Source organism: Anarhichas minor, unplaced genomic scaffold (genome assembly GCF_050575085.1).
Source record: "Anarhichas minor isolate MPS153535 unplaced genomic scaffold, ASM5057508v1 ptg000086l, whole genome shotgun sequence".
In the NCBI taxonomy this organism is placed as follows: Eukaryota; Metazoa; Chordata; class Actinopteri; order Perciformes; family Anarhichadidae; genus Anarhichas; species Anarhichas minor.
In genome coordinates this window covers 1,175,844-1,320,022 of record NW_027466532.1, presented here as the reverse complement: position 1 = coordinate 1,320,022, position 144,179 = coordinate 1,175,844, and the positions used below count along the sequence as shown (strand labels likewise).

At 41.3% G+C, this 144,179-nt stretch overlaps 2 protein-coding genes across 4 annotated transcripts; both read right to left on the bottom strand.

Annotated features, from left to right (window-relative positions):
• Window positions 1–25,819: 25,819 nt before the first annotated feature.
• On the bottom strand, window positions 25,820–37,078 carry lrrc38a (leucine rich repeat containing 38a). The gene is made up of 2 exons (XM_076081682.1): window positions 36,451–37,078; window positions 25,820–26,067 (listed from the first exon to the last, which is right to left on the bottom strand). Exons 1-2 carry the CDS (start codon window positions 37,076–37,078, stop codon window positions 25,820–25,822), a joined length of 876 nt encoding a protein of 291 aa, XP_075937797.1.
• Window positions 37,079–49,054: 11,976 nt separating this feature from the next.
• Window positions 49,055–124,706, bottom strand: LOC142938487 (ephrin type-B receptor 2-like). 3 transcript variants are annotated; one of them, XM_076081688.1, is made up of 16 exons: window positions 124,607–124,706; window positions 92,787–92,851; window positions 89,211–89,895; window positions 67,419–67,574; window positions 66,217–66,552; window positions 65,956–66,080; window positions 65,657–65,819; window positions 65,415–65,523; window positions 64,394–64,461; window positions 64,146–64,271; window positions 63,575–63,822; window positions 62,216–62,431; window positions 61,648–61,797; window positions 50,147–50,340; window positions 49,877–50,032; window positions 49,055–49,163 (listed from the first exon to the last, which is right to left on the bottom strand). In XM_076081688.1, exons 1-16 carry the CDS (start codon window positions 124,704–124,706, stop codon window positions 49,055–49,057), a joined length of 3,006 nt encoding a protein of 1,001 aa, XP_075937803.1. The 3 variants fall into 3 exon arrangements, with proteins under 3 accessions (XP_075937803.1, XP_075937804.1, XP_075937805.1); XM_076081689.1 differs by having other exon boundaries at window positions 64,146–64,268; XM_076081690.1 differs by lacking the exon at window positions 124,607–124,706 and having other exon boundaries at window positions 64,146–64,268; window positions 64,394–64,458; window positions 92,754–92,846.
• Window positions 124,707–144,179: the final 19,473 nt, after the last annotated feature.

Genomic DNA, 144,179 nt, shown 5'->3' with positions numbered 1-144,179 from the left:
TAATAGATCATTTAGCCACTATGTGCATGAAGAAAATAAAGAAGAATTTCTCCATCAAGCAGAAGACGAAGACTTTGAAGGGCAGCCTCCCCTGGACATGGTGCTCTGTGTGATGTTAAGTGAAGTGGACTCAGAGGAGGGGAGGTGAGGTGGCTGAGGCTGCAGTCAACAGAGGACTCTCTGAACATCAGAGGGCTGTATTTTACCTACAGTTCAAGAGGTTCTGCTATGTCACTGGGCCTCATTCATGAATTTTTTGTTACTTTTTCAAAAATTTGCCGTAGAAACAAAATAACAGAAAAAAGAGACAACTTTAATGTCCCCAAAGGACCAATTTGTGGTACAGCCAAGTAAACATAACTATAGTATAGACACAATTAAAACACTGAACAGAGATAAGACCATGATCGTGATGGATCAATAAATAAGACAAATTTTGCACATCCCTATGTTTTGCATGCCCTTCAATCTATGAGTCAACATTAGATCCTTCGACGCTTCAGTATGTTGCCCGTCGCCACATCACAGCTCGGATACAATCATAAATGTAAGCCTGTAAAGATTGACAAAAAAACAAATGTGTGTGAATGCGCTTCAATGTTTGTAACATAACAGACTTTCAAAATAAATGTAGGTTTAAATCCAACTGTTTGTTTGTGCAGGTAGCTCTGAAAATCACTGCTGAGTGACTCAAAGTGGGAAGAGTCGAGAAGAAATGACAGAATGTATAGTTCCATGTGGAAAATAAACTATCTATTTTGTAGAGAAATATGTTTCACTATCAAGGACCACGGCAATAACAATATGAGTTTCGAGAGGTTTATTGCGTGATGGAATGATTGTTAGATTAAGCGGAAGGGGTCGAGGGAGAGGTATGTAGGGTAGGGATAGGGGTAGAGGGATGAAGGGGTAGAGGGATGATGGGGTAGGGGGATGTAAAATAGGGGTAGAGGGATGAAGGGATGTAAGGGAGAAGGGAAGAAGATACGAGGAGGGTAGAGAAGGTCGTAGAACGAAGGTTGGGCGAGCGATGGGGGACCATTGGTGTCCGATGGCTGGCGGGAACTGGGGGAATGGAGACTGTAGAGTGGGAGCGGTCTTTTTGGAAGCTCTGGTGATGCAAAGTCCCCAAAAAGATCAAGAAGTCGGATGCCAGTGGGCATTTCTGATGTCGTTCAGATTGGAGCGGATGTAAGAGAGCTACGCGGGGGAAGACAAACGACCAAGAATCTTAATAATGTGGTCGGGAATTCCTTGGCTTGAAGCGGTGGAGGAGGTGCCGATGCGGAAAGAATGGCCCGAGTAGACTCGGGGGTATTCCGGATCTGGCTAAGATATGGCGAAAGTGGTGGTGAACCCGGGACCGCGTGGCCTCTTTGCCTGTGACAAACGGGGGATCTTGCGGAAAATTTGGCTGGCTGAACTTGAGCTTTGGCTTGAGTAGTCGCGGATGGGTTCGTACGGATTTGGGTATGAGTCTAGTCGGAAAGGTAGATGGGCTGGAGTGGACCGTATTGGTTGGTCTTGCTGCATTTGGGGTGATAGGTGACGGGAGGTGTCGGGAGAATGGATGAGATGTTGGGTACGGGGGCATGTCGCGACGGATGGTGGTTGGAGTTTGAGGTGGTAAACTCGGAGCAGTGTAGGAAGCCAAAGAAAGCCAGCAAGAATGTGGACTTTAATTAATACTTTGTCCATGAAGGGAGACAGATAGCCTGAGCGGAGTGTACGGATGCAGCGGGTGAGGATGTCCGAAGTGAGGGGCAGACGTTTAGGCGTAGGCCGTGGTTCAGCTTCACGGAGACCTTCGAGTAGCATAGCGATGTGTGAGCGGGTAGAGGCTGGCCCGGAGCCCCCGAGGACGGTTTTGTGAAGAAGTTGATTCCACTTCTGTAACCCGTATGGTGGAGGACTTGAACAGCGGTATATCTACATAAAGTGACCGTCCTTTATTAATATTGTCTACGACGACGCTATTGTCTGAGTAGCTGGCTATGGTCTTTTATGGACCATTCATGCCCCGAAAGAATGGCTGCTATGACTATGGGATACATTTCGTAGATCGCGGAAGAAGTGAGGGATGGGAATTCAGGCGGCCATGCGGCTGAGAACGGAGTTGACGGAGAATGGTTATCGAGAGCCACGGGGCATCTGGATGGTTAAACGCAGCTGAGGTTGCTGGCGACGAAGCGTGGTGAGGGAAGGAGGGAGCTCCGGAACTTTGGGATATGGCTGGTCATCCGGAAGGGTTGAGAAAGAGCCTTTGTGCAAGGTAAGCGGTTTTAAGATTTTGCTCGTCTGTCGTACATCATGTAGAAGCTGAGTCGAAGTTTGTTTGTTTGTCTGTCGTACATCGTGTTGAAGCTGAGTCGAAGTTTGTTTGTTTGTCTGTAGTACATTGTGTTAAAGCTAAGTCGAAGTTTGTTTGTTTGTCTGTCGTACGTCGTGTTGAAGCTGAGTCGAAGAGCTTCTCCTTGTCTGTCGTACGTTGTGTTGAAGCTGAGTCGAAGTTTGTTTGTTTGTCTGTCGTATGTCGTGTTGAAGCTGAGTCGAAGAGCTTCTGCTTGTCTGTCGTATGTTGTGTTGAAGCTGAGTCAGAGAGCTTCTGCTCGTCTGTCGTACATCGTGTTGAAGCTGAGTCGAAGTTTGTTTGTTTGTCTATCGTACGTCGTGTTGAAGCTGAGTCGAAGTTTGTTTGTCTATCGTACGTCGTGTTGAAGGTGAGTCGAAGTTTGTTTGTTTGTCTGTCGTACGTCGTGTTGAAGCTGAGTCGAAGTTTGTTTGTTTGTCTATCGTACGTCGTGTTGAAGCTGAGTCGAAGTTTGTTTGTCTATCGTACGTCGTGTTGAAGGTGAGTCGAAGTTTGTTTGTTTGTCTGTCGTACGTCGTGTTGAAGCTGAGTCGAAGAGCTTTCTGCTTGTCTGTCGTACGTTGTGTTGAAGCTGAGTCGAAGTTTGTTTGTTTGTCTGTCGTACGTCGTGTTGAAGCTGAGTCAGAGAGCTTCTGCTCGTCTGTCGTACGTCGCATGAAAGCAGAGCCGAAGAGGAAGTGATCAGATTCTTTGTGCTTAAATACTTTGTGCGGAGGAAATGAGCGTTACGGGCGTCGTCCATGTTCCTAAACTAAGTTTATAAGGTGAGCCTATGTATTATAATCTATAATATGAATTAGGCTGGGTGCAGTTTGATCGGATTTAATAAACTTCAAGTTGCATTAATTCAACGTTCTCAGACCACAAGCCCGTCATCTTTGAAGCGGTTACTGCTGGCTCAGACACTCCCCTACCAGTCCCTGTTCGCTGCTCTCGTTTTATCACCTCCAGCACTGCACAACGGTTTTTAAATGCTTTTAGAGACACACCACTGTTTTTAACTGATGATACTACCCAATCGCACTTTCCTCCAGAGGATTTTTTAACAAAATTTAACTCAACCTGCTCTGCAATTCTTGATAGTGTCGCCCCCCTGCGGTCATACTGCCCCAAACTGAAGCCTCAACCCTGGTTAAATGAAGCCACTCGGGTGCTCAGGCAAAAGTGCATGAGGGCTGAGAGAAAATGGAAGAAAGACAGGCTCCATGTTTCCTTTGAAATCTTAAGGAACTCACTAACTACCAGAATGCAGTTAAGTTAGCTAGAAATAGCTACTTCTCTGACTTAATTGCAAACAATTCTCTTCAACACCATTAACTCTGTTATCAACCCCCCGATCCCGACGTGTTTAAGTATGTCTCCGACACAGTGAGACACCTTTCTTAGGTTCTTCCAGGACAAAATCTCAGAACTTAGGTCTGGTGTTGCATCCCACTACATTGATCCAAGTAACTCTCCCATTTCTTCTGCTGTGTTGGACCATTTTAAGCCTGTTTCCCTCCCAGCTCTCACTAAAATTGTTGATCAACTAAAAACTACAATGTGCAACTCTGACATCATCCCCTCAGGTCTGTTTAAGCAGGTTTTTGTTGAAATTGGACCATGTATACTGTCAATTATAAATAGTTGTCTGTTTACCTAGAGACACAGAGGTGAAATCTGATTGGATAAAAGCTCTACTTAAAACAAGCTGCACTGGAAGCAGAGCAACTGAGGAAGACAGGAGCTGTGCAATGAGAAAATAAGATAATGGGAAAAATATTTTTATAAATTATAATACATGTAATGTATTTAAGAACAATTATTAAATTATAAAATAGATATAACTTTGTGATTCTGTTTAGGCCAGCAGAGAAAGCTTTGCTGGCCCTGACGGCCTGCCACTGACTCATCATTACGCAAGTTAGTCATTATTGGGATTTTCCAGACATTTTTATGAGGAAATTCTCTCTAACTGGACCTCGTTGAACTTTAATTGAATATCCCTGGTTTAGAGCATCCACTGTAAAAACTGTGATTGGTGTTAATTCATATCTAGTAAATAAATAATAGTAACCTTTTGTCACGAGAGTTCACGGTTAGGACCCAATAGCAAGACCACAGGAGACAGAAGTTGGTATAAACAAGTTTTATTTAGCCTGAATAAAGACAGGAAGGCGTGATGTCCCATGGCTCGACACCAGAGAGTAGGCAGATCGACGGCGTGATGTCCCGTGGCTCGACACCAGAGAGTAGGCAGATCGACGGCGTGTGTAGTCCGTTAACACCACGGAGGGCAGAGCGGCGGTGTATAGTCCGTTAACACCACGGAGGGCAGTGCGGCGGTGTGTAGTCCGTTAACACCACAGAGGGCAGAGCGCCGGTGTGTAGTCCGTAAACACAAAGGAGGGCACGGGGGATTCCCGGACTGACAGACACCGGAGGCAGAAGATGCTACGGAGTTGAAGCGGGTGAAAGACGGTACGACCTGACAACCCCAGACTGCAGGACCAGAGTTTATATAGTGCCAGGGGAATCATTAGTGGGACCTGAGTCTGGTGTGTCAGCCTGCAGGAGGTGATTAGCTGAAGTAGCTGCAGCTGTGTGGCCATGGGAGGTGTCTGGTCTGACAGGGATCCTGACACCTTTACATAATAAAAATGACTATGTACAGTTTGGAATTACATTGAGCTGAATTCAGCAAATTTCAGTTATTTATTAAATTTTACTTAATTTTGTTTGAATAAAATCAGCTGTCAATCACTGAGTGTATTTTCATTATATTTTATCAGGAAAGTCAAAGATGTGTAGCCGGGCTGTGAGGACGCAGAGGGCGATGCCAACTCTGACTTCCTTGACATGGACGAAATAGAGAAAGAGGAGGATGACCACATTTCCTCTCCAACAGCCCAGACCCCCTAGACCAGGGGTCTCAAACTCATTTTCACTCTGGGCCACATCAGCATCACGGTCGCCCTCAAAGGGCCGGTTGTAAGTGTAAGACTGTGTAAATGTATCTACTCCCTAACATATTGGTAAATAACTGTCTCTGCATTTGATTATTGTTTAGTCAAGTGTCAAAGTATTGTACATGCAGTTATATAAATGTAAAAATATATTTAAGCACATTTCTGTTATAACTTAAATCCTTTTAATTTAGGGTTAAGAAACCCACATTACTCTATCAAAGATCAAAATATTAAAGAAAATAGCAAAGACAAATATCAAACACAAGTTATTACAATCACTTTGTTCAATGCTTAAAATCCTTTCAATGGTGCGTTTGCACAATCCCACGTGAAGTATTTCATGTGTTTTAAAGCCACGTTTAAAGTAGTCTTCAATGTACCCACAATACATTTCCATATCACATGTAGGGTAACCAGCCAAAGAGCTGCTTCTATGACTGTGTGTTTAAGTATCTCATCATTTTGACTTTCTATCTCAGAATTATGACTTTCTATCTCATAACTTCGACCTTCTATCTCATAATTTCGACTATGGGGATATTTTTATTATGAAGTCTAACTTAAATTTTTATTTTTTTATTTATTTTTTTGAATTTTGCTGGCGGATTCGCGGGCCACATAAAATGACGTGGCGGGCCGGATTTGGCCCGCGGGCCGGGAGTTTGAGACCCCTGCCCTAGACGCTGTTCCCCCAATGGACAGCGACTTATACGAGGTATGCAAACGGGTCGCGTCCAAATTGGGTATACTATGGCCGGCAGCCCAGGATGCTACAGGGAGGGAGAGAGACCTGTATGACGGTAAGAGGCTCCCACCAGCCCAGCCGCCATCAAAACAACTTCTGCCGGCAGTGCCCGCTTGTATGAAAGAAATGAGCAGATACTGGTCCAGTCCATTTAAAAGTAGGCTTCCCGCGAAGGGCTACTCAAAGCTGGAAATCGAGGGGATGGAGGAACTGGGTCCTGCTGAACCCCCAGCAGTGGAGCCTTCAGTGGCTTATCACCTCCACCTAAACCGGCGCTCTCTCTCCGCTTCCTCAAACGTCTCTCTGCCAAGTAAAACAGATCGCCTCACCGCCTCTGTTTTCCAGAGAATGTATAAATACGCAGCACAGTCTGTGTGCTCTCTAAATACTGTAACAGACTGTCTCATGTTTGTCGTTCTGGTGTTGAAGATAATATGTCCCTTGAGGGTTGCCGTAGCGGAGGGGCAACTCCCGCCTCTGGCCGAAGGGAAAAACAATAATAAAGAGAGTAGCCGTGGGCTGAACAAGATGTCTGGTCTCCCGACTCCAGTGATTACTATTTGATAAGTGCCCTCATACACAAACCCAAGACGCTCGGTCACAATACTATGACTCTGCTATCTGCATATCAGGCAGAAATCCTAGAGCAGATGGGCGGGCAGCTGGACTCGGGGGTACCTAACCCGACCCTATAGAATGAGATTTGTGTGGTAAACGATCTCATCCTACGCTCCTCACGGGGTGCAGTGCAAGGCTGCGGCCGTGTAATGGGTCTGGCAGTCTCAGGTGAGAGAGCCCTGTGGCTAAATCTCTCAGGCCTCGGTGATGCTCAGAAGGCAGAGGTTATGGATGCGGCATATGACCCAGCCAAAGGTCTGTTTGGTCCAGCTCTTGATGATGAGAAAAAATGAGAGAGACCAGCACCCTCAGGAAGAAGGTGAAGCCTTTGACCTCTGCTTACCCCAGAGACACATCCCTCGCGCCCCACAGGGACCAAGGGCTGGGTTTGCTGCTACAGCCACAGCAATGAGACAGGGAGGTGCCAGACCGTATAGACAGGCAGCTGGTCAGCAGACTAGCTAGTAGCCTCAGTCAGAAAACCCCAAACCCCGGGGCAAACGCTCCTTTGCTGCAGTAGCAAAAAAAACAAAACCATGTCATCGCCCCATTAATCCCCGCAGGGGGAGCTCACGCTCCTTCGAGGGTAGGCCGCTCCCTTCAGGTAAGGGAAGTGACGTCACCGCAGTATGTGTGCAGCCCACTCGCTGCCCGGGCAGATCAGTTGCGCATGCACCAGAGAATACTTGTCTCAAAATAAACTCACTCTCTTATCGCGTCACGCTGTTGGAGGCGAGAGTAGTGTCCCTTACTCAGTTTCTATCCCTCTTCCGGCTGGGGAAAGTCGTGTCGATCAGACTATGCCTTCGCCTGTTCGGCTTAATGGGGCGGCCGTGGCTCGATGGGTAGAGAGGGTCGTCCGGCAAACGCAAGGTCAGCGTTTCGATCCTTCACTGCTACGAGTCCTGTGCCGAAGTGTCCCTGAGCAAGACACTGAACCCCTAACTGCTCCCCGGGCGCTTCTCAGCACCCAATAAGCTAGGGATGGGTTAAATGCAGAAGTTACATTTCATGTATATGTATATGACGACTTTAAAAGCCGATCGCCGGCAGCATAGACTAGCTCTAGGGACGTGGAACGTCACCTCGCTAGCGGGGAAAGAGCCAGAGCTGGTGCAGGAGGTGGAGCGGTACCAGCTAGATATAGTTGGACTCACCTCCACACACAGCGCTGGCTCTGGAACCAAGCTCCTGGAGAGGGGTTGGACTTTGTCCTTTTCCGGAGTTGCCCAGGGTGAGAGGCGCCGGCCGGGAGTGGGGATACTCACGAGCCCCCGGCTGAGCGCCGCTGTGTTGGAGTTCTCCCCGGAGAATGAGAGGGTCGCCTCCATGCGCCTACGGGTTGCGGGGAGCAAGGCTCTGACTGTGGTTTGTGCTTATGCACCAAACAGCAGTTCAGAGTATCCGGCCTTCTTGGAGTCGGTGGGAGGGGTCCTGGAAAGGGCGCCGCCTACCGACTCCATAGTTCTCCTGGGGGACGTCAACGCTCACGTGGGCAATGACGGAGAAACCTGGTGGGGGGTGATTGGGAGGAACGGCTTGCCCGATCTGAACCCGAATGGTGTTTTGTTATTGGACTTCTGTGCATGCCATGGTTTGGCCATAACGAACACCATGTTCGAACATAAGGTGGCTCATAAGTGTACCTGGTACCAGAACACCTTAGGCCGGAGATCAATGATCGACTTTGTAATCGTATAACATTTGATTTGCGGCCGTATGTCTTGGACACTCGGGTGAAGAGAGGAGCAGAGCTGTTAACTGATCACCACCTGGTGGTGAGTTGGATCAGATGGCAGGGGAACCGGTTGGAAAGACCCGGCAAGCCCAAACGTGTAGTGAAGGTGAACTGGGAACGTCTGGCGGAAGACCCTGTCCAGGAGGTCTTTAACTCCCACCTCCGGAAGAACTTCTCACACATCCCGAGGGAGGTTGGGGACATGGAATCCGAATGGACCATGTTCAAAGCCTCTATTCTGGACGCGGCCGCTAGGAGCTGTGGCCGGAAGATCATCGGTGCCTGTCGTGGCGGCAACCCGAGAACCCGGTGGTGGACACCGGAGGTGAGGGAAGCCGTCAAGCTGAAGAAGGAGACCTTCAAGGCCTGGTTGGCCCAGGGGTCTCCCGAAGCAGCTGACAGGTACCGGCAGGCCAGAAGGGCTGCAGCTGCGGTGATCGCGAATGCTAAAACTCGGGCATGGGAGGAGTTCGGGGAGGCCATGGAGAAGGACTTTCGGTTGGCCTTAAGGAGGTTCTGGCAAACCATCCGACGACTCAGGAAGGGAAAGCAGGGCTTACCCCAGGCTGTTCTCAGCAGGGGGGGGGGGGGGGGGAACTGCTGACCCGGACAGGGGACATCGTCGGGCGGTGGAAAGAGCACTTTGAGGAACTCCTAAACCCGACCAACATGTCCTCTGCAGAGGAGGCAGCGCCTGAAGATCTAGGGGGAGACTCACCCATATCCCTGGCAGAGGCCGATGAGGTAGTCAAAAAGCTCGTCGGTGGCAAGGCGCCGGGGGTGGATGAGATCCGCCCTGAGATGCTGAAAGTGCTGGACATAGTTGGGCTGTCCTGGCTGACACGCCTCTTCAATGTCGCATGGGGGTCGGGATCAGTGCCCATGGACTGGCAGACCGGGGTGGTGGTTCCCATTTTCAAAAAGGGGGACCGGAGAGTGTGCTCGAATTACCGGGGTATCACACTACTAAGCCTCCCGGGGAAGGCTTATGCCAGGGTGCTGGAAAGGAGGCTCCGACCGTTTGTCGAACCTCAGATTCAAGAGGAGCAATGCGGATTCCGTCCCGGCCGTGGAACAGTGGACCAGCTCTTTACCCTCGCAAGACTACTGGAGGGGTTCTGGGAGTTTGCCCAACCAGTCTACATGTGCTTTGTGGACTTGGAGAAGGCTTTCGACCGGGTCCCTCGGGGGTTCTTGTGGGGGGTGCTGCGGGAGTATGGGGTGCCGGACCCATTACAATGGGCGATCCGGTCTCTGTACGACTGCAGTAGGAGCTGTGTCCGCATTCTCGGCAATAAGTCAGACACGTTCCCGGTGGGTGTTGGCCTCCGCCAGGGCTGCCCTTTGTCTCCGGTCCTGTTCGTGACTTTTACTCAGACAGTGGTGGGGGTAATCTCAAGCGGGGTGTGTTGGCCTACGAGTCTGGAAAACTGCGACAAAATGGCTGAGCGGGGCTACGTCTGTAATCACGTGGAACGACGCACAATGTGGGTTGGGACAATAGATTACTAACCTTACGTGTCTGAGATGGTCAACCAAAATCAGTGAATCTAACTGTGTGTGTGTGCGGGTTAGTACGGAGAGAGAGAGAGAGGGAGAGAGGGAAAGAAAACCGAAACAAAATAAAAGAATCCCCAAAACAAAACAGATCTTTATCACTGCGGTGAAATAGGAGTATTGCTTTCCTATCACCCCGAAACTCGGTCGGCGAAACGAGGGTCGGCCACCGTGGTTTTAGTTTTTAAAGTAATAAAATCACAAACTCCACATCCACTAGCAGTGACGGATCTAATGCAAATACAGTTTGCGATGCTTGCAATAACAAGTTCTAAACACTACAGTAACTTAACAAAACAAGATAAAGGAATAATAATTAAATAAACTAAGCTAAGCCCAGATACCAAGATAACTCTTACTGTGAGAAGCTTCTTTTCGATGGGACTGGTCCTCGAGTAGTAGGAGACCCTCGGTGGCGCTCTGCTATGGAGCGTGGCGCAGACTCAACCCCCTCGCTGCAGAGAGGAGGCCAAACTTCGGCTGAGAGACGGGAATGGCTCGTCCGTTGCCGGAAATCTTCGGCTGATAGAAAAGGGGATTAGTCGTCCTTTTGCCGGCAATGTGTACACTAACGGTGGGAGAACGGGTCGCAGAAGTTATCCGTTCTCGCACTACATGATCCAAAAACTAAAAAATATAAAACACAGTCTGTTGTTCGACCAGCGAATGTAACTTGTGACCTGAAAGGATTTGATGAGGCAGCACTTCCTCGTGAATCTTCTTTCAGCAGGGCGAGTCCGGAGGGAAGAGAAAGAATTGAGCTTCGCGCTGGCTTATAAACCAGGTAGTACAACCAGTGGGGGGCCCCTGCTTGGCCAATGAGGGGCCAGCATCAAGTTTCGGCCGGAGCTGGGAGGTGTGGTCATCCTGCTTGGAGTTTCTATCAGACCCCAGATCAGGCCTTTGTTTGAAAGGAAGTGTAGCCGGCAATGAAATGTCTCTCCTGGGCTACTGTGGAGCTGGGTAGGCCTTAGCCCCTCCTACTTCCTGGTTCCCAATTTGTTTGTTCCACCATAAATAGCCATACCATGAGCTGCGTCTTTCCCTCTCTCTGACCTCCAGGCTCTCGGTAGGTGTGAACTTTAGCTTTGTAAGTGAGACATATTTGCCGTGGGTTTCACCCTTGTCTTATTTTACTCTAGGTCCAGCTCCAAAGAGACTCCCACTTCCCCGTCAAGCCCTCCAGATGGGTGTTGTGCAGTGAGCAGGCAGGAGACGTTGACTGCCACTGCTGTTTTGTTTAACTTATCAATTTAGTTGTATTCATGGTTTTGTTTTGCTTGGTTTTGTTTTGCATGGTTTTGCGTTGCTTGGTTTTGTTTTACATGGTTTTGCCTCTATTATAACCTGTGTCACAGGTATATTAGATATATACCTTTTTATTGTCTTTAACATATTAAATTGTTGTTTGTTGTAATAAATGTTTTAATCTTGGGGTAATCCTTGGTCTCAGTAAGTCATTCACTGCCTCATGTACCCTTAAATATAATCTGTGGGCTTTTGAGTGGTTTGAGCCGGTATTAAAGGTGCAGTGCACGGTAAATACGAAACTCAATCCGGGCCTTGTCGTGGCCCGTGGTCACAGAAGGAACATGGGTGCTTCTTTGTTTGAAAAAACACATGTGAGGGTCTTAGCCAGCCAGGAGACCAGAGTCAGATCCCAACAGCTTTAACCACAGCAAAATGTGTGAGTGACTTACATGCTTTATCCACTCACCCTTCCTGCTTGCAGTTCGCTCCAGGGCTGGCTAAGGTCTGTATGCGGCCCAACCCGGCTTTTGTGCCTAAGGTGGTGGAGTCGACCCACAAATGTCCCACGGTGGAGCTTTCAGCTTTTCACCCACCTCCATTCTCCTCAGAGGAGGAGCAAAGGCTTAACACGTTATGCCCGGTACGAGCACTACATGTGTATGTGAGTATCGGCAGGTTTCAGGAACGGGGATCAGCTGTTTGTGTCCTGGGCCACTCCCCACAAAGGCAAGCCACTGTCCCACCAGAGGCTGTCCCACTGGATTGTAGAGGCTATATCCTTAGCTTATAGTTATAGGGGTTTGCAGCCCCCACAGGGTTTGAGGGCTCATTCCACTAGGAGTATGGTCACTTTATGGGCCCTGTTCAAGGGTGTTTCAGTGAAGGATATTTGTGCTGCAGCGAGCTGGACTACGTCGCACACTTTTGTAAGGTTTTACAGGCTCAATGTCCCTGTGATAGTCATTACCAGGCTAATAATATTTGGCTTTGGGTAGAGTCATGCAATCTGGGAGTGGGCTGTATCTGCCATAGTGAAACACTGAACGACGTTTGAAAAAGAACTTTGGGTTACTTAACGTAATCCCTGGTTCTTTTTCAAACGTCGTTCAGTGTTTCTCCGTCACAACCCTCCTTGCATTGACACGGAAATAAATGATTTGCGAGGAGACTGACAGACGTGGTGTCATTGGAGCTTCCATAGTTGGTCACACGAGGCGATTCCCATAGTGAAACACCTCACTCTGTTATCAAAGAACCAGGGATTACGTTAGGTAAACCAAAGTTTTGTGACAATAGGAACACCGCTTGAACTTGCAGGGGCCCCTTTTGATCGCTGGCAGTTTGAGTCAGCATTTCTTATGATTGTTTCACGGGAAGATGTTTCACGCTTACCCACAAAGATGCTCTTGTGTGTCAATGCAAGCTCTTCTGCCAGGACGGCAGCTTTCTACAAGGTAGTTGCTTTCTGTTCATTCAAATACACCATGGTCCGCTCTGGAACACAGTTCCTAAATTCTTCCAGCAACATTAATTCACGTAGTACACTGTTAGCCCGAACTAGTTGACTTTACTAGAAAACCGCGTGGAAACCCGTTGCCTCAAACCATTTAAGTTTTTACAAATGGAGGAACTAAACAGATCAAGTTGTGTTAACATAGAACCTTAATGAATGCAGTAGACAAATTTAACTCCACATTAGTAATCTTTACTAAAAATCATTAGTTCACTTGAATTATTTCTTTTTAGTGCAAGTTTAATGAAATAACTATTTTAAGTTCAACATACATAAGCATATATAAACAAATCACTAATATAACATTTATTGCTACTTAAGACCATTAGTTTATTTAAGTAATGTCTTTACTTTTAATTAAATTAATTATACTATTTGATTTTGAGATTTAATGTATTGTTTCAAGAAAATTGTACAGAAGGAAAGAAATTAAACAATACATTTTAATGTTCCAATGCGTTTTATTTTTTTAAAACATTGCATTATAACTGTTAAAACTGAAAGAAATTCCAACTTGTCGAGAGAAGAAATGCAGCATTACACAGTAAGTGTGCCTTGTGAATGACTATTCACATGCAGACATTACAACTTGACTGGATAAGGACAGAGGAACTGGGTTAAACATATCGAAACAACTGAACACCAATATGCAGTCCTGAGCATACACTGTAAAACACAAGTGGTGGAACTTTCCTACTCATTCAACAAACTTATAACATAATACAAAATAAGTATCTTAGTAGTTAAACATTTCCTGAGAGTCTTTGGTGACAAAGGGGGATTAAAACCATGTGAGGCTTGGTTTGGAGGGGCTAGCAGACCCCACAGTTGAGGTGTCTCTGCATATAAGACCTAAACAGATAGCAAACTCTGCAATGAATAGTATCAAAAACAGGATTTTAAAACATCGCATGTATCACATGTATAACACATACATGCTTAGGCTTGTTCAGTAGGGATGCTGACTGTGGCACGCCTCCTGGAGCTTCCCCTGTCTGCTGCCAGGTTGAACCACCTCATTGCTGTTTCACTCTCATCATCTGTGGCAGCACGTGAGACATGATTCTTTCGACGGCATCTGTAATCACAAGCAGATCATACAAAATCCCATGAACCCTCAGTGCAACATATAGCAGACATGCAGTCTAAAAGCTAGTGGCTGTCTGGCATGTAAAGGTTTGCTATGCTATATTCAGAGCTAATATATCATATAACTATTATGTAAAGATATAGTCGAGTAATATCTACTTGAGCAGAGAATGAAGTTGAAGTTGCAAAGAGAATTTGTAAGTTTGAACACAACCTAAGACCTCTGGGTGACTTCAGATTGTTTTCATTAAATATTACAGTTACTTACCAGGAGCAAAGTCTTCGACTCCATCTGGCTGAAGGACTTTTTCCCCCATTTATCCCTTTCCAGTTCATTCTCTTCCCAACATCATCGTTGAACATGCGGGCAAGGATGTTCCATGTAACCCGTTTTGTGTCATGTCCGATGGTTGCCAGGGAGGAAATCTAAAATGGATCAAAAAAGTACTGTTAACACTTTACAGAATGTTTTTTCTGTAAATAATAGTCCCTTCTCTCTCTCACCTCCGAATCCCAGAGAGAGAGAGTGTCGCTCTCGCTCTGAGTGGCAGAAAAAGTCGGCAGGATACCGTCACATGAAACGGAGGCGTGCCCACCCGCACCGCTCAGGTCCGAGCCGAAAAGTGGCTCTGTCGTGCAGGCAGGCAGGCCTGTGTGACACCCGAGGCTCGACACTGGACGGCAGGTAAGTTGCAGACAAACAGGGAGTCAGAACCAGAACTTCACAGAGTGAAAACGAACAAACTTACGGGGCCGGAATACCAGGTAGGGTAACGGATGGACTGACAGATGGAACGAGAATGACCGGAGTATTTATGTCGGCTGGAGATGATCACGGGAGATGAGGTACAGCTGTGCCTACGGAGAGAGGCGCGTCAGTAGGCGGGACTCGGAGGAGGACACTACTGAGGGACACAGAACAAAACACAAGCACGTGGCAAACCAATAACAAACAGCCAGGGGAACGACAGCCCACATGAGGAGAGGTGATCGGGGAAAACACAGAGGGAAACACACCAGGGTTAGACATACATCCTCACACTGAAAGGATTCTAGTAACTTTCATTCTAAAGCTAACCAGGAGGAAACACAGTCATACAGCGATTCACACACATAATGGTGTACACTTGCGTGTAGGTATGGTTTATAATTTAGCAACATGAATATCACAGCAACTATATGATAGAAATCCTGGTGCAAATTTAGGGATGTATCGTCAGTCGGTCCATCATTTTGGTCCAGATCTAAATATCTCAACAAATATTGTATGTATTGATAAAGATATGTATGGTTTCCCTAATGGCGACAGCGATGCTGCCTCCATCTAAGTGTCAGAAGGGGGAAAGGAGAAGAATAGCTGGGTGTCTTCAGCAAAGCAGTGGTAAGAGAAGCCATGCAAGTGTTTGACACACCAAGTTGATCAAACTCAGTGACTCTCTAGGAGCATGGAAGTGTTCAGGAAACGTCATGGTAGAGACAGAAGGGACAATCTCACAATCTATGTGGGCTGTTGTGTTTATTTAATGAGTAGTGTTGGGAACAAAAAGGAGCGTGTTTGAGTTATCGGTAAATTTGAAAAACTAAATTATTGACATCAATAGAAATATTAATGTCAGTAAGATTATTAAAAATGATTAATAATAATGGGGCACCACCCTGAGAACAGGGACCAATAACCAACCTATAAACTAAGTCTGATAATAATAATAATAATAATTAGTATTAGTATTCACTCACAATGTCAATAGTCAACGTACTTGGTGAAAGAGCATGAAAAAAGAAGAAGGGGGGAGGCAGATCCTTAGATGGGACACAAAAAAAACTTTTTATTTATTTATATTTTGGTGATGTCATTAAATGAAACTATTGTTTCTCACATGGACAAGTTATTTATAACTCTAACATGCTACATATGTGCGTGCGTTCTGGTTTGTATGTTTTCTCCCCCTTCCAATTCCAATCCAATAGCCTATCATCATACTTAACGATATAAACCCCGGGCACTAGGACCTTGGGGAGGCTGCGGCGCTGGCTTTCTCACTCTGCCAAGTAACGTCTCTCGTCAACGAGGATTATAGCCAAGGAGTTTAGCTCAAAGTAAATGATGCACGGAGTGAAATTGTAAGTACAGGTAGTTACAGAATGTGGCTATCTGTAGTTGTTAACGATTGTTACCTGCTTAAATTTAGGTTTACTTGAGGCAAATGAAAGGGAATATTGTAGTGGGCTATGTTAACACTAATGTTAAATTTTATTTTTGTTAATAAACCTCACACAGGACCTGATGAAATATAATTATGGGATGACAAAAAAGTACCCTTCTTTAAGCAAAACGGAAAATGGCCCTATTCTTTAAAGAAATGACGTCTAACACTATTCTACGACCTGGCACCTGGTAAAAAGCTGTGGTCTTGAAAATGCTTCCCACTCTCTCCCACTGCTATGTGTTACAGGCAGGTTGGCTCACTACCTGTAGTAGTGACAGTCAGAGCCTGGGGCTGCAGTGACCACAGTGGAGACAAACAAGAGGCGGTAAGTAGGTCAAGGCCTGCTTCTGGATTCAGACTGATGTGTCTCTTCACTAACCTAGAAAACTGTGAGAGTAAAGGCCAGAAAGACTGGAAGACACCACAGTGTCCTCACTGTAAATAAAGGGTATTCAATTCAAATTCAGCGAGGTCCAGTTAGAGAGAATCTCCTCATACAAAGGTTCGGAGCATCACAATAATGTCTAACTATGATTTAGTCCCATATATGTTGAATTAGACAACATATGTCAGTTGTTGACTACATACAGACATTAACGTCTGTATGTAGTCAACAACTGACTGTCGAATAAAGAAAGTCAAATTGAATAATATCTCAACAATATTTATTGTCAGTTTTCAAATTAAAATGAGTGAATTATAGGTACTCTAATAATAAATAAGGTTCTTCTCTCATTTCAAGTAAAATAAGGGCTGGATTATATAAAAGAAGACATAACAGAAAGCTTTAGAAAAATGTGACTCTTAAAATAAAGTTCATTCAGGTGTGAAGTGATTCAATCAATAAAGCCACGATATCCATATTCTTCTTATCTTCTAAAAAGATAAATCAGTGTTCATGATCTTTATCTGTGGTTATTAAAACCTTCTGGCTACGAGCGCCCCCCAATTGGGGGGCGCAATTGGGGGGCGCCCCCCAATTGGGGGGCGCTCGGGTTTAGGGTACCCCAAAATCAAATGCGGAAAATAGCATGATTATTAGCCAGTAGTGTGGACACGGCCACTTTTTTTTTTGGATGAAATAGCAACGTGTGGACAACAACATCATATAAGTCACTTATTATAAACTATAAAGACAACTATAGGCTACTCATATAAGTATAACAATATCGTGGCATAAAAGCACCAAATCCGGGCCAGAAATCGGCGCTATGAGTACAGTAAATCAATGTTTGTACCCTCATGCTAACAGCTACCCAGTCATACAAAACATGTAATAGCATTAGCACACGTGGCGGAACACGTAACTAACTTCTGTTTTACGATCCGTAGAAGCACTAAACCGTTGTGTGTGATCAAACGTACCTTCATGCTGAACTTCGCCGAAAAAAATCGTGGGTATGTGCCCAAGTTTTCTCAAAATATGGATAATAACGTCGCGGAATTTCCGTTCCAAAGCTGTAGTCATTGCTGCCAACTGCATACTGTTGACTTCCGACTTGTTTCCAGAATAAGAGCGGTCAAGCAGGCTTGGGCGAGTGGTCAGACTGCCTGCGACCGGAAATTTCCGCCGGGGTACACGCCTCACTTCTGGCAACTTTATTGTACGAAATCTTTTGACGATCACCACCAAATTTGGCATGAGTCTTCCTAAGCCTGTGACGCGTCTAAGGAAAGCCTGTTTTTGGAAATCGACCGAGGATAGGCTGAGATCCAGCCACACACACACACATGAAATGAGAAAATCCTACAGATGACAGCCAAAACTGGCTCTGATGATGTTATGAATATGAATATGATTCCTATTATCTGTATTTGGATGTATTGAATCATATGAGTGATAAAGAAAGTGAAATATATAGTTATATAGTGTATAAAAGTACAATGTAAGAGCTGCAACAGCTGGTTCGAAAATGATGACCTCGCCTGACCCCTTTGTAATTAAAACCTCTTATTATTCACTTTATTCCACTCTAACCATTTTGTAATAACTACTGATCAGTTATGCTATGACTTGGGAAAGTTTTTAGGGATCATACTGCATTATTTCAATAACCTTTTATCACTGAAAGTGCATTTTTTCCAGGCGGAGCTGAATGTTTTCAATTTCAGCTGTGTAATCTCTTATTTTCTATATTAACCAGTAACATATACAAAATCTATATGTATATCAACACATCTCACAAGTGTTACCAGTATTCTAGCATCAAAATTATTAAAATAGACCTTGTAGTTTGGGTAGTGTACTCAAAGGAGTAGGAGTATGCAATTTTCGAGCAGGGGGCTAAAAACAGGCCTAGTAGTTAAAAGGTTCATGTGTTAGGATTCTGATCATATTGGGCTCTTCGATTTTTTTAATTTTCATTTCAGATGTGAGTGGGTACATTTGCTAAACAGAGTTATGCTTTGTCTCGTAGTGTCGCTTCATATTACCACTTTTATTAATCGTCACGGTCTCTGAACATGTGAGACACACTGGTTTTAAACTGCCCGTGGGAAGAATGAACCTATAAGAGTCTGTTCATTATTGGTTAAAGACTCTGGTCTCTCTGTGTTTATTTCTCTTTTTGGAAAACACCATGTGAAATAACTTCTCTGACTCACGTACTTCTCTGACTGTTGGTCTCTCTCCAGTGTGTGTAGTCATATTTAGCATCTTATTGCAATTATTCATCTGGTATAAATATTACCTGTAGGCAGAACAATAGCAGAGAGAAAAATAAAAATAAAATGTTCAAACGGCAAACTACAGGTCCTGAACGAGGAGGTGTAGTGGCGTAAATGTGATGCAGAGAAACCCTGTATGGTATTTCATTTCCCAGTCTGTCTGTTTTAAATACTCACCTTCAGACTGTAATAGAAGACATCATGATTAAAGCGTAGGACAAAAGAAACAATATCATTCACTGAAGCCATGATCAGTGGAAAGTCTGGGTGTGACCCCTCTTATAAATGTTCCTTAGTTACCACCAGTTTGCACTGATATTTGTGAAATGGACTGTTTTTACAATGAGGCAAATTTACCTCATCTAAATATGTGCAAATAACACAGGAGCACTGACACGGTGTTTACTTGGCACTGCAGTTCAGGGTGCACTTATTTTTGTCTCATTTGTGCAGGTTTAACAGCCTCATAAGCCGTGCAATCTTTTTGTGAATTGGGCTCTTGGAATTTGGACACTAATTAAATGCATAGCTACTATCTAATAAAGTACAGTATAGTAAATATAGAGTGGTTTCAGACACAGCCCAGGACATGCATCTGTTCAATTATAGATGTGAAAATAACACCACAGCACCTAAATGATGCTAATGCCCCGGACAACATAGCTCCCAGGATCACTGAGCCACTCAAACTCCTCCACCACGATAAGGTGGCGATTCGCGGAGGAGCGAATATATTTATATATATTTATATTTATATAACGGATGTAAATTCAAATGAGTCAATGTTGACTGTTGGTTGACATGAGACCCGATCAGCAGTCACCTGGGTGAAAGTCATGCGTTTGTTTGGACTTCAGCGGAGTATGAATACAACTTAATTGTGATTAGTAAAAAAACAAAATCGTAGTCCGGAAGAAAATATGTTTCCCTCTAAACGTACGGGAGCGTTTTCAAACTCCTCCGTTTTCGGTGCTCGAAAACTCTGCGTAGTGTGGACGCTCAGTGTAAAAGTAGCAAAACATATGCGTTTTCAAATGGAAACGGAGTAATGTGGACATGGCCTTAGGACCCAGGGGAATGTAGGTGAAGCAAGGGAACCTGGAGGGGGTCTGTACCATGGCAGTAACCTGCATGAGGAAGTTATGCTAATAAAGAGTTTCAGTTAAGAGCAGTTTGTTCTCTCGTGCTTATATGTTCTTTTAAAATCACGCCAATATGTATTTTGATATTGTCACGTTTGATCCTGTAACGAGACGATCGCATGTGTGTGTGTGTGTGTGTGAGTGTGAGAGACAGGAGGGACCGACGGTGACGGAGTGAAGGGGGGTTCCGGACCGAGCGTGTCACACCACACAAACACAGCTCTTCACCGCTCGCTGCTCGGTTCTTGTGTTAAAAATGTCCGCTTAATAATAATAAAAAAAACTGCGTTAACGTGCGATAATATAATTGTCGCCGTTAATTAATGAATGCGTTAACGCGATAATAACGCGTTAACTTGCCCAGCACTATATATATATATATATATATATATATATATATATATACAAACATCGTTCACATTCGTTTTTTAAGTATACATGTATTGATGTAGGGAGGTTTAATATTGGACACACAGAATATGCATGACTATGATATTCTGCAAAGTTATAGACAACGGTCGTTTTTTTATCCACCTACAACCCTCAGTTGAGCGTTTGATATTGATGTATTATTAGTAGTATTTCGCTGTCAACATCTACTGTGTATAGGTCCCATATCTATCTCCATACTATGTAAAGCAGCAGACCCTGCACATATCTTGCACATATCTTCCAAAGGTTGCCAATATCAGTGCAGGAAGATCCTGGCTGGGTGACCTGATGTCCTTTTAATTAACTCTAAAAAATTTCTCTGTATTTGTGCTTTTTTGTGTTGTCAGAGACCAAGAGAGAGCAACATCCTCAGATCTGGCAGGGACTCTGTGTTTTGCTAAAAGATGCTCGAGCAGGTTAACAGATGCTCATGCAGTTTTATCAGACAGAACAAAATGGACTTACAGCATTCACATTTCAAAGCAAAGTATCTTTATTGTCTCTTTTCAGTTATCACACCTTTGTTTCACACACTGAAAAGTCCTGATCATCTGCAGTAATCAGAACACATAAAGCCCTTTCAAATTGGAGATTACAAATCTAGTTGGCACCCAAGTAACTGCACTCTATCACTGGGAGTCTTTACAGGCTGACAGAGCCTCTGTCGACCACTCAAAACCCACAAAATAGACCAGCACTGCTCTTTTGTTGAGTTTCATGGTCCCATATTCTTCAAGACAATTGAAGTGGGCAACAATTACTAAAACAGCAAATTGGCCTTTGACAATGAACTGACCAATTTACATCTAGACTAGAGTATGTCAGAAGTCCCATGTAATCTTCGTCAGACATATTCTGAGGGGAAATATGGGGCAACTGATGATCGATACACACACAATAGATATGAATGTTCCTTGTCATTAGATTGAAACATTCAATTTAATGAATAGAGATACTTCCATATACTGCTAAAAGGTTACATAAATGAGCTCATCATATCTGAAACCGGGCTGCACGGTGGTGTAGTGGCTAGCACTGTCCCCTCACATCTAGAGGTGCCCGGGTTCGATCCCCGATCCCGGGCAGTGGAGTTTGCACGTTCTCCCACAGTCCAAAGACATGCAGTTTAAGTTATTTGGAGACTCGAAATTGCCCGTAGGTGTGAATATTTGTCTGTCTCTACATGATAAACTGGCAACTTGTCCAGGCTGTACCCTACCTTCGCCCAATGTCAGCTGGGATCGGCTCCAGCGCCCCGCGACCCTGAATAGGATACGCGGTTTGGATAATGGAATGAAATATCTGAAACCATATGGAATATCACCCTTAGTGCCATGAACACCATACAAATATGGAAATAGTGTAAACCCATAACTTCTTGATGATACCTCCAACCTTTTTAATCAATAAACCTGTGAGAGGAAATTAATGACAGCCATCAAGAGCACGACTTCTAATTTAAAGATTATTGTGGATGGGAATTTAAATTCAATCCTTGGAGATATTTGAAGCCAACAGACAGTATAGTGGCTATTGTTCATCTTAAGGCACTTCTGGCTTCAGCTTTTGGTCGTGGTGGTGGCTCCTTTGCTACAACCCATGCGTGTTATGCTATCTCTATTTGGCATTCCTTTATTAAATAGGCAGCTACAATATAATTCAACTTGTGTATGAAGCATAATATCATCTATATGGTGCTAATTCAGGTCTGCCCTGTTCTATGTGTCTTCAAGTGAATCTACAATATCTAGTGGCCTGCATGTTGCGCACAACACTGGAACAAATGTAATTTGACAGGAAGCAAAGCAATAATTGTGATGGAAAGTTTACATTTTGGATGTACAGTATATAAAATGTAAGAAAGTACATTTGCTCAAGTACTGTAGTACAATTTCAAGGTACTTGTACTGGTTACACTTTAGAATTACCATCATTAATCAATGTTAAATTGATAGTCAATTAAACTTTAGTTATTAGTTATTTTACTGTTAACAAACAATGAAATGTTAATTATTGAAGTTGACTGATTATTAGTAAGGTTAGTCAGATTTGAATACAATCATCCACACAAGGCTTTACAACAAACTGTTTCAGCTGGCTTCCACCAGTCTCTATGTCTCTGGGTCTCTTGGACTTCTTTCTGGGTAAAACAAAGGTTGTCAAGATTAGCAATAGATTTTCAAACTCTTCAACCATCAGCACTTCATATACCAGTGATTGCATTTCACACACATATGAATAGGTTTGCTGATGATACAGCTCTTTGGGGAATAAGTTCCTGTAATGATGACAGCTTACAGGAACAACGTCTCATGTGTGATTGACTGGTGCAGCAATAACAATCTGCCAGTGAATATCAACAAAACTAAAGAATTTGAGTTGGACTCCCGTAAAAAATCAGGGAGAGCTAGTACCACTGGTCGTCAACAACCAGGTAGTAGAGAGAGTGGATCATTTCAAATTCCTCAGGACTACAATCTCCTCCTCCCTGACATGGGAAGACATCTTTACCAACATCCAGAAGAAAACCAAAGACTGTTCTTTTTAAGACAGCTTATGAAATGTGGGGTGTCAAAGATTGCAATGTTACAGTTCTACAGAGCAGTAATAGAAGGGGTGCTCACCTTCTCAATAACTGTATGGTATGGCAATGTTACAGCCCACAAGAAAAACACTGATGGACAGAATCAGCGCACAGCTTCAAAAAGAACTGTCTGTGTACTCACCACCATGTCTGAGCTATTCCACATCCGCATCCAGCGGAAATGTTTGAGCATTTCATTTCACACACCATTTTATTTAACTTAAACACTTTACCTGCTCACTTGAGGTTAGCGTGGATGACAAGAATCTCTCAGTATAGTGTTTTTAGACTTAAGCGCTGCTTTCGATACAGTCCATCAGCACATGCTCATTAGCGGACTACACAAGTGTATTGGTCTCTCTGGCTCAGTTTTCCATTGTGTTAGGAAGTAGCTGCCCAGTAGAGACTATCTGTCTCCGTTGGTAACCATGCAGGTTTCCTCAAGGCTCCGTTCTGTGACCTGCGTTGTTTAGTCTCTACATGCTGCTACTGGGAAATGTCATCAGACAAAACATGATTAATTTTCATAGCTATGCCGATGATCACTCAAATGACATCAGCCCTATTGATACAATTAGTTCAATGCATTGATCATATCAAATTGTGGATGTCAGATCATTTCTTGCAACTGAACAAAGACCGAAGTTATCGATAGAGAGAATCATCAGAACAAAGCTCCAGAGAGAGATGCTGTGCCCATATTCAAAAATCTTGTTGTTCTTCCAGACCCTGATTTGAATTTTGAATGTCACATCAATAATCTCACTAAAACTGCCATTTACCACCTTAGAAATACTGTTAAACGTTTTCCTCCCAGGCAGATAATAAGAGACTTATTCATGCTTTCATCACTAACAGGCTCGATTACTGCAATGCTCTACTTTCTGGTCTACCTAAGAAAGCTATAAATCAGCTACAGATTGTACAGAATGTAGCAGCAAGTGTAGACCAGACAAGACCAGAGCAGAAGGAGAACACATCTCACCTGTCCTGTCTGTTGTATTTCTATTTGTTAAGCACCGTGTGTTGCAATTTTGCATAAATAGCGCTATATGAATAAATAAAGTTTAAGTTTAGAATTATTCACATAATTAAAGCAGCTTTTCACGAGATTTTCATTTTCATAAGTCTCTTGCATGTCCATGAGGGAGAACCTCATCAGTCATTTACCTACATGTGGAAATAGTTTAAACATCGTGGAGCACAATGTATGTTAACAATGCAGGGACACACATAAAACAAGATTTATGAATGAATCTATTGCCCCAATGCATGCTGGGACGGTTCACAGCACATCTCAATCAGACAATCATATGAATGCTGCTGATGGTTTCAACCTTCTACTCGTTTGACCTTTTTCAAAGCAGGTCTGATCAGTCCAGTCAAAGCCATGTAAGAGCGCACTGCAAGATTATTTCATCCAGGACTAACAACTCAATCCTCAAACTGATTTCAAAGAATCTAATTAGCTGGATGATTTTAGCCTGATATCAATGTTTTAGCCAAAATGAGTCCATTTACATTTGAAGAACAGGGCCAAGATCTCAGCCCCATCCAACAGGTAAGCTATTGATAAAACAAATGTAAGTGTTTCAGTAACTTGTGAAAACCAAATGTAAAATGGACAGAAGTTAAACATTCGTACTGTATAATATACAGTAAACTGCATTTGTGCCAAGTTACCAGGATCAGTTTTGAGTACATCTTGAGGAGCAAAATAAAGCTTTTGTTCTAAATGCATCAGAAAGCTAATTTTCAAATTCACACAACTGGTCTTTCAACAACTAAGATGCTATTGGGCAAGGCACTTACTCACAAGTTGTACCAGTGGACTCTCTCAGTAGAGGTCTTGGGAGGTTCTGAACCACTGAAAGCCTGCTGAATTCTACACAAGCCCTGTCTTTGTAGCCCTCTGCACTCTGGGTAGGGTCTGACCTAAAACATCAAGAATGTTCTACAGTTACTGGACATTATTTTTGCAATTACTTTCCAAGCACAGCTCAGCTGCTTTGACTGGCTTTGACTATGATTTATTAAGATGTAAATAAAGTTGTGGGTTCTGTCACTGTTGGCGACTGTGGCTAAGTGGAGAGCAGGGTCGTCCTTCAATCAGAGGATCGGCGGTTTGATCCCCAGCTCCGCTAGTCGCATGTGTCTCCCGTAGCTGTGCCTACGGTGTGTAAATGACTACGTCTGATAGGCAGGTGGCACTTAGCCCCTGCCATCAGTGTATGAATGGGTGAATGATGACATGTAGTGTGAAAGTGCTTTGAATGGTCAGAAAGACTAGAAAAGTGCTGTACAAGTACAGTCCATTTACCTGATAGGTCAGGATCCAACATAAAGTCGGCCATGTCATGGCAAGAATGTATGAAACTGATCGTCTCATCTGACAATGACATCTCAAAAGACGAAAGCTTCCTGTAGTCTGGTCCTGCCATAAGTCACAATTTATTTTTGTGTTGGTATATATTACAGACCTGTGTGGACCAACAGTAAAGGAATGGCTTGTTACTGGTCAGCTCCCACTGGGAGACCTTTTCTTAATGGCACCACATTGTAACATCTGTTGGATGTATTTGCCTTGCAGTGTGCAGTGACGTTTAGTGATCTCAGTCTTAATGACCAGGACGGCAGATGCATTTTTCAAGAATGGCGTAACAGTCAGTACTGTAGGCAGTAGTAGAAATTGCTACATTCTGTGACTACAAACCTGCTCACAGAGATTCAAGCCTGTCTGATGTTTTCCAAACCAGTCTCTGATTCTCATGATAGCTCAAGTGTGATTTTGGTTTTGACAAGGTAAGAGCTGTCTTGATGTGGCATTTTCCTATAACGCCTTTACTCTCCCGCTTCACCACAATCTCTCTTGTGCTCATGTTTGGTCGAGTTCTGAGCAAAGGTTTAGTAAGAAACATTTGCATTTGATAACTTCCTTCCCCCTTTCTATTCCCCCATCAGTCGTTGCCCTCTTCTTCATCTCCTTTGCTGCCTTTGCTGAGGCGCTGGAAGCAGTGGACTGTGGAAGCGAGGAAGAAGCTGGCCACGATGGCCGCCACTGAGACGGAAATGCCAGAGAAGATGACGATGAGGTAGTCAGTGAGGGTGAGGGCACCACGGCACTCCCGAAAACTGTCTTCAGAGAGTAAACTTAGGGGAACACGACGCCCATCCAGAGGCAGGGAGCACTCTATCCCCTCCATACCTGGGAAGAGAGACATCAACAAGTTCATAATAATAATAGTAATAATACATTTTATTTATCGAGCGCTTTTCATAATTCTCAAAGACACTTTACATTAAAATCATCATATAAAATAAAGCTATACACTAACATTTTAAAACACATAATATCGGTCACACATTAAAAGCAGTTTTGAACAGGTGGGTTTTGATTTGTGATTTGAATGTGGAAAGGTTAGTGCAGTCTCGCATGTGTTTGGGGAGAGAGTGTTATGTGGTAGTGTAGTTAGTGGACCCAAACGCACGCACACAGCAGGTTTACTCCAGCCAAGACTTTATTTAACTGTGCAGGAGGAGTCACAGAAAGAACAAACAAAAAACAAAGACTAACTGTCCAGCAAATAAAAGTCACTCCTATAATCTCCACCGGAGTCGGGAGGGAAGCTCAACCGAGGCCGGGACAGGTAGCCTCCGGAGTCGGGAGGGAAACTCGACCGCACTCAAAACTGAAGGAACAGAAAACAAACAGGTAACGATCTTCACTGAAACGGGTGTTCAGACTTACGTGACCAGACTGGTAACCGGACGGACTGACGACGCGCCGGTGAAACGCCGATGTATTTAAGTCAGCCAGCGGCGATCACTGGAATGAGCCACAGCTGAGCCTAAGGAGAGAGGCGTGAAGTGGGCGGAACACAGGGGTGGAAACTGTAGGCTGACACAAAAACAAAACATAAGCACATGGCCCACAATAACAAAACAGACAGGGGGAAAAACAGAGGAGCACAAACTAGGAGCAGACAGGGATCCTAACAGTACCCCCCCTTAACGGGAGCCTCTTGGCGAACCGCCTGGTTTACCGGGGTTCTGTCGGTGGTAGTCTCGTATGAGCCCCGGGTCAAAGATCCGGGATCGCGGCACCCAGCACCGCTCCTCTGGTCCATAACCCTCCCAGTCCACCAGGTACTGAAACCCCCTACCTCGACGGTGGACATCCAGGAGGCGATTGACTGTGTAGACGGGGCCCCCCTCGAAGAGTCGGGGTGGGGGGGTGGAGGGGGTTCTGACGGAGGATTTAGGGGACTGGAGACAACAGGCTTGAGGAGGGAGACATGGAACACCGGGTGAATCCTCATGGAGCGAGGCAACTGCAGTTTGACCGTTACTGGATTGATGATGGAGATGATGGGAAAGGGGCCGACATATCTGGGAGAGAGCTTCCTAGACTGTGCGCAGGGGGATGTCCCTGGTCGAAAGCCAAACCGATTGTCCGATACGGTAGGCCAGAGCTGGAACACGACGGCGATCCGCCACCCGAGTCTCTCTCCACACCCGTCTACAACGACGGGCATTGTCTTGGACCGACGGAACTGCCACCTCGACCTCCTGGCTAGGGAACAGGGGAGGCTGATAGCCCAAGGAGGCCTCAAACGGAGACAGTCTGGTGGCAGTAGATGTGTGGGAATTGTGGGCGTACTCAACCCACGGGAGGTGATGGCTCCAAGAGGAGGGATTAGTGGCGGTCACACACCTGAGGATGGCCTCGAGCTCCTGGTTCAGCCTCTCCGTCTGGCCGTTAGTTTGCGGATGGAATCCCGAGGAGAGATTGGCTGTGGCACCGAGGGTGTGACAGAATGCCTTCCATAACTGGGATGAGAACTGCGGGCCACGGTCCGAGACTATGTCCGCAGGAATGCCATGAAGCCTAATGACGTGTTGGACTAGTAGGTCAGCGGTCTCACGGGCCGATGGAAGCTTGGGCAGGGGAATGAAGTGAGCCGCCTTAGAGAACCGGTCTACCACAGTCAGAATGACGGTGTTACTGTTTGACGGGGAGAGACCAGTTACGAAATCCACTGCGATGTGGGACCACGGACGTTGTGGAACAGGGAGTGGATGTAGTAACCCCATGGGGGGGTCGGTGCGAGGCCTTGTTCCGGGCGCACGTAGTGCAGGCCCGCACATACGTACGGGTCTCCTCTTCGAGGGACGGCCACCAAAAGGTGCGGCGGAGCCAGTCTATAGTCCGCCGGATGCCGGGGTGACCAGAGAGACGGGAGTCGTGGGCCCACCGCAGGACTTGGGAGCGGACGGACGGAGGGACAAACAGACGATTCGGAGGGCCCCCTCCGGGGTCAGGTTGGGTGTGCTGGGCCTCACGTACCACCCTCTCGATCTCCCAGGTGACAGCACCGAGCACTTACGAGGCAGGCAGGATGGTGTCGGGAGTAGAGTCTCCCTCTTCCGGGGCAAACTGATGGGAGAGTGCATCCGGCTTGGTGTTCTTGTGGCCGGGCCGATAGGTGATGGTGAAATTGAAATGGGCGAAGAACAAGGCCCAGCGGGCCTGGCGAGAATTGAGGCGTCTCGCCGTGTGGATATACTCCAGATTACAGTGGTCGGTCCATACGATGAAGGGGAGCACCGATCCCTCCAGCCAGTGCCTCCACTCCTCCAAGGCTAACTTGACAGCCAACAGCTTTCGGTTGCCTACGTCCTAGTTTCTCTCCGCAGGGGAAAGTCTACGGGAGAAGAAAGCACAAGGATGGAGTTTAGAGTCGGAAACTGACCGCTGAGACAGTACGGCTCCGACTCCGGTGTCGGAGGCGTCCACCTCGACGACAAACTGGCGTGTCTCGTCTGGGTGGACCAGGATTGGAGCCGATGCGAACCGCTCCTTGAGAGCACAAAAAGCCTTGTCGGCCTCTGGGGTCCATGAAAACAACACCTTGGAGGAGGTGAGTCGCGTCAGTGGTTCTGCCGTTCGGCTGTAGTCCCGGATGAACCGTCTGTAGAAGTTAGCGAACCCCAAAACTGCTGGAGCTTCTTTCGTGAGGCGGGCACCGGCCACTCCGTTACCGCTTTAACCTTCTCGGGGTCCTTTCTCACCTGACCCTCCTCAATGAAGACGCCCAGGAACTGCACAGAGGAGACGTGGAATTCGCACTTCTCAGCCTTAATGAAGAGCTGATTCTCCAACAGTCGTTGCAGAACCTGGCGGACATGGTTAGTGTGCTCCTGGGGATTCGGGGAGAAGATGAGAATGTCGTCAATATACACAAACACGAAATGGTTGAGGAAGTCGCGGAGGACGTCATTAACCAGTGCTTGAAAAACGGCAGGGGCATTGGTCAATCCAAACGGCATCACCAGGTATTCAAAGTGTCCCAAGGGTGTGTTAAAGGCCGTCTTCCACTCGTCTCCCTCGCGAATTCGGACCAGATGATACGCGTTGCGGAGGTCCAGCTTGGTGAATATCTTAGCTCCAGCTAAGGATTCGAAAACAGAAGAGATTAGCGGTAATGGATATTTATCTTTGATAGTGATCCGATTCAAACCTCTGAAATCGATGCAGGGACGGAGGCTCTTGTCCTTCTTGGAGACGAAGAAGAAACCCGCTCCCACAGGTGAAGATGAGGGACGTATGATTCCTGCGGCGACCGACTCCGTTATATATTTCTCCATAGATTCACGTTCTGGCCGGGAGAGATTATATAGCCGACTCGTGGGAAGTGGGGCGCCCGGGAGCAGGTCAATAGCACAGTCGTGTGGGCGATGAGGGGGGAGTGACAGGGCCCGCTCCTTGCTGAATGCCTCTCCTAAATCCATATATTCCCGGGGCACGGCGGAGAGGCTAGGACCGGTGTCAGGTCTGCTGGAGGGAAGAGCTTGCCGGGGAACCGCAGATCTGAGGCAGCGAGTGTGACAGGCGGAGCTCCAGCCGGTGATTCTACCCCCAGCCCAATCGATCTGTGGATTGTGATCCTTAAGCCAGGGAAGTCCCAGGACCAGGGGTGTCTGAGGGGTAGGAAACACGTAGAACCGGGTCTTCTGGCTGTGATTACTGGACACGAGCAGGGAAATTGGCTGAGTCTGGTGTGTTATCTCTGCCAGTGAACTGCCATCCAGTGCGCTCACTAGCTGAGCGCACTCTAACGCTTCTACGGGAATCCCATTACTTCTAATAAACTCAGTGTCCAAAAAGTTCTCTTCAGCTACTGAATCAATGAGTGCCGACAGGTGCACAGGCCCAGATGATAAACTCAGGGTGGCAGGAAACAGTGCACGAGGCTTAGAATGGGGAATTCTCCCTGAATCGCTCGCCAGCACCCCCACTCTTACTGGCGAGCTCTCTCTTTTGGTCGAATAGAGCAAATGGCCATGCGGTGTCCTGACTCACCACAGTAAAGACAGCTTCCTGAGAGGATGCGTCGCTCTCTCTCCTCCGGAGAGAGATGAGTCCGCCCGAGCTGCATCGGCTCCTCCAGCTCCAAAGGGGGAGGTGCTGAGGTAGGAGAACGGGAGCGCGCAGAGCTGTACCGTCGGGACGGGCTCGGAAACTGAAGGCTGCGGCTGGAAGCAAACTGACGCACCGGATTGGAAGGCCTGAAGTTCCTCTCCCGACGCCGTTCCCGGATATGGTTATCCATATTGATTGACAGAGTGAAGAGTGAATTCCTCCAAGAAGAGCTCGTAGGGGACCCGGTTTGGGCTGCGCCTGTTGAGCCAAGCCTCCGCCCAGACCAGCGCCTTGCCGCGCAGCAACCCCACTGTAAAGGCCACCTTCGCATTGTCCGAAGCAAATGTGCGGGGTTGCTGGTTAAAAACAAATCCACACTGGCGCATGAACCCTCTATATTCCCCGGACGCTCCATTATAGGGCACCGGTGAGGGAACAAAGGACTCACGGGTGCTGGATGAGTCCTCAGGGACCGGCTCTGAGGGAGGAGAATGGCGTAGCTTGAAGTTCTGCATCAGGCTTCCTATCTCCGCTACCTGGGACCCGATAGATCGCTGCGAGTCCACTAGGTCCCTCAGAACCTGATGGTGTTGCCCGAGGAGCGCGCCCTGGTTGGTCATCGCCCTCTGCAGCTGATCCGCAGAAGGAGATTCTGCTGCGGCGGCTGGGTCCGACATGGTCAGTCCGTTCTGTTAGGTGGTAGTGTAGTTAGTGGACCCAAACGCACGCACACAGCAGGTTTACTCCAGCCAAGACTTTATTTAACTGTGCAGGAGGAGTCACAGAAAGAACAAACAAAAAACAAAGACTAACTGTCCAGCAAATAAAAGTCACTCCTATAATCTCCACCGGAGTCGGGAGGGAAACTCGACCGCACTCAAAACTGAAGGAACAGAAAACAAACAGGTAACGATCTTCACTGAAATGGGTGTTCAGACTTACGTGACCAGACTGGTAACCGTACGGACTGACGACGCGCCGGTGAAACGCCGAGGTATTTAAGTCAGCCAGCGGCGATCACTGGAATGAGCCACAGCTGAGCCTAAGGAGAGAGGCGTGAAGTGGGCGGAACACGGGGGTGGAAACTGTAGGCTGACACAAAAACAAAACATAAGCACATGGCCCACAATAACAAAACAGACAGGGGGAAAAACAGAGGAGCACAAACTAGGAGCAGACAGGGATCCTAACAGAGAGTTCCAGAGGGAGGGGGCAGCTCTGGAGAACGCTCTGTCACCCCATGTCCGGTGCTTGGTCCTGAGTGGAAGGGACAGGAGGTTGGCATCAGAGGAGCGGAGCCGACGGGATGGAGTGTGGTGGTGAAGCAGGTCGGTGAGGTAGGAGGGGGCCTGATTGTGGAGGGCTTTGTGAGTGAGGAGAAGGACTTTATATTGGATCCGTTGTGGGACAGGGAGCCAGTGGAGATTCTGGAGAACAGGGGTGATGTGGTCACGGGAGCGGGTATGGGTGAGCAGACGAGCAGCAGAGTTCTGGATGTACTGGAGTTTATTTAGGATTTTGGATGATGTGCCATGAAGAATGCTGTTGCAGTAGTCAATTCTGGAGGTGATGAAGGCGTGGATCAAAGTTTCAGCGGCAGATAAGGAGAGTGATGGGCGGAGACGGGCCATGCGTGGACGGGCCATGCGTGGAAAAAGGCAGTTCTGTTGATTTGTTTGACGTGGTGTTCAAAGGAGAGGAAGTTAACCAGCTGACAGGAACCCAGACACTGGACTTCCTGCTTACAAGGGTAAATGTGTCCGTTAGGACTGAATAGAGCAATAGAACAAGGGGTGGGCCGAATGGTTAAAGCTCATATCACATAACAACAACAGTTACGGTTCGACCCCTCTCCACTGTGACAATGTTGAGGTAAAATAATGATAAAGAATTATGCTGCTCATGCTACAAATAAATCTACCAGAAACGTTCACTTGCACGTTTGATTGGCAACCACAAGGAGTTGTTAGATGAGGTTGCATTGTTTTGTTTTAAAAGTTGAGGTCGGTACAACTTCTTTTCCCCTGATGACCCCGATGCTGTTTTCCATGTCCCTCTGCTGTGGTCCAATGGGGTGCTGTGTTCTCAATTAAATGAATGAGAGGGCGGCATTTTTGAGCTAATGATGTTCGTATGTACACAATGTGAATTTATGGGAAAAAATATATATAATATTGGCCATTGGTGATAAAGCAGAGCTTTTTTCCTTTTTGACACCAAAGAAGTAACCAGATCAGTGTAAGTGGTTCAACATTAGTTATCTAACCAATCATTGCAGCAATGCAACAAACCAATGGTTAACTGTATTCCTATAATACAGTTAATATACAGCTTTCACATGCATTGTTAGAAACTAAAGGTTTTGAGAGTCGTTGACTCAAACCCCAAAAAAGTTTGAAAAACAGCAAATGCATCCTAAAAATCAGACCCACTGTAATATTCTGCCTGACACCTCATAAAGAGAAGCTTTGTGTGACTGTACATAATATTACATATGTCTGGAGTAACTAATGACATGTCTTCCACTTGATCCATTGAATAAACAGGCACAAAGTCTTCATGGCATTTATATATATATATATATATTTATATATATATATATATATATATATATATAAATATATTAGATCTGCTTTTACATTTGAGCCAAACAGTGACAGAGAAAAACAGCTTATACAATGTTGCTTAAGCTGTATTTGCTGTTCACCCACACAGTCGTGTAACAAAAACACCACAAAGACACACACACACACACACACACACACACACACTATACTCTAAATTACAGATTCCTAAAGTTAACAAGGGTATTGTCAAAACAGCAGTAAAGCCTTACTCTAACAGCTGCAGACTTGTAATGATCAGGGGTATGCTTATGCATATGCCCCACACTTGTTGTGTTTGGATTAACAACATGCAAAATTCAAAAACTGTGTGTGCAACAAGGATGAAGAATGCAGTACATGCATACTGTGCACGAAACAAGCTTTCAGTTTACTTTTCTAGCGTATGCATAGCCTGCTTGTCAGTCTGTGTGGTGGGAAATTGTGAGCTGCACGCAGATGTCGTCTCGGACCCCTGTGATGACTTGGGCAGATTACTAAATGTACATAGCACTAACCCATATGATCACATGGATGAGGAACCATGAATTAGCCTTTCGACAGTGAATGTGTCAGTGAATGTAGTTGCTACTGATCCAGGTCTGTGCAAGTTCCGTGTGCTGCTCATTGTTTACAGATGCAAGACTGGAGTTGGAGTTAAGAGACGATGTGTACTACCGGAATGTTTCACAAGTAGCCAGTTACAAAGCTCATTTTGAACCAATAAAAAGCGAAATCATCGTCAGACCATAGCCGCTGGGTTCCCAGATTGCATTTCAGCTAATGGGTTCTGCCTCTTTTGCTCTCCACACAGACTGTCTACCTGCATTCAACCAAAGACAGGTGATTGCTCAACACTTTTCGGACTACAAATAGAAATGAATTTAGCACAAACCAGCTGATACACAGTAAGCATCGTGCTGTCAGGGCCCCTGGGGCAATTGTGTGCTTAGCCCAGTTGGTAAAGCAGCCATGGTGTTCTCTCTGTAGCTGCTGTAGTCCTGAAGCAGAGCTACATTGTTTGAGGTGGTGCGTGTACTGCTTGGGTTTGCCTGCAGCATATATGGAAGCTACCTGTTTGGACTTCATTGCTGAGCTGTAACCCCCTAACGCACCAATAGTAATCCAGCTTCACACCAAAACGTATCAAAATAGCAGAAACCACAGGAGGTATTACTATTATTATTTTTTATTATATAGCTATTTTGACCCAAAGGCTAAACTTCCAATCTAAAAACTGACTCTTTTGTGTATTGTGAACAAATATCCCCCTGGGGATGAATAAAGTATACATCTATCTATCTATCTATCTATTTGTTTTAGTCTCTGCCAGCCCTTTGTAATGAAGATGGCGTTTCTTTGTGCTACTAATGCACTGTAACTCAAAAACATTCCGTCCACTGCACTTCCATCTCATCCTGATTCCTCTGTAGCACTGCTGCACCCAGGAGTCACGAGACATCATTGTCAAGTGTTTGTGTATGTGTGTGTGTTTGTGTGTGTGTGTGAATCATTGTAAGACCAGAAGGGGTTTTCCACATGAAAGGGGACTCAGTAACCTCATCACTTGGTGATATTCCAGTCACGTGGCGCTACAACATGCTCACATAGACTGACACACACACACACACACACATATAGGTCAATAAAAAAAGGATCAAAAACACAAACACGCAGACATTAGCACATGAGCCACTGAACACAATCACTAACATATATATTTACAAAGGAACACGCAGGAACATGAATACATGTATGTTCATTCACATGGGCACCACGTGAATACAGACATGAAAAAACATAGCAACACAAAAAGCGTGTCCACAAACACATGTACATGTTTACACAGGCAGAAAGAGTTGTTTCATTGAATGTGCATATACAGTATGTGTGAAGTCAGGTGCATGCACACAAACACCCTTCTGAATGTAGCCAGGAACACAGATACAAAGTGACTGCAAGACGTCTTCTAAAAAAAACGTGTTTATTCGCTCATTTCCAGAAGCCATTTAGTCTAAAACAATGTGTGTGTGTGTGTGTGTGTGTGAGTGTGAGTGAGTGTGTCTGTGTGAGTGCTGTAGCTGTGTACAGTGTCTTTGTTGTGAGGAAGGAGTCTAGACCTGGGTGTCTGGTGTCAGTGTTGTGGTGTCACAGCATCAGATGTGGTGCTGAATAAAGCATATGTTGCTTGTTCACCGTTGACCCAACCGATACAAACAGTGGGGGATTGTGTTGACAGAATGTAGGTTGCCTTGTAACTCATTCTTATTTAAAACTCCAGAACCACCACGGCCCAGTTAAAAACCAGCAGGCTGTGTCATTTCCACTGCTACACTTTGTCACTGTATTAAAAAAATGGGTCGTTGTTTTTTAGTGACCTCAAAGTAAAAAGCAGGAATGACATATTACTTTTGGCGTATTGTTATACAATAAATTACCAGACACCAAAAGTTCTGGGTCAGTTGTGCAGCTGAGATGTTTTGGTCTGTGTTTCTGTGAACAGCAGACTAAACCTGGTTACAACATGAACTGGTAAAGTTGGCATGTTTACTAACTTGTTTTGCCTGCAAAGGTTTGTGATAGGAGCAATGGTTTCTAATGAGTGCTGGGCATTGTTGAGATAGTTAGGATAATGAATGAGAAGCTGGGGTCAAAACTCTTTGCTAGCATTGTCTCTTCGAACACATGTAGAATGGACCATAACATGACATGAAATGATGTGCCGTATATCTGCAGGTGTGTTTGCATTAATTTATGATCAATTTGTCATCATTTCTAAGCATGTAAGAGATGATGTCATGGATATGGTATAGCCAAAGACTGCACGTCTTTTAGATCAGACTTCCACAGAGAGGAATATACTAGTGTATGGTGTGATCCCTGTCTGTCATACCAGCTACAACATCATGAAAATATCCTGAAAAATGATCTTTAGAAATGAGTGGGAACCCTGAAACTCCAACGGCTGATGTATGCTGGGATATACAGTTGAAAGTTATAAAAGTGGGTATGTAATGAAAATAACAAATGAAACTGAAAAAAATGAAATCTTCCCAAGAGGATAAATAAATAGAAAATAATCTTCTCCTCTTATTGAAGTGGCACCTAAGAGGTTTAAAGGAGTACTTTGCACAATCTATAGTGTAGTAGGTACAGTTGGCCTGTGTATCAGTATTTGTTTCTGCACAGTTGATGTTTTTGGTTTAATAATACAACGTGAGTTAACTGTGGTGTACGGCTTGCACAGAACGTAAGCAAATATTGTTCCAAACATAAGACAGAAGAGAATCAGTGTACCTGTGATAAACATGATGAAGACATTGAGTTAGTGAAGATAAACTACATTTATCTGTCCAGAGAAAATAATAGCACTGGCTTTTTGATGAGGAACAATAACACTTATTATATATATATTTGTATGTAATACATGAATTTCAATCATCAAATGTGTTGCTACGGATCGATCAAATATTATGAATAAATGTCCGGGAAGTGATTGGATTTCCTCTACTCTGGCATGGGACAAAGACTGAGTCTCTGCTGTAAGGAGCTTATGCCTTACCCTGTGGGAGCTTGTGGAGGTTCTCTGTCAGCCACACAAATAGTTTGACAAAGTGGCAATTGCAGAGCCAAGGGTTGCCCTCCAGACGCAGCATCCGGAGGGAGGGCAAGGATTCAAGAACCATGACGTCCAGCGCCATGAGACCATTCCTCTCCAGCTCCAGCTCCCTCAAAGACGTCAACCCCGTGAAAGCATCCCTGCCTACCATGTTTAGGTAGGGGTTGTTCCCCAGTCGCAGTTTGATCAGACTCCTTGACTCCCCAAATGTTCCTGAGGAGATTTCTGTCAGGTTGTTGCTCCCCAGGTCCAAGAAGACCAATCTAGAGGAGGTGCTCAGGGTCCCTGGCTCCAACTGGGAGAGAGAATTATTCCTCAGGTCCAGGTAGACCAGATCGCTGTAGAGGACCAAAAAGTCGGAGGGGATCCAGGGAATCCAGTTGTTGGAGAGCAGGAGACGGCGAACATCCAGAGGGATGGAGTCTGGGACTCTGGTTAGACCTTGGCTGGTGCAGTCCACAGTGTGGTGGTCCGGACACAAACAACTGGATGGGCAGATGTGGCCTCGCGTAAGCAAGGTGGAGGAGATCAAGGCAAGGAAAGGCTGCAGCCAGTTAATGCATGGTATCATTGTTGAGGGGGCGGCAGCATTAAATAGGAGGTGGGGGGTGAGGGGGTGTCGACAGGGGGTGAGAAGAGAGGTCAGGGACACGGATGGATAGACGGTTTCAGATCACAGGAGGGGAAGTGAAGGAAAGGCCAGACGATGTTGATGGTGTTCAGCGTGGTGCTGGCATCCTTCCCTGCTCTCTGCCCTGCAAAGCGAGAACAAGCCGAAAAGCCATGGAGTAGCGAGGGAGCGTTGTATTCCAGGAGATCATGTAACCAGCAGTCTGGATCAAATGGCAGCCTGCTGGCTTTGAGGGAAGAGAGGGGAGGAGCAAAAGAGAGAGTGTGCAAGAGAGCAGGGGGGGGGGGGGGATTAACACTGAGGTAAATAGAGACTAACGAACCAGAGGCGAGGGGGGCGGGGTTAGGGGGTAAGCCATGAGACATGTTTGTGTCTGTGTGGACTCTCAGGAACAGCCCTCCGTGCCTCATTAGCCAGCCACTGGGGTAAACCAGCTGCCCTGTCATCAGTCAGATCAGTGGAGCAGAACCACAGCGAGTCCTCACTGCCTGAAACCCTATCGGAGCTCCTTTTTCACCCAACAAAAGGATCTATTTTACAATACAATGTGTGAGGATTCCATCACCATCCATGACTCACATGTGACGCAGTCTCCTGGAATCACCGCTGTTTCCCCCTCTCCCTCCCTGCCTCCTCCTTCAGTCCCCTTTTTTCTTTTTCTCGCCTTGGCTTCACTCGCTGGATGGGGATGGAGAAGAGCTCCCGTCACCATGACAACGTGTCCAAAACATCTGCCTGTAGCAGAATTTGCAGACATACTGTGGAAATGTCATTTTGGAAGGCGTTCTGTAGCTTCTTGCAGGCTGATCATAAACAGCTGAAATGTCACCTTTATGAAGTGTGTCATTTCTGCTCAGGTTACGTTTAACTTGAAGGCAGTGATGTATGTTTAATGCAGCTATAATTAGAACATATACAGTATGTGATAATGTGGTAATCTCATCAAACACACACTAAGGCAATACCTCAGTTGTATTTATAAAAGAGCTATTTAGTTTATTTTTCATTTTATTTTTACTTTATTTACTTTATGTGTTCATCCTGTTCATGAGTGATGCTTATGAATTTTGGGGGGGAAAATATATATAAAATGAGAAGTATAATCTGTATATCTGAATACAATTAATCCCTCTTCTACTGTAAACTGTTAATTCACATTAATCTGATAACCGCTGTAAACTCCTCAATGTTTGATCAATCAAATGATTGTACATCATTATATACATGTCAAAACGATAATCACTAGTAAATACCATCACGTGCCCCTGATAAGTTTCATAAAACTTGGTGGTGAAACTTTTGAAGTTAGGTTAATTACCATAAAACATGTAAAAGTTGTAATGAATCTATCTCATCTTTTCACAATAATTTGGCTTGACATGAATGTGAGAGGCCTCAGTGCAGAATCGACGGATTACTAATTCTAAATCCTTCAATCTTCTGTTTGCCTGTGACGTCAGGCCTGCAAAAACAAATTTAATATTACATAGATATCCCTAGAGTCTTACTAAATCATAGTCTCTGCTCTGAGAAGAAGATGACAACAGAAATAAATGCACTAAGTGCGCCCGCCGTGATCTCTATCATGTAGGAAAAGTAGGTCACACCAAGTGCCACATCAGAGGCAGGGCAGCGCTGAACTGTACTGAAGTCAGTCCAGTGACGATGACTCATTTAGTAGTCTGGCTCAAGCAAGCCCCCAGGAGCAGCACTGGGCTGGGTTGGGATTTTGGTGTAGTGTAAAATGGTGAATATATTTTTTGGAGGTCTGCAGCACAGGCCCCCAGACTCTTTCTCTTTTGGCTTTTGCTGCTGGCAAGCTGTTCTCTGGTGTCGTCGGTATAAATACGGTGACTAAACAGCTGCTTTATTGCCTCCTCAATGGTCGGCCATCTAGCGCTCTTGTGCTGCTGGAGGTTGTGAGGATCTACCATACTCTTTCTTCCAGGGAGATGGAGACATGGGCCCCTGTATCTTCAGTCATCCATACGATGGGCAGCTGGTTGGGGTCTCTCTATTGGCATTGCCAGTCACCACCACTCTTCCATTGGAAAGACCTCTTCAAGGTGTGCGATGAACTCTTTTGTTTTGTTCAGCGTATTCTTCTTTTTTCTGTGACGTTTGCTTCTCCACATTAACCAAACTCTCAAGACAAAGTTGCTTGTTCCAGCCTGATGAATCTCACCTGTTGGTGAGGAGGAGCATGTTTGTCACATTTCTTCATTAGCTAATCAACTCCCCTAAAATTACCATTTAAGGCTACAGTACTTGCTCACTCGGTTTATGGGCAAGTTTCATTCACAACAATGTTATGATTTCTCACTCCCTTCAGTTGTACTAATATGAGCAGTTGCTTCTCTTCCACTTCTCCAATCATTTCTGCTTTCCTTGCTCACGTACATGTTGTGGTTTGTTTGCTCACAAGGCAAGTGAGCCTGTGTACTGTTTGAATGTCATTTCACCACCTTTGAATACATGCTGGAAATATTGCAGTGTTATGTGAATATGCGGCTTTTACACGAAACAAATAATAACCGTAGCTGTGGCGTCATGATGAGGTTATTAGGAGGTGGTCCAACTGTAGTAGGACAGCACTGAAGGCCCAGGTATAAAACACACGGCCCGCCACTGCCTTTACCCCATGATCATTGAATGCTGATACCTTGCATGACTTGACAGTAGACAGAAAACTGAATAGCTTTCTCATTTATTTTCCTGTGGACCTCCTCTATTGCATGCAAAATGTCCTTTAAAAAAAAAAAAAAAACTAAATCTGTTATGGCCCGACTAGTTATGGACACTTTTTGTCAATAGCTTTCCCATTTCTGATCATAGACACTTCACTCCAAATGTTTCTCATAGGCTTCCTCTAATCATACAAACAATCTTCAGTTTTTAAATAAAACCATACCATGTGGCCCATTGCAATTCTAACTTTCCATTTTTCCACTAACCTCTTGTTTTTTTGCCAATTTATATGTATGAGGAGCGTGAATGGTTGTATAAAACAATGATTGCATTGTGTCACACTGAGAGGAACACATCCTAGTGCTGTCAGTCCAGCTCATTACTCATTACTTTAGCACAAAACACAAATGATGTGTTAATCAATCAGGAGAGGAAGAGCCAAGATGTCACAAGTTAGGAGATGGCCTTGCTGTTCTCAAGGTGTTTGAATAAGTTGACACCACACAGAGTAAAACAGAACAAACAGAGCAGCTCACCTGGGTCTCAGCTGTGGAGTCAGTCCATAGTGGGAATAAAGCTTTCACTTATGATACACGTAACTACTTAAGTGGTAGGAGGACATTTGGAATAACATGTAAAATATTGAGTAATGTGTGAATGGAATTCATGCCTTCGACAGATACTCGTGAAAACAGTGGGTCTAGTTTTAAAATATTAACAGAAAGCATATTTATTGATTCATGAAAAGTTGTTACAGGACAACTAAAAGATCTGATAAAACAGAGAATCTGTAAGTATATAAACTGAGGGATAGAAATAAATCATGAATATTGAATATTGTGTCAAAATGACAGTGATTCTCTACTTCCCTCTTCTGTCCAAAGCTTGTATTACAGAGTGAAAACCACCATGTGACTTCATGCCTTTGGTGTTTTATCTGCAGATGTTTTTGAATTGCACTGGCGTAAAGAAGCTCTACAGTGTACAGTGGGTTATGCCATCGTGTCTCGTTGGATATCAAACAAGGTATTAAAGAATGATCAGTGATGGTATATCTTTGCAGCACTAATCATAATCTGCTCATAATCCAAGCAGAAGTCAGTTCATGTCAAAGAATGAAATGCTACGTCTACTGCATATCACCATTGTTTATTTTTATTTTTATTGAAGACAGTTGCTATAAAACTTTGTTGTGCTTTCTTTTCTTTCTTTACTTTTAATTTTCTTGTTTTATACAAAATAAACCAATAACAGTATTACAAATAATTTAAACTGATACATCATTCACAGGTATACCATCAAATATACATTTATACAGAAAAGCATAAAATAGAAAAACAAAAGTCCAAGTGAGATCACAGTGGTAAGGGCTCGAGAAGAGAGGCGTGTTTGGCTGTGGGTGACCCCTCTGGAATCTAACATTGACCCCTGTGTCATGTGCTTTGGACCAAAAAGGGTCCAGGAAATACAGTTAGAACTCCTGTCTATGCAGAGTCAAATGTTTTCAGGGCCATCCCAGGTCAGGCAAAAAGGAAGATTGTGCAGCGTAAAAGGGAACAGGTACTCAGTCTGAGAGACTTCAGACTGTAAAACAAGGAAACGGAAAATTTACGTTCAGTTCAGTTATTCAGAATTTTGTGGAAGTATGACACTACCCTTAAAATGAAGTGTGTCTTATTTTTCTACCACTGGGGGGGACATAGTTGGTTCCCTTTCTTTCAGACAGTGAGATGAACAACAGCAGGACTCAGTGACTCTGTGCAGTCTACAGCAGTCGTGATGTCACATTGGGGTTGCCAGGTCCGAGGTTTACAGTTTTTGAGGCCATTACCAGTTTGAAATGACTTTTGGAAAATCTGATAACAATAACTATTTTTTTTACAAAGACATGGCACAGAGCATCATATATATATATACACATATATATTAGTGCTGGGCAAGTTAACGCGTTATTATCGCGTTAATTAATTAACGCCGACAATTATTATATCGCTCGTTAACGCAGTTTTTTATTATTATTAAGCGGATATTTTTAACAAGAACTGGGCGACCGACCGGCCGGCAGCGAGCGGTGAACAGCCGTTTGTGTGGCGTCTCTTCCTGTTTCCTTCACCTACATTCCCCTGGGTCCTAAGTCCCTCCATGTGCGGCTTCTTATCACCCTCTATGTACCAACGTACATTTATAACGAATACCACACATATTACGGTAATCAGCGTTGCATGTGTCTGACCAAAATACCAAAAAAAACAACTTAATTTAGATTATTTCTTTAGAGTTTTTAAAGTTGTTTTGTTTGTAATATGTACAATAAGTATATCATTCAGTTATCACTAATGAGAATTCAACAAACATAAAAAAAAGAAAAAAACATGACGTAGATAGGTTTGCAGTTTTCAAGAAGTATATTTAAATTGCATCTCTTACACACATGAAGATAAAGTTGTGAACACTGGCTGAATATCTATGATCAGAATCATAACTATGTTATAACTGCTACTGTGTAAAGGGAATACTGCTGTTAAAAAGAACCTGATTTGTTTAAAGTGTTTGCAAACCAAATGTTATTGCACTTTTGTTCATATAGCAGCACTTTAAAATAAAAGTGCACAATACACTACTTTTGAATTAATTATTGAATTTGCACATGATTTTTTTGCGATTAATCACGCTTAAAAATGTTAATCATTGCCCAGCACTAATATATATATATATATATATATATATATATATATACAAAGTGTCTCATAATTCAAGTAAAATGCAATCTACATTTTGCCATGCCTGCAATTTCTTGTTACTTATCGAGTGGCCGACATATGTGGCAACAGTGATGTATATGTGGTAAGCTAATTTATCAGTTGGTGTCTATGATGTACCACTGTGCCTGTACAGAGACCAAAACCCAAATCATGTGCTCATGGACCATTTCTTGGAAACTGCACTCTACGTTGTGCAGAAGAACCAGACCGAGGGATAAACTGTTATTCATCAACTGTTTCCTCATTTCCTCACCTCTTAATTTCCCATTTGGGTAAACAAATCTGATATGACGTTTTAATAAGTGCTTCCAGTCTTTATGCTCAGCTAGGCTAACCGTGTTTTGACTCCAGCTCTGTAATACACAGACATGAGGTTGCTATCCATCTGAACATCTCTCTCCCACAGAGAAAACAAATGAGCAAATTTCCCATCATTCCTTTAGTCAGAAAGTGTAGAACGAGAACGCTTCCAACTTGTCTAAAAATAAAAAGGAAACCTACTGCCAGGACCATAACCATTTCAGCTCTATGTGAGTACTGAGAAGCTGTCACAGTGCAGCTCAGACATGGGCCAGCATATGGGCGGAGCATGGCGCGCATGGCGCGCGCACACACACACACACACACACACACACACACACACACACACACACACACACACACACACACAGAAACACTTACAAAAAGAGTGGTTCTCTTTGAACTATACATAGAGAGGTCCTATTCAAGTGAGGTTTCTATTCTCTTATAGCAGTGCATCTGTGGCTGGATCGACACTTACATGATCATTTACGAATACAAAAACAAACAAATATAAATAATATCAAGTGGAGGGAATGAGAGAAGTGTCTTGCAGTATCATCTCTCACTGCTACATAGCTAGTAGGTATTTTCATTTGCTTGCTCTTCACTGAAATATCCAGTTGTTTTGTGTGAAAATTTGACACTTGCGATATATCCCACATACAACAACATGTATTCACTTTACTTTCTTGATTCTTCCAAAATTAATATGTCATTTTGGAAAACAGATTTGTGATGTTAGTGCAATCCAATTGAGTCCATGTTGATAGCAGACATTCATCCAGGCTGACATACGGATCACATGCACTGTCACTGAGGGCCACATGCACACTGATTGATTATTTTCCCCTCATTGTTGGAATACTCTTACACAATAAGAAATGGTTTAGGGTGAAGGGTGTCATATTTTCTTCTGTCTCACTTATTTCGATGGAAGAGCACAAATATAACCATCCTGGTCACTAAGCATCATGTTTATATGCTCACATTTGTAAGACAGGCTCTGAATAATTAAAAGTAGAGGAACTGGAACCAGACTGTGAGAAGTGGATTTCTCAAAAACACATCAAGTGATGTCATTTTGAACAGGATCAGCTGAAAACTGTGAATGTGCTGACCATGCATGTGTACGGTGTCTCTGTGCATCTGTAAAACATATCGGACCTTTGTTACAGTAATGCATGACACAGTAGTGCAGACCAGTATTGAAAACCCTGACTAACCAACATGTAACATACAGTTGTGTGAAAAAGTGTTTGCCCCCTTCCTGATTTCTTATTTTTTTGCATGTTTGTCACACTTAAATGTTTCAGATCATCAAACAAATTTAAATATTAGACAAAGATAACACAAGTAAACACAAAATGCAGTTTTTAAATGAAGGTTTTTATTATCAAGGAAAAAAAAAATCCAAACCTACATGGCCCTGTGTGAAAAAGTGATTGCCCCCCCCCCCTGTTAAAACATAAATTAACTGTGGTTTATCACATCTTTGGAAAGCTGAGTTCAATTTCTCTAGCCACACCCAGGCCTGATTACTGCCACACCTGTTCTCAATCAAGAAATCACTTAAATAGGACCTGCCTGACAAAGTGAGGTAGACCAAAAGATCCTCAAAAGCTAGACATCATGCAAAGAAATTCAGGAACAAATGAGAAACAAAGTAATTGAGATCTATCAGTCTGGAAAAGGTTACAAAGCCATTTCTAAAGCTTTGGGACTCCAGCGAACCACAGTGAGAGCCATTATCCACAAATGGCGAAAACATGGAACAGTGGTGAACCTTCCCAGGAGTGGCCGGCCGACCAAAATTACCCCAAGAGCGCAGCGACGACTCATCCAAGAGGTCACAAAAGACCCCAGAACAACATCCAAAGAACTGCAGGCCTCACTTGCCTCAATTAAGGTCAGTGTTCATGACTCCACCATAAGAAAGAGACTGGGCAAAATGGCCTGCATGGCAGAGTTCCAAGACGAAAACCACTGCTGAGCAAAAAGAACATAAAGGCTCGTCTCAGTTTTGCCAGAAAACATCTTCATGATCCCCAAGACTTTTGGGAAAATACTCTGTGGACTGACGAGACAAAAGTTGAACTTTTTGGAAGGTGTATGTCCCATTACATCTGGCGTAAAAGTAACACGGCATTTCAGAAAAGGAACATCATACCAACAGTAAAATATGGTGGTGGTAGTGTGATGGTCTGGGGCTGTTTTGCTGCTTCAGGACCTGGAAGACTTGCTGTGGTAAATGGAACCATGAATTCTGCTGTCTACCAAAAAATCCTGTAGGAGAATGTCCGGCCATCTGTTTGTGACCTCAAGCTGAAGCGCACTTGGGTTCTGCAGCAGGACAATGATCCAAAACGCACCAGCAAGTCCACCTCTGAATGGCTTAAGAAAAACAAAATGAAGACTTTGGAGTGGCCTAGTCAAAGTCCCGACCTGAATCCGATTGAGATGCTGTGGCATGACCTTAAAAAGGCGGTTCATGCTCGAAAACCCTCCAATGTGGCTGAATTACAACAATTCTGCAAAGATGAGTGGGCCAAAATTCCTCTACAGCGCTGTAAAAGACTCATTGCCAGTTATCGCAAACGCTTGATTGCAGTTGTTGCTGCTAAGGGTGGCCCAACCAGTTATTAGGTTTAGGGGGCAATTACTTTTTCACACAGGGCCATGTAGGTTTGGATTTTTTTCCCCCTTAATAATAAAAACCTTCATTTAAAAACTGCATTTTGTGTTTACTTGTGTTATCTTTGTCTAATATTTAAATTTATTTGATGATCTGAAACATTTAAGTGTGACAAACATGCAAAAAAATAAGAAATCAGGAAGGGGGCAAACACTTTTTCACACAACTGTATATCAAAGGTAAAGGGAGGATGTAAAAAAAAAATCATTTGTTCAAAATAGATGTGGAAGAACTTTTTTCATTAAAAATGAACCAAACAAGTTGTGTGACTCTAGGAAGTGTGACACAGAGCACACCCACGGTTTGCAGACAATGTAACTGTCTAATGCTCCTGTGAGATGAGATAGTCTCTTACAGTCCACTAAACATAGAAAGCATGTTCAAACAAAAACATGCACCGCTGAATATTATAAGCAAGTTCAGTGCATTTCTTCAAACTCCAGCATATGACCTCACTGTGTATCAGAGTGCGGGGTCGGATTAACCCACCACAGCCTTTAAGCCTGGGGTTTCCCACTTTGCCCAGTTGGTAATCCAGCCTGGTGAAAGTGTGAGAAACACATGAAATCAACAATAATACAAATTCCAGTCTGCACTGTACATTTTAAGAGAGAGTTTCTGTTTTACCTCACAAATTGTGATTCAGCGAGCAGATCAGAAAGCATTGCATCCCAAAACATCAACTGTCAGCTGGGAGGAAAGCTGACGGATTTGGGGCTTCTATCACAAAATCAGGAGTGGTGTCCCTCAAATGAATCAAGAACATTCTGACCATTTACAAACAAGACCGGGTTGAATGGGTTTCCAGGTTAGAACGGACTTTGTACATAAACAGTGAGTGGGTAAACCTGCGCTCTGTGCTGGTATAATAAAAGGATGAGGATAATCTTTCTGTCGTCTGAAGTATACATTATTGTCATAACCACATAGCATTTATAAAAAGCCCAGTTTTATCAAAATTCACCTTTTTAAAAACCAACAAAATAGTGTTGCGAGAATGATCTGTTTCTGTGAAACCTAAAAATCAGCGCAGCCACTGTAGTTTCTGAAACTGCCTGTTGGTGCAGTACTTAGCATCTCACCTCAGCAGGTTCATTTTGAACCATAAAGGGAATATGCACATGGACAAATCATCAGATATTTCAGGGTGTCAATATGGAGCACAGGACCTGCATGTCCTACAGAAAACCTGAGAGGAGAAACACTCACTGTCCTCACAAGAGATACATCCTCTGTTTACAGCTCTAATGGCCGAGTTAATCATGATGTCAGTCACAAGCAAAGGCAGAAATACTGGTACACTCTTGTGCCACGAACCATAACTGAACAGTTTTGGCTGCCCAAACCTAATCAAAACTTAACCATAGGGGACGACAGTCAGGTGGATTGTAACAGTCATGTAATGGTTTTGGAAGCTACTGACAAACGCTGTTGGCCTTCAAATTTAAGCATAAGATCAAAAAAACACTTAAATCAGTCATTTGACCAAAAAAAAAAAAAAGATTGTTTTCTAATAACTTTTGAATTTGGATATATTTAGATACTGATACACTCAAAGCGGTGACTAGACACTGTTCAGCTTTTTGTTGTGGTCTATGTCAAAATAAAGCAAAGTCTATTGATATATAGATATGTAAGAGTACGACTGTGACTTTTCATAAACTGCCTGTAAAAGATGAAGCATCGCTCCTTTACCTCCAAAACACACGTGCAGCACTGACAAGACTTGGATTGCAATGTATTATTTGCTGACTCAGACTTTGAAGTAACTCTAATGCTTCACAGTGAAATCTCAGTGAAGGACAGACAGTGTATGGTCCGATCCACATTTGCATATCGTGCATTTCAGGTGTATGTCAAGGTTAACAATGGTATCTTCTCGGTAAGAAGATTTGTGTAAAACATAAAAATATCAGTAGTCATGCCATTTTATGGCATTTTCAGATGACCAGCTCAAGGGATTCATTAAGGAGGCCACTAAGGAAGTCTGTGGGTTGACAGATGCGTGGTTCTTTCATTTGTCTCAGATGTTTAGTGAAAACAACATCTGCAGCTTGTGACAGCACACACATTGAAATATGTTGTGACCTTTTAAAGGGCAAAATCTCTTCACTTCCTTCCAGTCTGGGGGCCAACAAACACAATGAGCAAAGATCAACACAACCTCCGTCTGAGTAACAGTACTGTAATGTTAACAGCGGTTTAATTGCAGCTGGACCAACTAAATAGAAACCGGGCACTGTGCTTTACCAGTGCACACAACTTCATCTTTGGTAGTAGAGCAACGAGCTCTTACCGCTGCTGCACTCGTAGTAAGCACGGCCACAGAGCACATGGCTGCAGTATGTTCTGCTCAAACCTTTCTGTGCTTTTTTGACATGTCATTTTGTGGTGTTGGATATTGTTTGGCCACTGCCATTGATTCTTGAACATTACAATTTCTCCCCTACATTATTATATTTAATATTTAGATTTGTTTGTATTGATGTGTTGGTCTCATGGTTTCTCACATTTACAGTGATGGATTTAGTGCCACCTGTGGTTATGACCTGTTACAGCAAGTAAATGAATATGTTTACAGTGCAGCCAAACAAAACAGAATAAAATACACACTTACAGATCCTCTTCCTAATGCACGGCACTGGCTTTATGTTTCACATCAGACACATTAACTAGTGATTGGGTGCATAATTCCCCGTGTGTCCCTTTGTGCGTCAGCACTTTATTTGAATCTTGTGTAGATTTTGGAATTCCGGCAAAAATCAAACTGATAAATGGAGAGGGAGTTACATAATGCAGATCCCTTTCATGTCTATTGCTGTAAAACTGCCGTTATTAAGAGTAGAAAATGTTGTTGAGTAGAAGTCTGAATAGGTAACTAAAACCACGAGGGTCCAGCACTGTGACCTGTGGCTTCTCAGTCAAAATCTGGAGGACCGACATCACTGTGTGACAGCTAGCAGTCAGAGCCTGCTGTCAGTAAGCACCTATGAATTCTCCATTAAACTAAATAGGTTGCTTTTTTCGTATTCATTCATTTTCATTTCCAACAGTGAGTGTTGTACAAAAAATTCAAAGTGCAAGGACAGTTTTGGAAAGTGATTTCTCACTGAATGTTTGAACTTAGTGGTAGTGGAGCCAAGTATAGTGAGTTATCATTGAACAGAATAAATCCAAAAGAATAGACATGGACGGCGCTGTTTGAAGACTGGGTTTAGATGGCTGTGTTTATGGTCAACTACAAGCCCCCCAGCATGACTGTTCCCTGAACATACAGCAGCTACAAGGAAACTACCAAACATCTGCAGGTGCTGCAGACTGATAGAACCTTCTGGAGAGAGTTTGGAGGGGGAGGGGCGGACTGAAGTCACAGTCTGTGTCCTCAGAGGGTTCCAGGAGAATGCAGGGTTGGTGGCGGGTGGCTTCTGGGTTTCCTCCTGTAAACAGAGTGTGTGCTCCTGGTCTGCAAGGTCACACCTCCACTGAAGTGATCTGGTTCATCTGGGCCCTCATGGACTGGATGCTGTTGAGGATCTTCTTCTGGTGGCCGGCCAATGTCACTCCCACTCTGATGATGTCCCTAAAGAAAAACATTTTGTCAATTCCACCTCAGTATACCACAAGATGAACACTTCAAGACCTTCAAGGCTTCCTGAGTCGCATTGGAGCGTTTTGCCTTAAGTTTAGTCTCTCAGGCTACTTACAGGCCGCCTTTGCCCTGTTTGAGGAACATATGCAGATTGTACTAAAACTCATCTGCATGTTTTTTGTGAAGAATTATTGAAGCTATGTTTTGACTTTAAGTTGCTGTGTAATTATAATGTTAATGTAATTGGAATTGATCAAAGATAACCCAGTAAAGCATTCTTCTTAATTATCTAATGCAATCAATTCATCGTTATATTATAATAAGTTGGTTTAGCACAGATATGTTAGAAGAGTATCGGCTGACATTTCCGCTAAGGGTGCAATGTGGAAGGTCTGGCCGGAGATTAAGGTTAAAACAACTGAACTAATGTTATCAACAGAATGTAAGGAGGTTACAGTGTTGACGTTATATCAAAGACGTCTATGTATTATGTTGCAGTAATATCTAGTGAAATGAGCATGCTAACAACCTAGCCAAGCAAGCCCGTCCTGTGCCGTAATACCACTTGTACCTCACGAGGCGAGTCACTAGATTTAAATCACATATAGCTAACAATGACCATGATGATCCGTATCATCACCACATCTCTCTAAGTGTGATCTGTCTTCGTCACAGTGTGGATATATTAAAAGTATCTAACATACTCCATGGTCATTTGAGACACCACATCAAAGCTGGTGAAGCCTTCGTTGGTAAAGTTCTCCTTGTACTGGCCCATCTTGATGGCGTCCAGCCACTCATCCACTATGCTGAATGAGGAGAAGTCTGGAGCGGTGCGATCAAGCAGAGGTAAGTGAACACTGGTGGACAGAAAGAAGACAAAGGAAGAAGACAACATCTTGTAAGAAGGTTGATTTGTGAAGGGTGTAGGTCATCCACAGTGTGAATTGATGGAGGTCCTCTCCTTTTCATACCTTGATGACAGTGGTGTCGTGGCCTTGAGGCTGTTGGGGTTGCGGATCATCTTGTCCAGGGTGCTGACAATCTGGCTGAATTTGGGCCGGTTGTTGCGTTCTTTCTGCCAGCAATCCAGCATCAGCTGATGCAATGCACTAGGACAATCCATAGGGGGTGGCAACCTGTAGTCCTGCTCTATGGCATTGATAACCTAGAAGAATTTAGGTGAAAACTAATGTTGAGTCTCAGAACATGACTGGAACCTGATCCAGTTATTAATAACTCAACAGATAAGACACACAATCAAAACCACAATCAAAGGAACTGAAACCGACATTTGGTTGTTGCTTTCTGAGATAAACCACATTATAGATGGTGCCAAATGGTGATTTAAACACTTTTAAAAACACTACACAACAACAAAGAGTTTTTCTTGACCAACAACTAACTGTCTTCTTTTACACACTGTATCTAGTTGATTACCAGGTATAGAGGTAGAGATTTGAACCTGAGACACTTTGGTTACCAGAGTTGGAGCTGCTGACCAGCATGCTTTTTAAGGTTAGTAGTTTAATTCTAAACACAACCCGGATCTCTGTACTGGACATACTGACAAATGAAATTCATTTTAATATTCTCATCTGACATATTTGCACACAATATTTTTTCATAATAATGGCTTTTCATTGAAAATCATTTGTATTCCTTTGTTTGATTTGATGTCATTTATAATCCAACTTAATTAATAACACATAATAACACATTAATAATACATTGTTGTTAATGTTATTAACAACAATGTTGTTAATAAATCTTGTTAATCAGACATCTTTTTATGGCACATGGAGTTTGCCTGAACAAGTCAGGGGTAAAACTGTTTACCTCTAACCTATTTTTCTTCCTGCGTCATCCATCTGTTCCTACTGCCAAAGACAAGAGACAAGAGGAGTCTAAACAAGAGATAAAGAGCCAAGAGGAGAAGTTTCCAACCTCATCAGGGACCGCCTCTGATCTCCCAGTTTCTCCACCCTTCCGAGAGGAGGAGTCTTTACCTCCCTCACCAGCACCTACTTCCACCCCCCAGACTCCATCCAGGTCCCTTTCCTCTCTACTCACACTCTCCCCATCCTCCCCCCACCTGGAGTTCACTGACCACATGAAAGAGCTGGTCATTGCTGGAACCAAATTCACTCCTCGCCACACTCCTCGCCATACAGCCCCAGCCAAACCACTGGCTCCAAGTCCTCAGCCAGTTTTGACACAATCGGCGAAGTTAAAGCGCCCTGCCCGTCCCCCACCTCCACTACGGCTCCCTGTCTGCCCTACCTGATAAAGGCAATAATTGATATCTTCTGGGTCCAGGCTACAAGGCTAATGACACTAATGACTCTCTCCAGGAAAAGTCGGGGCCCTGTATGCAGCTAGCCTTCTCAATTCCTGTCCTGATAGTTTATAGAAAAAGAAAGGTGAGGCTGCGAAGAAACAATAGTAAACTTGCAAACTTAACATTCATTCCTCGTCAGCCTGTCCAAATAAATTGGGCAAATAAAGCTTTAAACACATTAAACTTAGCTTTATTAAGCATTATATTAAATGCTGAAAAACATTTTGAATCAATGATTTTATTGTTAGGCACAAACTGGACATTTTGTTTTTAACTGAAACTTGGTTAAACCAAGATAACAGTGCAGCTGTTCTTATAGAATCAACACCTCACAACTTCAGTTTCATGAGTGAAACAAGAGCGCATAAGAAAGGAGGTGGAGTTGCTATTTTATTTAATGATTCTCTTCAATGCAAGCAGATGTCCTTTGGTCATTTTACTTCTTTTGAATATGTGGCTCTGAATTCCACTCGAGCTTTATTCCTAAACATTTACAGACCGCCTAAATACTGTGCAACCTTCTTTGATGAGTTTACTGAACTGCTGTCTATAATCTGTATTGATTTTGACTGTGTTGTTATTGTTGGTGATTTTAATATCCATGTTGATAATCCCCAGGACAGAGGGTCTATAGAACTATGTGGTGTCCTTGATAACTATGATCTGACTCAGCATGTGACAGGACCCACTGTGATAGGAAATTGAGTTGTGCTAGAACATTCCTACTGTTATTTAGCTTATGTGCCTTACTCACTAACAAAACTATATGTGACATATGACTGTGTACTGAGGAGAGTGGTAACAGGACCATATGAGTTATCTCTGCCTTTGCTTTGATAAGAGGAAGTAACCAAATGGGGGTTGCAGTTTCACCAGAGAGTGTTTAGGTGTGAAGATTCCCAGAGATAATCAAAGGTAACAAAGACATGTCTTTGTGTGACAAGGCTCAGAAGAGGAATGGGATGACTGGAGGTGTCAATGGGGAGCTTGAAACTGCTGATCAACTGATCTTCCCCCCTACTGTGTGCTGAGATGTTCAAGAGCAGGAGACAAACTGAACTCTCGGCTCATCCTCTGCAGACTGTGCTGCAGTCTGTATGACGGTGAAGCCTTCTCTGCACAGAGAATAAATACTTGAACTATTTATTCAGAAGTTCTCCTCCACACCAGCCCTCTCTTGCATCTCAGTCAATGAGCTTGTAGATAGCTTCAATTCTAAAGTTAAAAATGTTATTGATGCCATTGCACCCACTAAAGTGAAGGTTGTCTCGGGTAAGCAAAGATCTCCATCTCTGAATAACATCCCTTCAAATATCATGACACAATTTCATTCAATCGACCGTAGAAGCCTAGAAGACATTATACAACATCTGAAGTCATCCTCCTGCTGCTTGGATATTCTACCAACACACTTTTTCAAAAATATTTCAAACTGCATGACCACTGATCTTTTACAAATTGTAAATACATCCCTTCTCTCAGGTGTCTTCCCACAAGCACTAAAAACTGCAGTTATTAAACCGCTCCTAAAAAAGGCTAGTTTAGACTCCGCAACAATGAACAATTATAGGCCAATATCAAACCTTCCATTTTTAAGTAAAATAATTGAAAAAGCAGTTTTCCAACAGCTGAACAAATTCTTGGCCGTAAATAACTGCTTTGATGTCTTCCAGTCAGGCTTTCGACAGCACCACAGTACTGAAACTGCTCTTGTTAAGGTTTTCAACGACATCCACTTAAACACAAACAATGGCTGAATTTCAGTCTTAGTATTACTGGATCTCAGTGCTGCATTCGACACGGTCGACCATGACATACTACTAGAAAGACTAAAAATCTGTGTCGGACTCTCTGGCACAGCACTTAACTGGTTTGAATCCTACTTGAAGGACCGAGAATACTTTGTGTCTGTAGCTAATTACACATCAGAGCTGACTAAAATGACATGTGGTGTTCCCCAAGGTTCAATACTGGGGCCTCTTCTGTTCAACATCTACATGCATCAGTGGCGGGCCGTGCATTTTATACCTGGGCCTTCTGTGCTGTCCTACGGTTATTTGTTTCTAGGGATGTGACAATACACGTATTCGTATTAAACCGTTCGGTATGAGGCTTACGAACCGAACAATACGTTTGAATAATGCTAGTGCATTTGGAAAATGCAGAAGCTTAAATTGTGGGAAATATAATGTTTTCGGTGGACTGCGCTCACGTAACAGACAACGGGCTGTGTGACCTTTTGAACCCGGAACAATAACAAAAAACAGCTGAGGACCCGCGTGTGTTCAGGGAGGCTAAGCTAAACTAGCTTAGCGGGGAAACAACAGCAGTTAGCTGTTCCCTACTGATTCAAACAGAGAATCAAATGTCCAAAATAACCCCGCGATGGCGGGATGCTTCATCATTAACGGACAAGTCAGAATCAATGTAATTAACACAATGACAAGAACAAACTCACAATAACCAGTCACATATATATGACAACATAAAATGTCAAGCATGACAAATCAACCAAGCAACACTGCAGCGCTAGAGCATGAGCCATTGATATTATTCATAAAAACAACACGATAGACAAATGAACACAGTAGTAACGCTACTGCAGATGTAAGTCTGTCAGAAAGCTGCAACTGATTCAGAACGCTGCAGCTCGAGTCCTCACTAAGACCAGGAAAGTGGATCACATCACTCCAGTTCTGAGGTCTTTGCACTGGCTTCCTGTCCAGCAAAGACTTGACTTTAAAATCCTGCTGTTGGTTTATAAAGCACTGAATGGTTTAGGGCCAAAATACATCTCTGATCTGCTGCTTATGAACCATCCCGACCCCTTAGGTCGTCTGGGACCGGTCTAATTCCTGTTCCCAGAGTCAGAACTAAACATGGAGAAGCAGCGTTCAGTTCTTCTGCTCCACATATCTGGAACAAAGTCCAGAAAGCTGCAGGTCTGCTGAGACCCTCAGCTCCTTTAAATCAAGACTGTTTGCTGCTGCCTTTAATTGAACCACATTCAAGGATATTAATCCATTTCTGCATTTTACTACTGTATTTTATTTCTTACACTGCTTTCTGTTTTAATGACTGTTTTTAATGTTTCAATTAATGTTCTTAATTGTTTTTAAATCTCCTTTTCTTTTGCCTTATGTTTTGATGCTTTTAATGGTTTTGTGTGAAGCACTTTGAATTACCTTGTTGTTAAAATGTGCTATAAATAAACTTGCCTTGCCTTGCCTAATCTAATTTCAGTTTCTAAGTCAATTAAATGTTTTATTCAATTACATTTCCAATTTGACGCAGTATCTAATTGTTTTAATTTTACTTTTCAATTTTATTTTTAATTTCAATATTAATTAAAGCTGCAAGCAGCATTGATCGGGCCCTCGCAACATCACGCACATCGAGGGTACTGGCAGGACTCTGTGTGACGCGGCCATGCATTTCTGTGAGCATCATACACTGCGTGCACGAGTCAGATGATATTTCCTGCGTCGACCAGCATCGTAGCAAGATCATGTTGCCAGGTCTTAAGCCTCAAATGTTTTGAGTGTACATCCGATACAATCATAAATGTAAGCCTTTAAAGATCATTAAGAAAATGAATGTGTGTGAATGTGCTTCAGTGTTTGTAACATAACAGACTGTCAGTTTACTGGGATGGGGTTCAACTCCCTGCAGTGTCCTGATTTTATTTGGACTTACTTGAAGGTTAACAAAACAGTAGTGCCATTTGCTGTTACTTGAACACTTTAATTTAACACTGTTTTCATTTTAAGTTCTTCTGTAACTTTAGATTGTAGTGTGAAGCATTCATTATAACATTTAACCTGATTGTCATGAAGAAGCTCTGGACAGATAATTTATACTAATGCCCACTGACATGGTTTGAAAATCCACTGTTATCTAACTTTTGCTCTCCAAGCATCTTAGTTTGCACATATTTAGATCAGAGAAGTCTTTTTCTCATGGTGTGCCCACAAACCCTTTCAATAAGTTCAGTGTTTGGGCCGCTGTCATTATAGAATCCTGCTTACGTCCGTGCTTATCAGTAGGTGGCGCTTTGACAATGAGGTAATATTGGCATGCGGAAGTCCTAAAGCCATGACAGTCAACAAGCATGTTAAGTTTGGGACAGTATTGATAAAGTAGAGTCGAGTTACAACAGCTTGATGGATGATGGCGAACCATGTAAAATGGCCATCACACCATATCCATGTCGTTCGATGAAACCTAAAGCTTTTAGTAACTTTTAATCGCTAAGGTCTTTAGATTGTTCTGACCAAATTCTAAATTGATCGGATTAATTCCCTAGGAGGAGTTCGTAGTACAGCACCTGGAAATGGAAAAAAAACATGAGAAATTCATACAAAATTCAAAATGGCTGACTTCTGGTTGGGTTTAGAGCTTAGACCCCTACGACTTTTTTTTAAGTCTACATGGGATACATCTGCTTACCAAATTGCATACATCTAGGTGACACGTACTGCGAGGGCTGCATCGTCGAAATATTGTAGGGGGCGCTATCGAGCCGACTTGCCACTCTGAAGCATTAAAAGCACATCAGATAACTACATTCAGGATTTTAAATGTGTGTGACAAGTTTGGTTTTGTTCTTAGCATTTCTAGCCTCTCAAAAACACCTTAATCTTTCATGGTGAAGAATGGCAACATCCTTTCACGAAACAAGCTTTGAGTAACTTTTCATCACAAAGGTCTTTAGATTGTACTGACCAAATTTGAAGTTGATCTGATTAATTCCCTAGAAGGAGTTCGTTAAAGTAGAGCGCCTGAAAATTGTAAAAGCGACACGAGAAATTCATAAAGAATTCAAAATGGCTGACTTCCGGTTGGGTTTAGAGCATGGTCCCAAGAGACTTTATTTTAAGTCCACATGTGATACATGTGCCTACCAGCTTTTGTAAATCTATGTGAAACGTACAGCGAGGGCTGCTTCGTCGAAATTTTGTAGGGGGCGCTATTGAGCCGATTTGTCACTGAACCAATAAAATCATATTATATAACTACATTTTGGGCTATAAATGTGTATGCCAAGTTTGCTTATATTTCGAGCATTTTTAGCCTCTCAAAATGACCTTCGTTTTTCACGGCGAAGACTGCGTCGCCATGGCAACGGCGTTCGACGAAACATCAAAAGCTTCATGAACTGGTCTTATGAACTTCTTACATTTGTGTGGAAGTAATTTGATGTTGATTTGATTTACCTACTAAGAGAAACAAGCCAAAGTATAAAGACTAACTTCCTGTTACCAGTAGGTGGCGCTATGACTATGATTCAAAATTGGCCTGCAGATGTCTTCAGGCCGGGAGTCTAATCAAACATGTGAAATCTGGTAAAGATCTGATGATGTGGAGTTGAGTTACATCAGTTTATTCGTTCATGGCGAAGGATCGAAATTCGCCAAGCCGCCACGTCGCCGCCCTTCAACAACTTCTTACAATTTTCACAATGAAGCATTATCAAAGTCTTAAGGCTGTTCTGACAACATTTTAGAGGGATCTGATTAATCTGTGAGGAGCAGGATGTCAAAGTACACAACTTACAACTTCCAGTTGCCACTAGGTGGCGCTATTACTATGATTCTAAATTGTCTTATAGATGTGTTCCGCGTCAGGATGTTATGATATATGAGTGATTTGGAGCAGATTAGTCAATGTATGGCTGAGTTACAACAACTTCCTGTTTCGCGGCGAATGGTGTTTTTTTGACGCCACGCCACGGATACATAGTTCGATAACTTTTTGATCTTTGAGTAGCTTTTCACTGCCACGGTCTCAAGAGCATACTGACCGAATCTGAAGTCAATCGGGTCAAATCTCTGGGAGGAGTTCGTTAAAGTGTGACGCCTTGAAACGGTCAAAAAACGTCATAAAAGTCAAAATGGCCGACTTCCTGTTTGGTTTAATGAAAAACTCCAAGAGGATTTTTTTGTGCGTCTCATCATGTTCCACATACCTACCAAATTTCATACAGCTAGGTGAAACCCGGTGTTGGGGCTACTCAATAGGGGGCGCTATTGAGCCAATATTTCATACCGCAGTTGGACACCCCAATCAGACTGCAATTTTCGCAAATTCTGGCTTGCGTGCCAAATTTCAGAAGTTTTCCAGTATCCCAAGCACCTCATTTTTGCGATGAAAGTGGTAGAATAAGAATAATAATAAAAATTAAAGCTGCGAGTAGCATTGATCGGGCCCTCGCAACTTCACGCACGTCGAGGGTACTAGCAGGACTCTGGCCATGCATTTCTGTGACCGTCATACACTGCGTGCACGAGTTAAACGGTATTTCCTGGTACCGGCAGGACTCTGGGTGACGCGGCCATGAATTTCTGTGACCATCACACTGCGTGCACGAGTGAGATATTTCCTGCATAGATCAGCAGCGTAGCAAGATCATGTTGCCAGTTCTTAAGCCTCAAATGTTTTGAGTGTAGATCCGATACAATCATAAATGTAAGCCTTTAAAGATCATTAAGAAAATGAATGTGCGTGAATGTGCTTCAGTGTTTGTAACATAACAGACTGTCAGTTTACTGGGATGGGGTTCAACTCCCTGCAGTGTCCTGCTGATTGTATTTGGACTTACATGAAAGTTAACAAAACAGTAGTGCCATTTGCTGTTACTTGAACACTTTAATTTAACACTTTTCATTTTAAGTTGTTCTGTAACTTTAGATTGTAGTGTGAAGCATTCATTATAACGTTTAACCTGATTGTCATGAAGAAGCTCTGGACAGATCATTTATGCTAATGCACACCGACAGTAGCTTGACAACCACTTATCTAATTTCTGCTCTCCAAGCATCTTACTATGCACATATTTAGATCAGAGAAGTCATTCTTTTCTCATGGTGTGCCCACAAACCCTTTCAATAAGTTCAGTGTTTGGGCCGCTGTATTTATAGAATCCTGCTTACAGCCATGGTCATCAGTAGGTGGCGCTATGACTATGAGTTAATATTGGCATGCAGAAGTCCTAAAATCATGACAGTAATCAAGCATGTCAAGTTTGGGAGAGTTTTGACAAAGTACAGTTGAGTTACAACAGCTTGATGGATGATGGTGAACCATGTAAAATGGCTGCCACACCAAGTCCATGTTGTTCAATGAAACCTCAAGCTTTAAGTAACTTTTAATCGCTAAGGTCTTTAGATTGCTCTGACCAAATTCTAAACTGATCGGATTAATTCCCTAGGAGTTTGTAGTACAGCACCTGGAAATGGAAAAAAAAACACGAGAAATTCATACAAAATTCAAAATTGTTCACTTCCGGTTGGGTTTAGAGCATGAACCCCTAAGACTTTTTTTTTTAAAAGTCCACATGTGCCTACCAAATTTTGTAAATCTATGTGAAACGTACAGCGAGGGCTGCTTCGTTGAAATTTTGTAGGGGGCGCTATTGAGCCGATTTGCCACTCTGAACCAATAAAATCATATTATATAACTACATTTTGGGCTTTAAATGTGTATGCCAAGTTTGTTTATGTTTGGAGCATTTCTAGCCTCTCAAAAACACCTTAATTTTTCATGGTGAAGAATGCGTCGCCACGGCAACAGCTTTTCACGAAACAACAAGTTTTGAGTAACTTTTCATCACAAAGGTCTTTAGACTGTACCGACCAAATTTGAAGTTGATCTGATTCATTTCCTAGGAGGAGTTCGTTAAAGTGCAGCGCCTGGAAATGACAAAAACGACACTAGAAATTCATAAAGAATTCAAAATGGCTGACTTCCGGTTGGGTTTAGAGCATGGCCCCAATATACTTTTATTTAAGTCCATATGTGATACATGTTCCTACCAAATTTCATACATCTAGGTCAAACGTACTGCGAGGGCTGCTTCGTCGAAATTTTGTAGGGGGGCGCTATTGAGCCCATTTGCCACTCTGAACCAATAAAATCATATTCTCTAACTTCATTTCGAGCTTGTAATCTGCTTGCCAAGTTTGCTTATGTTTCGAGCATTTTTAGCCTCTCAAAATTACCTTCGTTGTTAATGGCGAAGACTGCATCGCCACGGCAACGGCGTTCGACGAAACATCAAAAGCTTCATGAACTGGCATTATGAACTTCTTATATTTGTGTGGAACTAATTTGATATTGATTTGATTTACCTACTAAGAGAAACAAGCCAAAGTATAAAGACTTTAACTTCCTGTTACCAGTAGGTGGCGCTATGACTATGATTCAAAATTGGCCTGCAGATGTCTTCAGGCCTGGAGTCTAATCAAACATGTGAAATATGATAAAGATCTGATGATGTGGAGTTGAGTTACATCAGTTTATTCGTTCATGGCGAAGGATCGAAATTCGCCAAGCCGCCACGTCGCCACCCTTCAACAACTTCTTACAATCTTCACAATGAAGCATTAACAAGGTCTTAAGGTTGTTCTGACAACATTTTAGAGGGATCTGATTAATCTGTGAGGAGCAGGATGTCAAAGTACACAACTTACAACTTCCAGTTGCCACTAGGTGGCGCGATTACTATGATTCTAAATTATCATAGAGATGTGGTCTGGGTCAGGATGTTATGACATATAAGAGATTTGGAGCAGATTCGACAATGTATGGCCGAGTTACAACAACTTCCTGTTTCGCGGCGAATGGTGTTTTTTTGACGCCACGCCACGGATACATAGTTCGATAACTTTTTGATCTTTGAGTAACTTTTCACTGCCAAGGTCACAAGAGCATACTGACCAAATCTGAAGTCAATCGGGTTAAATCTCTAGGAGGAGTTCGTTAAAGTATGACGCCTTGAAATGGTCTAAAAACGTCATCAAATTCAAAATGGCCGACTTCCTGTTTGGTTTAATGAAAAACTCCAAGAGGATTTTTTGTGCGTCTCATCACGTTCCACATACCTACCAAATTTCATACAGCTAGGTGAAACCCGATGTTGGGGCTACTCAATAGGGGGCGCTATCGAGCCAATATTTCATACAGCTGGACACCCCAATCAGACTGCAATTTTCGCAAATTCTGGCTTGCGTGCCAAATTTCGACATTTTGCCAGTATCCCAAGCACCTCTTTTTTGCGACGAAACACTAATAATAATAATAATAATAATAATAATAATAACCAATCGAAAAACAATAGGTCCTCCGCTCCGACTACGTCGGTGCTCGGGCCCTAATAAACAATCGAATAACAATAGGTCCTCCGCTCCGACTACGTCGGTGCTCGGGCCCTAATTAAATGTTTTATTTTTGAAATAAAAAACGTAATGTAGACTGAATGAAAAAAAGAAATCAACTAAATGTGGTCACAATGGTGGACTGTGCAATCACAGTCACAGGAGCATATTTTAGTGCCACCTGACTGAATTACTATACACGCCTCTTCACCAGCAACAGATCAGTTAACAACATCAGCTTCAGTTTGAGTGTCCGGTCTAAGCAAATTAGTTCAGTTTATTATATTAGTTAGCTGAACTTGCTATGAACGTGTCCAGGGATGAAAGTAGGCCAGACAAGTAACAGATTCAGTGCTGGTTACAAAGGACATACTGTTACCTCCGCCAAACTGTCAATGAAGTAAGTTGTAATATTGTAAAACTAACTGTTATAATTTGTAACGTTATGCCAACATTCACAAATTCTTCTGTGGCACTTGAACCGTCTAACCCTCATCCTACCAACATGTTTAACATACACGGACTACTGACTGAATAAACACAATAAACTACTGTAACTGCTGAAAGAAAAATACCTGTAAGAAACAACCAGCAGAGCAAAAAGTGAACTTGTTTCTTCTCAAAACATTATTTGTTATGTAATTAATGTCATCTGAAGAAAAACACAGATTATCATTTTGAGGAAAGTTACAGTAAATTTGCAAATTGTGTGAACAGACAAAGCACATGAGGAAATGTGTGTCTCCCTCTATATGACTAACACCCCCCCCCCCCCCCCCCCCCTGGATACTACAAACAAATACAATTCTAAACATTGCAGCTTTAAAATATTTTATTTACTAATATTATATTATCGTTTATTATTATTTTGGTTGAATGAGGCCCCATCATTAAATACATTTGCGGATCACCTTTCTATGTGACGACTGTGATATGTAGTCAAATCAAATTGCTGGCTGATTGACAGGGCTTTACTCACATCTTGATTGCTCATGTCCCAGTAGGGCCTCTCTCCATATGACATCACCTCCCACATGACTATGCCATAGCTCCAGCAGTCACTGGAGGAGGTGAACTTCCTGTACTGAATGGCCTCTGGAGCCGTCCACCGGATGGGAATCTTCCCTCCCTGGAAAAAAACAAGTGTAAAGTGGCACAGTGGGCCGAAATACATGTGTCATTCCATCACTGATGTTTTTCTAGAAACCCATTGGCCCATCTATTTTGTTTGTTTTATGTCCTGTTTTGCTTCCAGTAATTTACTTAAATTCATAATGTAAACTACAAAGTAGTCCAATATTATTTAATTGTTTTATTTATTTAGTTTAATTTATTATTGAAATTACTTTTTTAATCAAATCCAATCCAATCTAGTTAGTTTTCATGGTCCTATGTATAGATTTAATTATGATTCCACATTCACTGAAACAGTCTGGTCACCTGTCAACCCTGCCCTTAGCTGAGGAGTTCAGTCTCGCAAGAAAAGAGGCTCCAAGCAGCTTTGTGAAGAGCTCTTAAAATCAAACACAGCTAGGATGAAGACTCACCAGAGCGCTGGTGTAGGTGGGGTCTGATGTGTCGTCCTCAAGGAAGCGGGACAGGCCGAAGTCAGACACTTTGCTCACCAGGTTGCTGTTGACCAGTATGTTCCTAGCTGCCAGGTCCCGATGGACGTAGTTCATGTCACATAGGTACTTCATTCCTGCTGCTATGCCGCGCAGCATTCCCACCAGCTGGATCACTGTAAACTGCCCATCATTTTGCTGTAAGAAAAATAACCAAACATCAAGTTAAACTTTGTCTTTTGTGATGACTAATGCAAATGACTGAACACAAATGACTGAACACAAATGACTGAACACTCCTGCATGAATTTGGAGAGACTGAACATGTTGCTGAAGTGAAAGAATAACCACAATCGGTAGCCATGTGGCCAAACTCTGTCCTGACCAGAGGATCAGATGGGGAGGCTGTGTAACGGGATAATCCTAAAGCCTGTAAGGAGTTAGGAGTGAATTCAATTTGAACCAAAACCTGAAAGTTGATTGCAGATCTGATCGACTTGATTTAGAAAACAAGAGACTCTTCTGAGGTGAAGCGAGATGGATTCAGTTTGATGTCTGTAGAGGTAAATGGAGAGAACCAGAGGGAACCCAAGAAAGCTAGCAGAAACTTTGATTATAGAATAGAGGCGAGATGGAGAGAAAGGTGTCTAGAGTGTCAGTGGCGTAGTTACTAGTTACCAAGCACACACACACTTTGCACCTAAACTAGCTACCGTATATTACACTATAGTCTCGACTCATGGTCAAACATTGGACGTCATCAACATAAATAATAATGGCATATCTGTATATGACAAAATATCAAATAAACTATTCATATAATTGAATTTTTCTTAGTTTATGTTGGATAAGCATAACATTTTGTTGTAGATTGCTACTGACTATTTTACCCCCCTCACCCACCCTCTCAAAAGCTACTTGAAATGTTCTCTGTAGGAGATTGGTTATCTGAGCTGTGATACAGACTGTCTGATCATATCAGCAGCTTGAACTTGATGACTCGCCTTGATTTGTGGGCTTTCAATCAACTTGAGCCGGTTCTATCAGCTGTAAAAGACCATGAGATGTGATTGAGACCACCTAGCCAGCCCCCTGTTCCCAGAGACCAGCTTTCATGAACTGTCACTTTAATGAAGCAAAGTACACACAATGCAGGACAGATACATTTATACAGTACTAAGCTGCCAAACGTTTAGATTTGTTCACCACATTGCTACCATAGTATAGCTTTACCACGGCCGTTGTGTGTCTATGTGCATGTGCAGACTGATTATAAAATGTACTGAGAACCTCATTGCAGCATGTGCAGTACAATGCATGAGCTGTCAGTGTGTCCTTTACCCTGAGGAAGGAGTCCAGGGATCCGTTTTCCATGAACTCAGTGATGATCATCACAGGGCTGCTCTTGGTCACCACCCCCTCCAGATGGATGATGTTGGGGTGGTCGAACTGGCCCATGATGGACGCCTCGCTCAGGAAGTCCCGCCTCTGACGATCAGTGTAGCCGGCCTTCAGCGCCTTAATAGCCACCAGGGTCTCCCTCTTCCCTGGCTGCCGGAGGTTTCCACTGCACACCTCCCCAAACTCACCTTACAGGAAGATGAGGGCAGTCAGTGGACTAACAATAAAGCCTTGATCTAAAACTTCGAGTTACTCTATCACCATCAGTGTTTTCTCTGACATAGTCTTCACAGGAAAACTGTGTTTTTATCTTGTTAGGAAAACTGTGTTTTTATCTTGTTAGACAGTAACATGACATGTTGCATTCATATGGCGAGGCCTGCCCTGATGTACTAAGCAGTGAGTACCCTCAGAGCCCTGCTGAAGAGTTCCAGTAAGTACCCTAAGATGCCCTCTGTTCAGTCCTCACTGCCTTTATCTGATACCATTTCCATGCACTGTTTTCATTTACCTGCACCAATAACTTGTTCAATCTTGACACAAGAAATGTCAATCTCCTTGGCAAACTCTCTGACTGCTTCATTAGGGTCCTCATACGTGAAGGGGTCGATGTAGATCTTCATTCCTGGTGACACTTCAACAGAGAGATAGAAGAGACAGCAACAGCTACACACACAACTGAAACATACCAGCATCCTGCATTTTTTTTACATATTCTCCCAAATCAACGTGTTGTGCACAGTAAACAGTGTTACTTACTGTGACCACTGGTGTAATGTTGGAGTTTGTCTGTGTAGTCTGATTCTGGTCTGTCAGGACTTCTCCTGCTGAGGACAAAAACACAGAGGCTTGCATGTCAAGAGATCCGTCCCCATGAACTGTACAGCTCCGTCCACTGACGACGTGTGATATGGATGAAGCTCTGGAAAAATCGGATAAGTGGACCTTGAGTTTTGAGATTGTTTTGCCAAAACACAGGCAGTGAGGTTTTACATCAGTAAAGAAGAACTTATGTCTGATGCACAGCACTTTGTTTTTGAGCCGTTGTGGTTTTAAACTTAAAACCTTTTATTCATATCGTCACATACAATAGTACTCAAAACAACATAGTGAAATGGGACCTCTGCATTTAACCCATCCTAAGCATTAGAAGCAGTGGGTTGCTGGGAAGCATCTGGGGAGCAACTTGGGATTCAGTGTCTTACTCAAGGATTTAGCGAAACGTGTCGTGGAGAATAAAATATTTAAACTTTGGACAGAAATGCCGTCCACCGTTACCGTTGTCGGTATTCTCTTATGTCCCCATGCACTAACATGATATCCGGTTTATACCAGAATACTTGATTCCATGGGATTGCAGCATAATTAAAGGTAGACCCGCACTATCCCGAGCCACAGCCGCCACAGAATTTCTATTAACAAGTGAAAGGGGATATATATAATATTGATTTATGCACCTATTATTTCACTATTTGTGCATTTAACAGTCATGTCTATGTTTTACCTTACGTGTACAGTTTTGGTGTCCTTATCCAAAGCTTTTATTTCTATTTTAGTACATCAAGAGATTAAAAAAAAAAAAAAAGTTGTCCAATTCCTAGTATCTGATTCATGAGTAATTCAATTCAATTTAAATTCAATGTGGCTTCATTGGCATGACAGTTTAAACTTTTTAGCATTTTTTAGTTCATTGTTTTGGGTGATACTCTTTTAACGGTACTTAAATGGAAACACACGTTATTATTATATTGTTTCACGGCCTGTAACATTACTGGCTCACCTGCGGCAGACAATTATGAAGACAGTGATGGCAATGATGAAGACTACCCCTGCAGCAGCAGAACCGATGATGAGTGGGAGCTTCTCCTGGATACTGGAGTTATATTCTTCTACAGGTGAAACGACAGAAAACCAAGAACTGTGACTCATGTTCAGTGATAGATGAGATCACCTTGTAGGAAGCACCTGGGGCGAACGTATGGGCGGATCTAGTTGGTCAGTAAAACTGATTGCCATTCCTACCTTCAGTCATAGTTTGGAAGTACATTTTGCCACTAAAGCGTCCAAATCCAGCAACAGTCCGAGCCCGAACCTGGAAGACGTAGATAGTTCCAGGCTTCAAGCCTTGTATGACTGCTGTGTTGGTCTGACTCCTGGTTAGAGACGAGTTCCACTCTGCCTGGTTCTGAAAAAGAATCAGACAAATGGATTTAACTAAAATCACTGGAGCAGTAAGATTGACACTTTAGAATCAGGAGTCATGATGTCTGTATGAGCCATCTTAATAAGTGACTAACTCTTCATCATCAGCACTGATGTACCTTCTCATAATACTGCAGCTCATAGTCCAGAATCACTCCATTGGGCTGATCAGGCTGGGACCAGGACAGGGTGACGCTGTTCGGGGCTCTGCCAACCTGGTGGATGATGGACACTGCTGATGGTGCTGAGAAGAAAACAAGGAGAAGCGAAGTTAGAGGCTGTAGAGAAAAAACTGACCACTGAAACTAAAAATATAACTGAAGCTGTTGGTCTTTCACTCAAAGAGAAATCAGGCCTGTAAGACGTTGGGTTAGACTCACCAGCCTGGTTGGTGGTGATGTTGACGGACGTGTACTGTGGTGAATAAGGACTCTGGTCAGACACTCCATTGACAGCTTGTATTTCAAAGGTGTACTGTGTGTGAGCCAGGAGGTCGTTGATGTGGACGCTGGTGTCGGTTAGTCCCAGCTGACGAGGGACAAACTGCACGTTGTCTCCACAGCGGGTGCAGCCACCCCGCCCACTGCCGCAGCTTTTACATATGATGTTGTAGACAACGTCTTCTCGGCCACCGCCCTCCAGTGGGGGGCTCCACTCCAGCCTCAGAGAGGTCTCATTCACGATGGAGATCACGTTCTGTGGAGCTGATGGAACAGCTGGAAGAGAACAGGGTGTTATACTAACACTGTACTTTAAAACTTGTAACACTGATTCATTAGTATTTATGTACTTCTACTTTCCATCACTACAGCTTACTGCCTCTTCTGGGTTTATTTTCAGCCTGTGTTGTTTAACTAATACCCAACATATGACATACATGAAATAAACACCTCAGATTTACTTCTAAAGAAGAATCTTTAACTTTAAAGCACAGACCTGAGAGGTATCCATGGCAATAACTCTCATGATGTGTATACTTGTTTACAGAAACTGTTGAGAGGCAAGTTAGAAAAAAATGTATTCTGATGATCCAGTTTTTAAATCTGATGCATCTTGTTTTCTCTCCTGTGCTTATGACTTAAGAACAGGTGAAAAAAGTTTATGTTTTCCTTTTATCTGTAAAACAGTTGAAAAAAATGTTTGGCAGGTGAAATGTTTTTTGTGTGTTTGTTCTTTTACTACTAATTTCAGCCACAAGAGGCTGAAGTGCACCCCTCCCAAGTTCCAAATAGGCATTCAGTGTTTTCTTTGATGGCAGATTAGGGCCTATTAAAATAGATTTCTAGCCAAAAGAGACATGTAGGCTCGTCCAGTCCATGTCGATGTGTCCTTGTGCTCCTGAAGGCTGTGCCTACAGTGTTTGAATGGGTGTCAATGGTCCTGATGGCCAGGTGGCACCTTGCATGGTAGCTCCTGTCATCAGTGTATGAATGGGTGTGAATGAAGAGCTTTGAGTGATCGGAAGACTAGAAAGCAACGGATCACAAAACTACAGTTCAGATCATGTTCGTCGGATCGTCAGATGGATAGGTGTTCACTGCTGTTTGCAGCAGGTACACATGACAGACTTGTGTATACATACTTGTACAAGGCATCTGTGAAGGGTCGGAGTCACTGCGGTAGTAGCCATTGCGACAGACACAGTTAGTTGCTCCCTCGCTGGTGGTTCGGCTGTTTATGGGGCACTGCAGACATTTGTGGTCTCCCTGTGCAGCCTTGAAGAAGCCTGATCCACATGCTGTATTGGAGATATACAGTAGTGGATAAGAGGAATGACAGAAAAAAGAAATGAGACCAGCAAAATGCATGATACAATGCACTATACAAGAAGAAAAAAAAGGTCCAGTGTCAGTTTAAAATCATGTTGGCTATTGGCTACTTTGGTATCAGAACCATCAGTATTAGTAGTCAGATTCAAAAATACTCTGTCCGAGCTTTTTCATCTCTACATTTTCCCCGGAGGGCATATGTTAGCCCAGACATCTGCATCTCATCAAGGTCAGCTCATCATAGCGACATGTACTGGGACTCCTTCAGATGCTGTCAGTTCCACTGTCCACAGGATCATAAGACATGTCAGAACACAGTCTGGGATTAGAAAAGACATGAAAGACAGAATAGGAGAAAGCAAGAGAACTGTAGTATTTATTACTATTTTCCTTAGCAGACCCGTGACCCTCTAAACCAGGGGTATTCAATTAAAATCACACACACACACACACACACACACACACACACACACACACACACACACACACACACACACACACACACACACACACACACACACACACACACACACACACACACACACACACACACACACACACACACACACACACACACACACACACACACACACACACACACACACACACACACACACACACACACACACACACACACACACACACACACACACACACACACACACACACACACACACACACACACACACACACACACACACACACACACACACACACACACACACACACACACACACACACACACACACACACACACACACACACACACACACACACACACACACACACACACACACACACACACACACACACACACACACACACACACACACACACACACCCTAGGGTGGGGCAGTGCAAAAGAGAGCATAAAACAGGCACAATCAGACAGTATAAGCAAAAATAAAGGTTTATTGGTCCATCCCACTGGCAGTTCCTTTAACTCAAAAATCAAAAATCAAACAAAAAGGTCCATGAAATAAACATAAAGCATCCCAGAGTAGAAAGTGGTTTCTTCACCAAAACAGTAATCCAACCCTGCCAAGTCCTTGGTATCTGTTCCTCCATGTAGGCATCCTCTCTCCTACTCCGGGCCCAACTCTTCTCTCATGGTGCTCTCCCCTCTGCCCTTTATTCAGTTTCCCAGCCCTGCCTCAATTAGGGGCCTTAAGCACCTGCAGCTGGGTGCCTGATGAGGCAGTCTAGGAGTTGTAGTCTCTAGCCCGGCGGCCATTTTGGGTTGTGGGCCCTGATCCTGGGTGAGGATGTAGCGCCCCTCCACCACCTGTCCCCTTGTGATGCCACAATATATACAGGTGCTGGTCATATAATTAGAATATCATCAAAAAGTTGATTTATTTCACTAATTCCATTCAAAAAGTGAAACTTGTCTATTATATTCATTCATTACACACAGACTGATATATTTCAAATGTTTATTTCTTTTAATTTTGATGATTATAACTGTCAACTAAGGAAAATCCCAAATTCAGTATCTCAGAAAATTAGAATATTACTTAAGACCAATACAAAGAAAGGATTTTTAGAAATCTTGGCCAACTGAAAAGTATGAACATGAAAAGTATGAGCATGTACAGCACTCAATACTTAGTTGGGGCTCCTTTTGCCTGAATTACTGCAGCAATGCGGCGTGGCATGGAGTCGATCAGTCTGTGGCACTGCTCAGGTGTTATGAGAGCCCAGGTTGCTCTGATTCATTCTGTACACATGACATCAAACACACTTCTGTCCATACTGATAGAGGGATCCCTCCTGTTGCTCTCCCTAAGGTTTCTTCCTCTTTTCTCCCCGATAAAGGGGTTTTTGGGGAGTTTTTCCTGTTCCGATGTGAGGGTCCTGGGACTGAGGATGTCGTATGTGTACAGATTGTAAAGCCCTCTGAGGCAAATTTGTGATTTTGGGCTCTCCAAAAATAAACTTAATTGCTTTCATTTTGAAGGCAACTGTTGCTGTTTTAGTTTTAGTACATTTGTGAATGTGTGCGAGCTGCAGCGTCACTGCAATGTGTTGGTGATGCTGAGCGGCACGGATATCTGAGGCTTTGCCAGCTAAGCTGCTAAAGCAACATGCTCAGAAGATGTTGGTTCTCTTTGGATCCACCTACATATGTGAACAAACATTCTCTGTGATGAAGTTTAACAAATCCAGATACAGATCCTCTCTCACTGACCATCACCTGTCAGCTGTCCTTCACATCTCACCTCACACATTCAGCCTGACTTCAGTGCACTCGTTCACTGAACTGAAAAACAGAAAATTAGGTAATTGGACTACAAACAATAGTAATAATTACTAAACAAATTTTGCAGAAACATGATCCCTGTCAGTGTTTTACTATTATATATGAATATTACATATGTATATTTGTTTGGATCATTCTTCCTGCTGCAGATGTTTCAGGTGGAGCTCATTTTAACTCCTTCATACTCTGTTGTTCAGTTTGGGTAGTTAGGAAAGGTTTGAACAATTGTAATGTGCAAAGTAACTAGTAACTAAAGCTGCCAGACAAATGTGGTGCAGTAAAGAGTACAATAGTTCCCTCTGAGATGTAGTGGAGTGGACGGGACGGCGCAGGTGCTCATCCAGGCTCTTGTCATCTCCCGCCTTGACTACTGCAACTCACTACTTGCCGGAGCCCCGGCGTCGGCCATCAGACCTCTGGAGCTTGTCCAGAAAGCTGCAGCTCGTCTGGTGTTCAATCACCCCAAGTTCTCCCACACAACTTCCCTTCTCCGTTCTCTACACTGGCTCCCGGTAAGAGCTCGCATCCAGTGTAAGACTCTGGTGCTAGCCTACAGGGCAGTGAAAGGAACAGCTCCTTCCTATCTCCAGGCCATGGTCAAGCCCTACACCCCTGCCTGACCACTTCGTTTTGCTGCATCGGTTGCCCCGTCGCTCAGAGGTCCCTGTGGCCGATCGACCCGGTCACGGCTGTATTAGTTTGTTGTACTTATTGTATTCCTTTTAGTTTGTTGTACTTATTGTATTCCTTTTAGTTTGTTGCACTTATTGTATTCGTATTAGTTTGTTGCACTTATTGTATTCCTTTTAGTTTGTTGCACTTATTGTATTCGTATTAGCTTGTTGCACTTATTGTATTCGTATTAGTTTGTTGCACTTATTGTATTCATACTAGCATGTTGCACTTATTGTATTCGTATTAGTTTGTTGCACTTATTGTATTCGTATTAGTTTGTTGCACTTATTGTATTCATACTAGCATGTTGCACTTATTGTATTCGTATTAGTTTGTTGCACTTATTGTATTCGTATTAGTTTGTTGCACTTATTGTATTCATACTAGCATGTTGCACTTATTGTATTCCTTTTAGTTTGTTGCACTTATTGTATTCGTATTAATTTGTTGCACTTATTGTATTTGTATTAGTTTGTTGCACTTATTGTATTTGTATTAGTTTGTTGCACTTATTGTATTCGTATTAGTTTGTTGCACTTATTGTATTCGTATTAGCTTGTTGCACTTATTGTATTCGTATTAGTTTGTTGCACTTATTGTATTCGTATTAGCTTGTTGCACTTATTGTATTCGTATTAGTTTGTTGCACTTATTGTATTCCTTTTAGTTTGTTGCACTTATTGTATTCGTATTAGTTTGTTGCACTTATTGTATTCGTATTAGCTTGTTGCACTTATTGTATTCGTATTAGTTTGTTGCACTTAATGTATTCGTATTAGTTTGTTGCACTCATTGTATTTGTATTAGTTTGTTGCACTTATTGTATATGTATTAGTTTGTTGCACTTATTGTATTCCTTTTAGTTTGTTGCACTTATTGTATTCGTATTAGTTTGTTGCACTTATTGTATTCGTATTAGTTTGTTGTACTTATTGTATTCCTTTTAGTTTGTTGTACTTATTGTATTCCTTTTAGTTTGTTGCACTTATTGTATTCGTATTAGTTTGTTGCACTTATTGTATTCCTTTTAGTTTGTTGCACTTATTGTATTCGTATTAGCTTGTTGCACTTATTGTATTCGTATTAGTTTGTTGTACTTATTGTATTCGTATTAGCTTGTCGCACTCATTGTATTCGTATTAGTTTGTTGCACTTATTGTATTCGTATTAGTTTGTTGCACTTATTGTATTCGTGTTAGTTTGTTGCACTTATTGTATTCCTTTTAGTTTGTTGCACTTATTGTATTCGTATTAGTTTGTTGCACTTATTGTATTCATACTAGCATGTTGCACTTATTGTATTCGTATTAGTTTGTTGCACTTATTGTATTCGTATTAGTTTGTTGCACTTATTGTATTCCTTTTAGTTTGTTGCACTTATTGTATTCGTATTAGTTTGTTGCACTTATTGTATTCATACTAGCTTGTTGCACTTATTGTATTCGTATTAGTTTGTTGCACTTATTGTATTCCTTTTAGTTTGTTGCACTTATTGTATTCGTATTACTTTGTTGCACTTATTGTATTCGTGTTAGCTTGTTGCACTTATTGTATTCGTATTAGCTTGTTGCACTTAATGTATTCGTATTAGTTTGTTGCACTTATTGTATTCGTATTAGTTTGTTGCACTTATTGTATTCGTATTAGTTTGTTGCACTTATTGTATTCGTATTAGTTTGTTGCACTTATTGTATTCGTGTTAGCTTGTTGCACTTATTGTATTCATATTAGTTTGTTGTACTTATTGTATTCGTATTAGCTTGTTGCACTTATTGTATTCGTATTAGTTTGTTGCACTTATTGTATTCGTATTAGTTTGTTGTACTTATTGTATTCGTATTAGTTTGTTGTACTTATTGTATTCGTATTAGCTTGTTGCACTTATTGTATTCGTATTAGCTTGTTGCACTTATTGTATTCGTATTAGTTTGTTGTACTTATTGTATTCATATTAGCTTGTCGCACTTATTGTATTCGTATTAGTTTGTTGCACTTATTGTATTCGTGTTCGTTTGTTGCACTTATTGTATTCCTTTTAGTTTGTTGCACTTATTGTATTCGTATTAGTTTGTTGCACTTATTGTATTCCTTTTAGTTTGTTGCACTTATTGTATTCGTATTAGTTTGTTGCACTTAATGTATTCGTATTAGTTTGTTGCACTTATTGTATTCGTATTAGTTTGTTGCACTTATTGTATTCGTATTAGTTTGTTGCACTTATTGTATTCGTATTAGTTTGTTGCACTTATTGTATTCGTGTTAGCTTGTTGCACTTATTGTATTCATATTAGTTTGTTGTACTTATTGTATTCGTATTAGCTTGTTGCACTTATTGTATTCCTTTTAGTTTGTTGCACTTATTGTATTCGTATTAGTTTGTTGTACTTATTGTATTCGTATTAGTTTGTTGTACTTATTGTATTCGTATTAGCTTGTTGCACTTATTGTATTCGTATTAGTTTGTTGCACTTATTGTATTCCTTTTAGTTTGTTGCACTTATTGTATTCGTATTAGCTTGTTGCACTTATTGTATTCGTATTAGTTTGTTGTACTTATTGTATTCGTATTAGCTTGTCGCACTTATTGTATTCGTATTAGTTTGTTGCACTTATTGTATTCGTGTTAGTTTGTTGCACTTATTGTATTCGTATTACTTTGTTGCACTTATTGTATTCGTGTTAGCTTGTTGCACTTATTGTATTCGTATTAGTTTGTTGTACTTATTGTATTCGTATTAGTTTGTTGCACTTATTGTATTCCTTTTAGTTTGTTGCACTTATTGTATTCGTATTAGTTTGTTGTACTTATTGTATTCCTTTTAGTTTGTTGTACTTATTGTATTCCTTTTAGTTTGTTGCACTTATTGTATTCGTATTAGTTTGTTGCACTTATTGTATTCCTTTTAGTTTGTTGCACTTATTGTATTCGTATTAGCTTGTTGCACTTATTGTATTCGTATTAGTTTGTTGTACTTATTGTATTCGTATTAGCTTGTCGCACTCATTGTATTCGTATTAGTTTGTTGCACTTATTGTATTCGTATTAGTTTGTTGCACTTATTGTATTCGTGTTAGTTTGTTGCACTTATTGTATTCCTTTTAGTTTGTTGCACTTATTGTATTCGTATTAGTTTGTTGCACTTATTGTATTCATACTAGCATGTTGCACTTATTGTATTCGTATTAGTTTGTTGCACTTATTGTATTCGTATTAGTTTGTTGCACTTATTGTATTCCTTTTAGTTTGTTGCACTTATTGTATTCGTATTAGTTTGTTGCACTTATTGTATTCATACTAGCTTGTTGCACTTATTGTATTCGTATTAGTTTGTTGCACTTATTGTATTCCTTTTAGTTTGTTGCACTTATTGTATTCGTATTACTTTGTTGCACTTATTGTATTCGTGTTAGCTTGTTGCACTTATTGTATTCGTATTAGCTTGTTGCACTTAATGTATTCGTATTAGTTTGTTGCACTTATTGTATTCGTATTAGTTTGTTGCACTTATTGTATTCGTATTAGTTTGTTGCACTTATTGTATTCGTATTAGTTTGTTGCACTTATTGTATTCGTGTTAGCTTGTTGCACTTATTGTATTCATATTAGTTTGTTGTACTTATTGTATTCGTATTAGCTTGTTGCACTTATTGTATTCGTATTAGTTTGTTGCACTTATTGTATTCGTATTAGTTTGTTGTACTTATTGTATTCGTATTAGTTTGTTGTACTTATTGTATTCGTATTATCTTGTTGCACTTATTGTATTCGTATTAGCTTGTTGCACTTATTGTATTCGTATTAGTTTGTTGTACTTATTGTATTCGTATTAGCTTGTCGCACTTATTGTATTCGTATTAGTTTGTTGCACTTATTGTATTCGTGTTCGTTTGTTGCACTTATTGTATTCCTTTTAGTTTGTTGCACTTATTGTATTCGTATTAGTTTGTTGCACTTATTGTATTCCTTTTAGTTTGTTGCACTTATTGTATTCGTATTAGTTTGTTGCACTTAATGTATTCGTATTAGTTTGTTGCACTTATTGTATTCGTATTAGTTTGTTGCACTTATTGTATTCGTATTAGTTTGTTGCACTTATTGTATTCGTATTAGTTTGTTGCACTTATTGTATTCGTGTTAGCTTGTTGCACTTATTGTATTCATATTAGTTTGTTGTACTTATTGTATTCGTATTAGCTTGTTGCACTTATTGTATTCCTTTTAGTTTGTTGCACTTATTGTATTCGTATTAGTTTGTTGTACTTATTGTATTCGTATTAGTTTGTTGTACTTATTGTATTCGTATTAGCTTGTTGCACTTATTGTATTCGTATTAGTTTGTTGCACTTATTGTATTCCTTTTAGTTTGTTGCACTTATTGTATTCGTATTAGCTTGTTGCACTTATTGTATTCGTATTAGTTTGTTGTACTTATTGTATTCGTATTAGCTTGTCGCACTTATTGTATTCGTATTAGTTTGTTGCACTTATTGTATTCGTGTTAGTTTGTTGCACTTATTGTATTCGTATTACTTTGTTGCACTTATTGTATTCGTGTTAGCTTGTTGCACTTATTGTATTCGTATTAGTTTGTTGTACTTATTGTATTCGTATTAGTTTGTTGCACTTATTGTATTCCTTTTAGTTTGTTGCACTTATTGTATTCGTATTAGTTTGTTGCACTTATTGTATTCGTATTAGTTTGTTGTACTTATTGTATTCCTTTTAGTTTGTTGTACTTATTGTATTCCTTTTAGTTTGTTGCACTTATTGTATTCGTATTAGTTTGTTGCACTTATTGTATTCCTTTTAGTTTGTTGCACTTATTGTATTCGTATTAGCTTGTTGCACTTATTGTATTCGTATTAGTTTGTTGTACTTATTGTATTCGTATTAGCTTGTCGCACTCATTGTATTCGTATTAGTTTGTTGCACTTATTGTATTCGTATTAGTTTGTTGCACTTATTGTATTCGTGTTAGTTTGTTGCACTTATTGTATTCCTTTTAGTTTGTTGCACTTATTGTATTCGTATTAGTTTGTTGCACTTATTGTATTCATACTAGCATGTTGCACTTATTGTATTCGTATTAGTTTGTTGCACTTATTGTATTCGTATTAGTTTGTTGCACTTATTGTATTCCTTTTAGTTTGTTGCACTTATTGTATTCGTATTAGTTTGTTGCACTTATTGTATTCATACTAGCTTGTTGCACTTATTGTATTCGTATTAGTTTGTTGCACTCATTGTATTCCTTTTAGTTTGTTGCACTTATTGTATTCGTATTACTTTGTTGCACTTATTGTATTCGTGTTAGCTTGTTGCACTTATTGTATTCGTATTAGCTTGTTGCACTTAATGTATTCGTATTAGTTTGTTGCACTTATTGTATTCGTATTAGTTTGTTGCACTTATTGTATTCGTATTAGTTTGTTGCACTTATTGTATTCGTATTAGTTTGTTGCACTTATTGTATTCGTGTTAGCTTGTTGCACTTATTGTATTCATATTAGTTTGTTGTACTTATTGTATTCGTATTAGCTTGTTGCACTTATTGTATTCGTATTAGTTTGTTGCACTTATTGTATTCGTATTAGTTTGTTGCACTTATTGTATTCATACTAGCTTGTTGCACTTATTGTATTCGTATTAGTTTGTTGCACTTATTGTATTCCTTTTAGTTTGTTGCACTTATTGTATTCGTATTACTTTGTTGCACTTATTGTATTCGTGTTAGCTTGTTGCACTTATTGTATTCGTATTAGCTTGTTGCACTTAATGTATTCGTATTAGTTTGTTGCACTTATTGTATTCGTATTAGTTTGTTGCACTTATTGTATTCGTATTAGTTTGTTGCACTTATTGTATTCGTATTAGTTTGTTGCACTTATTGTATTCGTGTTAGCTTGTTGCACTTATTGTATTCATATTAGTTTGTTGTACTTATTGTATTCGTATTAGCTTGTTGCACTTATTGTATTCGTATTAGTTTGTTGCACTTATTGTATTCGTATTAGTTTGTTGTACTTATTGTATTCGTATTAGTTTGTTGTACTTATTGTATTCGTATTAGCTTGTTGCACTTATTGTATTCGTATTAGCTTGTTGCACTTATTGTATTCGTATTAGTTTGTTGTACTTATTGTATTCGTATTAGCTTGTCGCACTTATTGTATTCGTATTAGTTTGTTGCACTTATTGTATTCGTGTTCGTTTGTTGCACTTATTGTATTCCTTTTAGTTTGTTGCACTTATTGTATTCGTATTAGTTTGTTGCACTTATTGTATTCCTTTTAGTTTGTTGCACTTATTGTATTCGTATTAGTTTGTTGCACTTAATGTATTCGTATTAGTTTGTTGCACTTATTGTATTCGTATTAGTTTGTTGCACTTATTGTATTCGTATTAGTTTGTTGCACTTATTGTATTCGTATTAGTTTGTTGCACTTATTGTATTCGTGTTAGCTTGTTGCACTTATTGTATTCATATTAGTTTGTTGTACTTATTGTATTCGTATTAGCTTGTTGCACTTATTGTATTCCTTTTAGTTTGTTGCACTTATTGTATTCGTATTAGTTTGTTGTACTTATTGTATTCGTATTAGTTTGTTGTACTTATTGTATTCGTATTAGCTTGTTGCACTTATTGTATTCGTATTAGTTTGTTGCACTTATTGTATTCCTTTTAGTTTGTTGCACTTATTGTATTCGTATTAGCTTGTTGCACTTATTGTATTCGTATTAGTTTGTTGTACTTATTGTATTCGTATTAGCTTGTCGCACTTATTGTATTCGTATTAGTTTGTTGCACTTATTGTATTCGTGTTAGTTTGTTGCACTTATTGTATTCGTATTACTTTGTTGCACTTATTGTATTCGTGTTAGCTTGTTGCACTTATTGTATTCGTATTAGTTTGTTGTACTTATTGTATTCGTATTAGTTTGTTGCACTTATTGTATTCCTTTTAGTTTGTTGCACTTATTGTATTCATACTAGCATGTTGCACTTATTGTATTCGTATTAGTTTGTTGCACTTATTGTATTCGTATTAGTTTGTTGCACTTATTGTATTCCTTTTAGTTTGTTGCACTTATTGTATTCGTATTAGTTTGTTGCACTTATTGTATTCATACTAGCTTGTTGCACTTATTGTATTCGTATTAGTTTGTTGCACTCATTGTATTCCTTTTAGTTTGTTGCACTTATTGTATTCGTATTACTTTGTTGCACTTATTGTATTCGTGTTAGCTTGTTGCACTTATTGTATTCGTATTAGCTTGTTGCACTTAATGTATTCGTATTAGTTTGTTGCACTTATTGTATTCGTATTAGTTTGTTGCACTTATTGTATTCGTATTAGTTTGTTGCACTTATTGTATTCGTATTAGTTTGTTGCACTTATTGTATTCGTGTTAGCTTGTTGCACTTATTGTATTCATATTAGTTTGTTGTACTTATTGTATTCGTATTAGCTTGTTGCACTTATTGTATTCGTATTAGTTTGTTGCACTTATTGTATTCCTTTTAGTTTGTTGCACTTATTGTATTCGTATTAGTTTGTTGTACTTATTGTATTCGTATTAGTTTGTTGTACTTATTGTATTCGTATTAGCTTGTTGCACTTATTGTATTCGTATTAGCTTGTTGCACTTATTGTATTCGTATTAGTTTGTTGTACTTATTGTATTCGTATTAGCTTGTCGCACTTATTGTATTCGTATTAGTTTGTTGCACTTATTGTATTCGTATTAGTTTGTTGCACTTATTGTATTCGTATTACTTTGTTGCACTTATTGTATTCGTGTTAGCTTGTTGAACTTATTGTATTCGTATTAGTTTGTTGTACTTATTGTATTCGTATTAGTTTGTTGTACTTATTGTATTCGTATTAGTTTGTTGCACTCATTGTATTTGTATTAGTTTGTTGCACTTATTGTATACGTATTAGTTTGTTGCACTTATTGTATTCATTTTAGTTTGTTGCACTTATTGTATTCCTTTTAGTTTGTTGCACTTATTATATTCGTATTAATTTGTTGCACTTATTGTATTTGTATTAGTTTGTTGCACTTATTGTATTTGTATTAGTTTGTTGCACTTATTGTATTCGTATTAGTTTGTTGCACTTATTGTATTCGTATTAGCTTGTTGCACTTATTGTATTCGTATTAGTTTGTTGCACTTATTGTATTCGTATTAGCTTGTTGCACTTATTGTATTCGTATTAGTTTGTTGCACTTATTGTATTCCTTTTAGTTTGTTGCACTTATTGTATTCCTTTTAGTTTGTTGCACTTATTGTATTCGTATTAGTTTGTTGCACTTATTGTATTCGTGTTAGTTTGTTGCACTTATTGTATTCCTTTTAGTTTGTTGCACTTATTGTATTCGTATTAGTTTGTTGCACTTATTGTATTCATACTAGCATGTTGCACTTATTGTATTCGTATTAGTTTGTTGCACTTATTGTATTCGTATTAGTTTGTTGCACTTATTGTATTCCTTTTAGTTTGTTGCACTTATTGTATTCGTATTAGTTTGTTGCACTTATTGTATTCATACTAGCTTGTTGCACTTATTGTATTCGTATTAGTTTGTTGCACTTATTGTATTCCTTTTAGTTTGTTGCACTTATTGTATTCGTATTACTTTGTTGCACTTATTGTATTCGTGTTAGCTTGTTGCACTTATTGTATTCGTATTAGCTTGTTGCACTTAATGTATTCGTATTAGTTTGTTGCACTTATTGTATTCGTATTAGTTTGTTGCACTTATTGTATTCGTATTAGTTTGTTGCACTTATTGTATTCGTATTAGTTTGTTGCACTTATTGTATTCGTGTTAGCTTGTTGCACTTATTGTATTCATATTAGTTTGTTGTACTTATTGTATTCGTATTAGCTTGTTGCACTTATTGTATTCGTATTAGTTTGTTGCACTTATTGTATTCGTATTAGTTTGTTGTACTTATTGTATTCGTATTAGTTTGTTGTACTTATTGTATTCGTATTAGCTTGTTGCACTTATTGTATTCGTATTAGCTTGTTGCACTTATTGTATTCGTATTAGTTTGTTGTACTTATTGTATTCGTATTAGCTTGTCGCACTTATTGTATTCGTATTAGTTTGTTGCACTTATTGTATTCGTGTTCGTTTGTTGCACTTATTGTATTCCTTTTAGTTTGTTGCACTTATTGTATTCGTATTAGTTTGTTGCACTTATTGTATTCCTTTTAGTTTGTTGCACTTATTGTATTCGTATTAGTTTGTTGCACTTAATGTATTCGTATTAGTTTGTTGCACTTATTGTATTCGTATTAGTTTGTTGCACTTATTGTATTCGTATTAGTTTGTTGCACTTATTGTATTCGTATTAGTTTGTTGCACTTATTGTATTCGTGTTAGCTTGTTGCACTTATTGTATTCATATTAGTTTGTTGTACTTATTGTATTCGTATTAGCTTGTTGCACTTATTGTATTCCTTTTAGTTTGTTGCACTTATTGTATTCGTATTAGTTTGTTGTACTTATTGTATTCGTATTAGTTTGTTGTACTTATTGTATTCGTATTAGCTTGTTGCACTTATTGTATTCGTATTAGTTTGTTGCACTTATTGTATTCCTTTTAGTTTGTTGCACTTATTGTATTCGTATTAGCTTGTTGCACTTATTGTATTCGTATTAGTTTGTTGTACTTATTGTATTCGTATTAGCTTGTCGCACTTATTGTATTCGTATTAGTTTGTTGCACTTATTGTATTCGTGTTAGTTTGTTGCACTTATTGTATTCGTATTACTTTGTTGCACTTATTGTATTCGTGTTAGCTTGTTGCACTTATTGTATTCGTATTAGTTTGTTGTACTTATTGTATTCGTATTAGTTTGTTGCACTTATTGTATTCCTTTTAGTTTGTTGCACTTATTGTATTCGTATTAGTTTGTTGCACTTATTGTATTCGTATTAGTTTGTTGTACTTATTGTATTCCTTTTAGTTTGTTGTACTTATTGTATTCCTTTTAGTTTGTTGCACTTATTGTATTCGTATTAGTTTGTTGCACTTATTGTATTCCTTTTAGTTTGTTGCACTTATTGTATTCGTATTAGCTTGTTGCACTTATTGTATTCGTATTAGTTTGTTGTACTTATTGTATTCGTATTAGCTTGTCGCACTCATTGTATTCGTATTAGTTTGTTGCACTTATTGTATTCGTATTAGTTTGTTGCACTTATTGTATTCGTGTTAGTTTGTTGCACTTATTGTATTCCTTTTAGTTTGTTGCACTTATTGTATTCGTATTAGTTTGTTGCACTTATTGTATTCATACTAGCATGTTGCACTTATTGTATTCGTATTAGTTTGTTGCACTTATTGTATTCGTATTAGTTTGTTGCACTTATTGTATTCCTTTTAGTTTGTTGCACTTATTGTATTCGTATTAGTTTGTTGCACTTATTGTATTCATACTAGCTTGTTGCACTTATTGTATTCGTATTAGTTTGTTGCACTCATTGTATTCCTTTTAGTTTGTTGCACTTATTGTATTCGTATTACTTTGTTGCACTTATTGTATTCGTGTTAGCTTGTTGCACTTATTGTATTCGTATTAGCTTGTTGCACTTAATGTATTCGTATTAGTTTGTTGCACTTATTGTATTCGTATTAGTTTGTTGCACTTATTGTATTCGTATTAGTTTGTTGCACTTATTGTATTCGTATTAGTTTGTTGCACTTATTGTATTCGTGTTAGCTTGTTGCACTTATTGTATTCATATTAGTTTGTTGTACTTATTGTATTCGTATTAGCTTGTTGCACTTATTGTATTCGTATTAGTTTGTTGCACTTATTGTATTCGTATTAGTTTGTTGCACTTATTGTATTCATACTAGCTTGTTGCACTTATTGTATTCGTATTAGTTTGTTGCACTTATTGTATTCCTTTTAGTTTGTTGCACTTATTGTATTCGTATTACTTTGTTGCACTTATTGTATTCGTGTTAGCTTGTTGCACTTATTGTATTCGTATTAGCTTGTTGCACTTAATGTATTCGTATTAGTTTGTTGCACTTATTGTATTCGTATTAGTTTGTTGCACTTATTGTATTCGTATTAGTTTGTTGCACTTATTGTATTCGTATTAGTTTGTTGCACTTATTGTATTCGTGTTAGCTTGTTGCACTTATTGTATTCATATTAGTTTGTTGTACTTATTGTATTCGTATTAGCTTGTTGCACTTATTGTATTCGTATTAGTTTGTTGCACTTATTGTATTCGTATTAGTTTGTTGTACTTATTGTATTCGTATTAGTTTGTTGTACTTATTGTATTCGTATTAGCTTGTTGCACTTATTGTATTCGTATTAGCTTGTTGCACTTATTGTATTCGTATTAGTTTGTTGTACTTATTGTATTCGTATTAGCTTGTCGCACTTATTGTATTCGTATTAGTTTGTTGCACTTATTGTATTCGTGTTCGTTTGTTGCACTTATTGTATTCCTTTTAGTTTGTTGCACTTATTGTATTCGTATTAGTTTATTCCTTTTAGTTTGTTGCACTTATTGTATTCGTATTAGTTTGTTGCACTTAATGTATTCGTATTAGTTTGTTGCACTTATTGTATTCGTATTAGTTTGTTGCACTTATTGTATTCGTATTAGTTTGTTGCACTTATTGTATTCGTATTAGTTTGTTGCACTTATTGTATTCGTGTTAGCTTGTTGCACTTATTGTATTCATATTAGTTTGTTGTACTTATTGTATTCGTATTAGCTTGTTGCACTTATTGTATTCCTTTTAGTTTGTTGCACTTATTGTATTCGTATTAGTTTGTTGTACTTATTGTATTCGTATTAGTTTGTTGTACTTATTGTATTCGTATTAGCTTGTTGCACTTATTGTATTCGTATTAGTTTGTTGCACTTATTGTATTCCTTTTAGTTTGTTGCACTTATTGTATTCGTATTAGCTTGTTGCACTTATTGTATTCGTATTAGTTTGTTGTACTTATTGTATTCGTATTAGCTTGTCGCACTTATTGTATTCGTATTAGTTTGTTGCACTTATTGTATTCGTGTTAGTTTGTTGCACTTATTGTATTCGTATTACTTTGTTGCACTTATTGTATTCGTGTTAGCTTGTTGCACTTATTGTATTCGTATTAGTTTGTTGTACTTATTGTATTCGTATTAGTTTGTTGCACTTATTGTATTCCTTTTAGTTTGTTGCACTTATTGTATTCATACTAGCATGTTGCACTTATTGTATTCGTATTAGTTTGTTGCACTTATTGTATTCGTATTAGTTTGTTGCACTTATTGTATTCCTTTTAGTTTGTTGCACTTATTGTATTCGTATTAGTTTGTTGCACTTATTGTATTCATACTAGCTTGTTGCACTTATTGTATTCGTATTAGTTTGTTGCACTCATTGTATTCCTTTTAGTTTGTTGCACTTATTGTATTCGTATTACTTTGTTGCACTTATTGTATTCGTGTTAGCTTGTTGCACTTATTGTATTCGTATTAGCTTGTTGCACTTAATGTATTCGTATTAGTTTGTTGCACTTATTGTATTCGTATTAGTTTGTTGCACTTATTGTATTCGTATTAGTTTGTTGCACTTATTGTATTCGTATTAGTTTGTTGCACTTATTGTATTCGTGTTAGCTTGTTGCACTTATTGTATTCATATTAGTTTGTTGTACTTATTGTATTCGTATTAGCTTGTTGCACTTATTGTATTCGTATTAGTTTGTTGCACTTATTGTATTCCTTTTAGTTTGTTGCACTTATTGTATTCGTATTAGTTTGTTGTACTTATTGTATTCGTATTAGTTTGTTGTACTTATTGTATTCGTATTAGCTTGTTGCACTTATTGTATTCGTATTAGCTTGTTGCACTTATTGTATTCGTATTAGTTTGTTGTACTTATTGTATTCGTATTAGCTTGTCGCACTTATTGTATTCGTATTAGTTTGTTGCACTTATTGTATTCGTATTAGTTTGTTGCACTTATTGTATTCGTATTACTTTGTTGCACTTATTGTATTCGTGTTAGCTTGTTGAACTTATTGTATTCGTATTAGTTTGTTGTACTTATTGTATTCGTATTAGTTTGTTGTACTTATTGTATTCGTATTAGTTTGTTGCACTCATTGTATTTGTATTAGTTTGTTGCACTTATTGTATACGTATTAGTTTGTTGCACTTATTGTATTCATTTTAGTTTGTTGCACTTATTGTATTCCTTTTAGTTTGTTGCACTTATTGTATTCGTATTAATTTGTTGCACTTATTGTATTTGTATTAGTTTGTTGCACTTATTGTATTTGTATTAGTTTGTTGCACTTATTGTATTCGTATTAGTTTGTTGCACTTATTGTATTCGTATTAGCTTGTTGCACTTATTGTATTCGTATTAGTTTGTTGCACTTATTGTATTCGTATTAGCTTGTTGCACTTATTGTATTCGTATTAGTTTGTTGCACTTATTGTATTCCTTTTAGTTTGTTGCACTTATTGTATTCGTATTAGTTTGTTGCACTTATTGTATTCGTATTAGCTTGTTGCACTTTTTGTATTCGTATTAGTTTGTTGCACTTAATGTATTCGTATTAGTTTGTTGCACTCATTGTATTTGTATTAGTTTGTTGCACTTATTGTATACGTATTAGTTTGTTGCACTTATTGTATTCCTTTTAGTTTGTTGCACTTATTGTATTCGTATTAGTTTGTTGCACTTATTGTATTCGTATTAGTTTGTTGTACTAATTGTATTCCTTTTAGTTTGTTGTACTTATTGTATTCCTTTTAGTTTGTTGCACTTATTGTATTCGAATTAGTTTGTTGCACTTATTGTATTCCTTTTAGTTTGTTGCACTTATTGTATTCGTATTAGCTTGTTGCACTTATTGTATTCGTATTAGTTTGTTGTACTTATTGTATTCGTATTAGCTTGTCGCACTCATTGTATTCGTATTAGTTTGTTGCACTTATTGTATTCGTATTAGTTTGTTGCACTTATTGTATTCGTGTTAGTTTGTTGCACTTATTGTATTCCTTTTAGTTTGTTGCACTTATTGTATTCGTATTAGTTTGTTGCACTTATTGTATTCATACTAGCATGTTGCACTTATTGTATTCGTATTAGTTTGTTGCACTTATTGTATTCGTATTAGTTTGTTGCACTTATTGTATTCCTTTTAGTTTGTTGCACTTATTGTATTCGTATTAGTTTGTTGCACTTATTGTATTCATACTAGCTTGTTGCACTTATTGTATTCGTATTAGTTTGTTGCACTTATTGTATTCCTTTTAGTTTGTTGCACTTATTGTATTCGTATTACTTTGTTGCACTTATTGTATTCGTGTTAGCTTGTTGCACTTATTGTATTCGTATTAGCTTGTTGCACTTAATGTATTCGTATTAGTTTGTTGCACTTATTGTATTCGTATTAGTTTGTTGCACTTATTGTATTCGTATTAGTTTGTTGCACTTATTGTATTCGTATTAGTTTGTTGCACTCATTGTATTCGTGTTAGCTTGTTGCACTTATTGTATTCATATTAGTTTGTTGTACTTATTGTATTCGTATTAGCTTGTTGCACTTATTGTATTCGTATTAGTTTGTTGCACTTATTGTATTCCTTTTAGTTTGTTGCACTTATTGTATTCGTATTAGTTTGTTGTACTTATTGTATTCGTATTAGTTTGTTGTACTTATTGTATTCGTATTAGCTTGTTGCACTTATTGTATTCGTATTAGCTTGTTGCACTTATTGTATTCGTATTAGTTTGTTGCACTTATTGTATTCGTATTAATTTGTTGCACTTATTGTATTCGTATTAGTTTGTTGTACTTATTGTATTCGTATTAGTTTGTTGCACTTATTGTATTTGTATTAGTTTGTTGCACTTATTGTATTTGTATTAGTTTGTTGCACTTATTGTATTCGTATTAGTTTGTTGCACTTATTGTATTCGTATTAGCTTGTTGCACTTATTGTATTCGTATTAGTTTGTTGCACTTATTGTATTCGTATTAGCTTGTTGCACTTATTGTATTCGTATTAGTTTGTTGCACTTATTGTATTCCTTTTAGTTTGTTGCACTTATTGTATTCGTATTAGTTTGTTGTACTTATTGTATTCGTATTAGTTTGTTGCACTTATTGTATTTGTATTAGTTTGTTGCACTTATTGTATTTGTATTAGTTTGTTGCACTTATTGTATTCGTATTAGCTTGTTGCACTTATTGTATTCGTATTAGTTTGTTGCACTTATTGTATTCGTATTAATTTGTTGCACTTATTGTATTCGTATTAGTTTGTTGTACTTATTGTATTCGTATTAGTTTGTTGCACTTATTGTATTTGTATTAGTTTGTTGCACTTATTGTATTTGTATTAGTTTGTTGCACTTATTGTATTCGTATTAGTTTGTTGCACTTATTGTATTCGTATTAGCTTGTTGCACTTATTGTATTCGTATTAGTTTGTTGCACTTATTGTATTCGTATTAGCTTGTTGCACTTATTGTATTCGTATTAGTTTGTTGCACTTATTGTATTCGTATTAGCTTGTTGCACTTATTGTATTCGTATTAGTTTGTTGCACTTAATGTATTCGTATTAGTTTGTTGCACTCATTGTATTTGTATTAGTTTGTTGCACTTATTGTATACGTATTAGTTTGTTGCACTTATTGTATTCATTTTAGTTTGTTGCACTTATTGTATTCCTTTTAGTTTGTTGCACTTATTGTATTCATATTAGCTTGTTGCACTTATTGTATTCGTATTAGCTTGTTGCACTTATTGTATCCGTATTAGCTTGTTGCACTTATTGTATCCGTATTAGTTTGTTTCTGCACTGTAATTCTGCTCTGGTTTATGCTCTTAGATGCTTGTTTAAAGGAGATGCACTTATGACTTCTGGTGACTAGTAGTTCTCTTGAATACCTATGCTGAATACACTTATTGTAAGTCGCTTTGGATAAAAGCATCTGCTAAATGACTGTAATGTAATGGAAGTACAAAGTTGAATAAAATGGAAACACTCAAGTAAATAATTTGTACTTGAGTAAAGTACTTAAGCAAATATACTTAGTTACAGTCCACCACTGATCATAATATTTACTCTTACCACTCATAGCTTATCAAAACCATACAATTTACTGCTTTTTATAAAGAGGTGGCTTAATATTGAGCAGGATTGAGTTCAGTCTATTGGTCCGGCCCTCCACAACAGTCCCTGTTTCTCATTTGGGAAAAATAATTGCCCATCCCTGTTCCCCTAAATCCTCACTGCTCCTTCAACCTTTTCACAGGTTGTTTTCACTTCATGAAAGTTAATTGTAACCTCCTTGGTCACCTAAAATGCCTTAGTCAGCGGTCGGTTGTACTTAGCTTCATGCATTCGCATCAATTGTGGTTGTGAAAAAAAAAGAAGATTTGACGGAATACAAACTCAAGACTTCAAAACTATAGTCCACAAACCAATGGGTGATGTCACGTTGACTATGTCCTTCTTCTTATATACAGCCTGTGCCTGATACTTCTAGACCTCATTAAAGTTTATCATAGCGCAGGCCTTCCATTCAGGAAAACAGTGCTCTTTTTATTCGTCTTTTCATATTCATTCATCTTTAATGCACCACTCACTGTCCTCCTTTGTTCCCAGGGAACAGTTTAAATTCCTAAACAACAATGCATCTGGTTGTGTATGTTTTAGGTATATTGTCATCTCACTTTGATCTGTAAATACACAACTGTATTCAACTTTTACTGTAACAATGAAGTAAAAGTGTGTATGAAGCTGTATACAAAAGCCTAATACAGATTACTGGTTACTGTATGAATGTCTCCTGATCCTGCTATGTTTGTACAGCATGAGGACACCTCTGTAGATAAAGATAAACCTATGACAGCAGCAGCCAATCAGGGATGAGAGAACACTCTCCTGAGTCAGAAAAGCCATCACTGAACTTAACACAACTTTGCAATATTCAAGGTGCGAAGTGGTAATAAATATAGATGAGGAAAAAATAAGGAGACAGAGATGGCTGCAAACTCATGGAGATACATTATGAAACACAAACAAACATACAGACAAAAAACAACAGCTATTCTGGAAAAGGGAGAGGAACCATGTATCATCAGATACAATACAAACCATCAGTTCAGTCAATGATGTCCTCAGGCCTCAGCATCAGTTCACAGACATAACAGTGGGCCTGACCATTAAATATAACACAAATTATTATTATTCTTTTTTTTTTTTAAGTCTGCACTCTTATTTTGAAAAGCCACTTCACCAGACCAGAAAAAACATTGTTTTTCATATTACGCCAGTAAATTTCTTCGTGGATTATGTTGAATAAGAATTAAATTTAGTCTCTGAACCAATCAGAAAGGTTAGACTCTATCAACAACAACCAGGTCAGCCACCAATAAGCAGGAACTAAAGTCTACTATCCCGTCTATTAAACAACAACACTAAAAGGGGACAGAGGCAGCCAGGCAGAAGGCTCCAGCAGTGAACTGATCTTCTCAGCCTCTAGACACTTTGATGGAGAAGACATTTGACGGTGTACTTGGCTTAAATATGCACATATGCATCAACACAGCACAACACAAACTATATGTAGTACAAAAATAGAAAGGTATAAATATAAGCAGTTTAAATAAGTGTTCAGTCAAGTAGTGCAGAATAACAGTTTGTGGGTCCCTAAGGATATTTATGTTCGTGTTCCACACGTTACCATTCATTAAGTCTGCTAAATGTCATGAGATTACCTCACCTACAAATTTGCATATATATATACAGTATGTGTTGTCACTAACCTAACTATTTCCATATAGGCTATACAAAGCTAAATTGAAATGACTCTAACTGGCTTTATCAGAATCTTTATGAAGGCAGTTGTATAAGCTGTATTGACATTTTGCATCTTGTTTTGAATTGCTGCATTTAAGTTGGTAGCATTGGCTTTAGGTGGAACTGCTATGTTAACTAGTTGTAGTTAGTTATGAGCAAAATATTTGGTGGCATTTTTGTTTTGTTTATTTTTTGTCAGGCAAAGATGCAGCTGAAAGCACTCTCAACGACAGACTACGAACTACCAGCTACAGAGTTGCTGTCATTTTAGTCTTGCCTCAAAGATCTCACTACTATTGGATGGATTGCCTTGCCATGATATTTTATACAGACATTCATGGTCCCAAGACGATGACTCCTACTGACTTTGGTGATCCCGATTTGTCACCATCAACTTGGCTTGAGTGAAATATTTCACTGGATAAATGAAAACATTGACCTGCTGATGGCACTATGAGATTAAAGGTCAGGCAAAGCCGTTTGGAATCATGCGGAGTGGACCACAAATGTACATCCTTTTACTGCCATATCCAATATTTCCTGAGATGCATTTTATTGTGGACCACAGTGGTGGACCGACTGACCTGTCTATATTTTCATTCCTACAGCTATGCTGCTGGCGTGGCTAAAACGGCTGAACGGTGGTTATGACTACATTTTCAGCTGACTGAATAAAATGTTCTGCTCCTGACACAAGAAGGTAAGCACCATACCCAAGAAGGCACAAATCTGCTGCAACAAGAAATCAAGAAAACAAAACAGAGGTGTCATATAGTAGGCGGGCTCCTTACCTCTGCAGACTGTACCATTCTCTACCGCCTCATAGCCGGCTTTGCACATGCAGCGCCCAATGGGCACCATCCACTCCCCATCCCCGTTGCAGTACAGCTTGATAGGTACATCCACCTCCTCCCCATTGGGAACACACACCCCTCTGGCTGCCACCAGAGAGGTGCTCTCCGCTCCAGACAGAGTCTCAGGGAAGATTGCGCCATTCTGAATCACACGGGGACATTTCCTGTAGAAGACTCGAACGGCAATGAGTGACATGCAGGCGCCATAATCCTGGAAAGCGAGGTAGAAGCCATTGCGCGAAACAGGTCCAAAACTCCGGACTTCACTGTTGATCTTCATGATGCGGCCACCGAGATCAACCTGAGAGAAGCTCTCATCAGCTGCTATAGTGTCCACTTTCACCCAGGGGTTTTCCATCCAGGGTGGGGATAATTTAGTGGCCGTGTCCGAGTCAGACTCATAGTAATACAGGTTGAAGGTCTCCTTGCAGGAACCAGGGACATTGGGTATGGAACTGCAGTCGCGCACTGAGAACTTCATCTGGACATGGATGCGCTGAGCACCACGGCGGCGGATGTATTTGGTGCGTACCCAGTTGTTCTGGCTGCTATCGAAGACATTGCACACCTGGTATGTTCGGATGGTGTTCATGTTTTCATCATACCCGCTAACTTCTTCCCACTAGAAGACAGACAAGAAACAAAATATTCAGCGACACACAACAAATGTATAAAAACTACAACTGCTTTGACAGTAACAGCTATTCTAAAGCAGCAAAGCACCTTATGAATGTTGATGCATAAACATGAGCTGCTGATCAGAGGTGAATCACAGCAAAGAACACTCGTTCATTCCCAATTCTTCCACTGACGCAGTCCTAACAGTGCCGGAGTATCTATCGTGCAGCATAACACATCACATAAGTCTCTCGTATTTTTATGTTTTACAGCAATTAGACTGATCGCGACAATCAGTATATCATCTAAGAAAAGGAAGTTTGATGGGTAAACACAGTTTATTTATTTATTTACTTTTGTTTTCTTATGGCATTATGATTAAGACTGATAAAGAAGATACGGATTGATTATACGAGAGCTGTTACTGGCTTTATTTCCACACTTTGCTAATTCACACAATCCATACAGTATTTGTAGGTAGTTAATATGTGCTGTGTGAGGTGACTGGAGAAGGCACACACAGCTGAGTTTGTGTTTGCCGGAACCTCCAATGCGTGCTGTGAGCATGCCAGCACAGTCGTGTTCCCTGCAGCGGGTTTTACACACAAATACGATATGTATATTATTATACTATAAATGTATATTATTGAAAAGTGCTGCCACTCTGTTCTGGAATGATTTAATGCTATTTGAGGTCATCTTGCATTTCTACAACCATTTCATTCTTAATTAACAAACAGTCCAGCCCTGCGTTCCGTAGACGGGGAATGTGAAGGCGAGACAGCGCTGATGAATATTGAACAGAATTTCATTTGTGATTCAAGTTGTCGTTTATCTTTTACAAGTGAAAGGTGCTCATGGAATATTTATGGCTCATTAGCACAAATAACACTGTTGGTTTGAATGCTTATGGTAAAGATGATCTATAAGTGTAAAGTAACTGTGTGATATGTAGTGAAATTAAATGTGTCATTATACGTATAATGATGCCTCACATTTAACTTCTACAATCCGGCTTCAATTCACCACCTCACCATCTCCGTCGCTAATTTCTCCGTGTCTCTAAAATGTTCGTGGTGCGCACATTCTCCCATCTAGTTTGTTTTTATAGATCACAACGTTTGCGTGGGGAGTGGCATACGCCTCTTTCAGACCCCGTTCTGTGCGTACGCAACGGTTTTAAATGAGACCCCTGTAGTTTTTGTTGAGTTCTGACAAGGGGCTAAGCCTTACAAACACACACACAAACAGACACACTCACACACATGATGGCTGCTTCCATCGCTAGAGAGCTTACAGCTAAACAGTTGGCTGTTTGGTACAAATACACACAGACTGCACAAACATGAATGAATGCATGACTAACACAGGGCTAAGATTTGCTTCACATTTTGTCTGAACACACCATAAGAGGTTTGTCAGCGCCATAACAACGTCACTCTTATTCCATCTCGCATCTCATTTTCAATATTTGTGTGACCCACAAGAGGTTGCAATTCGGAAAAAAAGACAGTTTTAAAGGTCAAGTGTGTAGGATTTACACACTTTGGCATCTAGTGGTGAGGTTGCAGATTTCAACCAACTGAATAGCCCTCCACTCACAAGGCCCCCTTTCCAACTGTGTCGGAGAACTACGTTGGCTTTCAGGTTATGTAAAAGCGTAAAAAGCTCTCTCTAGAGCCAGTGATTCTTGTTTTCCATGAAGGACTCATTCTAAGCTAACATAAACACAATGACTCCTAGGGTCAGGCGATTATTTACTAATGAAAACATAGATATGAAAACTTTATTTCATTTTTGCCATAGATACACAGTATTAGATACTCAGTATCAGAAGAAACATCGAGTACAGCAGGTGGATTAACAGCCCTAAACTGCGCATGGGAGTTTATCTGTGTATATGCCTGATAGAATGATGAGCTGTCCATGAGTATCTGTCTCTTGCTCAGTGTGAGCTGGGCAACACATTATCCCTCTCGGTCATACAAAGCTTTAAACTATAATGTTCTACGTACCCTTGAAGCATCAGTTTTGGAAGTGTCAGGGACGGAACGTCAGTTACCACTCGTTACATGCCTGGTGTCTTTTTAAAACAAAAATCTGTCTTTACAGGAAATCAGGTATAGGCAACACTACTTAATGGGGGTTAGGAAAATAATATGGTTGAATTTAACTTGACTGACAGGCAGAGATGCTCCCAAGTCATCTTTTTGGAAGATCAAGTCAACTCTCAAGTCTTTTGTAATGAGTGTTCTATTATCTGCTGCATGCCATCTGATCTGCTCAGAACACAGCAGAGCAATACCTAAGGACCTAAAGCTTGTATGTGGAGGTGAGCATGGTTGATACTTGTGTACTTTTACTGCTGGTACTTTATGAAGCCAGTAATACTTGTGTATTTTAACTGCTGAAATTTTAACTACATGAAGATGATAATACTTGTGTACTTTTACTGCTTTACTTTAACTATGAAGCTGAGAATACTTCTCTACTGTTGTACTAGGATTTTGAATACAGAACTTTTACTACATGGTTGTACTGGTACTTTTACTTAGTTCAAGATCTGACTACTTCTTCCATCAGTGTAATTTACCTTGTAGTATTCATTTTTTTTGACTCTTTGGTCAACATGTGTAAACAGTGAGACAGTGGTCTCTCTAAACTGGATATCAGAGCATCAATACAAGTTGGTTCATCCAGAGTGAGATACTGATTCAATCATTTTCCCTTCACCGGAGGTATTTCAACCAAAAGAGGTCGGTGTAGGAGTTTCCAGGTGTCGATCAAAAGATGTTCATATTAAGTCATCACTGCTCCCGTCACATTGTAACACAACGTTTGTATATTGGCAGTAAGTTTTACAGTGTTCCTGGAGTCTTGGTTTGTTCCACTCACCCCCTGTGATGGGTGGATGGTCCAGCCCAGTTCTGCTGTTGCCGTCGTTGAATCCATTAGTACTTCTGCAGGGGACAAAAATTAAAAGATCAGGGTTAGAAACATATATAAGTTTATTACAGAATATAAATTTTTATAATTTCAGTAATTGTAATTTTTCTGCGATATAGCCTTTAACTTGTTTCATTAATAGAAATATTGAATTTCCTTATAAACAAATCACACATTCATAAGAACTAGCCACCAGTGGTGGGCCATCAGGGCCAGCAAGGCCATCTCTGCTGGTCTAAACAGAATCAAAAAGTTATAGCTACTTCATTATTTTTCATAAATACACTACATGTAATCTAAATATTTTCCCATTATCTTATTTTCTCATTGCACAGCTCCTGTGTTCCTCAGTTGCTCTGCTTCCAGTGCAGCTTGTTTTAAGTAGAGCTTTTATCCAATCAGATTTCACCTCTGTGTCTCTAGGTAAGAAGAGAGGCTCGAGGCCTGCAGACTCACAAGTGAATCCATGTGCAGTTTAAGTGAATGGGGACGATATTGTTGATTGTCATAGTGTTCAACCAATCAGATCTTTAGTTTGACATGTTGGGCATATTCTTTGACGTGCCAGAGCCTTCTAGCTGGCCTACAAGTACGTCAGCATTAATGTGCGGCTTGATTGGTCAGTGGGCTAGCATGACTGTTGTGAAACTAGCTAGCAGAACTTTGTAGTCGTAAGAGTTAAAGTTTAAAGATATGCAAGAAGTTTTTACGTCACATTACATTTTTAGCGTTTTGGCATGTTGGGTGGTGACAATCCCAATATCTGCTGCCTCTGTCGAGCGGACATTTTCAGCCCTCAAACGCATTAAAACGTATTCAAGAAATACAACTGGGGAGGCTCGACTGTCTTCACTGGCGTCCATGAATCCAGAAGGACTTCTTACTGGAAGTGAACCGCACGGATGTAACGTTACTGTACAACCGTGGCATTTAACTCTTTGTAATCAAAGAAAGGAGGATGGACTTTGTCTTTAAGTGAACTGCAGGTTTGTTTAGAGAACTGCTTTTGTGTTTTTACATCTGCAGTAGCGTTACTACTGTGTTCATTTTTCTAACGTGTCGTTTTTATGATATGGTTAATATTGTTCCCTCTGATACGAATACTATTTGAATGGCCTGTTGAATCGTGGTATTTGGGTTTTATGTTATTCTACCTGCTTTGTTGTCATATGAATATATGCGACTGGTTCTTGTGAGTTTGTTCTTGTCATTGTGTTAATTACATTGATTCTGACTATATGCATTGTCCGGTAATGACGAAGCAACATACTGGCGTGATGAGGTTATTAGCAGGTGGTTCAACTGTAATAGGACAGCACTGAAGGCTCAGGTATAAACTACATGGTCTGCCACTGCTAGCCACTTACAGCACAGTTAAACCCAGTCTGGTTATCTTAATGGGAAATTAAGAGCACATGTTCCACAAACCCATTGTTGATTTCTGCCAGTAGAGAATGCTTGTTAACATGATTTTAAGATGAAGATATACAATAAAATCACATTTTGCACACAGTGCTAATTTTAGCTAAAGATCACAACATCCTGACAGCTCCTCTGTCTGCCTTGAAACATCTGCTCTCTCTGTCACTACATTCATAAGCCTCTGAGCGAGGTCCTAATCCCTGTGCCACCCCCCCGCCCCCTCCCTCTACGGAGTAGAAACCATGTCAGGTGAAAGCGTGCTGCTATCCAACACATCTTCAATTATTCACTGCATCCTGAGAGTCTGCTGCTGAGTAAAGCCTCTTCCTTCTGTTGTGTTTGGTGGAAGTAAGCGATGATCACAGAATGTTCGTAGCTGCAAATCACAGCTCACAGATCATCACTGCCTCTATGTTCCCAAATTACAACAAACTGTTCAATCATTGATTTCTATAGCACCTTTCATACAGGTAAGAGCAGTTTAAAGTGACAGATAAGTGACAGAAATAAGTGTGGACCTCGAACAACAGAATGGACAAAAGCAATTCAGCAACGTAACAATTTGAGACCAAGTCAATAATATGATAAAAAATGTAAGAAAAAAATGAAAACACTTTGAAATGGCAGTGGTTTTGTTCTAAGGCTTTTATTGTCTGCCTTGTCACTCCTTATACACACAACTGCACAAACTCACACACACAATTTGCCCACTTCAATGCGTATAGACTCATGCATAGGCATTAAATGAGCTATTAGCCTACAAACAGAGCAGAATGAATTCACTGAACGCCCTCAGACACGCTGCTTTCAGTTTCACGTGTCTTCAGAGGACCAAAACATTCACACTAACAGTGGATTATTGGTGGACTAAAGGTGTGTCGAAACCAAATGCCAGTTGCCATTATTCGAATTATTGTGAGTGATAATTAATTGGCAACTATTTTATAATTAATTAATCGTTTAAATGGCCAAGAATTCTCTGATTCCAGCTTCTTCAGTTCACAAGTTAATCCATAGAAAAAATAATGGTTAGATGCAGCCTTACACATAAGATTAAACATTTGCATACTGAACAAAACTCATGTGATTTAGTATTCCAGAACATTGAATGACTCACAAGAGACATCTGAAACATCCTTTCTGGCAGCATTCAGAATACTTGTAATTTCTAAAAACAGAGACTTCATGCTGCCAGGTGTGCAGAGGTGAGAAAGTAACTCTCTCCTCACTCTTCACATAACTACTTCTGTCACTTACTGTGTGTATCCCCATTTGTTGAGAATACAAAGATGCAGCTAGGAGGAGGCTCTGACAGCACACCCAGTTACATAGGCTGTCTGATAAGATAATGGTGCCATTACAGTGGAGCAGTGTTCCCCACGTGGCGTTAACTGGTCATTTAGCAGACGCTTTTATCCAAAGCGACTTACAATTCAGATTCTATCACATTTCTACACTGTAGGCACAACTACGGGAGCAATTTTGGGGTTAAGTGTCTTGCTCAAGGACTCATCGACATGCGACTAGCGGAGCCTGAGCCTGGGACTGAACCGCCGACCCTCTGATTGAAAGACGGCCCTGCTATCCACTTAGCCACAGTCGTCCGTATATCAGTTTATATTCAGCATAGAAATACATTCAAATGGTGTCTTTAAAGTGGCCACTTTTTAAACTTTTGGACAGTTTTGAAGGACTATAGTCACACCTAACAATAACATACAATACAATACAACCACAGGATTTGTGTTATTCATGTCTCAACAGAGATTATAACTTTATATTATTAATGTCGGCCTTGTATTGCTTTTCAGAGTCAGGCCGAGATGCAAGCATCCACTGTTGCACCCAAATGGCCCATTTTTCCGGCTGCTCGCTTCCTGTTAGTATCAGCATTGATTAATGAGGAGCTGGGAGGGAGCGGCAAGCCAGGTGTCAGAGCCGCCGCTAAACAGGAATAAAGAGGCCATGAGCACTGACCGATTCCCACAGACTCAACCAAGAAGGGAGCAGGAGACTGGAGACACAGCAGTGACACAGCTTATGGTCTTCACTCATTTACAAGGAACTCAATATATGAGTTAAAACATCATTTTATTACAGGAACAAACTTATTTATTTTATTTTGTAAACGTGTTTGCTTATTTTCTAAAATCTGTTTCCAAGACATTTCCAGTTGAATTAGAAAAGTGAGACACATACTGGAATCTTCTTCTAATGCCAGCGATGTTTTATTTTTCGACTTGCTATGGACACGTCAGTCGGTGTGAGACAGATACTACAAATAATCTAAATGACATGTACAAAATATATGAATGCAGTTTTCAAAAGGAAAATTACACAATCAGAGCTGCAGCCATCCTGAAAAAACTAATAAATTCAGTATTTACATGGTGGCTAATTGTCTGCTCTGACAATATTGTATAACAGGTACAATCTGTATATACTGTAGCTTGTATATTTGGTATGTACTATGTATATATATATTTGTAGTTGTATACAGTGTATGTATGTAGTATCTCTTTATTTTCTCTATATTTTCTTTAGGCATTATATGAGCACTTGATTCTTTAATAATGGCATCTTTATACAAAATAGCCATTGATTGATACTAACTATAGACACTGCAGTTACATTTTTCGTACAAAAATACATCCGTAAAATAAAACAGGGTCACGAGATGAAATGGACCTGTGAGTTTACCACCTTACTGCCTGTATTCAGATGGCAGGTGTTCAGAACAGCAAACATTAAATCTGTCATGATCAGAGAAAGAGAGCGGAGCTTAGAAGACACAAGTCTATATTTGTTAATAATGAAGAGCAGTACTGCAGTTGTGTATTTAAAATGCAGGCGGGCTGGCATTGATTGGAGCAGGGAAATGGGGACAGAATGGGCTGGCGAGGGCGGGGGTGCATTAGTAGATGTTGCCCTCCTTTCGTGACTAGACATTCGTCATTCAGCTCCTGAGTCTCTACAGTTAGATCACAACTGACTGGATGATGCTGCTGGAAATTAAAATGACACGAAGGAACGACTGACTTGCCACACAAATGACATCGTGTTCAAGAAGCACTGATGCTTCATGATTGGGATTTAGGGCTAGAATTCATATTTCAGTAAAACTTGGGTGTGATGCTTTACCACATCGTAGACAGCAGAGCTCACTCTCTCTTTTTCTGTCCAATAATGGCTCCTCCCCTTCCCACTGGCTCCATCTGTCCTTGCATTCCTGCAGTATATATATATAGAGAGAGCTCTTGTTCTGCCTTTCTCTGCATAATTCAATGGAAAGTAGGGCAAAGAGGAGGAGAGAGTGGGCCAAGTCCAGCACACATAATCCTTGTAGGCTGCGCCACGCTCTGTACGCCACGCTGGATTAAACCCACAGGGATACATCAGCCAAATTCACTTTCTTTTATTTCCAAGCGCTGCCTGCCATGCTGCTGTCAGCATCAGCTTTCATACTCAAAAACGGTTTTCTGAGTTATTCTGATTATGTTTTCTTTATTAGGTATCACACATTATTGATCTTGATCCTGAATGTAACCTGACTTGTAATGTAAAGGTTAAGATGTTAATTTTAGATATGATTCAAGTAGAGATCATTTTTGCATTCGCCCTCACTGGTCAGTGCAACATCATCTCTTATGCTGCGTTCACACCAAACGCGTCGCGAATTCATCGCGCCGCATATTTGCGTCCACTGATCGTACATACATAGGTTATGCTATGATTTGGGAGAGTTCTGAGGCAGCCAGCTGCATTATTTCAAAAACACAATATCAATAAAAGTGCTTTTTTTCAGGCGAACCTGAATATTTTCAATTTGAGCTGTGTAATATCTTCATGTACTATATTATTAACCAGCAACATATACACAATATTTACCCATCTGAACAATCTCAAAGTGTTATCTGATTATAGCATCAAAAATTATTAAAATAGACCTTGTAGTTACAGAACTCTGGTCACTTTAGTATGGGTATGCCATTTTCGAGCAGAGGCCTACAAATAGGGCTCGAGCTTAAGAGGAGAAAAACCCCTAGGTCATAGTCTTAACTTCGCTGGAGGAACAATAGACTGTTTTGCATCCTGAAAGAGAAACGGATAACTTGCCACTTTAATCTGCAGAAGGAAGATCACGGAATTCCTGGATTCTTCAAGTCGACATTATATGTTTTCTCTGCCGCCATACGAGAATCAGCACGCCGTTTAACCCGCCGATACAGAGCGGTTCTGGTCCCCAGATCTATGCTGAGAGAAATTCAGCCTACAAATCAGAAGACAAATCCACGCTGTCATACAGAGGATTTGTTTGCCGCTTGAGTCGCAGAGAGAGTGCAGTCAAGAGGTCTCCAGTTCTAGGCTTAGAGAAATTCCGTCTACAAATCCGAAGCAACACTGTAACCGCTACAAAGTGATCTAAAGTAAGAGGCTTTTGTCTGGGCAGAGACAACATAACATAACTGTTGTGCTTGTTGTCGCTGTAATGGTGTTGTTCCGCCACCGCGAGTAAAGTCAGTAAACTGTACTTTATTAGTTAAAGGTCCCATAACTCAACTGCCGAGTCTGAGTTCACCCGTCGGGTTTCTGTGTGATAAAGTTAAAGTTACTGTACTTTACTGCTGCAGTGAGGATTTGTCTTGTTTAGAGTGCTTTCTTTTTCTTATTAAACTAACCCACTAACACATATTTATGTCATTTTTCATATTATTTCATACACACTTGCCGTGTACTCTGGTCACTTTAGTATGGATATGCCATTTTCGAGCAGAGGCCTAAAAATAGGGCTAGTGTTTATATATGTTAATAATCCTATTGATATTAATACTTTTATTGATATCAATGATTTAGTTTTCATTCTTGCTAAAAACTAAACACGCTCCTGCCAGATCCCAACACTGGTTACCTTGTGCTACCTCTCTAAAAGCTTTGGAAAGCAATACAGCACTTTTACTGCGGCGATGAAGGTGGTGAACAATATCATTGGCATATTGGCTCTATGCATTGACCTGTCCAAAGCTTTTGATATTGTTAACCATCTTATTGTGAAACAGAGGTTGAATGATATATATCAGGTGGTTTAACAAACAATACCCAGTCAATATTCTTCATCCGGTGGTGTTCATAGTGACAATAAATTGTTATATAAAACAAACAATTTTGAACTGCCTAAATGAAGATGTAAAAGAAATATACTAGAAATGAATTGTTCTTACACAATGTTACAGGCTACTATGAACGTGCCCCAGGTCTGATCTGAATTTTTATCAAGTTTACTTTTGGTGATTTTAATATTCATGTCGATGTTGATTAAGGAAGTGATTCAGTTGGCATTTAATTCAATACCATGCCTCAATATAACAGAGGACTCCTGTGCTAACTTTAGTCCGTCCCAGGTTGATGATCTTGTCGATAGTGCTACAGGCTCCTCTAAAAAAGAAGAAAGTAAAACAAAGGAGGTTTACTCCATGGTATAACCCTCAAACCCGCAAATTTAAGCAAACATTGCGAAGACTTGAAAGGATATGGCCCCTCGCAGGTTTCCATGGATCGTGGTAATACCTGGAGCGAGGTTGTGCCTGCTGCCGTGGCCCTGCTGACACCCACTGCTACTATTATTATTATTATTATCACAAGTCTACTACTATTAGAACTACTACTGCTTATATTATCATTATTAATCTATTATATCCACTGCTGCTGTTATTATTAGTAGTTATCATTTCTGCTTATAACTGCTACTATTGCTATTACGATTCTAATTAAATGTCTCATTTATAATGTAATTCTTTATGTTGTTCAGTCTGTACACATGACATTTATTGCACTATTGCCCATCCTGTTAGAGTGATCTATCCTCCGTTGCTCTACCGGAGGTTTCTTTCCTTTTCCGATGCAAGGGCCCAAGGACAGAGGATTTTGTATGTTGTACAAATTGTAAAGTTATCTGAGGCAAATTTGTGTCTTGTAATATTTGGCTATATATTATATTGTTATATTATATTGAATTGAAAGTATGATATATTTCTTCACATTTGTGCAAGTCTAAACTATCTATTCTTTCTGCTCCCCCGGGGCAACTTCTCTGTAAAGGTAAGGTTTGAGCATGTTCACATGGCACAACCTTGTCTTTCTTCTGCGCTCAGGCGTGCGAATCATATAGTTGGTGTCTGACACTTTCCTGTCCACCACATACGGACCCGAGAAACGGGCAGAAAGGGCAGAACCAACCACTGGTAACAGCACTAGTACTTTATCACCAGGCTTAAACTGTCGCTCAACAGCCGTCTTATCATACCTCTTCTTCATGTTGTCCTGGGAGGAAGTCAGGGCTTCCCTCGCCAGCCGGGTCGCACGCTGCAAACGCTCCCTACACACGGAAACAAACTGTACCATATCCATTTTGGGCTTAGACCCACACATCAACTTCTCCTTCAACAGTTTTAACGGCCCACGCACTTCGTGACCAAACACAAGTTCAGCAGGGCTGAACCCAAGGGATTCCTGTTTTGCATCCCGCACGGCAAAGAGTACATAAGGCACACCCTCATCCCAGTCCTTCTCGGTGTCATAACAATATTTTCGCAGCATGGATTTCAGAGTCTGGTGCCATCGTTCAAGCGCACCCTGCGACTCTGGATGGTAAGCGCTAGCCACAGAGTGGGAAACACCCAACGACTGCAATGTCTCTCTAAAGGTTTTGGACAGAAAATGTGTTCCCTGATCAGTTTGCACAACCTTTGGTAGTCCAAAGGTGGTAAAAAACTTTGTCAGTGGTTTAGCAATTACTGGCGCCGTGATTTTACGCAAGGGCATGGCCTCAGGAAAACGGGTGGCAACACACATCACTGTTAGCAAGAACTGGTTACCCAACTTGGTTCTAGGCAATGGGCCCACCAACCCCAGGGACAGGACGCAAAGGGGCCGGCGGCACTACCTGATTTGGTTTTCCCACAATCTGGCAAGTGCTGCAAGTCTTACAGAAGGCAATCACATCTGCTTTCATTCCTGGCCAGAAGAAATGCCTCAGGATCCTGTCATAGGTCTTAGTGACCCCTAGATGACCAGACCATACATGCTCATGCGCCACTGCTAGCACTAGCTGTCGATAACCCACGGGGATGACTATCTGGTAAACAGTGTCCCAGTCCTCACCTGCTGCTTTACCTGCCTCTGCAACCCATTTTGGCATTAACACACCATTCTCTAGCAGAAACGACTGCTTTGTTCTGCAACCACTGGTGTCCTCTCCCAACGCAGCGAAACACCTCGCCAAGGCCGGATCACTTCCTTGGGCGCTGATGAGTGCCTCCCGGGTCAGCGGCAACGCCACCGCCGGCTCGGACGCGGAATTTGCCACCCCTTTAGTGTCCTTCACTGACCAACTAACAGGGGGAGACCTATCCTCAGACAAAACCGTAGCAAACAGTGAGTCAGATAAGTCCACCTCCTGAGCCTGTTTCCGGGCCTGGGCTCTAGTCAGGACGCTAACCTTAAACACGTCTGGATAACTCTGCGCTAGCTCATCACACACCAAGTTAGGAATGGGGACATCCACAACTTCAGGTGCAGGGAAAACCTTACCTCCCGCTATGTCGTTCCCCATGATGAACTCGACACCATCTACCGGAAAACCTGAGCGGACGGCCACTGGGAAGAAACCACTTATCAACTTGGTCCTCACATAGACCCGGTGGAGAGGTGCTGGAATGAAGCCCATCCCTATTCCTCTCACCACCGTACTCGCATCACAAGCAGACTTGCCACTAAAAGGCAGAGTACTGGCAAGTATAAAAGACTGCGATCCACCAGTGTCGCGTAGCACCGTCATTGGGCGCTGGTCCTCTGCCTCTCCTGTGAGCGACACCAATCCTTCTAAAATAAAGGGCTTAAAACACTCATCAGGCCCTCTTGGAGCGGCAAGCTGGCCAACAGGAGTCACTGTCTTCACTAACCCAACTCCCTTGGGCTGTTGTCTGGAAGCGGCCCCCTGCTGCTTCCGTCTCCAGGCTGCACAGTCTACTACCAAGTGACCAGGGTCATGACAGAAAAAACACTGTTTCTCACCCTTAGGGCCCGGCCGAGAAACTTTTCTGCGGGATGCATATGCGCCACCATTTTCCGGCGGATACTCCCCCTGCTGAGCATCTCGCCTCGAAAACACATTCCTATGCGTAAGAGCGAACTCGTCCGCCAGCGTAGCAGCCTGCTGCAGGGTGGCCACCTTCTGCTCGTTTAAATAAACTACCGTACGCTCAGACACACAGTTTTTAAACTCCTCCAACATCAGGAGCTCACACACCGAGTCTAGGTCATCAGCCTTACTGGCCTTACACCACCGGTCGAACAGAATCTTCTTCTCCCGCGCAAAGTCAGTAAAAGACTGGTTGTAAGCCTTCCGAAGGTTTCGGAACCGCTGTCTATAAGCCTCCGGCACCAACTCATAGGCCCGCAGAATAGCCCCTTTAACCCTCTCATAGACCAGGCTATCTTCTACCGACAAGGACGAGCAGGCTTCCTGAGCTTTTCCAACCAGCTTACATTGTAACAATATGGCCCTGTTACGTGCCGTGTGTTGTTGTTGTGCTCTCTCTGATTACACGCAGTGTCCTCCTGGGTGCCGCTCGTTACTAGAGGCCAGCTGCGCCCAATCAAAGATCGGAAGCGTGGTTAAAAGGAGAGGAGCTCTGGAAGGACAGCCTTCTTCCGGGTCCGAAGCCGCAACCAAGCCGAGAGAGTGGTGCCGTGGATCTCTCCGGTACAGCCGTGTGGGCTGGTGTCGCCATCGTGTTGGTGCGATTATCACTTTGAGTCGCCCTCTGACTATCAGAGGGTAGTTTTGTTTTGCCGCGGGCTTATCTCCAATAAACGATCTTTTGTTAAAACCCTTCGCAGTGCTCTCTCTCTCTTCCCCCGGGTAAAAATAACACCGTTACTCCCCGCATCCCTTAGATGCCTAAAAGGGGAACGTAACAGTTGGGGGCTCGTCCGGGATCTGGAAGAGCTGATTGGGTAATTGTTGATGGTCTGTTTGTTAGGTGCTGGCGTGGTAAGTGTTGATGTCTGGTTGTCTGTCATATTGTCTCTTGTAAGCAAACTGTACGGCAGCTTCCTCAGGATAGACAGGTGAGTGTCCAGCTGGGCTTAACGGTCTTTCCTGCGGGCACTCGTTTATTATTTTGCCTTTTTTATTTTCGGAGTAATCCTGGGTGGGGATCAGTCCCTGGTGGAGGTAGGCGTTTCAGGGTTACGGCCGCTGATGTTTGCCTTTCAAGTCGCCTCGAGCCCGGCATGCTCCAGAAGATAGACAGGTAAAGGTTTGGTTAGGCAGGCTCTGAGGAAGTTTGTAGTGGGGTTTTTTTTTGCTGAGAGGGCAGTGAACACTGTGTACTGGTTGGGAGTGGCATCCAGTATCAACATTTTATCCGGTTGGTCACTTGTGTGTGTACGTGTGTGTACGTGTCAGCTGTTGATAGCTTGTGAGCTAAACTCAGCTGTAGCGTTAGCGGCGTTGCTAGCAGTGAGCTAGGGCTGCTGTGTGACTTATTCCTCGCGTCACTGTGTGAGGATGGCAGAGTTTATTATGGAGGCATTTGTGGCGAATCCTTCTCTCACTCAGTTAGAGAAGTGTACGAAGAGTGAGTTGCAGGAGGTAGCAGCGCATTATAGTGTCTCTGTGTCGAGTGCCCTTTCGAAGGGGGAGCTCAAAGCCGTACTGTTTAACAGTTTATGTATGCAGGGTGTTCTCCGGTTACCGGCACCCGAGGAGGCTCCTGATGAAGCGGACGCGGCAGTGGCAGCGGTATCTCCGGAGTGGGAGGCAACCGAGCAGCAGATCACTCCGGCGGCGCAGAGCTGTAGGGCGGAAGCGAAGCCGCACACATTGCCTCAATTTGATCCGTTGTTTTCGGGGTCAGCTTCGGGGTCTAGGGATGACGCTCGCTTAAAAGTGCGCCTCGCTCGTCTTCAGTTGGAGAAGGAAGAGCGTGAACAGGAGAGGGATGAGCGAGAACGGGAGAGGGAGCGAGAGTTTGAGCTCCGGAGGGAGTTGGAATTCCGTAGGTTGGAGGCAGATACAGCGGTTAGGATGCGTGAGTTAGAACTGCAGTCTGGTTCTGTCCGCACCTCTGCGAATATACAGGTAACGTCGGGTTCTACTCCTGCATTCGATGTCAGCAAGAATATTTCGCTGGTCCCTGTATTTCGTGAGTCTGAGGTGGAGTCATACTTTGGTGCATTTGAGCGCATTGCTGCTGCCTTACATTGGCCAGGAGACGTGTGGGCTATATTGTTACAATGTAAGCTGGTTGGAAAAGCTCAGGAAGCCTGCTCGTCCTTGTCGGTAGAAGATAGCCTGGTCTATGAGAGGGTTAAAGGGGCTATTCTGCGGGCCTATGAGTTGGTGCCGGAGGCTTATAGACAGCGGTTGCAAAACCTTCGGAAGGCTTACAACCAGTCTTTTACTGACTTTGCGCGGGAGAAGAAGATTCTGTTCGACCGGTGGTGTAAGGCCAGTAAGGCTGATGACCTAGACTCGGTGTGTGAGCTCCTGATGTTGGAGGAGTTTAAAAACTGTGTGTCTGAGCGTACGGTAGTTTATTTAAACGAGCAGAAGGTGGCCACCCTGCAGCAGGCTGCTACGCTGGCGGACGAGTTCGCTCTTACGCATAGGAATGTGTTTTCGAGGCGAGATGCTCAGCAGGGGGAGTATCCGCCGGAAAATGGTGGCGCATATGCATCCCGCAGAAAAGTTTCTCGGCCGGGCCCTAAGGGTGAGAAACAGTGTTTTTTCTGTCATGACCCTGGTCACTTGGTAGTAGACTGTGCAGCCTGGAGACGGAAGCAGCAGGGGGCCGCTTCCAGACAACAGCCCAAGGGAGTTGGGTTAGTGAAGACGGTGACTCCCGTTGGCCAGGTTGCCGCTCTAAGAGGGCCTGATGAGTGTTTTAAGCCCTTTATTTTAGAAGGATTGGTGTCGCTCACAGGAGAGGCAGAGGACCAGCGCCCAGTGACGGTGCTACGCGCGACACTGGTGGATCGCAGTCTTTTATACTTGCCAGTGCTCTGCCTTTTAGTGGCAAGTCTGCTTGTGATGTGAGTACGGTGGTGAGAGGAATAGGGATGGGCTTCATTCCAGCACCTCTCCACCGGGTCTATGTGAGGAACAAGTTGATAAGTGGTTTCTTCCCGGTGGCCGTCCGCTCAGGTTTTCCGGTGGATGGTGTCGAGTTCATCATGGGGAATGACATAGCGGGAGGTAAGGTTTTCCCTGCACCTGAAGTTGTGGATGTCCCCATTCCTAACTTGGTGTGTGATGATCTGGCGCAGAGTTATCCAGACGTGTTTAAGGTTAGCGTCCTGACTAGAGCCCAGGCCCGGAAACAGGCTCAGGAGGTGGACTTATCTGACTCACTGTTTGCTACGGTTTTGTGTGAGAATAGGTCTCCCCCTGTTAGTTGGTCAGTGAAGGACGCTAAAGGGGTGGCAAATTCCGTGTCCGAGCCGGCGGTGGCGTTGCCGCTGACCCGAGAGGCACTCATCAGCGCCCAAGGAAGTGATCCGGCCTTGGCGAGGTGTTTCGCTGCGGTGGGAGAGGACACCAGTGGGTGCAGAACGAAGCAGTCGTTTCTGCTAGAGAATGGTGTGTTAATGCGAAAATGGGTTGCAGAGGCAGGTAAAGCAGCAGGTGAGGACTGGGATACTGTTTACCAGATAGTCATCCCCGTTGGATGTCGACAGCTAGTGCTAGCAGTGGCGCATGAGCATGTATGGTCTGGTCATCTAGGGGTCACTAAGACCTATGACAGGATCCTGAGGCATTTCTTCTGGCCAGGAATGAAAGCAGATGTGATCGCCTTCTGTAAGACTTGCAGCACTTGCCAGATTGTGGGAAAACCAAATCAGGTAGTGCCGCCGGCCCCTTTGCGTCCTGTCCCTGGGGTTGGTGAGCCATTTGAGCATGTGATCGTGGACTGTGTGGGCCCATTGCCTAGAACCAAGTTGGGTAACCAGTTCTTGCTAACAGTGATGTGTGTTGCCACCCGTTTTCCTGAGGCCATGCCCTTGCGTAAAATCACGGCGCCAGTAATTGCTAAGGCACTGACAAAGTTTTTTACCACCTTTGGACTACCAAAGGTTGTGCAAACTGATCAGGGAACAAATTTTCTGTCCAAAACCTTTAGAGAGACATTGCAGTCGTTGGGTGTTTCCCACTCTGTGGCTAGCGCTTACCATCCAGAGTCACAGGGTGCGCTTGAACGATGGCACCAGACTCTGAAATCGATGCTGCGAAAATATTGTTATGACACCGAGAAGGACTGGGATGAGGGTGTGCCTTATGTACTCTTTGCCGTGCGGGATGCAAAACAGGAATCCCTTGGGTTCAGCCCTGCTGAACTTGTGTTTGGTCACGAAGTGCGTGGGCCGTTAAAACTGTTGAAGGAGAAGTTGATGTGTTGGTCTAAGCCCAAAATGGATATGGTACAGTTTGTTTCCGTGTGTAGGGAGCGTTTGCAGCGTGCGACCCGGCTGGCGAGGGAAGCCCTGTCTTCCTCCCAGGACAACATGAAGAAGAGGTATGATAAGACGGCTGTTGAGCGACAGTTTAAGCCTGGTGATAAAGTACTAGTGCTGTTACCAGTGGTTGGTTCTGCCCTTTCTGCCCGTTTCTCGGGTCCGTATGTGGTGGACAGGAAAGTGTCAGACACCAACTATATGATTCGCACACCTGAGCGCAGAAGAAAGACAAGGTTGTGCCATGTGAACATGCTCAAACCTTACCTTTACAGAGAAGTTGCCCCGGGGGAGCAGAAAGAAATTGTGGGGACTGCTGCCCCCGAGCTGATTGCTTCTTCCATGGTTTGTGTGGAAGCCGTGGCTGACGATGGTCTGGCAGTGCCCTCGGATGGTCAGCAGTGTGGCAGGCTGGCTAATTCTGAGTTTCTGTCCAGTATAAACTTGCATTTGTCGTACCTGACTGAAAGTCAGCGAGGGGAGGTGCTTGAGCTGTTCCGCTCCTTCCCTACTCTATTTGGGGACGTGCCAAGATGTACGGGTGTGTTGCAGCATGACATTGATGTGGGTAATGCAACCCCAATCAAGCAACATGCGTATCGTTGTCCTATGGAGAAGAGGGAGAAGATGAGGAAGGAGGTGAACTATCTGGTCGAAAATGGGTTAGCAAAGCCTAGTCGCAGCCCATGGAGCTCTCCGTGTTTGTTAGCTCCTAAATCTGACGGTACCCCGCGTTTCTGCACAGATTTCCGCAAAGTGAATGCAGTGACGGTGCCAGACTCATTTCCGTTGCCTCGCATGGAGGACTGTATTGACAGCATTGGACCGGCTGTGTTTATCACTAAGCTGGACCTGCTTAAAGGATACTGGCAAGTTCCTTTAACTGCTAGAGCTTCTGACATCTCAGCATTCGTGACACCGGACCATTTTATGCAGTATACATGTATGGCATTTGGCATGAGAAATGCACCAGCAACTTTCCAGCGTCTGATGCAACTGGTTTTAGGGGATGTGCCCCACTGTAACGTGTACCTTGATGATGTGGTGGTGTACTCTGAGACCTGGCAGACCCACATAGAGAGCCTGGAAGTGGTGTTCCAGCGGCTTGCTGAGGCATCTTTGACCTTAAATCTGGCAAAGTGCGAGTTTGGTAAAGCGATAGTTACCTACCTGGGTAGGTAGCTCTCGCTCCCTCTCCCGTTCTCTCTCTTCCGTTCACGCTCTTCCTTCTCCAACTGAAGACGAGCGAGGCGCACTTTTAAGCGAGCGTCATCCCTAGACCCCGAAGCTGACCCCGAAAACAACAGATCAAATTGAGGCAATGTGTGCGGCTTCGCTTCCGCCCTACCGCTCTGCGCCGCCGGAGTGATCTGCTGCTCGGTTGCCTCCCACTCCGGAGATACCGCTGCCACTGCCGCGTTCGCTTCATCAGGAGCCTCCTCGGGTGCCGGTAACCGGAGAACACCCTGCATACATAAACTGTTAAACAGTACGGCTTTGAGCTCCCCCTTCGAAAGGGCACTCGACACAGAGACACTATAATGCGCTGCTACCTCCCGCAACTCACTCTTCGTACACTTCTCTAACTGAGTGAGAGAAGGATTCGCCACAAATGCCTCCATAATAAACTCTGCCATCCTCACACAGTGACGCGAGGAATAAGTCACACAGCAGCCCTAGCTCACTGCTAGCAACGCCGCTAACGCTACAGCTGAGTTTAGCTCACAAGCTATCAACAGCTGACACGTACACACACGTACTCACACAAGTGACCAACGGGATAAAATGTTGATACTGGATGCCACTCCCAACCAGTACACAGTGTTCACTGCCCCCTCAGCAAAAAAAAAAAAACACCACAAACTTCCTCAGATCCTGCCTAACCAAACCTTTACCTGTCTATCTTCTGGAGCGTGCCGGGCTCGAGGCGACTTGAAAGGCAAACATCAGCGGCCGTAACCCTGAAACGCCTACCTCCACCAGGGACTGATCCCCACCCAGGATTACTCCGAAAATAAAAAAGGCAAAATAATAAACGAGTGCCCGCAGGAAAGACCGTTAAGCCCAGCTGGACACTCACCTGTCTATCCTGAGGAAGCTGCCGTACAGTTTGCTTACAAGAGACAATATGACAGACAACCAGACATCAACACTTACCACGCCAGCACCTAACAAACAGACCATCAACAATTACCCAATCAGCTCTTCCAGATCCCGGACGAGCCCCCAACTGTTACGTTCCCCTTTTAGGCATCTAAGGGATGCGGGGAGTAACGGTGTTATTTTACCCGGGGGAAGAGAGAGAGAGCACTGCGAAGGGTTTTAACAAAGGATCGTTTATTGGAGATAAGCCCGCGGCAAAACAAAACTACCCTCTGATAGTCAGAGGGCGACTCAAAGTGATAATCGCACCAACACGATGGCGACACCAGCCCACACGGCTGTACCCGGAGAGATCCACGGGACCACTCTCTCGGCTTGGTTGCTGCTTCGGCCCCGGAAGAAGGCTGTCCTTCCGGAGCTCCTCTCCTTTTAACCACACCTCCGATCGTTGATTGGGTGCAGCTGGCCTCTAGTAACGGGCGGCACCCGAGAGGACACAGCGTGTAATCAGAGAGAGCACAACAACAACACACGGCACGTAACACTATGGATGCTCAGATGTTTACATAGTAAAGACACTGTTGAAAATAAGAACTACCTGCACGTGCAAATAACAGTGCAGAACAGTGCTGTGATATCAAAGATATTCAATTTTTTCTTTGGGTAACTGACAGCTCAGTGACAGAAGATGTAAGTCAAAGGTTATAGTTATAGAGACATCTCAAAAATGGATATGAGACTAAAATCTGCCCCAAAGCCTAGTTACAATGAACATTCATCTTTTCTCTCCTATTATGTTTAGTGCACTTCTATAGAGTGCTGCAGGGAGGACGCATTTTTATAGTCCACCAGGAAGTTAGCATCGGTTCCCTCGAGATAAAGCCAAAGGGATTTTTCCATTCGTTTTTGGCTTATTACTGTCACAGCTCTGCCACCATTATCCTGTTTTTTCCATCTCTCACTCACCTAATCAGTTTATTCAGTGCACCTGCCAGTCACACCCACCTCATCAGCTCATCACTCTCACCTGCTCACTCTGCTGCTTCCACTATTTAGACCCCAGTCACACAAACTCACTGCCAGATCGTTCTCCGCTTCCATGCAAGACTTTCTCACGTACGCCCTGGGACTGATTCCCCGTTATCGACCCTGCCTGTTTTGGACTACCCCGCCTTGCCTCTGCCCCGGTAACTCACTCAGTCTTCTGTCCCCGACCACGAGATCCTGCCGCTGTTTCCCTGTGCTTATTCTGCCTGTTGTGTGTCCAGAGGAAAATAAAGCTTCGATTGCATGATAATCATGCATACAAGCTATTCAAATTGAAGCTTTTATTTTAAACATAAATGTGGAAATGAAAATGAGTGATGGCCTATTAGTGCCACTGCCATGCATAAAGATACCTGTTATCTTTCATACAATACTGAACTATTAAAATAATGGACAGATTCATGTTTAGAGAAAAAAATATATATATTTTTTAATTGTCTAATCAACCAAAGATTTTGCGGACCCCCTGCACTACCTCCGCGGACCCCCTGTTGAAGACCTCTGTCCTAAACTACATGGTGCATGACTATACATTGAGGCTGTAAGGCTGACTAGTCAATGTGACGACGTCTCATTTAGCCACTTGTTAGCAACCACCTTTTCTAAGACAAGTCTAAGGTAAGTTTAAAAATGAGCATTTGTTTAGATTGGATTTGTTTGTTATATACTCTACACAGAGCGGTGATTTGTTCCAACAGCTTGGTGGCTACAGAATGGTTGTGCAACTACTATTCGGTTAAGGTTAGGGTCAGTGCATTGACATTCTACATTATGTGCTGCTGAATTGTCCAATTTGAACACAATTCCTATTGACAATGACCTGGTCTACCACCACTTGAGGCCTGGGCCCCGTTCCTCGTACGTGGTTCAACTAAGTCGATCAAATGTCCTATTAGCCAGCCTAAATTAACCCGATGATTGAAATCAGGTTATCTCGGTTTCTCCAAGGCTGATCCGCTCTCAAACACTCTCGTTAATTCGAACCAGACGATCAGGATCAGGATAATTGTGCGTGCCCGTCCTACTTCAAAAGGGGGAAGCGTCGATCACCGAAACCATGATTTTCTAACAGTACAATGGAAAATATACGCAAAGAAAGAGCCTCTTTTTACTCCGCTGACAAGCAGGAGATTATCATGAACGCATATGAGGAATTCAAGACCATAATCACGGCAAAATCTAACACTGCCACCGCTGCGAGGGCTAGACAAGAAGCACGGCAAAATATCACAGACAAGTTAATTAAATGCGTAAGTGTTGGGAAATGTATAGGCTCATTTTAATGCCTCATCACCCCAATCAATCAGATTATATGTCTTTAAATGTGCCTGCTGGCAGTAGGTTTAATGAATGCATCATCCAATGAGATCTTATAGCGAAAATAATTATCTCAACTCTTTCAGAATAAGTAATTAAAGACAGTCAATGCTCGGCTGGGCGTGTGGTGTTCAATGTATGGCTCCAGAAGGTCTTGTAAATAAATGATTCCTTGTCGGCAGAATGGATAGCGCTCGTATAGGAAGTCATCATGATGTGATAACGGATCTTGGCGATGTGGAAGAACTCTCTCCATATAAAACGCTAACCTAACTAATATCCTCCTTCATCAGTGGGATCTCTGAGGAAGGGAGCTGTACATTAATGCAATAGAGGCTTCTTAGTTTGCTCAGCTGGTTTTAATGGATCACCGTGTGTCTCACTTTACATGCATTTCCGGAACTCCCGTATAAACCCCAGTATATGCGCAAGCGCATTAGACTACCGTATATGACAGGAGCTGCCATTTTTTCCGGGGGAGTGGCAGCTTATCCAGCTACCTTCAGTTAGCCTGTGCTGGAGCAGGTTCAAGCTTATGGATGTGTTGCCATGGTAATTTTGCCAAACTTGCTTCGTGGAACCGAAAAGCCTGATCTATGTCATCTTATCCTGAAAATTATCCGGCTAACTCAGTTAGCCACGTACGAGGAACGGGGCCCTGGGCTACATTGAAAAAAATATAAACTAAAACAATTACTAATTTTCCGTGATAATTTCTCCAGATGGTGAGCTCTGAGGAGAATCTTAGTGGGCACGGTGTACTTTCCTCTCACTGAACAGATACTGTAGCATATGTACTTCAAGTTGCCTGCTGGCCTCGATGCCATCAGCAGCACACAGTGGGATTCACCATGCGACATGATTAAAAAAGTAAACAGAAAATAGAGAAAAAAGAGAGGACGCAAGAGATAAAAAATCAAAGCAGTCCATGGGTGCTTGGCTCTGCCCTACCGCTCTCCAGTGGAGCTGAAAGATGAATTCAATTCAAACGGACATTGCGATGTAACACAACGCTATTTTCAAATTGCAAAGCTAGCTCTTTAGGGGAATAGCTCAGAACAAAGTGTGGAACCAAAGTCAGTGTGCTCTTAATAATAATAATAATATATCAATTTTCTATAGCGCTTTTCAAGATACCCAAAGACGCTTTACAAGGCAGAGACAAACGGAACAAACAAACAAACAAACACAAAAAAATAAAAAGAATGAAAAAAGAATGACTGGAGAAGCTGTGCTGAATGGGTCATGTAGTGGAGGGTAGCGTGCAGGGGTTAGCAGGTGAAGGCGAGTTTGAAGAGGTGGGTTTTGAGGGCTTGTTTGAATGATGATAGGGAGGGAGCCTCACGGATGTGGATGGGGAGGGCGTTCCAGAGGGGAGGTGCAGCAGCTGAGAAGGCCCTGTCACCCCAGGTCCTGAGAAGGCCCTGTCACCCCAGGTCCAGCGCTTGGTCCTGATGGTCTTCAGAGTGTTTGCACCGGCGGACCTGAGGCAACGGGTTGGGGCGTGGAGGGGGAGGAGGTCTGAAAGGTAGGGAGGGGCCAGGTTGTTTAGGGCTTTGTAGGTGGTGAGTAGTATTTTGAAGTCTATTCTGTATTTGACCGGGAGCCAGTGGAGGTTGCGAAGGACCGGGGTGATGTGTTCATAGCGGCGGGTGGAAGTGAGTAGTCGAGCGGCAGAGTTCTTAACATATTGAAGTTTATTGAGGATTTTGTTGGGAGAACCATAGAGGATGCTGTTGCAGTAGTCGAGTCTGGAGGTTATGAGGGCATGGATGAGAATTTCGGTGGTGGCAGAGGACAGGGAGGGTCGGAGGCGTGCAATGTTCCTGAGGTGAAAGAAGGCAGTCTTGGTGATGTGGTTGGCGTGGGGTAGAAAAGAGAGGGTGGGGTCGAGGATGATACCAAGGTTGCGGACCTGGGTGGAGGGGGTGACGATGGAGCCATCAATGTTGAGGGAGAAGGGCTGGGCTGAACGGGTAGGGAGTTAGGGCCGATGATGAGTATTTCAGATTTGTTGCAGTTGAGTTTGAGAAAGTTCTGTTGCATCCATGATTTTATATCAGTGAGACAGGTGGTGAGAGTGGAGTGGGTGACGGAGATGATGGTCTTGGTGGAGAAGTAGAGTTGGGTGTCGTCAGCGTAGCAGTGGAAGTTGAGACCATGACGACGGATGATTTGTCCAAGGGGAAGGATGTAAATGATGAAGAGGAGGGGACCAAGCACGAAACCTTGGGGGACACCGTGGGTGGCTGGGGAGGTGGAGGATTTACAGTTGTTTATTGCAATGAATTGATGTCGGTCTGAGATTTGTGTGATTTGTTACAAAACTGTTACTGACTGTAGATCAGTAATATTCATGTATAATTTAATATTTAAATGAATGTTCACACTGGGCCTCTGCTGCATTAAGGGAGAGGGGGTTGTTGAGATTTTATTCAAAAGTTATATCAACATGTTCACATGACCATTGGGCTTTAAGTTATCAATGGCAGAGCTATAGTCAGGTGTTGAGATATTTCTGCCCTTTAGTTTGTGTGATTTGTTACTGTAACTGACTGGAGATCAGTAAGATTCATATTTTTATTTTAAAGGTTAACATTCACTCCTGGCTGTTCTGCTGTGCTTTGTAGTTATTTGTTCAGATTTTATTTAAGCTAAGTCATGATGATTATATTATATTCTACTGTGATTGAAGGTTTTTACAGTTCAGTAGCTAAATAACAATATGTTATTCATAACAATGAATCAGAATACGAGGCCTGGCTTAGAAAGAGCAGTTTATGTTGAGTGTATCCAATGTTGTGTTGGTTCTGCTATAGAATAGGTTTATTGCTAATACGAAATATCATTTTTTTTTTTTATTCCATACTTGCAATATTATTCTAAAAAAGTACATTATTTTCTCATGTTGTTCATCCCTACTCTCCAGTAACGAACACCTTTCTGACAGAGAATAAACCTTCATCTGTGCAAAATCAGTTTCTGTCTGTCCATCTTCTTGGGTAGAGTTTGGATGAATTATTAATGTATACAAAATAATAATACTTCAGCAACAGCTTACAACTTAGTACAACCGACATCCTCAAAAATGGCCGCTGTAATCATTATTACTCTTCTCTGAAAATATGCAGCAATGAGCTTAACAACACATTTGTTTCGGACTATTGGTCTTTTAGAATAATAGGCCTTTGGAACAATGGGCGGTCCTATTCTCAACAACTAATAGCCGAATGAACATATGGCTTCTGATCGCCCATCAGCTGGGATACGATGACGATAGAAATGTAGCTGATATGAACTTGCTAACATATATGTTGGTTACAGAACAGGGCTAGCCACAACAGCTAATGTTGTGGGTCCGATTCAACTATTAGTGTAGTTAATGCTAGCCCTTCAGACATTCTCCATCGGGATAGGTTGTTGTTGTGGGACTGGACATGGGCACTGTTTAGAAGGATTGCAGGGTTTCTGTATTCCCGCACCACATTTTCACATTGCATTGTTGGGAAATTACTCTTTTAGTTTACATTATTATATTATTATTCTCCTTTACATTAAAGCATTCCAAACTCCATCTGCTAATGGAAACTCTGATACAGTTAATGCACAGCAAAAAAGCATCTGTGTGGACATTCAGTTGGGATTGTTTTGTCAAAATTAATTTGAAATTTGAAGCTTAAACTTTTGAGTCAACATGGACGAGAAGTCTGGAGAGCACTATGGATGGAAATCATAATAGCTACTGAGCTTACATGTCAAAAGATCCATCTCCATGACAACTGAGCAAACATCCACTGATAACATCGGTGGAAAAAGCTTGTGAGTGGACCTTGAGTTGGGATCGTTTTATGAAATGGAGCGAGTACTTCAGGTATTACTTTCTGAAGACATCAGCACTCCATGATGAACATGAGTCCTGTTAATACATTGTGAGAGAGATGAATTCTATGTGTGAATGTCTTAAAACCCACAGGAGTTCTTTCTCATCTCTTTCTTCTACTGTAAAAGAATCATTTGTGATGTTGATGGATCATGTTCTGAGTCTGTAGGGCTTTGAGTGTGCACACGTCACTTTGCAAGAATGACAAAATGTGTTTTTCAAACTCCTGTAACTTTAAATGACATGTAATTGGAAAAGCTTCTAAATATAGTAACAATATTCTGATGCTACATTTTTTTCTGCTGTCTAATACTGTCGAGCTCTGATAACTCCACTTTCTCTTGTCAAGGCATTGGACTGCTGGATAGCACCGTCAGTGCAGAGACTGATTGAGCAGATGTCACATGGACTAAGTCTACTGATCTCCTGGGGAAAGAGAACCCGCTTCAGTGGATTTATGCTTCACAAAACGTTATGCGTCAGTGAGTTCACAGTCTCAGTGTCTTGTTGGGGAAATGCTCTGAAGTACTTGAGCCTCCTTCCTTCGGGGAAATATAACCAGAAGTGTGACTAAAGTTGGGTGTCCCCTGGTGGCTGAAGTCCTTTGATTTAGATGAAGTCATTATATTCTTAATGTCACTTTTATATCCCACTGATGGCCCAGTGTTTCATGTTGTTATAATAATAATAATAATAATAGTAATAATTATTATAAAAATCAATTTAATTTGTATAGCACCTTTCATACAAGAAATGCATTACAATAAAGCGAAATAGACATAGAATGAACATTTAAAAAACTTCAGCGGAGGTCATTTGAGGCTTATTAAATGTAAACTTTTTTGTAAATGTAAAGTGATTATTCGTACCTAGGAGTCTGACCCTCTTAATTTCCTGCCTGACACAAATTCACTACAGATCTCAACTACACCGACAAAGGCATTTTACACCCATCCCAGAACGTCTTCCCAAGGGTCTAACCCAGGGTTCGGCAACCCGCGGCTCCAGAGCCGCATGCGGAAGGACACGTCATGACTGCTAAGAACCAATCAAGTAGCGAACACGTGTGTCTACGTCATCGTTTCTAAACTTATGCATTTACGAAGAGGTAACTCCGGAGTTTTCAAACTTATCTGTCCTCGGGAGCGTTTTCAAACTCCTCCGTTTTCGGTGCTCGGAAACTCCGGCGTAGTGTGGATGCTCAGTGTAAACGTAGTGGAACATATGCGTTTCCAAATAGAAATGGAGTAGTGTGGACATGGCCTCAGGCTTTGACAAAAAATAACATGGAAATAAATAACGCTTAGTTTTTATTAATTTTTTGCACAGTGGACAATCTTTCAGGGGGAACACCTCCTATCTTGGAGTTTGAGGTGATGCTGCCACTGAAAATAAAAAATGTTTTAATATTTTGTCAACTAAAATGTGCATCACATCCTATTACGTCGCTGTCAGGCACCTTTCCCTGCAGGTGGCTAATCATGATTTGCAGACCCCACAGGTAAAATAGCAATAAAATGTCAAGCATTGTCTTTATTCTTGTTCTATAATTTCATAAATACAACAAACTATAGTTTTTATATATATATAATATAACTATATACAAAACTTTATAGGCTGTGATATCAAATAGCTTTTGTGGCTCCAGACTTATTTGGTGGAAAATTGGGCAAAATGGCTCTTTGGATAGTAAAGGTTGCCGACCCCTGGTCTAGATGAACTTTACAGCAATAAAATAATAAAAATGAATGTAATAAAGTGCTTAACAGTAAAATAATATTCTGTTCACCATATGAGTGTAATGTGAATATTTGCTTGCAAATGTATTCATTTATTTATAGTTGATGTTATTTTAATTTGTCCATCCCACTAAGTGTTGGTGAAGGAGAGTAAAATACAGTAGAACCTCAAGGTAGTGCATGATGAAAAAATGCATCTATGATGCAAAATGACAGATCCAACTAGCTTTGAGCAAGGTTGGTGTTTAAAATGGTGCCAGGACAGGAGCCTAGCATGTTTTTATTTGATTCCATGTTTAAAAAAAATAAATGTAGATGACATGTGGTTATGTAAATAGACATGTCAGAAACAGACTAGACACAAATAACACTTAAACCCACTGAAGAGATTTCATGGACTAGCTGTTCCACAGTGGACGTAACACTGCGGTGTCTCTCTGTCATGCTAACACACATCCTGTTATCAAGTTCCCAAGTTTGGTGAAACGACCACGAGCCTTTGAAGAAGTGGGTCAGGCGCTGTTGAGGGCATGGATGATGCTCGGTGTTTTCTATCACTGCTCCCAGAGGATAAAGAGCACTGTGCTGCTCCAACCACTGCATATTGATTGGTTTAAGGAACTGATTCCACTGAGACCGGGCTGGCTTCTTTCCAAGAACAACAAAAAGTGATGAGGACAAATGTTAGGTTGAGTAAGGCCAAATAATAACTGAAATGTCAAATCTTCTCACATTTTGTGTAAGAAAATATGAATAATAATGGAAATATGAAAATCAAGTCTATCTGCTGACTAGAGCATGTCATATAGAATAGAACACTGAAAACATAGAAGCTGGTTCAATTATATACAGTACAGTGCTCAGCCTGTTGAGATCTTGATACAACAAACTTGATTGCCGACCAACATTGATAAAACACCTATTGATAGGTGTAAACACCTATTGATAGGTGTTTTATCAATGTTGGTCGGCAATCAAGTAGTTTGTTGTATCAATGGTCCCAAAAATGTACCTTCGCAGAAAAGAAATGCAAAAAAACGATTATAATGCCAGTTGGACTTGAAATAGTTATTGTTGTAAAGGAATGCATATGTTTTGCTTAATCTATTAGCATATGGAACAATCTAAAATACTCAGATTAATAAGAAAATAAAAACAAATGATATATATAATAATATAACTTGAACTGCATTAGGAATGCAATGAAAATAGACGTATATTATTTACTTTGTAACGTTACTCCTGAAGGCTAATTAGTACCATGTACTGTATCTAATCACAAGTCTTCCTGTTCTGAAAGAAACAGTAATCATGCACCACACACGGCACTGTCTCTGTGTGAGCTTGTGGAGGAGAGACAGCAGAGTGTGTATGGCAGCAACAGCACAGGTTGGTACAAAACACTGCAATTACGTGCAATACAACTCCCGCTGAGAGGCAACTAGCAGGCATGATACTCTGCTGGATGAGCACTTGGTAACATCTGTGCTCTGCTGCTGCTAAATGTACCCTACCAGGTAAAAAACAGCCAGTGTGTGTGTGAATGAAAGGAGAGTGGAAGCAGAGCAGAGAAAAGCAGCGTATAAAGGACCGGTGCTGACTGGATTTCCTTTGACATGGCTGAAACTGTCAGGTCTTTGGGGGGGGGGGGGGGGGGGGGTTACATAAAGGGAAGTGATGGGAAGATGGCAGCAGAGCCAAAGCAGGTCCAACTGTAGACTGTATACAGTGGGTACGGAAAGTATTCAGACCCCTTTAAATTTTTCACTCTTTGTTTCATTGCAGCCATTTGGTAAAATCAATTTATTTCTCATTAATGTACACTCAGCACCCCATCTTGACAGAAAAAAACAGAAATGTAGAATTTTTTGCAAATTTATTAAAAAAGAAAAACTGAAATATCACATGGTCATAAGTATTCAGACCCTTTGCTGTGACACTCATATTTAACTCACATGCTGTCCATTTCTTCTGATCCTCCTTGAGATGGTTCTACTCCTTCATTGGAGTCCAGCTGTGTTTAATTAAACTGATTGGACTTGAATAGGAAAGGCACACACCTGTCTATATAAGACCTTACAGCTCACAGTGCATGTCAGAGCAAATGAGAATCATGAGGTCGAAGGAACTGCCCAAGGAGCTCAGAGACAGAATTGTGGCAAGGCACAGATCTGGCCAAGGTTACAAAAGAATTTCTGCGGCACTCAAGGTTCCTAAGAGCACAGTGGCCTCCATAATCCTTAAATGGAAGAAGTTTGGGACGACCAGAACTCTTCCTAGACCTGGCCGTCCAGCCAAACTGAGCAATCGTGGAAGAAGAGCCTTGGTGAGAGAGGTAAAGAAGAACCCAAAGATCACTGTGGCTGAGCTCCAGAGATGCAGTAGGGAGATGGGAGAAAGTTCCACAAAGTCAACTATCACTGCAGCCCTCCACCAGTCGGGGCTTTATGGCGGAGTGGCCCGACGGAAGCCTCTCCTCAGTGCAAGACATATGAAAGCCCGCATAGAGTTTGCCAAAAAACACATGAAGGACTCCCAGACTATGAGAAATAAGATTCTCTGGACTGATGAGACCAAGATTGAACTTTTTGGCGTTAATTCTAAGCGGTATGTGTGGAGAAAACCAGGCACTGCTCATCACCTGCCCAATACAATCCCAACAGTGAAACATGGTGGTGGCAGCATCATGCTATGGGGGTGTTTTTCAGCTGCAGGGACAGGACGACTGGTTGCAATTGAAGGAAAGATGAATGCGGCCAAGTACAGAGATATCCTGGAAGAAAACCTCTTCCAGAGTGCTCTGGACCTCAGACTGGGCCGAAGGTTCACCTTCCAACAAGACAATGACCCTAAGCACATTGTATTGAAGACCCTAAGCTAAAATAACAAAGGAGTGGCTTCGGAACAACTCTGTGACCATTCTTGACTGGCCCAGCCAGAACCCTGACCTAAACCCAATTGAGCATCTCTGGAGAGACCTGAAAATGGCTGTCCACCAACGTTCACCATCCAACCTAATGGAACTGGAGAGGATCTGCAAGGAAGAATGGCAGAGGATCCCCAAATCCAGGTGTGAAAAAGTTGTTGCATCATTCCCAAGAAGACTCATGCCTGTACTAGCTCAAAAGGGTGCTTCTACTCAATACTGAGCAAAGGGTCTGAATACTTATGACCATGTGATATTTCAGTTTTTCTTTTTTAATAAATTTGCAAAAATGTCTACATTTCTGTTTTTTTCTGTCAAGATGGGGTGCTGACTGTACATTAATGAGAAATAAAATGAACTTTTTTGATTTTAGCAAATGGCTGCAATGAAACAGTGAAAAATTTAAAGGGGTCTGAATACTTTCCGTACCCACTGTATAAGAAGTGGACATAGTCATCGTCACATCACCCATTGGTTTGTGGACTATGGTTTTGAAGTCTCGAGTTTGGCATTTTGGCCGTCGCCATCTTGGTTATTTGCAATCAGTGAACGGAAGAGACCATATTTGGACTATGGAAGGTGCGTAGTAGCGACCTGTCAATCACAATGTAGCCCCGCCCTAAAGCATCCCCTGCTTTATGGTCTGTTTGACTCTAAATGGACCATCATTTACTAAATGAACATCCTGCTGTATTGAAGAAGACTTGAAACTAGAGATTGAGACCATAAACTCATGTTTACGATGTTTACTGAGGTAATAAATCAAGAGAGAAGTAGAGTCATTTTCTCATAGACTTCTATACAACCAGAGGAGTCGCCCCCTGGTGGACAGTAGAGAGAATGCATATTGGCTTCCCGTTTCAGAATCGAAGGTTACCATGGAGCATCATCAAGAACACTTCAATCCTGAAATTGCATCATTAACAGTATGTTAGTTTCTGGAGTGAACTACTTCCACTTCTTGGAAGTATGCTCAGAAGGTAGAACCTCGTCCCTCAATCAGAAGATCAGTGGTTCGATCCCTGATTCCACTTGTCTGTGTCGATGTGTCCTTGCATGGTAGTCCCTGTCATCAGAGTATGAATGGGTGAATGATGACATGTAGTGTTAAAGAGCTTTGAGTGGTCGGAAGACTAGAAAGGCGCTATACAAATACAGTCTATTTACCATTCTTCCTGCATATTTACGAAATCTGTGACGGATTTTATTTTTTGTTGGTGTCAAAAGACCCAAAACATCTGGCACATAGTTTGTTTTAAGGGATGTTACAAACTAAATGACCAAAGGTATGTGGACATCAGCCATTTCAGCCATAATTGGGAGCTGAACAGATGATTCTGACACCATGAGCATCCATTGATGCTGCTATAACAGCCTCCACTCTTCTGGTTTCAGGCTTTCCATCAGATGTTGGAACCTGGCTGCAGGGATTTGCTCCCATTCTGACACAAGAGCAACAATGAGGTGCAACACTGATGTTGGCTGATCTGGATTTGGTTGGTGTTCCACTTCACGTTATTACCACAGACTTTGAAGAACGCTATTGTCTAAAATATCTGTGTATGGTGGAGGATTAAGATTAAGACCACGTGTCTACATTTTTGGCAGAATACTGGAGTGTAGGATGCTTCCAGAGAACAGGCTCCTGGCAGAAAGTGGAGATCAAGCTTGAGGATGACTGGATGTTACAGGAGCTTACAAGCATATGAGCACATTTACAGCTTCGACAATGTTAGCATCACGATAAAATCACGCTTTAAATCATTGACTGAGAAAACTTTCCAGCCCTGCAGCGATTCATCATCACTGGAGCAGCCTGTCCTCTGATGATGGCAAATAAACAATTTGGCTTCCAGCCTGAGAGAAGTCTCACACAATCACATTACCATCCAGACTTCCCATTAACAACCTTAAATGTCTTGGATGCAGTCATATAGAGATTTAGTTTTTTTATGCAGCTTTGTGTTTTATTATGTTTTAAGTTACAAAGTCCCATTGAGAGTTTGAAACAAGGTAACTAAATGAAGTTCAGTTCTATATGACACCAGGACCACTAGCAGTAGTGTTTTATTTCTTATTTTATTCTATAGTACTTTACTTCCATTATTAAGCTCTGAGTCATCTGCATGTTCACTGATGCAGAGCAGGGTTAATGCATGTTAGGGATGACAGACATGCAGCACATCTAAAAATACTCCCAATGTCCTTTTTCTTATCCTGGCCAAGGTATGCTCAATGTTCAGTAGGAAATTACAAGATAGTTTCTTTGCTAGCTATTTCTAACTTTGTCTATGTTTTGTGAATGTATCTTAAATTCAGCTCCTTGCATTACAAGGTCTTACTGTAATAGAGTACTCTAGCAATTTAGTATTGCTTTTCTATGAGGTTAGAGCAAATTATCCTGAATATTTTGTCTTTAGTGTGGGTCAAGAACCAAGACACTGCGTCCTACATTTCCCATTATGCAACTCAATATTATCTTAGATATCTCACATCTCAACCATAGACTTGCTGAAAGGCATAGGAAGTGGACGTAGTCATCATGACATCACCCATTGGTTTGTGGACTGCCTTTTTGAAGCCTCGAGTTCTGCGTTTTGGCCGTCGCCATCTTGGTTATTTGCAACCAGTGAACGGAAGTGACCATATTTGGACTATGGAAGGGTTAAAGCCGTGGTAGCGACATGTCAATCACTGTGTAGCCCCGCCCTAAAGCATACCCTGCTTTATGGTCTGTTTGACTCTAAATGGACCATCATTTACTAAATGAACATCATGCTGTATTGAAGAAGACTTGAAACTAGAGATTGAGACCATAAACTCATGTTTACAATGTTTAAGACACTTCAGCATTGGCAAATGTCCTTGGGTAAGATACTGAATCCAAAATAGCTCCCAAATTGTTGGCAAATTGGTGCGTGTGTGCTTGAATGGACATTTGGTTTAGGTTGATGGGCTGGTGGCACCTTGCATGGCAGCCTCTGCCATATGAATGGTTGGAAAGACTAGAAAGGCTCTATATAAATGCATGTCCATCGACATGTATGCCTAGAATACATAATCACCCACTTCATGTATATAAAATAAGCTATTACATTAATAAGCCATAATGTATTTCTTTGTACTATTGCAGGGGTCGCCAACAGGCGGACCGCGGTCCGGATCCGGACCCAGGACCTAAAACCGATAATTGAGAATTATTACATTTTGACGGAGCGCCTCTATTTTAACCGGCGCAGCTTTTTCAGCCTTTACGGTACTTGTTCAGCGGTGCAAATCACATCACGTGATGCAGCTCAGCCAATCAAATATGAGTATTCTGACAAGTTTCCTGAATCAAGTGAGATACACACACGGGAGAGACGAGAAGAGGACGAAGAGTAGGAGAATAATTACGTGAGTCAGAGAAGTTATTTCACATGACGAGAGAAAAGTGGTCCGCGAGACCAGAGAGACCAGAGTCTTTAACCAAGAATGAACAGACTCTTATAGGTTAATTCTTCCCACGGACAGTTTATAACCAGTGTGGCTCACATGTTCAGAGACCGTGGCGATTATTAAAAGCAGTAATGTGAAGCGTCACTACGAGACAAAGCACAACTCTTTTGAGCAAATATACCCACTCACATCTGAAATGAAGTCACAGAAAATAAACCTAAGAGCCCAATATGATCAGAATCCTAACGCATTAGTTCACTGTCCAATGATGTTAACAGAGAGAGTAGAGCCGAAACAAGTGGTTTAATAACCACAGATAAAGTCTATGCTCACTGATTTATCTTGTTGGAATATGAGAAAAATGTGGCTTTCTCATTGACATCACTTCACACCTAAATTAAGTGAATTTTAAACTGCAGGGCAAATCGGTGATATTCATTCATTTTTCCTAAAATTAAGTACTTTATTTTAAGATGCACATTTTTCAAAAGCTTACTGTTATGTAATTTATTCTTTAATCCAGCCATTATTTTACTTGAAATGAGAAGAACATTTATTTATGTATTTCTATGTATTATTCATAATCCATCCAGTTAAATTTGAAAACTGAAAATAATAATTGTTAAAATATAATTGATGTGTACTTTATTTGATTTGACAGTTGACTACACAGAGACGTTGTTACTACTACTAGGCTACTTCTATATATATATATATGGCACTAAATAGCGCAAGTTAGATATTATTGTAATGTTTCGGACCTTTGCCTGAGGAGATTTTCCTCAATCTGGACCTTTTGGAATTTTAATTGAATACCCCTGCTCTATTGTATTCTTGTTTGATACAGTATATAAACTTTATGCTGTTGTCCATTGTTGCTTTTTATATATATTTATTAAGCTATTGGTCAGTGAAGAGCTATACATAGACTTTCTGTGCTCTTAATGTGGCCAAATCTAACAACCTAATGCATATGTAATCCAGTAGCCTATACAAAAACACAGACACATCATAACCAGCTCAAAGTGAACAATTACATTTATCATAATAAAAAATATATACAATTCGGGCCAGTCGAGACAACGCGACTGCACTGATGAATGTTCCGGCGGCTTGTATGTTCAAAAACAGAGTCAAATCCAAAGAAACAGATTCATTCCAGACTAGCCTACAAACATGTTTGCAGCCTCAGGCTTTCACAGCTCAGTGAGTTTAAACAGAGCTCCACCCGAACACTTCTCTATTTTCTGTCGGAGTCTGTTGTAAAACGCGGTTCATCTTTGTGGTGTGTTTTGTGCGTTAATGTCCCTGTCGCTGACCGCGCGCCGCGCCGTCCCCACACAGTCAACCACAGTCAAAGAATAGTTGAACACCGGCTTACCTTCGACAGCCCGTACCGTTGGCAGTATCCATAGAAAATATAAGATATCCATAATCATAGTAATTCCGGGCACTGGACTGTAAAAAGTCAATGCGTTCATAGCGCCGTCCAGCAGCGGGCCATTGAATGTGGATTCATTCAGAGCTGCAGAGCATCCTCCTCCTCATCACCATCAGCAGCAGCAGTGGAGGGATAATGGATGAGGAGCTGCTGCACCGGCCAGTTTGGGCGAAACCAATAAGGAAGGGGCGGAAAATCACAGCACAACACCGGCATCCCGCTGACCGCAGGGTTTACCTGCGGAACTCGTCCTGGAGAGGAAGTGAAAGAAGTATTATTACTATTATAACGGTTTGTTTAGGATGAGTTACAGGTGAAAGTGTTGATCATAGCAGTACTGTTTATTTCCTATAAAGGAAATACACTTATTTACTCAAGCACTATGCCTACTAATGCACTATTTTAGGTAGTTGTATTTTTGGGGGGACTGGGGTTGGTTGGCACACTTTTCACTCTGCTGTATTTCCCTGGCATGAGTTATGTTAGAATAGTTGCACCAGCAGCAAATTAAAGATTAAGGTCTCAGTTAAATATGTTTTAATGTATACACGATTTCGAAAATTAGGTGATTTATGATGTAAGTGATGTGGTGCATTTGTGGGCACAAATTATCAATCTTTCAAAAAGGTTTTTTAATCTATCAAAATACCCCAACAAAAGATACAGTAACAGTGAAATATGAATGGACACATTTTACCTTGTGATGAAGCCAGTTACCATCACTCATCAAAGACTTTAAAATCTTAATTAAAATGTATAGCTTATTCCTATGTCTAGTAACTAGAACCAACACATTTCCAATAGCTCTATCTAACAGTTTTATAATATATTTAGCCCACAGAACATGTTCTACGTTCGATACTATACAACTGAAATGTTACTCTCACCAGGTAGTTATTGACTTTCAAATGTTTTGACATAGTGGATGAGTGGATGTCAAGAAAGCAAACATTATGATGTTACATTTTTGTTGCTGTGACCTTCAAAGGACCAGAAAATAGCTGTGTGCCAACCAATCACAGTCTCCCCTACTTGAGCATTACACCTTGTACTCCCAACTCATCAAAAACACCCACTTTGACAGTAGAGATCGAACAGAGGTCCCCTTTAACGACGCACCAGGCCTTCAACTAACTTTAGTGTTATCACTCTCGTGGCATTTGTGGACGGTAAGAGCATGTGATGAAGTATAAGTGCAATAGAGTCTGTTTGCTGTGGGCAGGAGGGTGGAGGGTGGGGTCAAAGAAACAAGACTTTCAACCAGGAGACCATTGTTCATGTCCCATGTGCAACTAAAGATAAACATTGACTATGTATACAACATATACAGGTGCTGGTCATATAATTAGAATATCATCAAAAAGTTGATTTATTTCACTAATTCCATTCAAAAAGTGAAACTTGTCTATTATATTCATTCATTACACACAGACTGATATATTTCAAATGTTTATTTCTTTTAATTTTGATGATTATAACTGACAACTAAGGAAAATCCCAAATTCAGTAGCTACTTTGAAGGACTGTGGTACATGGCCTGTTAGTAAAGACAGATTGATCATATCGAGTAAAGACGTGCTAACTAACAGTAACACTTCTTTAAGCAGCCTAGTCAGTATAGGGTCTAAGAGACAGGTAGAAGGTTTAGATGAAGACATTTTTGGAAGTCAATTTGTCAAAGTTGATGGGAGAAAAGCTGTTTCTAAGGTTACTCTATTTGAGGATTGATCGGTACTGGTTGAGGGCAGGAGATTATTAATTATCAGAATCAGAACCGTTGCACATACAAGGAATTTGACAAAATACAAGACATGATTTAAAAATAGAGACAAAAATATGGTAAATAAACAAACAAATAAGAGAATATTAAATCAAGTATATTATTAAAGTGTCATGTGTATATTAACAGGGAAAAGAGTTCAAGGGTGTTGAAGAAGAAATCGTCCTGGGGATGTAAGGGTCGGCAACCTGCGGCTCTTTAGCCTCTCTATTGCGGCTCCCTGAGGTCCCCAACTGGCGCACCGGATCCGGACCCAGGAATTAAAACCGATAGATAATTCGGAATTAAACACATTGGACACCGAGTTAAAACTTTAACCGGCGCATCTTATTCAGCCGTTACGGCATTTGTTCGGCGGTGCAGGAAACACACCGACCAATGCATTGCAAATCACATCACGTGATGCAGCTCAGCCAATCAAATATGAGTATTCTGACAAGTTTCCTGACTTGAGCGAGGTTTACACACACGTGACACACAGGGCTGAGACGAGGAAATAGAAAGAAGAGCAGGGAAATTGCGCTAATTGAAGAAGTTATCTCACATGACGTTGTCCAAAAAGAGAAACGTGTTCAGAGAGAATATAATTTATAAGCAAGAATGAACAGAATCTTATATGTTAACTAGAAAATGCATTTCCTGCTGAAAATGCGTTGGAATGCTGAAAGCTGAAATGAATCTCAAAAACATTGCTGAAAATAGATATCCAATTAAAAAAAAATTGCAAAAAGCTCAATAATTCAAAAAGTTGAAAGATTATAAATATGAAGTCATATGTAGCTGAAAGTATGAGAAGAAGAAGGCTTTGAAAGTTGAAGAAGTTTAATAGGATTTGAAGATTGTCTCCATAGAGATCCCATTCAAAAGAAAATTGCAAATAGCTTAATATTTCAAAGAATTTAATGATTACAAATATGAAAATTCATATCACCCCTCTCCTGAAAGAGCTGAATATTTTGATTTTCGAATGGTTTCTGTGGCTTACAAAATGTCAACAGTAGTGATATTTGTAGTAGTACTAGAAGTTGTAGTTGTAGTAGAAGTATTATTAGTAGTAGAAGTCATTAGAATAAGTACTAGTTAACGTTTAAATACAGTTAATCCATAGGGCTTTTATTTTGAAAGGGTGGGGCTGGGTGGGGGAGAGAGGAGGAGGAGACAGAATCAGAAAGTATGAAACACACATACAGAGGTTATTAAATGACAGGCTTCATCACAAGCATTCCAGTTAGAATTCACTCTGTGGGGCTTTTATTTTGAAATGGTGTGTGGGGGGGAATGGACTTATAATGTTAGATAAACACAAGCAGGTTATTAAATGACAGGCTTCATCATAAGCATTTCAGTTAGAATTCATTCTGTGGGGCTTTTATTTTAAAATGGAGTGGGGGGAGGGGAGTCCTGTAAAAGGCTGTAAGACCTGAATGACTGTATGAGAGACACACAGAGAGAGAGAGACATACAGAGATAGAAGGAGAGAGACATACAGAGAGAGAGAGAGAGGAGTGCGCGTGTGTGTGTGTGTGTCTGTGAGTCTGTGTGTTTATCAACATCACTAATTAGCTTCATCAGAAACACCTGTGTCCTTGCAGCCTTTTCATGGAGATTAAACAGGGAAACACCTCTCAAACAAATCCTCAAAACTCCCATAACCGTAGCTCCTATTGCTCCGATATTAATAAATGAGAGGAAGGATGAGTTGAAGAACAGATCCTGTAAAAATTGTGTCTGTGGTGTAAAAAATGTGGCTGAACTGGCAATTTAGAAATGGGGTACCGTGTTCTGTGGAAGATGTTTTTGAAGCTAAATTTAACATTGGTCTCTATGGAGCAGAAAGTTGGTTTTCCTCTCAATTACAGGCTTCTGTGTTAAATGTGTAAATCTGTGGGATTCCACAGTAATTTGTCTACGACAAGGACAAGATTAGCTACTTCTACATCCAGAAATTATGCATGAAGAGTGAAGATTGTGGACACAGTGGCAAAATACAAATGTTTTTTTCACAAGAATCTCAAGCTGCTCCTCACTCTAGCGGTGACATCACGCACTCTAAGCTGCGCAATACACACCCATTATAAAGTCAGAAAAGGGCTGAAAAAATCATAAAAGTTAAACTGCTGCAGTTCAAAAAGTATAAAAGATATCAAAAAGCTGAATAATGCAGCAATAGATCAGGGTTTTCTCAACATTTTAAAGTTTAAATGGTGTCTGTAGCTGAAAGTATGAGGAAGTAGAAGGATTTGAAAGTTGAAGAGGATTTGAACATTTTCTCCATAGAAACCCATTAAAAAAAAATAATTGCAAAAAGCTTAATAATTCATAAAGTTTAAAGGTTAGAAATATGAAAAGTCATAGCACCCCTCTGCTGAAAGAGCTGAACATTTTGATAGTTGAACGGTTTCTGTAGCTTAAAATATGAAGGAGCAGAAGAGTTTCAAAAAGCGTACGGAAGAAATATAATTATTACTAGAAAATGCATTTCCTGCTGAAAATGCGTTGGAATGCTGAAAGCTGAAATGAATCTCAAAAACATTGCTGAAAATAGATATCCAATTTAAAAAAAATTGCAAAAAGCTTAATAATTCAAAAAGTTGAAAGATTACAAATATGAAGTCATATGTAGCTGAAAGTATGAGAAGAAGGCTTTGAAAGTTGAAGAAGTTTAACAGGATTTGAAGATTTTCTCCATAGAGATCCCATTCAAAAGAAAATTGCTAATAGCTTAATATTTCAAAGAATTTAATGATTACAAATATGAAAATTCATATCACCCCTCTCCTGAAAGAGCTGAATATTTTGATTTTCGAACAGTTTCTGTGGCTTAAAAAATGTCAACAGTAGTGATATTTGTAGTAGTACTAGAAGTTGTAGTTGTAGTAGAAGTATTATTAGTAGTAGAAGTATTACTGGCATTAGAATAAGTACTAGTAGTAGCAGTAGTGATATTTGTAGGAGTAGATTAGTAGAAGTTGTAGTTGTAGTAGAAGTATCATTAGTAGTAGAAGTATTAGTAATTAGAAGAAGTAGTAGAAGTAGTAGTATCAGTAGTCATAGTAATAGCTGTGGTAGTGGTCGTAGTATTTAATATAACAGTAGTAGCAGTAGTAATAGTAAATGCAGTATTTGAAGTAGCAGTAATAACAGTAGTAGTAGTACTAGTAGCAGTCGTACTAATAACTGTAGTAGTATTAGTACTGGTAGTAGCAGCAATAGCAGTAGTAGTAGTAGCAGTTGTAGTATAAGTAATAGTAGTAGTGGTAGTAATAATATTGATGGTAGCAGTAATAGCAGTAGCAGTAGTAGTAATAGTAGGAACAGCAAAAGTTGAAGTAGTAGTAGTAGTAGGAGCAGCAGTAATACTATAAATATTAGCAGCAGTAGTAGTAGTTGTCGCAGTATTAGTAAGAGCATTCATTATTTCAACAAAAAAGCCTAATTTTGAGCTTAACGTATAGTTAATCCATGAGGCTTTTATTTTGAAAGGGTGGGGCTGGGTGGGGGAGAGAGGGGGAGAGGAGACATAATTGTAATGTTTGACACATAAACAGAGTTTATTAAATGACGGGCTTCACCACAAGCATTTCAGTTAGAATTCACTCTTTGGGGCTTTTATTTTGAAATGGAGTGTGGGCGGGGGAGGGGGGAGAGGATGCAGAATCATAATGTTAGATAAACATAAACAGGTTATTAAATGACAGGCTTCATCACAAGCATTTCAGTTAGAATTCATTTTGTGGGGGCCTTTACTTTAAAATGGGGTGTGTGTGTGTGTGTGGGGGGGGTCCTCTTAAAATCTCTAAGACCTGAATGACTGTATGAGAGAGAGACAGAGAGAGAGACACACACACACACACACACAGAGAGAGGGGGAGGAGTGTATCTGCTTGTGCCAGTGCCTCTCTGTGTTTATCAACATCACTAATGAGCTTAATCAGAAACACCTGTGTCCTTGCAGCCTTTTCATGGAGATAAAACAGGGAAACACCTCTCAAACAAATCATCAAAACTCCCATAACCGTAGCTCCTATTGCTCCGATATTAATAAATGAGAGGAAGGATGAGTTGAAGAACAGATCCTGTAAAAATTGTGTCTGTAGTGTAAAAAATGTGGCTGAACTGGCGATTTAGAAATGGGGTACCGTGTTCTGTGGAAGATGTTTTTGAAGCAAAATTTAACATTGGTCTCTATGGAGCAGAAAGTTGGTTTTCCTCTCAATTACAGGCTTCTGTGTCAAATGTGTAAATCTGTGGGATTCCACAGTCATTTGTCTACGACAAGGACAAGATTAGCTACGTTTAAATCCAGAAATTATGCATGAAGAGTGAAGATTGTGGACACAGTGGCAAAAGACAAATGTTTTTTTCACAAGAATCTCAAGCTGCTCTTCACTCTAGCGGTGACATCACGCACTCTAAGCTGCGCAATACACACCCATTATAAAAGCAGAAAAGGGCTGAAAAAATCATAAAAGTTAAACTGCTGCAGTTCAAAAAGTGTAAAAGATATCAAAAAGCTGAATAATGCGGCAATAGATCAGGGTTTTCTCAACATTTTAAAGTTTAAATGGTGTCTGTAGCTGAAAGTATGAGGAAGTAGAAGGATTTGAAAGTTGAAGAGGATTTGAACATTTTCTCCATAGAAACCCATTCAAAAAAAAGTTGCAAAAAGCTTAATAATTCAAAAAGTTTAAAGATTATGAATATGAAAAGTCATAGCACACATGAGCTGAAAGAGCTGAACATTTTGATATTTGAACGGTTTCTGTAGCTTAAAAAATGTGGAAGGAGATAGGTAGCAAAATACGTACGGAAGAAATAGTTGAAGAACTAGAAAATGCATTTCCTGCTGAAAATGCGTTGGAATGCTGAAAGCTGAAGTGAATCTCAAAAACATTGCTGAAAATAGCTATCCAATTTAAAAAAAATTGCAAAAAGCTTAATAATTCAAAAAGTTGAAAGATTACAAACATGAAGTCATATGTAGCTGAAAGTATGAGAAGAAGAAGGCTTTGAAAGTTGAAGTTTAACAGGATTTGAAGATTTTCTCCATAGAGATCCCATTCAAAAGAAAATTGCAAATAGCTTAATAATTCAAAGAATTTAAAGATTACAAATATGAAAAGTCATATCACCCCTCTCCTGAAAGAGCTGAACATTTTGATATTCGAATGGTTTCTGTGGCTTAAAAAATGTCAGCAGTAGTGATATTTGTAGAAGTAGTACTAGAAGTTGTAGTTGTAGTAGAAGTATTATTAGTAGTAGAAGTATTAGTAGCATTATAATAAGTAGTAGCAGTAGTGATATTTGTAATAGTAGTAGTAGAAGTTGTAGTTGTAGTAGAAGTATCATTAGTAGTAGAAGTATTATTATTTAGAAGAAGTAGTAGTAGTAATAGCTGTAGTAGTGGTCGTAGTATATAATATAACAGTAGTAATAGTAATGGCAGTATTTGAAAAAGTCTAATTTTGAGCTTAATGTTTACATACAGTTAATCCATGGGGCTTTTGTTTTGAAAGGGTGTGGCTGGGTCGGGGGGGAGAGGAGACATAATCATAATGTTTGACACATAAACAGAGGTTATTAAATGACAGGCTTCATCACAAGCATTTCAGTTATATTTCACTCTGTGGGGCTTTTATTTTGAAATGGGGTGTGGGGGGGAGAAGGGGAGAGGAGATGGACTCATATTGTTAGATTAACACAAACAGGTTATTAAATGACAGGCTTCATCACAAGCATTTCAGTTAGAATTCATTCTGTGGGGCTTTTATTTTGAAATGGGGTGTGGGGGGGGGAGAGAAGGGGAGAGGAAATGGACTCATATTGTTAGATTAACACAAACAGGTTATTAAATGTCAGGCTTCATCATAAGCATTTCAGTTAGAATTCATTCTGTGGGGCTTTTATTTTAAAATGGGGTGTGTGTGTGTGTGGGGGGGGGATCCTCTAAAGATCTCTAAGAACCTGAATGACTGTATGAGAGAGAGACAGAGAGAGAGAGAGAGAGAGAGGAGTGCGTGTGTGTCTGTGAGTCTGTGTTTATCAACATCACTAATGAGCTTAATCAGAAACACCTGTGTCCTTGCAGCCTTTTCATGGAGATTAAACAGGGAAACACCTCTCAAACAAATCCTCAAAACTCCCATAACCGTAGCTCCTATTGCTCCGATATTAATAAATGAGAGGAAGGATGAGTTGAAGAACAGATCCTGTAAAAATTGTGTCTGTAGTGTAAAAAATGTGGCAGAACTGGCGATTTAGAAATGGGGTACCGTGTTCTGTGGAAGATGTTTTTGAAGCAAAATTTAACATTGGTCTCTAATGGAGCAGAAAGTTGGTTTTCCTCTCAATTACAGGCTTCTGTGTCAAATGTGTAAATCTGTGGGATTCCACAGTCATTTGTCTACGACAAGGACAAGATTAGCTACTTCTACATCCAGAAATTATGCATGAAGAGTGAAGATTGTGGACACAGTGTCAAAATACAAATGTTTTTTTCACAAGAATCTCAAGCTGCTCTTCACTCTAGCGGTGACATCACGCACTCTAAGCTGCGCAATACACACCCATTATAAAGTCAGAAAAGGAGTGAAAAAATCATAAAAGTTAAAATGGGACAGTTCAAAAAGTATAAAAGATATCAAAAAGCTGAATAATGCGGCAATAGATCAGGATTTTCTCAACATTTTAAAGTTTAAATGGTGTCTGTAGCTGAAAGTATGAAGAAGTAGAAGGATTTGAAAGTTGAAGAGGATTTGAACATTTTCTCCATAGAAACCCATTCAAAAAAAAAATTGCAAAAAGCTTAATAATTCATAAAGTTTAAAGGTTAGAAATATGAAAATAGCACCCCTCTGCTGAAAGAGCTGAACATTTTGATATTCGAACGGTTTCTGTAGCTTAAAATATGAAGGAGCAGAAGAGTTTCAAAAAGCGTACGGAAGAAATATAATTATAAAAATAAAATAAAGAAGAATAAAGAAACAGGATAACAATAGTTGGAATGCTTAACAGCATTCCAACAATAAAGATTTGAAGAACAATAGTTGGAATGCTTAACAGCATTCCAACAATAAAGATTCGAAGAACAATAGTTGGAATGCTTAACAGCATTCCAACAATAAAGAGAAACAGGATAACAATAGTTGGAATGCTTAACAGCATTCCAACAATTATAAGAAGAAGTATAAAGATTTGAAGAACAATAGTTGGAATGCTTAACAGCATTCCAACAATTATTCCCACAGGCAGTTAACTCCTCTACCTCTGTCAAGCGCTTTTCCCTGCAGGTGGCTCATCATGATTTTCAGACCCCCGCCCTCAGTAAACTATCAATGGATGAATCCAAAAAAAGAAAAGTCACGGAGGAAAATAGAGAGTTTAACTCTGCGTGGACGTCTTCATTTGCTTTCACTGCCAACGATGCTGACTTACCTGTATGTAGAACAAGCACACAGCATGTGCTGAAAAGTGAGATGAGCGAAAAAGAGCGATTTCTCAGCTGCTGCAGCAAACTCTCCTCATCATAAGAGTTTGATATTATTATAACAGGTAAAATTGCAAAAACAATTGTCTTTATTCTTGTTCTATATTTTCATAAATACAACAAACTATAGTTTTTGTATATATAATATAACTATATATACAACTTTATAAGCTGTGATATCAAATAGCTTTTCAAATTTTATTTGGTGGAAAATAGGGCAAAATGGCTCTTTGGATAGAAAAGGTTGCCGACCCCTCGCCTAGGCCAATTTATACTCCGGGGTATAAATTGGCCTAGGCTAATTCATACCCCTCAGGCCAGATTATACCCCCATGATATTAGTAGTGTTGAGTGATATACACAAGAATTACTTAATTTTTCAACATTTTATTGGGGGTTCAGCTTTGTCAGGTAAGTTAAGTGAGAAAGCTAACTGACTTAAATCTTAAAACTCTAAAACATAGACTTTTATTACTTCAACCAGTGAAACAGAAAAAATATTAGACTTCCACAAAGATTACTATGTCCTGAAACTGCAACTTCTAAGACTAGCAAGTCCTTGCTACAATATAAATGTTCAAAGTTAAACACTGATAACATCAAAATGATCATGCTTGTTTTCAAGATAAAGTGCATGTTCTGTTGATGACTGCAGATTGAAGCTTGCGGGATAGGTCAACCGATCCATGGAGTCACCGACTTTTGTGTGGATGACGATGTCGCAACTCAACAGATTCGCTGTGGCCATGATCTCTGCATCAGTTGCCCAGACTCCATCATGAGAGATGCCAGAGGTGTTCACATATTCATTCACATTTTGGTTCAAGTAGTCCTGTAGATTTTTTGCCAAGTCAGTGTTCATGTGGTGGACGACTTTATCTCTGAGAAGGGAGTGGTTATCCTCTGATCCTGTCAGGATGTAGCTGATGGCCCGGAAGTAGCAGTTCCCATCACCTTTGGTTTTATATGTACGCCGTGGTTGTCCAAGGTCCTTTGTGCGTCCACAGTACACAACCTTACCAAACGTAAGGCCAAGAGTGGTGCTAAGATACTTCCTTCCTGAACTTGGAAGTGGGTTGAAAGTCTTGGTCTGCTTGTGTTTCTGTGAGATGTAGATGTCATCGTCTGGTTCTTCACGTGGTCTTTTGAGTGTCTTTTGCTTTGGGCTGTCATTGGCAGATGATACTGGGAGAATCATCAGGGGACTGGGGTGGTGGAGAAGCCTCTTCATCCTGGTAAATCTTAAGGTTGCTGGCGTGGTAGTTGTTCCTCAGTATCTTGTCAGTTTTATTGTTCTTAAGTTTTACTCGTCTCTTGGTCAAGGATTCCACAACTAAGTAGGGTCCAATACAACGTGGTTCCATCTTTGAACCCATGTGATTAATACGGCGCTGATTCTTGATACAAACGATGGAGCCAGCAGTGATTTCTTTTTTGCTGTTGTGTCGGCGATCAAAGGCACGCTTCTGGTGTTCCTGGGCAGAGTGGATGTTGGTACTGACGGTTGAGTGGAGCTTTTTATGAATGGTTGTCAGTTTATCCAACACATCAGGATTGGCATCATCTGAAAGGGGCATGGGGTCCACAGTGTCATCTTCTGAGGGTTTGAGGTCCATAGGAAGCTTGGCCTTCCGTCCATACATGACCTCAAATGGAGTGCACTTGGTTGAGGCATGCACAGATGTGTGATAGGCAAACAGAACACCAGAGATGAACTGGTCCCAGTTGTTTCTTTGGTCATTGACAAGCTTACTAAGAGATTCTTTGAGTGTTCGATTGTCACGTTCCTGTTGGCCATTTGTTTGTGGGTGGTAGGCAGATGAAATGCGGTGATCTCTTTGAAAATGCTCCATCAGGTTGTCGATGATCGAGTTCACAAACTCTCGTCCCTGGTCGCTAATCAGAGTATCCATACAGCCAAGGCGGCAAATAACAGAGTACAAAAAATGTGCTACTGACTTGGCACTCTTATCTGGAACAGCTGTTGCTTCAGTCCACTTGGAGAAATGATCAGTGGCAGCAACTATATATTTGTTGCCGTTTGATGTTTCCTGAAGGGGACCGATCATATCAATTCCTGACTAAGCTCCATACTTTTCCAGGCACTGGTAAACTGTTGAGTGGTGGAGCCTCGTTGCTGATTTTGGGATTTATGACAAAATATTTTTGACAAGCTCTGACATGTTGGTGAACATCGTTCTTCATTCCCCTCCAGTAATAATGGTCAGATATTTTGGCTAACGTTTTATCTCTGCCAAAATGGCCACCAGTAATTGGGTTGTCATGACAGGCCTTCAGGATATTTGGCAGTCGGCTTTTAGTGAGAACCTCCTTTTCCCCATGGTAAAGAATCCCTCCTTCTGCTTGATATGGCTTAGCTGTTTGTCTGAACTGGGACTTGGCATTTACACGTTTCTCTGGAGGTATATCGTAGATCCACTGGGGATACTTTTGTTGTGTTGCAGTGTAGAATCTCAAAATCTGGTCATACAGTTGGTCTTCCATGGTTGAGTTTGGTGTTAGAGGAAGCAGCTATCCCACCTCGCCTCAGCAAACTCTACTCCTCTGCTTGCATTAAGCAGGGCTTATATAGGCAAGCTTCACCCCTGGCGCCTCCCCCAAAAAAAGAATAATTCAAAACTTCTTAACAGTTCTACAGTAAAGTACTGCACCTTTATTTAGCACAAGAACAAGAGCTAAGAAGAAATGCAAAGTGCACACTAAAGAATTAAAACAAATGACTTAACAAACTTAGCTAGCAAACAATAATAACAAACAATAAAAGAATATATGCAAGTTTGCTTTCAATTAAAATGATATATTGTAAAATATGTTACACGTATTAAATAATCAAAATAGAATATGCAAAATAAACAAACAAATAAATAAATAAATAGTACAAATTAACGTTAATGTTAGCTAACTATCAAGATTACCTGACATTATGATCCCTATAGGAAGGACCGGCCCTGCCTGGAGGGGTATAGTCTGGCCTAGGTTATTTTACACCCCCGGGTATAGTTTGGCCTAGGACAGTTTATCCCCTTGGGTATACTCTGGCCTGGGCCAAAGTATACCCAGGTATACTCTGGGCGGGGGTTAATTTACACCGTCATTATAAGTTACAGGGAAGACAAAATGCTCCCAAAATTGCTACTTAAATGATGTCGGGGGCTTCTCAAGTTCCTCCGCTCGCCATGACTTTCATCGTTAAATGCTTTCTCATTGGAATCAAGGGCATTTTCTCGATTTTTTTATTTTTTCTTAAATTCACCTTTTAAAGGCACTTGCATATATGATACATACCCCTGTCTTATATCAAAATGTGCAGAACAATCTCAGCTCTCTATATAACGAGGCACCAATTGCACTGTGTAAAGCGATAATTTGGCCCTAAAGCTGAAAAGTTGAAGTCCAATTTTTTAAATTCTTCAAATCTCTTGTGAAAACATAACTTTACTCATGTGGATAAATTGTTTTGGTGCTTGAAATTGGTTTACCATAGTCTTAGGTTCACACAAGTAGTGGAATATATGAATAAAATAGTAGATAATCTAAAACCAAATTGCGTAATATTGCTTTTTGAGTAGAAGTGTTGTCTGTCACTCTACTTTCACCACATGTTAGAGGGACTGAGTAATGACTTCATACTACAGATCAAGCTTCATGGGATGTGTGCAAATGAAAAATTAACATTACAACAGTTTTTGTTTTCAAACCAAATATTTACTAAATATAAAAACAAAACAGAAAAAACACACTATTTACAATATTGTTTCAGTTTCAGTTTTTCAACTCTCATGCCATGCTCCGAAACAGTTCCTGTCCACCTGCACGCAGAGGGCAACATCACACTCCTTGCATTTCCACGGTGTGTCCTTTCGCTGGCCTTTGCTTTGGCAATGTTCACACCTCCTAAGACCCGTGGTGGCTTTCATTCTGGGGCCTGCTGCACTTTCGACATCAGCGATAGGCACAGGAATATGACCTGCAGGAGCTGTGCGGAGAGGCTTGCCACAGAGCGCAGCACTCAGCTCCTCCATGAAAGCTCTGTGTGTCATGGGTTTTGTTTGCTGGGCCAGACAGAGTTCCTTGTGTAGAATGTAGCTGTTGGTGGTGGCAATGTTCAGAAAATGATAAAAGAGGTTTCTGTACCAGCGCATGGTTTTATGTTGTGCAGAGTAATACTGAATGAGCTGGTCTGCTTTATATGCAACTATAAGAATTTGAAAATCTACAATTCTCTAAACACACCAATTATCCTTTATGGAAGCAAAATATGAGGCCTTATTTCAAAACCAGAATTTAACAACTGGGAAAATACTTCCCCTGAAAAATGACATTTGGAATTTTGTAAAATCGTATTTAAAGTTCACCCAAAATCCCAAACAATGCATGCAGAGCATAACTTTGTATATTCCCTCCAATCCAAATTTAAAAAAAAGATCAATTCAATTTTGCCAACATCTAAATCAAGCTGATCTTGATGATCTTGAATACAAAGTTCTCTTGAACAATCAGCAATCTCAGGAGGATACATTGAGCTAAAGGCGGGACCAGCCACAAATAATCCTCAATCATCAATCAGAACATTTGAAACAAAATTAGAAGATACATACAGAACAATTGAGAAAATGAAATTATATGCAAGACAAACTCATATGTTATCAACTCCAGAACAGAGGTATCCAATTAGCAGAATATCCATCCATCCATCCATCCATTTTCCACCGCTTATCCGGGGTCGGGTCGCGGTGGCAACAGGCCAAGCAGGCTGACCCAGGCTTCCCTCTCACCGGCAACATGTTCCAGCTCATTCTGGGGGATCCCGAGGCGTTCCCAGGCCAGCTGGGAGATGTAATCCCTCCAGCGTGTTCTGGGTCTTCCCCGGGGTCTCTTCCCAGTTGGACGTGCCTGGAAAACCTCCAGTGGGAGGCGTCCAGGATGCATCCTAATTAGATGCCCGAACCACCTCAGCTGACTCCTTTCGACGCGAAGGAGTAGCGGCTCGACTCCAAGCTCCCTCCTGATGACCGAGCTCCTTACCCTATCTCTAAGGCTGAGCCCGGCCACCCTACGGAGGAAGCTCATTTTGGCCGCTTGTAGCCGCGACCTTGTCCTTTCGGTCACGACCCAGAGTTCGTGACCATAGGTGAGGGTAGGAACGTAGACCGAGTGGTAAATTGAGAGCTTTGCCTTCCGGCTCAGCTCCCTCTTCACCAAGACGGTCCGGTGCAGCGCCTGCTTTACTGCTGCAGCCGCACCGATCCGCCTGTCGATCTCCCGCTCCATCTTACCCTCACTCGTGAACAAGACCCCGAGATACTTGAACTCCTTCGCTTGAGGTAGGCACTCCGTCCCCCCACAAGAACCCCCGAGGGACCCGGTCGAAAGCCTTCTCCAAGTCCACAAAGCACATGTAGACTGGTTGGGCAAACTCCCAGAACCCCTCCAGCAGTCTTGCGAGGGTAAAGAGCTGGTCCACTGTTCCACGGCCGGGACGGAATCCGCATTGCTCCTCTTGAATCTGAGGTTCGACAAGCGGTCGGAGCCTCCTTTCCAGCACCCTGGCATAAGCCTTCCCCGGGAGGCTGAGTAGTGTGATACCCCGGTAATTCGAGCACACTCTCCGGTACCCCGGAGAATCTCTAGCAGAATATCTAAAATTATAAAATCCGATAAAAACACATTGTAACAAAATACATCGTTTGTTACCACAAACTTAACAAATATAAAGAGGTCTCTATTTAAAATTGTGGAGACCAAAAGAGGAACGTTTTTGTACGCCACGACATTGAGACAGAAATATGTAAGAATTATGTACATGTCTCAAATATAAAGACATAAGAAATGATATACACGGCTTTGCTGCCTGCCCCTTTTTTGTTAGGAGAATACAAAAGTACAGCATATATATATATATATATATACACGTGTGTGTATGTGTTCATATACAGTATATATATATATATATAAACATGCACAGTATTTGTTTATTAATATCAATAATCCAAATGATCCCATAATGACTTTCATTACTATAATCAGACGTAGACTATATCTTATTTTTGTTGTTGGTTTGTTTTTCCTGTGCTTTGGAAACACCGATGTAATGATTCTGTCGTGCCAATAAAGCAAATTGAAATGAAATTGATAGAGAGAGAGATGTAGGGAGAGAGAGAGACACGGGGGAGAGAGAGATGTAGGGAGAGAGAGAGACGTAGGGAGAGAGAGAGACACAGGGAGAGAGAGAGACACAGGGAGAGAGAGATACAGGGAGAGAGAGAGACACAGGGAGAGAGAGATGTAGGGAGAGAGAGAGACACAGGGAGAGAGAGACACAGGGAGAGAGAGATGTAGGGAGAGAGAGAGACACAGGGGGAGAGAGAGAGACACAGGGGGAGAGAGAGATGTAGGGAGAGAGAGAGACACAGAGAGATAGAGAGATGTAGGGAGAGAGAGACACAGGGGGAGAGAGAGATGTAGGGAGAGAGAGACACGGGGAGAGAGAGATGTAGGTAGAGAGAGAGAGACAGGGAGAGAGAGAGATGTAGGGAGAGAGAGAGACACAGGGAGATAAGAGAGATGTAGGGAGAGAGAGAGACACAGGGAGAGAGAGAGATGTAGGGAGAGAGAGAGACACAGGGAGAGAGAGATGTAGGGAGAGAGAGAGACACAGGGAGAGAGAGAGCTGTAGGGAGAGAGAGAGACACAGGGAGAGAGAGCTGTAGGGAGAGAGAGAGACACAGGGAGAGAGAGAGCGATAGAGGAAGGAGGAGGAGGGAGATAGCGAGAGAGTACTCCATGAGGAAATAGAGCAGAAGAATATGGGCCTGACCAGAAGGAATCCAGCCTGCCTCCAGATGAGTGAGGGGTGCAAAACAACAGATTAGAGAAGCCCAGGGCTTGTTCCCATGGAAACCTTGGCCCAGGGAGATGGCGACAGGAATGCGGCATATTGTAGGTCAGACGTGCCATCAGTGATCCAATCACTCGTAATCTGTCTTGACTCGAGGGTCATAGATTGAGCAGGAAAGCTGGTGCCTTTCTGTGGCTGCTCTCACTGTGGAGGCAGTCTGAGCTAACGGAACAGGAGTGGTGGAAGAACTCAGATCCTTTACTAAAGAGAGCAGTAATACCACAGAGTACTCTACAAGTAAATATCTGCATTAATGGTTAATTAATTAAGCTTTTATACTTAAAGTACCAAAAGTAAAAGTACTGATTATGCAGAATGGTTCATTTCAGAATAATATTAAGATGATTGATGCATTACTGTGTTCAACACTTAAATGTTGCAGCTGGTAGAGGCAGGCTAATTAGAATGTACGTATGAAATATGAACGTAGTCTCCGTAATGTCACCTGTGGGTTTCTGAGGAGCCGTTGTGAAGCTCAAAGTGGGCAGCTCCGGGCGGCGCCATCTTGGCGGTGAAGACACAGCCAACTCTAAAAATGGGCAAAGAGGTGGATCATCAGTGGAGCTGAAGCGGGCCTGCTGATGCAGCAGAGCAGACAGCTAGCAGCTCGAAACCTGAGACGGCACCAACCTGCCACTCAAAGAGGCCCCGCCCTTAATTATGCATAACTTGAAGTCTTAATATAATTTGAACAGCTGAGTTTTATAAAAATGAACCACTTGTACAGTTGTCATGAACGGGGATTCAAGCCTTTAACCAGGCTGTAGACAGGTTGATTTCTGCTGTAAGTGATTAAGCGGACATTTGAGGAACTTTCGTGTTGGCTTCTATTTTAAGGAACGAAGGTTGCTGCTTTGTTACGTCACATTATGTAATGAAATAAAAAGTACAATGTTTGCCGTATTTGATGTAGTGGAGAAGAAGAATAAAGTAGCGGTAAATGAAAATATTCAAGTACAATACAAGTACCTCAAAATTGTACATAAGCGCATTCATTGAGTAAAAGAACTTAGTTATTTTCCACCTCTTCTCAGCAGAGCAGTGTCTCTTTCATCAATGGTGGATTGCATGGGCCAGTTGTAAACACTGGATAAATATAGAACAACACAGCCAGAAAACATTCAACTGGCCATTAAAAGTAAACAACATGCTGTACATAATGTATGCCCCAAGTGACACATAAAGTGTTTTTGATCTGAATTTATTTATTTTTAAGTTTACATATAATGTGAATAATAATAAAAAATTCAGAATTACTGTTACGGGTGTAGTTAGGACCCAGGAGCAGTACGACAACACCATGATATATCAATTATAATTCATAAATCATGTGACAACACTATGGTTAAGGTTTTGGCACAAAAACAAATTGAAAAAGTTGGTCATGGAGCCAGATGCATCCAGCTGTTCTCAGCTGTTAGAGGCATGAGCTTTCATTGTGACTATAGGGCTTGTTGTGTCAACAGGTCGGACCATGAAATTATAGAGACCCAAAGAGTTCAGTATTAAATAAATATATAAGAATTCAGTGCTATGGTTTTGGACAACGCTGTCGGCCTGGACGGCTTTGTCAGCTGTAACCACCGTATGAGAGCAGTGGAAAGCGACGGCCGTAAGCTAACCAGTGGGGCACGCTCACAGACATGCAATAGATGTGTGTAGATTAGACATGCATACATGGTAAATGGACTGTACTTGTATACTACTTCTATACTTCCGACCACTCAAAGCGATTTAACACTACATGTCATCATTCACCATTCATACACTGATGACAGGGGCTACCATGCAAGATGCTACCTGAACATCAGGACTATGTAACATTCATATAACATTCATACACCGCAGGCTACGGGAGCAATTTGGGGTTAAGTGTCTTGCCCAAGGACACATCGACATGGTTGGTTCTACCAGTGAGCCACAGTCGCCATAACGTGTGTAGAATAGACCAAAATAGCTAAATTGTAAATCAGGCTTACAAAGTTATACATGGATTGTAAACGTATGAAGAATATAAGGATGTTGAGTAACTTCCAGGTGCCTCAGGAGAGATTCGACCTGTCCGACATGTCCTCCTCTCCACTAAGGAAACCTTGAAAGAGGACAGACATATACACACAAGAGGCAAAACTCAAGCACATAATCCACACAGAAAGGATCAGGACAATGTACAAGAAAAAGTACATTTACTAACTATATGATAAAGCTATTAAGTTAGCTGTATTTAACATTCTGACCATTAATATAGGTGCAAACAACGAATTGCTAAAGATATAGAGAAGTAACGTCTACCTGTGTGTGTTGTTACCACAGCTTCTCTGTGCTTTGACAACATAGCCGGGCTGGCCATGCATGCTTTTAGTGCATGCTAGTGCATGTGAGCGTGCCCCACTGGTTAGATCACTGCCATGTCGAGAGCCATTGAGAAGCTAAATCTAAATGCTCCCTATCTCGTATCTTGCACCTTTAAATAAACACCTTTAGGTTACTAGATAAAGTGCATTAACTTGACGTTTACATTTTACAGTACATCTCACCACTGAGATCTTATATCTGAATCAACAATAAATTTCTTTTCTATACACATTTACAGAGACATTTACTGACTAAGAATATAACTGATCCCCAATAGATGAACTACCTTCCTCTGTTCAACCTCACTAGTATTAACCAGAAAAGAGAACAAAACTATTACATTTATATGAAAAATGTCCAAAATAAAATATAAATATAATTATCAACAATGATTTAATAAAGCAAGCGTGCAAAAACATTTACAAGGAAGGTTAGTCCATAAGAGAGTAACAAGAAAATCCAGACAACAGGAAACAAAGTAAACCAAAACCAAGATCATGAAAGCTGCATCCACAAAGACACACATTAGTCCAAAAACAACGAAGCGTAGACTGTACACACCACGTAGCACACAGACATAACCCTAACCCAACTCCAAGGTCCTCCTCAATCTGCTCTCAGTTCAGCTCCTCTGTTCTTTTAATCTATTGCATAATATAACCAGTCCACTCAGCCCCTCTGTCCCACTGCATGGTGCATTAAATCAGTGCATGATTAAGGTAGATGCTTCCTTTTTTATGCATATGCCAAAGCAATGCTAATCTTAACCATAACCCATGACGTCAGTGCAGAGTGTCACCTCGCTGGACACGGAGCTCTGCCCTCCTGCAGCCCCAGACATAGCAGCCAATTCTTCATGTCTGCAGCTGCTGATTTGGTTATTTTCTATTGCACCTTTTGTCAAATGGTTAAATGTGACTTTTTCATGTGATTTTTGTTCTTGCTCTGTGACAGATCCATCCATCCATCCATT

What these genes read in the sequence shown, in the direction of transcription:
- lrrc38a (XM_076081682.1), bottom strand. Translation starts at nt 37,078, where the DNA reads ATGATACCATGCATTAACTGGCTGCAGCCTTTCCTTGCCTTGATCTCC. An exon ending in CCTCCACAAGCTCCCACAGG is followed by an intron (nt 26,068 to 36,450) that starts GTAAGGCATAAG and finishes CTCTCTTCCCAG; the next exon opens with GTATGGAGGGGATAGAGTGC.
- LOC142938487 (XM_076081688.1), bottom strand. Translation starts at nt 124,706, where the DNA reads ATGAACGCATTGACTTTTTACAGTCCAGTGCCCGGAATTACTATGATT. An exon ending in CATCACCACCAACCAGGCTG is followed by an intron (nt 66,081 to 66,216) that starts GTGAGTCTAACC and finishes TTTTCTTCTCAG; the next exon opens with CACCATCAGCAGTGTCCATC. An exon ending in GGGACATGAGCAATCAAGAT is followed by an intron (nt 50,341 to 61,647) that starts GTGAGTAAAGCC and finishes AAATTCTTCTAG; the next exon opens with GTTATCAATGCCATAGAGCA.